This window comes from Xenopus laevis, chromosome 6S, assembly GCF_017654675.1.
Source record: "Xenopus laevis strain J_2021 chromosome 6S, Xenopus_laevis_v10.1, whole genome shotgun sequence".
NCBI classification, from domain to species: domain Eukaryota; kingdom Metazoa; phylum Chordata; class Amphibia; order Anura; family Pipidae; genus Xenopus; species Xenopus laevis.
In genome coordinates this window covers 3,732,250-3,860,062 of record NC_054382.1, presented here as the reverse complement: position 1 = coordinate 3,860,062, position 127,813 = coordinate 3,732,250, and the positions used below count along the sequence as shown (strand labels likewise).

The 127,813-nt window shown below is 42.6% G+C and overlaps 2 protein-coding genes across 5 annotated transcripts; both read right to left on the bottom strand.

The window, feature by feature from the left end:
- Positions 1–12,120: 12,120 nt before the first annotated feature.
- setd2.S (SET domain containing 2 S homeolog) lies at positions 12,121–63,202 on the bottom strand. Of its 4 annotated transcripts, none has more exons than XM_041567323.1 (22): positions 62,905–63,202; positions 58,347–58,418; positions 54,151–54,190; positions 47,766–53,161; positions 46,200–46,331; positions 45,605–45,733; positions 43,915–44,038; positions 42,610–42,687; positions 41,530–41,627; positions 38,585–38,711; positions 38,339–38,473; positions 37,762–37,890; positions 36,322–37,038; positions 24,699–24,744; positions 24,017–24,164; positions 22,634–23,315; positions 21,849–21,983; positions 21,501–21,643; positions 19,272–19,386; positions 14,706–14,786; positions 13,748–13,849; positions 12,121–12,983 (listed from the first exon to the last, which is right to left on the bottom strand). In XM_041567323.1, the coding sequence occupies exons 1-22, from the start codon at positions 62,937–62,939 to the stop codon at positions 12,822–12,824; spliced, it is 8,826 nt and encodes a 2,941-aa protein (XP_041423257.1). In that variant the 5' UTR covers positions 62,940–63,202; the 3' UTR covers positions 12,121–12,821. The 4 variants fall into 4 exon arrangements, 3 of the variants coding, with proteins under 3 accessions (XP_041423257.1, XP_041423258.1, XP_041423259.1); XM_041567324.1 differs by having other exon boundaries at positions 22,634–23,312; XM_041567325.1 differs by having other exon boundaries at positions 54,151–54,166.
- A 22,759-nt stretch (positions 63,203–85,961) lies between these two features.
- On the bottom strand, positions 85,962–109,110 carry nradd.S (neurotrophin receptor associated death domain S homeolog). The gene is given in 6 exon segments (NM_001091773.2): positions 85,962–86,264; positions 87,401–87,546; positions 89,196–89,373; positions 95,632–95,991; positions 97,399–97,528; positions 108,900–109,110. Coding segments are annotated over 6 exon segments (1,167 nt in total). The 5' UTR covers positions 108,951–109,110; the 3' UTR covers position 85,962.
- Between the last annotated feature and the right edge of the window lie 18,703 nt (positions 109,111–127,813).

The window sequence follows — 127,813 nt, the reverse complement described above, 5'->3', positions numbered from 1 at the left end:
TTGATGCAGGATTGTAGTGCAGTTGGGGGTGAATATAACGTACACCCAGGATCTCTATTCTAGGCATTTGTGTCAATGGAGCTGTAGCCAGGCCAGAGAACCAGCTGTAAACTCACTGCCACCCCCTTGGCAACTGCAGCTCCTTCTCTCTGACTAGTGGCTGCCAACTAACTCTGGTATTAATCCAGCTGATGAGGAGGCTATTCTAAGAAATTGTGTAATGTACATTCATTATTTATTTATATTTAATTCCAAGATATTACGGGATACATGTGCTGTTAATATGAATGAATTGTGTTACAACAGCGCCACCTGCTGATCAGTTTCCCACCAGTCTGACCAGCAAGTAGTCAAGGAAGTTGTCAGGAGGAAGAAAGAGGCTGATGTTCTTCTGCTTAGGAAAGATGTGAGAAAGGTTTCTAATTTTATTCCTAAGCAGAGGAACATCAGCCACTTTCTTTCTCCTGACAACTTCCTTGACTACTTGGTGGTCAGACTGGTGGGAAACTTACCAGCAGGTGGCGCTGTTGTAACAAAATTCATTCATATTAACAGTACATGTATCCCTTAATATCTTGGAATTAAAAATAAATAAATAATGAATGTAAATTGCACAAGTTCTTAGAATAGCATCTAAGCACTATATTTAATGTATTAAAGGGCCCCCAGTTTGGGCAAGAGCTGAGAGGCGGGCACTATAGACCTGACTATTGTTGCCTTCACTGATTCAATTCTGTATCATGTGACATTCCCGTAGAATGATGGGAAATTGGGGTTGAGATTTCCTTATATAGAGGGACATTAGACCTTTACCGATTCAGTTAGATCATGTGACATAAGTGGAATGATGGGTAAGTGGGTGGGACTTGTAACAAGCTCTGCTTATGTTGTTACTGCATTCGCCCCGGTTTCATGGAAATGCCCCTGACCAATCAGCAGGCAGGTCTTCAGTGCAGTACAGAGAGAATAAAGAAAGCAGACGTGTGATTGGTTTCAGTTCTTTGTAACTGAGCCCGGCATCTCCCCCAGTCTCTACTGTCCCAGCTGCAGTTATAGAAACTGATTGCAAGCTCTGACGCTAGGGAAGGACATGTTCTTCATAAATACAGTAGAACCTGATGCTATAAAGAATATTTATGTGTATATATTATTATTGTTATGAACAAAGTGACGTGGATCCTGATTGGACAGTCCTTTTTGTTCCTGGTGTCAGTATTTAAGCCAAAGGGGTAAGGGCTTCCCTGTTCATTTGTTTCTATACCAGGCGGCAGTCAGAGAAACTGTCATTTTTTTTTACTTCTTCAATAGTATATCAATCAAGATAATAACATTAGCCCCCACTAGATACCTCCCCTGGTTAATGGAACCCCTCCCAGCCCAAGTCTACTAGACGTAAGCTCTGAATCTGTGTGTCTCCAGCTCCGGGGCTGTTCTCTTTCCCTTGGTCAGACAGAATCCCTCCCCTTGTGTAAAGGAATCCCATCTCCCACCCACTACTTACCCAGGTACAGAGCTGTGATTCTCTACAGGGATACATTGAGTCCAGGGTTAAGTTCGGGATTCTGCCGAATCCTTGTTCCAAGCGGAACTGAATACGAATCCTAATTTGCATATGTAAATTAGGGGCAGAAGGGTTATCATGTGACTATGTGACAAAACAAGGAAGTAAAAAAAATGTTCCACTTTTTCCTTTCCTGTCCCTAATCTGCATATGAAAATTAGGATTCGGGTCGGTATTTGGCCGGATCTTTCATGAAGGATTCGGGGATTTGGCCGAATCTCAAATAGTGTATTGGGTGCATCCCTAATTCTCTGTGCCTCTTGCTCCGGGGCTGTTCTCTTTCCCTTGGTCAGACAGAATCCCTCCCCTTGCGTAAAGGAATCTCCCACCCAATACTTACCCAGGTACAGAGCTGTGATTCTTTGTGCCTCCAGCTCCTGGGCTGTTCTCTTTCCCATGGTCAGAATGAGAGGTTTCCTAGTCCAACGCTTACACTTTGTTTGTCATGGGAAAGAGCAGCCCAGGAAAAAAAATATGATGAATCAGAAGAACTACAGTTTTGTCCTTTCCCTGGAACCTTTGGGGGAGGGAATAACCTGTTGCACCCAGACAACACTGTTCAGGCAACTCATTAACAGATATTGACTACCTCATAAGCCTGAGTGTCAGTTCCATGGCCGACCTCACTCCTGGGCCCCAATCCAAGGTCCAACTATTGTTCCTTTGTGTGTTCAGCTCAATGGACGTGCAGGCACCAAGCAAATCACTGTACTTATTGGGTCTCTGTACGACTTATACCTGCCCGGGACATATGTAACAGCATTGGCTGAGGATTCTGGGAGTTGTAGTTCCTGCACAATATTCTAGATTGAGCTCGGTGCCCTTGGCTGGCAGGGGATTCTGGGATTTGTAGTGCGCCAGGATCATACAGTTCCGCTCCTGCCCCGCTCTACAGAGACACTTTTCACAGATCAAATTTTCTTTTAATGTTTTCCGTTTTTTAAGACAAATTGTTGAGGGTTTTTTTTTTTCTAAATAACATTCTTTAACTCCTTCTCTTCCTGGGGCAGCTGAGGGGTTAAATGGTGCAAGTGAATAAAGGGCGAGTGTTGTGGTGTAAATGTTGTTGTGGCGCGTGACTGCCCCCTAGTGTTTCACTCGCACTGTTACTCTATAAGTCTCTCTTGTACCTGGAGGTTCTTACTCTCTCCCTTTTTTATTGGTTACTCCATTAAAGTGATCTCAATATCTGGATCTGCTGTGGCTTTTACTCCTCTTACACTTTATACAGTTAATAAATATAAATAAATATAAAGACCAGGAAACAAACAGAAACAAGAAAGTCCCTCCTACAATAAGTTTCATGTATGAGCCCCGCCCCTATTAGATGTCATTATCTATATAATATTTCTCTCATGTCCTGTCACCTCTCTCTTCTCTTTCTCTCTGTTCTCTCCCCATTTTTTCTCCTTTTGTTCTCTTTTCCCTTTTTTTGTCCTATTCTTCCCCTTCTGTTCTTTTTTCTCTCATTCTTTTTTCTCCCGTTTTTTTTCTCTTTTCCAATTCTTCTGTTCTCTCTTTTTTCTCCCCCCTTTTTTTTCTCATTTTCTTTCCCTTCTTCTATTCTCTTTTTTTTTCTACCTTCTGTTCTCTATTCTCTCTTTCACTTTTTTCTCTCCCATTTTTCTCCTTTTCTTCCCCTTCTACTTCTGTTCTCCTTTTTTCCACCTTCTGTTCTTTTCTCTCTTTTCTTTCTGTTCTTTTCTCTTGTTGTCTCTTTCTGTCCCCTCCCCAGCGGAACACGGATATAAAAATATTATATTATTATAACAATATTATTTCTCAGCACTTTTGCAGCAGGGCAGCACCAAGTCAATTCTTTTGGCCTATGGATTGTTGGTTTATTTTTACCTTTACTCCCCATTTCCCCTGTAATCAGGATACTTTCTTGAAATGAACCTCATGAGCTCTGTATAAACAAACCCACCCACTTCCCTAACAACCTTTACAACTATTGGCTCTATTTCAGATAAGGAGGAAGGAGTTCCTTATACATTATATTTCTTCTGTCACCCATAAGGAGCTGTATAATAAGAGTTATTTAAAAATTCAAGACAAAACCCATTTTTTTTATTAAATCATCCCTAAGGTATTTATAAAGCTCAGATGTAAATCACATATTCAGTACAAAATCTGTGTATCGCTGTTCAGCGCTGGCCCGTCCACATCAAGACTCGCCACACTTCATCTTTGAAAAAGCGGCTTTATTCAGATTGCAAAAAGTGATAACAGGCAGTGGGTAAGTGGTGCGAACTAACGCGTTTCGTGCCCTCTCTATTGGCACTTCATCAGAGTTCTCTGATGAAGTGCCATAGAGAGGGCACGAAACGCGTTAGTTTCGTGTGTGGCGAGTCTTGATGTGGACGGGCCAGCGCTGAACAGCGATACACAGATTTTGTACTGCAGATGCCGGCTTGGAGTTGCCGGAGTATCGCGAGAGCTGCGGCCGAGACGCCACAAGGAAGGGTGAGCTCCGCTTTAATCTTTCATCACCCGTGTTTATGTAAATCACATATTGCCTGCCCCACCCCTGTGCCTCAGGCTTCACTAGGTCAACAGAAAAGAATTTAAAGTTATTTATTGGGAAACAGGTCCCCTTTAAAGGATAAGTAAACCTTAAAAATAAGTGAATGTAAAATTGATGAGGGGGCTATTCTAAGCACTTTTGTAATTTACATTCATTATTTATTTATAATTCCAAGATATTAAGAGATACATGTACTGTTAATATGAATGAATTTTGTTACAACAGCGCCACCTGCTGGTCAGTTTCCCACCAGTCTGACCAACAAGTAGTCAAGGAAGTTGTCAGGAGAAAGAAAGAGGCTGATGTTCTTCTGCTTAGGAAAGATGTGAGAAAGGTTTCTAATTGTTTTCCTAAGCAGAAGAACATCAGCCTCTTTCTTTCTCCTGACAACTTCCTTGACTACTTGCTGGTCAGACTGGTGGGAAACTGACCAGCAGGTGGAAAGAGACAGAAGAAACAGAAGGCAAATAATTCAGTAATGGTAAAAAATAAATAATGAAAACCTATGGGAAAAGTTGCTTAGAATTGGCCAATTTCTAACAAACTAATAGTTAACTTAAAGCCATTTTGCTATTTTCATTTTTGGTATTTCCCTCTATAATACAGAGTTATATGGTCAGTAAGTATAGATTTATATATGTGACCTGTGGGGACCCCAAAATGAAAATTGTCAATTTGACTTTTCTTGGCTGACAATTCAGCTTCTGCAAATACAGCTCCTTGTCTGTGTATTGTGTGTCATAACAACCCCGTCATATTCTGTATTACCCCAAGATTATTTCATATACATCATTCTCTCATTATTCCATACCTCCCAACTGTCCCGTTTTTAGAGGGATGGTCCCTCTATTGACAGCTTAACCCGCAGTGAACAGCTAAGAAAAGAAACAAAGTTTCTAACTTAATTGGCTTTTGCCAGAAAGCCTAGAACAGCCACAGCTGCACATAAGATACTTTTATAACAATTTTGAGATAAGCAAATAAGTAATTGTAACAATATAAGATAACAGGTCCCTTGGTAGCAGTTAGACTTAAAGGGATACTGTCATCGGAAAACATGTTTTTTTTCAAAATGAATGAGTTAATAGTGCTGCTCCAGCAGAATTCTGCACTGAAATCCATTTCTCAAAAGAGCAAACAGATTTTTTTATATTCAATTTTGAAATCTGACATGGGGCTAGACATTTTGTCAATTTCCCAGCTGCCCCCAGTCATGTGACTTGTGCCTGCACTTTAGGAGAGAAATGCTTTCTGGCAGGCTGCTGTTTTTCCTTCTCAATGTAACTGAATGTGTCTCAGTGGGACATGGGATTTTACTATTGAGTGTTGTTCTTAGATCTACCAGGCAGCTGTTATCTTGTGTTAGGGAGTTGCTATCTGGTTACCTTCCCATTGTTCTTTTGTTTGGCTGCTGGGGGGGGGGAAAGGGAGGGGGGTGATATCAGTCCAACTTGCAGTACAGCAGTAAAGAGTGACTGAAGTTTATCAGAGCACAAGTCACATGACCAGGGGCAGCTGGGAAACTGACAAAATGTCTAGCCCCATGTCAGATTTCAAAATTGAATATAAAAAATCTGTTTGCTCTTTTAAGAAATGGATTTCAGTGCAGAATTCTGCTGGAGCAGCACTATTAACTGATTCATTTTGAAAAAAATTTTTCCCATGACAGTATCCCTTTAAAGGGCAATTCTGTTAGTAAAGGGATGGTAAGACTTACTCCTGATTGATATGAAATCCTTTGGAAGGAAACCTGGTACAGTTGTGAGGATGACTTTCTCCTGATTCATAACCAGCCATGGTTCTTAGGAAGACAGCGCTGCCTCTTAGCTGAGGTTATTGACCTTCAGTGACAACCACTTGAGCTCACACGAGTTTATGGGCTCAAAGGGTTTTTTTGGAGAGTGGAGAGTGGAGAGTGGAGAGTGGAGAGTGGAGAGTGGAGAGTGGAGAGTGGAGAGTGGAGAGTGGAGAGTGGAGAGTGGAGAGTGGAGAGTGGAGAGTGGAGAGTGGAGAGTGGAGAGTGGAGAGTGGAGAGTGGAGAGTGGAGAGTGGAGAGTGGAGAGTGGAGAATACCAATGGTAAGTCCCAATGGGGAGTAGGGTCTTTTTGCAGCTTCAGAACTTCAACTTCAGCTCGTTTCATGACTTTGGATCTTTTCACTGCTTCAGGACTTCGACTGTTCAGGGCCTTCTGCTTTTTGGCTCTCCGGGACTTTGGCGGTTCAGGACTTCGGAAGAGGTGGCACGGCTTCGGCGCTGTCAAGGGGGGGCAGACTATTTTGAAAAGTGCAGCACAGCCAGGCCCCCCTTTAGGCCCGGTACAAGAGTACCCCCTGATGGCGGCCCTGCCTTTGATGAATGTCTTTAAGAGAAATCAGTTCAGGTAAAATACAGATAAAGGGGTCGCTGTACTGGGGAAGCTCTCTCTGTATGGAGCGCAATGGGGAGAACTCTAGCAATCCAGAATCAGTAGGACAAGATGGAGACAGTAGGACAAGATGGAGATATTAAGGCAGGATGGAAACAAAAGGGCAAGATGGAGACAGTAGGGCAAGATGGAGACATTAAGGCAGGATGGGGACAGTAGGGAAAGATGGAGACAGACAAGGGAAAGTTGTGCTCACCACTATTTTTTAAAACCATTAGGCGGGGGTGCAATGAGGCTGTGACCACAAAATACATATAGTCAAATACAAGAGTCCTCTGTACTCAACCCATTATCAATATATTTAAGACAGAGACATTTTGTGCTACTGCTACTGAAAAATGCCTTACCCTTTAAACAAAACAGGGATTGTTTGTCCATATATTGCAATATATTTAAGCTGAACAACTACGTCACACTCATCCCATATCTGGCCAGTCCTACGCTTAATTTTATCTGATTCATTAAGAATTCTATTGCTTCATTATACATTTTACAAAGATGGAGACAGGACAAGCTGAAGACACTAGGGAGATGGAGACCGTAGTGTAGGATGGGGACAGAAGGACAAGATGGAGACAGTAGGGAAATATGGAGACAGGCAAGATAGAAAGCTGGGAAGATGTCAAAAAGCCATCGTGATTTTCAATTTCCCATTAAACTTAAATATTGTTATATTACATCAAACATGAACGGTTACCTCAGCCATTCCCTCATAATGACCAGAACAAGCTCAACACTCCTCCAAAGTCCACAGTAAGTGTTGAGTGTTCATAGAACGACTGATATACCTTTGAGAACCTCATTCAGATGTTCTAGAACCACAGCTCCCAGCACCAACTGACTTGTCTTATTGCTGAAACAGACGTTGATGTTCTACACCTACAATTCCATCAGTCTCATGTTATAGTCTGACCTGCCAACAGACAATGGTGTTTCCCGTAAGATAAAGATTTCATCTCTGTCCATTTTACTGTGATATTTCAGGGAAGGTTTCTTTTTTAGCAATTCCCGTTTTTGTTTCCTGGAATTTTCTTGCAGCTGCTAAAATTGCTCATTTGTGATGAATCCGTTTATTTGGTTAATTAGAAACGTCACGTGTTAGAAAACAGATTGAAGGACCTTGGCTGGGGTTTCTATAGACTTTTATTCTTTTTCTTACCGACCAACAGGGATGTCTATTCAGTTATTGCTGACTTTTGTGCTACTATTCATTCCCAGGGTATGTTACTCATAGACACATCTCTCCCTACTATACCTGCTATCCCATAGTCACACTCCCTTCCCAGAGACTATTATCCACTGTTACTATAGGCACCATCTCTCCCTACTATACCTGCTATCCCACAGTCACACTCCCTTCCCAGAGACTATTATCCACTGTTACTATAGACACCATCTCTCCCTACTATACCTGCTATCCCACAGTCACACTCCCTTCCCAGAGACTATTATCCACTGTTACTATAGACACCATCTCTCCCTACTATACCTGCTATCCCACAGTCACACTCCCTTCCCAGAGACTATTATCCACTGTTACTATAGGTACCATCTCTCCCTACTATACCTGCTATCCCACAGTCACACTCCCTTCCCAGAGACTATTATCCACTGTTACTATAGACACATCTCTCCCTACTATACCTGCTATCCCATAGTCACACTCCCTTCCCAGAGACTATTATCCGACTGTTACTATAGGCACCATCTCTCCCTACTATACCTGCTATCCCACAGTCACACTCCCTTCCCAGAGACTATTATCCACTGTTACTATAGGCACCATCTCTCCCTACTATACCTGTTATCCCACAGTCACACTCCCTTCCCAGAGACTATTATCCACTGTTACTATAGACACCATCTCTCCCTACTATACCTGCTATCCCACAGTCACACTCCCTTCCCAGAGACTATTATCCACTGTTACTATAGACACCATCTCTCCCTACTATACCTGCTATCCTACAGTCACACTCCCTTCCCAGAGACTATTATCCCACTGTTACTATAGACACCATCTCTCCCTACTACCTGCTATCCCACAGTCACACTTCCCATTTATCCACTGTTACTATAGCACCATCTCTCCCTAGTCACACTCCCTTCCCCAGAGACTATTATCCACTGTTACTATAGACCATCTCTCCCTACTATACCTGCTATCCCACAGTCACACTCCCTTCCAGAGACTATTATCCACTGTTACTATAGGCACCATCTCTCCCTACTATACCTGCTATCCCACAGTCACACTCCCTTCCCAGAGACTATTATCCACTGTTACTATAGGCCACCATCTCTCCCTACTATACCTGCTATCCCACAGTCACACTCCCTTCCCAGAGACTATTATCCACTGTTACTATAGGACACCATCTCTCCCTACTATACCTGCTATCCCACAGTCACACCCCTTCCCAGAGACTATTATCCACTGTTACTATAGACACCAATCTCTTCCCTACTATACCTGCTATCCCACAGTCACACTCCCTTCCCAGAGACTATTATCCACTGTTACTATAGACACCATCTCTTCCTACTATACCTGCTATCCTACAGTCACACTCCCTTCCCAGAGACTATTATCCACTGTTTACTATAGACACCAATCTCTCCCTACTATACTGCTATCCCACAGTCACACTCCCTTCCCAGAGACTATTATCCACTGTTACTATAGACACCATCTCTCCTACTATACCTGCTATCCCTACAGTCACACTCCCTTCCCAGAGACTATTATCCACTGTTACTATAGACACCATCTCTCCCTACTATACTTGCTATCCCACAGTCACACTCCCTTCCCAGAGACTATTTATCCACTGTTACTATACGACACCATTCTCCCCTACTATACCTGCTATCCCACAGTCACACTCCCTTCCCAGAGACTATTATCCACTGTTACTATAGACACCATCTCTCCCTACTATACCTGCTATCCCACAGTCACACTCCCTCCAGAGACTATTATAACCCACTGTTACTATAGACACCATCTCTCCTACTATACCTGCTATCCCACAGTCACACTCCCTTCCCAGAGACTATTATCCCACTGTTACTATAGACACCATCTCTCCCTACTATACCTGCTATCCCACAGTCACACTCCCCTTCCCAGAGACTATTATCCCACTGTTACTATAGGCACCATCTCTCCCTACTATACCTGCTATCCCACAGTCACACTCCCTTCCCAGAGACTATTATCCACTGTTACTATAGGCACCATCTCTCCCTACTATACCTGCTATCCCACAGTCATACTCCCTTCCCAGAGACTATTATCCACTGTTACTATAGGCACCATCTCTCCCTACTATACCTGCTATCCCACAGTCACACTCCCTTCCCAGAGACTATTATCCCACTGTTACTATAGGCACCATCTCTCAAAAGAGAGTAAAAGTTGCAATGAGATAGTTGGTCCCTGACATCTCTGTTGCCTTTAGCCGCTCGCACTCACCATATAACTACACACCCCATTGGCCAGTCTGACTCTCCAGCTGGATCAGCATTGGAGGATCTGTTTTCTATTAGTCCGTTTCCTTTCCTTCCCTTATAGCAAATAGCGTGGGATCCCAATAGATTGGGAAGAGTTCTGGGAATCCATAGAGAAAGTCATGAATACTAAATATCCATCAGCCTAACCCACACTGGGATCTGCTTTACAATTCTTGGCTATAATATTCAATGAGATCATTGTGATTGTGTAGTAATATGGGCAAATGTCACTACTACCTCTGCAGCGGTGCCACCTAACCAACAGAGTTCTGCGAGGGACAGACATGGCCGGGCAAATTTTAAGTGTTACTGGGTGTGCCCCAATCGTACTATACATGGCTACTAATTTGCATATACACGTATGGGACCTGTTATCTAGAGTGCTCAAGGCCTGGGGTTTTCTAAATAAGGGGTCTTTCCATAATTTGGATCTCCATACATTAAGTGTTCTAAAACATCTATCTTAGTTGGGATCAAGTACAAGCTACAGTTTCCTTATTACACAGAAAAAGGAAATCAATTGAAAAAAAATTTGATTAAAATGGTTTCTATGGCACAAGACTTTCCTGTAATTTCGAGCTTTTTGTATAATGGGTTTCAGATAATGGATCCCACACCTGTACCAATTCTATTGCAAGTCCAAACTAATAACGTCATGTTTAAGGTGCGAGGAAGAGACGGGACACACACATTGTCAGCTCAAGCCGCCCTGACTCTTCCTTGGGGATTTACAATTCAGAGCATTCTCCTGAGGATTAACTCTGGCTACAAATACTGTATTTTATATACAGGTATGAGACCTATTATCCAGAATGCTCCGGATCTGGGTTTTCCTGGATCTTTCCGTAATTTGGATCTTCTTACCTTAAGTCTACTAGAAAATCATGTAAACATTAAATAAACCCAATAGGCTGGTTTTGCTTCCAATAAGGATTAATTATATCTTAGTTGGGATCAAGTACAAGTACTACTGTTTTATTATTACACAGAAAAAGGAAATCATTTTTAAAAATCTGGATTATTTGATTATAATTGAGCCTATGGGAGATGTTCGTTCAGTAATTCAGAACTTTCTGGATAACGGATCCCATAACTGTACTGAACTTCCAGCACTAACACAGAGGTTTAAGCAGCCCTATAACAGTAATGATCCAGACCATCAAGGTTGTCCCAACAGCTCCCCATCTTGGATCTAGTTCAACCATCTTGTGTGTGCCAGTGGCACTGCACATGCTCAGTGGGCTCCTGTTGGGAAGCTAAGTTTAGGGAAAACAAGCAGAAAATGGGGTGTATATGTCACAGCCTCTACTTAATGTGAACCTGAATAAAATCAATCCTTGTTTCATGGCTTATACATAGACTGTCTATTGTGAGTGGGTCTCTGATCTTATGTGACAGCCACCCAGCTCATGTACTGGGAATTATAGACACATGATAGGATTAGTTACCCTTTACCTGTAAGGTTTTGGGCTCTGACCCAGTGGAGCTTATAATCTAAGGCAGGGATCCCCCAACGTTTTTTATCCATGAGCCACATTTAAGTGTGAAAAAACTTGAGGAGCAACACAAGCACAAAATAAATTCCTGGGGATGCCAACCAAGGGTTGTGATTGGCTATAGGTAGCTCCTATGTGGATTGGCAGCCTACAGGGGGCTCTGATTGGCTGTAAGCCTGTTTTTAAGGCACATCTCCAAGCCTGGAATTTAGATATAAGCACCTGGTTTGAGGCCACTGGGAGCAACACCCAAGGGATTGGGGAGGAACATGTTACTCAGGAGCCACTGGTTGGGGATCACTGATCTAAGGTCTATACCTCAGTCACATACACTAGGAGCAGTTTTATCAGGAGCCAATTAATCTGCCTGTACATATTTGAGGTGCTGGAGGAAACAAATACAGACACTGGTTGGAACTCATTAACCCCAGAGCAAAACTTTGCTGCCTACCACTGTATGCCTTCCATTGTTTCTGGAGAGACGTCCTTGCAGCTTGGCTTTTTTTTTTTATTATGTCTCTATGGAGTGAGCTTCATCAGTGACCAGGCAGAACTCAACGAGCAGATTCCTTGCAGTGACCCTTAATGTATCCTTGTAGGCAAATTCATTTTATTCTCTTTTTTTTTTCCTTTTATACATAAAAAAATTCAGTAAAAATTCGTACGTAAAATGATATAGGCAGTAAAATTAATGAACGATGCACAAACTGCCGGGGAAAAAAACGTAGCGCGAGTCGAGACGAAATAAAAAAAAAAAAAAAAAAGCCACAACGAGCTGTCGGCATTATCCTATTTACATGGTTACTCCTTGCAGATAACCGCACTCCTCAGGCAGAGTTCTCTGTGAGTACATGATCGATTGTAATTTATATATATTTATATAGATCATCCTATTCACATATGTTAAAATATAATACAGCTTCTCAAAAAGGAGAAACAAAAATTAAAAAAAAAAAATGATGCCCACAATTTATTGCGCTGTACAGTCAGGAACTGGGGGGGACACAGAGGAAAGAGTGGTTCCGGTATCATCAGCGACCCCATGTAGAGATGAGAAGTCTGCAGTTGCCAGTAGTTAGCACTGTCCAAATCCCAGCAGCTCCAGTGTGGTGGGGGGAGCTGCAAATTGTAGTAAAAAATATTTAAAAAAAAAAAATTCACGAGTTTAAGGACCGTGAAAAAAAAAGCAGTGCACCAACAGGAATCCGCGGCTTACTCTGAATATTTTACACTGTAAAAATAAGAACTGCCCCCCCTCTACAGAGACCGATCAGTTCATATGGGGGGGAGGGAGCTACTCAATGTCAATATCCTCCTTGGGTTTATAAACAGAACCAAACTTGTGCATATACTTCTTGATGTACTCCTTGGTTTTGTGTTTGACGTTCTCATTACAGTCCAGGTCCTCTGGGTTCTTACAGTATTTCAGCTCCTTGTTCATGACCCCGTGAGTCAGCTGTGGGGGGAGACAGAGCAGAGGTCACAGGGATAGAAGGGCACACAGGCTTGCAGTAATTAAAACTTTCCTTGTCCCTTAAAGGAGAACTAAACCCTCAAATGAATATGGCTAAAAATGCCATATTTTGTATAGTGAACATATTGCACGAGGCTAAAGTTTGAGCTTGTCAATAGCAGCAATGATCCAGGACTTCAAACTTGTCACAGGGGGTCACCATCTTGGAAAGTGTCTGTGACACTCACATGCTCAGTGGGCTCTGATTGGCTGTTGAGAAGCTAAGCTTAGGGCTCGTCACTAATTATCCAGCAGAAAATGAGCTTCCCTGGCTGTAATATAAGCTGATGCTACAGGTTTGCTGATTATTCAATTCTGATGCTAATTGCACTGGTTTCTGTGCTGCCATGTAGTAATTATCTGTATTAATTACTAATCAGCCTTATATAGTGACATTTCTATTCTATGTGTACTGTATATTGTGAGTGGCTCCCTAAGCTCAGTAAGTGACAGCAGCAAGATGGGGAGCTACTGGGGCATCTTTGGAGACACAGATCTTTACTGCTAAAGGGCTGTGGTTGCCTTGGGCTGGTACAGAAGCACAAAACATCATGTACAACATTTCTAGCCTATTTCCTTAGTTAGGCTTTAGTTCTCCTTTAAGTCTGAATCATGTTGAGTTATTTTTGTAGATAAGACAATACTCTGTGAGCTACAGCACTGGTGCCAGAAGAGGGCGCTATAGGGAGCTTGGGACAGTGCCCTACCTTGCGTGCTAGATGCTTAAAGTCCTCGGTGTTGTTTATTCTTCCCATCTTACAGTCAGGCTTCCTGTAGGGGTTCAGACACTGTACGATGAACTGGGACATCTGCAAATTGCAAGGACATATATATTTAGGGAATCATTAACACTCGGACACAGGCCACTGCACCCCAATAGGAAGAGGGAGGCCAAGGGGGGGGGGAGAGAGACAGAGAGAAAAACTAAAGAAAGAAAAACTAAAGTAAAAAGAAAAGAAAAGTAAAAAGAAAAGGAAAGTAAAAAGAAAAGGAAAGTAAAAAGAAAAGGAAAGTAAAAAGAAAAGGAAAGTAAAAAGAAAAGGAAAGTAAAAAGAAAAGGAAAGTAAAAAGAAAAGGAAAGTAAAAGGAAAGAAAGAAAAGGAAAGTAAAAAGAAAGAAAGAAAAGGAAAGTAAAAAGAAAAGGAAAGTAAAAAGAAAGAAAGAAAAGGAAAGTAAAAGGAAAGTAAAAAGAAAAGGAAAGTAAAAAGAAATTAAGAAAAGGAAAGTAAAAAGAAAAGGAAAATAAAAGGAAAGTAAAAAGAAAAGGAAAGTAAAAAGAAAGAAAGAAAAGGAAAGTAAAAAGAAAGAAAAGGAAAGTAAAAAGAAAGAAAGAAAAGGAAAGTAAAAAGAAAGAAAGAAAAGGAAAGTAAGGAGAATGAAAGAAAGAATGAAAAGGAAAGTAAAAAGAAAAGGAAAGTAAATAGAAAAGGAAAGTAAAAAAGAAAGAAAGAAAAGGAAAGTAAAAAGAAAGAAAAGGAAAGTAAAGTAAAGAGAATGAAAGAAAAGGAAAGAGAATGAAAGAAAGAAAAGTAAAAAGAAAGAAAGAAAAGTAAAAAGAAAGAAAGAAAGGGAAAGTAAAAAGAAAGAAAAGGAAAGTAAAAAGAAAGAAAGAAAAGGAAAGAAAAAAGAAAGAAATAAAGAAAAAGATGGATGCATGGCACTTACATCCTTTCTGAATACTTCTTTGCTCTTCTTCGCCAGCTCACTGGATGTATCTGCTTCTGCTGTTTTGGTTTTCTTAGACGCCTGAAACATAAATATCTTGTATTGCTCAGACCATTGTCACTGTGTGTGTGAAGAGCTGATATGAAATCCACCCAACGACTGAAGCAGCCAATTATGGGATTCTCTTCAGTCCTGATCACAAGTGGAGCTAATATAACAAGGGTACCTAGATCCCTATAAAGTAATACATTTTTGGCATCACTGAAATAAACCTGTGGGCCCCAGAATTTATAGACTGCTTGTCTGCCAGGCACTAAACCCCTAATGTGTGTATTACTGGTCATCATGGGGGCAGCATGGCCTGATCATAAGCTTTGCTCTTTGCTTCTCCGCTGAGCAGGGTTTTACAACGGCCATAAATTAAGACACGGTTACACGTTAATCGCTTCGTCTGCTCCAGCCATGCCAATCGCACTGGCCCAGGAGTAAACTCCACTCCACCCCACCTCCACCACCTCTGAAGTTTATGTTTTAATAAACATTACAAAAAAAAACAAAACCATTGATACATCAATAACCAATTAACCAACGCGACCTCAAGCTCAACTTGGCCAAGACTGAGCACATGGTCTTTTCACCCAAACCGAGCCCTTCTCTTCTTTTCACAATTACTATTGATGGCATGACTATTAACCTGGTTAACTCTGCACGCTGCTTAGGGGTCATCTTTGACCAGTCCCTCTCCTTCTCTAATCATATTAATAATACTGCCAAACCCGGTCGTTTCTTCCTCCGCAATATAGCCAAGACACGCCCGTTACTTTCACAAACAACAGGCAAAACACAAATCCATTCCTTTATCTTATCCCGTTTAGACTATTGCAATCTCCTCCTAACTGGTCTTCCTGACTCCCATCTCTCTCACCTCCAATCAGTGTTAAACTCTGCTACCAGGATCCTTCTGTTCTCAACCCCAACTAAAATCCTTAGCGTAGTTGCCTGTTAAGCAAAGGCTAACTTATAAAACACTTCAACTAACATTCAAAGCCCTTCACTCCTCACTACATTTCTTCTCTTGTCTCACTATACGTTCCTGGTCGTCTTCTCTGCTCTTCTCAGAGCCCCTTCTCTTCACACCATCCACATCCACCGCCACCTCTCGTCTCAAACCCTTCTATCTTGCTACTCTTTCCCTCTGGAATTCCATCCCTGAATTCCTCAGTAAGGAACCCTCTCTTAATCTCTTCAAGAAAAAACTAAGAGCCTACCTTTTGGAGCACTAGAACATTAGCCTAGTCTTGTCCTACTGACTATGCCTTACCTTGAGCACTTTTTTATCTCCAATTTGTACCTGTACCCACTTAAAGCTCTACAGGGTAGCGACCTCCTTCCCACTATGTCTCTTACCATGTAGCACTTAAGCTCTTTGTCCTGATATGATTCTGTATTTATTATGTGATTTGTCTCCCCCATGTATACTTTTAGATATCTATATATTGTACTTTTATGCACTGTACAGCTCTGCGGCTCCTTAACAGCGCTTTACAAATAAAGTTAAAAATACATACGTACAATAAACTTGTGTACAGGTAAACATGTGTCACTGGTTTTAAATTAATTACTTGTGAGTGGCTATCTAAGCTCAGTAAGTGACAGCAGCACAGAGCATGTGCAGTGAATCAGCAGAAAAGAAGATGGGGAGCTACTGGGGCATCTTTGGAGACACAGATCTTTACTGCTAAAGGGCTGTGGTTGCCTTTGGCTGGTACAGGAGCCCAAAACATCATGTACAACATTTCTACCTACTTTTTGAGTTAAGCTTTAGTTCTCCTTTAAGAGCTTCCTATGAATGAGAAGTATACAGAGATTGGGCCTGATTATTGGACCTTAAAGGAGACCTGTCATGAGATATAGTGTTCTCTATCTTTTTTACACAGTAAAGTTAAAAATAAAAATGAATACCGTGTTTTACAAAAAAAAATCAGAGCAATGCAAAGTCAGTGTAACTTCTGTGTAAGGAAAGGGGGCTTTGTGCAAGGAATTTGGGGGGGGGGGTGGAGTATACAAAAAAAACAGCTTTTACAACACCCCTGGAATAAAACTGCAGATGATTTGTGGGGTCATGCAGTAACACAATAATAAATTGTATATTTAGGGTCACTATTTCCCGCTCCTGATAGGCCTCATCATTTTATATTAGAGCAGGCTGTAATTGCTTCTTCTCAAAGGCTCCATTCTCCTGGATTTATTTTTCTATTTTAATGGATTCTGCTCATTTCATAAGCGCTCAGGCTTTAATTGGGGAAATGGCTTGTAACAGCTCCAGGGAAAGTTACTTTAACTGTACTTTTTATTGTGTGTGTGTGTGTGTGTGTGTGTGTGTGTGTGTGTGTGTGTGTGTGTGTGTGTGTGTGTGTGTGTGTGTGTGTGTGTGTGTGTGTGTGTGTGTGTGTGTGTGTGTGTGTGTGTGTGTGTGTGTGTGTGTGTGTTGTGTGTGTGTGTGTGTGTGTGTGTGTGTGTGTGTGTGTGTGTGTGTGTGCCCCCCCCCCAACTGCCTGGGTCTCCATGAGTGGAAAGGTTGGAGGATTGGTTATATTGAGCCCCAATATAGAGATCAGTGCAGTTCAGCATTAGGCATGAGAATGGAGGAGGGTGTGGGTACAGCAGCAAATGAGAACCTGAAAAGAAGAAAATAGAAAACAGGGTGGCGTGTCTGTGCTGGGTGCTGGATTATTTTGGATAAAAGTGCTACAGTAAGTAGCGAGAGTGTATGCTCCATATCATTTATAAAGAATGGAGAAAGAGAAGGTGCCTTAGAGCGAGTGTGAGGGAGCAAGTTTTCAGCTTTTATCAGCCCATGTATGGCCAACTTAATGGGGACAACTCATATCTGTGCAGCCTCTCCTGTCTGATTCAAAAGTACACCAAGGCCAAAACAGCCTTCCACAGGCCTAATAAGTAGTGACAGCCACTGGCATGTTACATGAGATCCCCTGACATTTGTCATTTTAGACTTGCCCCTTTTTCTCCAACGGGGGCCAATTTGCAGCTGCGGAGCTTCAAAACAAGCTTAAAAGGGGACTCCACAAAAACATAACCAGCTTTTTGAAACATAATTTCAAGCAACTTTGCAATTAAAAAAGATGCAGACTTTTCATGGTTTCTGACAGTTCCCTAAGCCTAGTCCCCAGCTGATCTGTCTGACTACTTTGCTGAGCTGACTGACTACTGTTACTTTGTATCAACAGCCATCTGTCCTCAGCCTGCATCCTCCAACCCCCACAATTCCCTACATACATGATTTCAATAAGGAAAGGAACATGACAGTGCAATGCATTGTGGGTTATGTAGTTCCTGCATGCTGTCTGTAAGCTGTGGAGTAGTTGTTACAATTTGTAACATCAGTGTTTAGTCCCTCCTTCCCTGCCAGGATTTCAAATGATGCCAAAAGAGAAGAACTGTTAAACAGCTGGATTTTAGCATAGAAAATGGCATTTATTCAGACTTTTTGAAGAAACAGGTAACTGTGATGGGTATATTAGGGGTTTCTGTGTTATGTGGCCTCTTTATCAAATTTTGGTTTGGAAGCCGGAGTTCCCCTTTAAGATTGTGGGTTATCAAGGCTGAGCTTATTTTCTTATTCATATAAAACCTCCTATTGAAGTCTAATGCATCGAGACCCTCTCAGCATATAACCCAGGACTGCACAATATAAGGAGCATTTCAGCTAAGCAAGCAAGAAAGAGAACACTAAAAGCAAAATCCCAGGGCCCAGATTCACAATAACTCTTACAAAATGGCCTCCTCTGGCAGCTTAGAGCCCATAAAGATGCCATATGGATGTGGTCCCCACACCTCACTAGCCACAGGCCCTCTGCTGATTCAGTATTTGCTTCCCCTGGGCCTGAAACCTTGTCTCTGTGGCTGCCTATTACCCTCCATGATTATACACTGGATTGTGGTTCGGCCTATAATTCACGTGATATACAGAACGAGTCAACGATGCGATCCAACAAGTGCTTTCTACACGTGCCCTGAGCAGCATTTACTTTTATAGGTTTAATACCAATTTAATGTGAGAGAGAAAAGCCAGAGAAGAAATAAAAAGGGGGAGACATCACAACAAGAGAGACACTTGCTGCTGTGGCACCACATGGGTGCTTCTAAGAGAACCCAACACCCAAGACATTCAACATCAGCTCCACCATAATGTGGTTAGAGAACATGAGTGCTACCAGGTTACAAACAAGAGAAGCCAGGACTGTGCTCTTCAGCAAGAAAACAAAGATACTCCAGATATGGAATAGCAAAGACCTGCACTCCTGCTCCCTGATTGGACATTTAGTTAGAAGAGAATATTCTACATCTCATTCCTACTGTTATTTTGTTATTTTATTTTCAAAGGCGATGACACTTGTTTGTCCTTTCAATTCCTCAATGGTTTCATTAGAGGACCCAACTATGCAATCTGTGGTTTATAAACTGAAGAGTAAATCTTTGAGGTTTGGTTGTTTATTTTCCTCCCCTGCTGCAGCCTCAGCACTTCCTGAAGTACAAACAACTCACCTTCATTGGATTCTCATCATAAGTCGGGGTTCCTAGATCCATTTCTGCTTCATGTTCTAAGCCGGCTATATCATCCCCTGGGCTGTCCCAAGCAGGCGGGTCCCACTGGGTTTGTCTTAGAGAGAAAAAAAATATGAATATGAATACAAATGGTATCAGCAGGCATGGCGAATGAAGGGCCATAAGATGAGCTGCAGTTTTTTAGGTAGGGGCAGTTGTTGGAAATCCAGCCATCTGGTAGTCAGATATGAGTGCAGGATGATTGAGATTATAATCAGCCCAGGTCCCAGGCACATAAAACAAGCACAAATGGCTGCAATAGTTACCTAAAAAGCATGGTCAGTGAAGAAATGATTATGGGGGGGTTGTGGATGCACACCTGAGGCCAATTTCAAGAAGTATAAAGCCCTGTCTAGAGACACTTCTCTATGTACACACACACATACACTTAGGGGCAGATTCACTAACTTCGAGTGAAGGATTCGAATGAAAAAAATTCGAATTTCGAAGTATTTTTTGGGTACTTCGACCATCGAATTGGTTAAATTCGTTCGAATTCGAACGAAATCGAACGATTCGAACGAAAAATCGTTCGACTATTCGACCATTCGATAGTCGAAGTACTTTCCCTTTAAAAAAAACTTCGACCCCCTACTTCGGCAGATAAAAGCTACCGAAGTCAATGTTAGCCTATGGGGAAGGTCCCCATAGGCTTGCTAAACTTTTTTTGATCGAAGGATATTCATTCGATCGTTTGATTAAAATCCTTCGAATCGTTCGATTCGAAGGATTTAATCGTTAGTCCTTCGATCGAACGTTTAGCGCTAAATCCTTCGACTTCGATATTCGAAGTCGAAGGATTTCAATTCGAGGGTCGAATTTCGAAGTATTTTTAACTTCGAAATTCGACCCTTAGTGAATCTGTCCCTTATTGTGTCATTCATTTAGTTCTCCTTTAAACTTTCATTCTATGCTTACTTACATACATACTCCCAAATACACATACACTTTCCTTTATCACTGCCATACACACCTTCACATTTCACTTACAAATGTATACACACTATTGTGCAACTGCACATATCACTCTACTTTGTTTTTAATTACACTTTGCTTCTACTTTTCTAAAATGGGCGTTGGTTAAGGCAGTCTCTCCCTCTTAAAAGCCGCTCAGCAGTTGGCGGGGGAGGATTTAGCACAGAGTTTGAAACCAAAGCACAGGAGATGTTTACATAAAGAATTGTTACTACAGAGAGGTAATGTTCCTTTTTTACTATGACTAAAGATAAATAAGTTAGGGACCACCATGTGGGGTTTTACCTTGACGTGGTATGGTGGCTTATCAATATTATGATCATAACTTTGTAACAAAAAAACCCTGTTTCAAAATTACATGCACTTGCATATTTACTTGAATTACTTAGACAGGGCTTTATACTTTTTGAAATTGGCCTCAGGTGTGCACCCACAACCCCCCCCACAGTGAAGAAATGAACCACAAACCGTTAACATTTAGAACTTATTGGTTGAATACAGACATTAAAGGGGAACTATCGCGAAAATCAACATTTAATATACGCTTCCTCATACTGAAGTAAGTAACAATACAATCAATTAAAAATTCTGAATTGTTTCTGAAATAATCAATTTTATCTTTACTATTCCTCTCTCAGCATCTGTTTCTCTTCCTTCTTTAGTCATGCAGCAGTTGGGTGTCAGATATTCATTGACAGTTACATCCAATATATTATAGCAAATTAATTAGAGCTCACTCAAATAACTGATTCCAGTACAAACAGAATCTAACAGAATAACTGCCTTTTGCACAAATCCTGCATGTAGAGAGACATGATGTCTGGTGAGTTTAATAGAGTGAGCTCTAATACATCTTCTAGGCAAAAGAAGCCCCCCTAAAAGACATATTGGATCTAACTGTCAATTAATATCTGACCTGCATAAAGACAGAATGAAGAGAAACAGATCCTGAGGGACAGTGAAGATAAACTTGATTATCTTTGGAAACACTACAGAATTTTTAATTGATTGTGTTTAGAAAGTTTCTGATTACCGTATGATGAAGCTTATATTAAATTTTCATTTTCGCAATAGTTCCTCTTTAATGAAAGTCAACTGCTAACTGGTTCCTGTGGTTACAGGCACAAAGAAATTATTGGTCAGTTTACCAAATAATCCCATATCTCATCGAGGCTAACAAATACACACACTCACCTTGTTATTACATGGTAATAATAGATTTTGCCCTCAGGATCCCGGGCAGTCTTCCAGCCAGGAGGGAGAACAATGGTTTTGGGCTTGGGGGGTGATGGAGGAGGAAGATCCATCACATTGCTTGGTGCCATCCCCATCTCGGGCTATAAGAGAGAGAAGACAGAGAGATGTGAGATCCTACCACCAGAGAGATAGCCAAGTAGCCAAATGGAGGACCATGCAAAGAGAGAAATCATTTGTAAGGAGCAGGAGGGTGGAAATAGATAAGCATAGGGGCATTATATGCCGATGACACAGATAAAGGTGGTATGACAGTTTAGTAAAACAGTTTAGTAAAACGTCACTAACCTGCTGCATTGCTGGAGGTTGTCCGGGAGCCACAATGGTAGTCACTGCAGGACCCTGCTGCAATACCATGCCAGGTGGGTGAGGGGCATAGATCTGCTGGCCTGTGAGGTATGACAAGCCTGCTTGTGTGTAGGTCTGGAAGGGAAAAAAAAAATTCAGCTTATTTTACTCCAAGCAGCCAAACACAGTTTTGTGATTTTCAACCAAATTAGCTGCTGAGCGCTAGATGGGGTAGATTTATTTTAGGGATGCACCGAATCCACTATTTTAGGAAAACATTTTCCCTTCCTTGTTTTGTGACGAAAAGTCACACGATTTCCTTCCCCACCCCTAATTTGCATATGCACCACCTAATTTGCATATGCAAATTAGGATTCGGTTCGGCCGGGCAGAATCCTGCTGAAAAAGGCTGAATCCTGGCCGAATCTCAGTGCATCCCTAATTTATTTAGAATGCCACAGCCCGCTCGAGTGAAATTCCGCCACTCTCCAGTCATTTCTATGGGGTTTGTTAAGGCATATTTATGAAAGGAGAAAGTGAAAGTTCACCATTTGATAAATACGCCTTCAAAAATCACAATCACAATGATTGGAGAGAGGCGGTATTTCACGCTAGAGGACTGTGGCGATCTCTAACTTCACTCTTTGATAAGTATACCCCAATTTGTGTGCAAAATGGCTGCATTAACTGACAAAGTATTCATATGTTTTACTGATAAAGAGCAAATGATAAGATTGCAACAAAGTCCATAGAACATGTACAGCACAATGAAACAGAGTGCTTACCGGTAGAACGGGTGGGGGAGGCTGTGCATAGGCTGCTGGCACACCATACATTGGCTGGCAAGTCTGACCTTGGTAATAAATAGCTGCCTGTGAAGGTGCAGGTGGATATTGGGATTGTTGCAATGTCACTGCCTGCTGATTGGGGTCCCAAACTCCATAGCTCTGAGAGGGCACAGGGGTAGGTGCAGGCACTGGAAGAACAGCCACATTTGTTTCCTGAGGGACCATGGTTTCTCCCTGGGGGACATACTGCTGTGTAGGAACGTCCATGGGGGTTGCTGCATGTTGCACCACAGAAACCGGTTGGGGAGGCATCAGACCAGGATTAACCAGCATCCCCTGCGAAGGGTCAAAGTTGTTTGGAGATGGCATAGCGTCCAGGGGTGGAGTTGGCAATAGCACTTTGCCAGCATTCGGATTTGTGGGATCTAGAAAAGGCTGCAAAGGGTACCCCTGGGGATAAGCAATGAATGGAGGAGGAGGAGGAGGATGTGCACCATAGGGAATAGACTCATAAGGCATGGGGGAAGCAATGCCCATGTTTTGCATCTGCTGCTGTTGCTTTTGAGCCTCTTTCTGAGCCACTTCCTGTTCAAACAACTTCCTGCGCTCTTCCGTGCTCAGCTTGTTACGGTCCTGCAGCCGCCCCTTCTTCTTGGAGGATGTCGGGGTGTCATACCTACTAATGGAACGCACAGATTTTAATACTCCTGCCCACTGCTGTTTCACTTCAGGCCGTTACATTTACCACCTCTACATGGAGCTCCAACACAGTCTGAGAGGTGTAACCCTCAGCACTAACACTAGAGGGCAATGAACACACAGCGTGGAGGACCATTCTAGCATGTTATCTCCCATTTCCAAAACAGCACGTTCCTATTAACTAGTAAATGCTTTTAAATGAACTAGCTGCACAGGCAGAGTTAAACTGGAAACTCTGAGTATCACTCATGTATTATAAGGGATAATGTACCCCCTACTGTAAATGATAAGGATATTAGAAGTCACTGAGGGGTTGTTCTGTGACCATATAAAGGCACAAGGCTGCAGGCTGAGTTATACAGGGAACTCTGAGTATCACTCATGTATTATAAGGGATAATGTACCCCCTACTGTAAATGATAAGGATATTAGAAGTCACTGAGGGGTTGTTCTGTGACCATATAAAGGCACAAGGCTGCAGGCTGAGTTATACAGGGAACTCTGAGTATCACTCATGTATTATAAGGGATAATGTACCCCCTACTGTAAATGATAAGGATATTAGAGGTCACTGAGGGGTTGTTCTGTGACCATATAAAGGCACAAGGCTGCAGGCTGAGTTATACAGGGAACCGAGTATCACTCATGTATTATGAGGGGAAAAAGTCTATTTGTTCTTACCTGTCTTCTACCCGCTTGGAACCATAAAATGCTGGTGGAGATGGCGATTGCTTGCGCTTCCTCTGGCTCTGCCGGTCCAGATCTCGCTCTCTACTCTTGTGGGTTGGAGTTGTGTAAGTGGAGCCTGATGAGTCTCTCCAGCGATCATCTAAATGAGGAAGAACTCTATTAATAAAAGCCTATGATTCACTTGAAGGGATTTTAAAGTACTGATGCAAACTTACTCAGGATGCTTCTCTGAGCACTTTTACAATATACATTTATTTTCTACTTATGAGAAATTTGTTTTTTAAGAATGCTAATAGCAATCTTTAAGATCAGCAAACCAAGAGTTAACTGAATCCAGGAAGTACATATAAAGTCCATCGACAGGACCCCCGACAAAAAGCTGCTGAGCTGAAGCCTGTCTAGCAGTATAAAACTGCCAATAGCTCAAAAACCACTGAAAATAGAAAATTAATGTAAACGTCAAACGTGCTCAGGACCACTTCTGAATAAGTTTACACCAACACATTTAAACCCTTTAAACTTACCCCTCTGAACTCCAATTTAATATTTCAGGCCCAAAATTTTTTACACAGCACTGGAAAAAAACAGCACCACACCTAAATAGATACATATTTTGGGCCAAGGTACCTGGAAAGCTTCAGATTCCCTACCCCACATCAATCCGAACACTTACGGTTCTCCTTCTCCACTTGAATTTTCTTTGGAATGCGATACACCTCCTGCAGGGAGACAAAGACACACACGTTCATGCTGGGGCTTATCAGCAATTTAGAGGGATTCATTATTATAGATGGTGAATGCAACAGATCATTATAAATATACATGCAAATATAGTGTTCCTTTAATCCCCAATAATATATATTTGTCCAAACAAATGAAAAGAGAAAATCAACATCCCCAAATACAATTAATTGTTCCTCAATCTCAAAGGTTATGTGTAAATGTAAGTGCTACTGAAAGCAGCACCTGTCTGCTCACATTTTCTGCACTGCTGGTTGTGACTGCTAAAACAAATCAGCAGAAGCCAGCTGATAAACAGACCAGTAAAGAAACACGCAAGGCTGACTTCTGCTACAGTGTTTCAAGAGTCAGACCCATAGGACAGACACTGCTATCAGGAGCAATTATGGTTACACACAACCAGTATACTTTCTACAGAATATATTTTGCTTTCTAAAAAAAAAAAAAAAAAAAAAAAAAATGGTGCGGAAGTTGCCTCATTAATGCCGAGCAAGCATTCAAACATTTCCCCTAATACCGTATATACTCGAGTATAAGCCGTCCCGAGTATAAGCCGAGGTACCTAATTTTACCTCCAAAAACTGGGAAAGCTTATTGACTCGAGTATAAGCCGAGGGTGAGAAATGCAACAGCTTCTGGTAAGTTTCAATCTCGTTTTTGGATGACTATTCTTAGGCGCCGGCTACTATTCTGAGCGCTGGCGAATATTCTTAGGCGCCGACGAATATTCTAAAGCGCCGGCAAATATTCTTAGGCGCCGGCAAATATTCTAAGGCGCCGGCCAATATTCTAAGGCGCCGGCCAATATTCTAAGGCGCCGGCCAATATGCTAAGGCGCCGGCCAATATGCTAAGGCGCCGGCCAATATTCTAAGGCGCCGGCCAATATTCTAAGGCGCCGGCCAATATTCTAAGGCGCCGGCCAATATTCTAAGGCGCCGGCCAATATTCTAAGGCGCCGGCCAATATTCTAAGGCGCCGGCCAATATTCTAAGGCGCCGGCCAATATTCTAAGGCGCCGGCCAATATTCTAAGGCGCCGGCCAATATTCTAAGGCGCCGGCGAATATTCTAAGGCGCCGGCGACCGTTTTTGCGACCCGAGTATAAACCGAGGTAGAGTTTTTCAGCATATTTTGGGGGCTGAAAAACTCTGCTTATACTTGAGAATATACGGTAAGCAGGCCGCTGTTTTGTTAGACTCTATTGGTGAGCAATTACGGCTGCTCCTACTGATAATCCAATATGCAAATAAAAATGGCTACTGAGCAGAATCAATTACTCGGGTATGTATTGATGATCAGTTAAAGGGAAAATAAAGTCACTATAACCCTATTAAAAGGGAAGTATTCGCGTACAGGTTTCTTCAACTTGGGACAAATAACAGCATGATTTCTCATTTACAATAATCTTTATTTGTTTTTATCTCTAATGCTCATAGTACACGAGGCATAGTCTCCCCATAGACGCGACGATTCTTCTTGCCGAACGACCGATTTTAGGGAAGCCCGACCAATCCTTCGAAATTATCGTGCGGTTAGTGGGATTCAAACGATCGTACATCTTACGATTTTTCGGCCGACATCTGTCAGGAAATTGATCGGACAGGTCAAAAAATCTTTGTCGGCCCCAGTGCAATGTATCTATGTTTGCAGGGACAAGCAGCTCCCTTTTGTTTTCCTGCCAAATTGGTCTTTTAGTTGATTGTAAATTCATACGATCGTTCTGAGAAGATCGTGGTCTCACGATGAGGATCTGATCTTTTAAAAATCTCCACTTCTATGACCAGCTTTAGTCGGCAAAGTACCACCCAAACCCCACAGAGAACCGGACTTTGGTTCTAATGGAAACTTCCAGGTGAATTTTGGGCAGAAAAACCAGCTGACTAATGCCAGCAAAGAATATCTTCCATGTGCCATAAGCCTCTTCCTGCAGTCAGCCGAGTTAGTTTCAAAAGAGATAGGATTTCTGTATAAACAACCCGCTCCTTCACCTTCAGCTTAGCTAACATATAAACAGGAATTCATTATGCAGGGCATTAGGGTTTCTAGATTTTCTAAAAATGACTGGACTAATTGGGAAAAGTCTGTTTTGCTGGAATTTGTCTATCTGCCCTGTTTAGCTTCAATATCAAGCATATGTTGTTCACAAATAAAACTAATAGGTTCCTCTGAATTCAAGTCAAAATGGACGAGGTGGGAGATTGCCCCTTAGTATAGAATCTCACTAAAACCTTCCCTAATGCTGCGAGTTCAGCAAAGGCCGCAATCAATGAATGCCTTAAGAGATACACGGCTGCATTTGTGACATCATTTCAGCCATTATGACGGAGTAGGAATATCGGTTACAATTAAGGGCCTGTCACACACATTCACTGTTCCATTCCGGTTGCTAAAATGGCTTCCTCCTGGGTAACCGTGGCAACAGACAGCACAACATGCCCAAGGCTTCCTGCCAAGCCTAGAAGTTTCTCAGAATTCTCTCAAACATTTTAACCCTTTGCCTATTCCCGCTGGCAGAGTCCCAGAACACACGGACGGGAAGCTGCTCACATCAATGCACGGGACATCACTTTTATGAGGGAAAGTAAACACACAAAGTGAAAAGTTGCCTTATTCAAAAGAAAACAACGGTGTCTTATTATCATTTCCAGCCTTTTGTGTGAGATTAATCAAATAATTTCAAAGAGTACGTTTCCTCAGCTTCGTCTCCGCCCCAGCCTCAACACTCCCATAATGCACCAATGTAACCATGTGACTAAACTTGAGGGATTCTCCTCACACAAAAGGACTCCATGAGGCAGAGAAGTGCGGCTGATTATTTCATGAGGAATATCAGGGTGATTTCCCCTTACAGCCCACAGGATTATGTGATTTATATCATGTCAGCACAATTATGTTGTAAAGAAATGATATATCATTCACAAATCTCAGCACAGGAACATGACTGGCACAGGGCCTACAACTATATCCCCATAACCATGCTACCGGGCATTCTTTCTTCTCAATCACGGCTATGGGACCGGTTATGCAGAATGTTTAGAACCTCTGGTTTCCTGGATAACAGATCTTTCTGTAATTTGGATCTTCATACCTTAAGTCTACTAGAAAATCAATTAAACGTTAAATAAACCCAATAGGCTGGTTTTATTTCAAAGAAGGGTTAATTATATCGCAGCTGGGATCAAGTACCAAGTATCAAAGTGCTGTTTTATTATTTCAGCGAAAACGGGAATATTTTTTTAAATTTTGGATTATTTGGATAAAATGGAGTCTTGGAGACGCATCAATCTCAGCGAAACCTGCCCGGTTTTTCTTAATTTAGAAAACAGGGAGGCAGTTTTGACCCGGACATGTGGCAACCCTAGGGAGATGCCATCACATAATTTGAAGCTTACTGGGTAATGTTTATCTGAATAATGGATCCCATACCTGCATTTTGAAATTATTGGCTCCTGTCGAGCACATGCGTGGAACAAAGTTATTTTATCTGTATAATGAACAGGCAACAACATCAGGCCATTGGGAGCTATGTGATCCTCTAAATCTGATTTTACACAAATAGGGACAACAGTTGTGCCCAAGTTGGGTGGATCTGGGGCATGGCCTCATTCGTCTTTGGACAAATCTTGGAAAGTATGGTCATGAGGAAATGGTTATATTTATAGTTAAATCTCTAAATGAATCCAGAGCTACACTGAGATACTGGAGGTTGTCACTGGGCATTAAAATACATCAGAAGGCACCACAGTCTAATGCAGGGGTCTATGGGCATCATTTTCATGGCAAAACCCTGCAAAAAGTTTGACTCACTAGTAATTTTCTAAACAAGTTTTGCGGCCCTGCCATATAAAATCTCTTCCCCACATGCGTGCACTAAAACTGCTCATACTGGTACAGACAAGGCCACTTTTACGGATCCATGTACTGTATAGGGCCAAAACGCCTCCTTCACTAAATTATAAAAGTCAGGACGTCAATACTGATTAGAATTTATGGAAGAATCCCATCAGGCAAGCACTGCATTCTCCTATCCCATCCAATCGAAGGCCTAAAAGATCACATGACCCTGATTTGACCACCCGGGTATTATTGGTCAAAGATCGACTTTCCACACTGTTTTCCAGTAACTATACTCTCTTTCACTGCCCCTAAAGGAAGATAAGAGATATAAAACATGGATAATGAATTAAAGGAAAATTCAACCAGAGAGCAGAAGATGGCTGACGTGAACTCCGCTGGACAAAATCTGCACCGAGGGGTAAGTAAAAAGTTAGGGGCATTTAGCCGGGGTAGCAGCTAGGCTGGGGGGAGGAGAGAAGGGGGTCTATGTAGGGTAGGGTTTTTTTTTAATAAGGGGTTGAATTCTCCTTTAAGAGTTTGATCAGTAGTATGTGCAACCCTCTTGGTTATCCTGATTTTTTCCCTAAGAGCTGCGAACAGTAAAGGATGGAGAACTTGAACGCACTGACTTTGTCTGGGTTTTCTTTGGTCCTTGACATATTTATGGCTGACTTGTCTGCAGCCTTCATTGCAGCCTTCATTTTTTAAAACTTCCGGTTTTAAAAAAGAAGCCAGCTAGCAGGACATTGGAGCTCGCACATAAGTGCAGGTTGCCACATCGCCTTTTTAAAACAAACCGGAACTGAGATTTTATTGCATTATTTATATAATAATATTAAAGATAACTAACTTTGTTCAGGATAGCCGTATTATGGTAGTGGGGAGGAATACATTTTTAACTTAACATTTTTTAGTGTTACTTGTCCTTTAAGCAGGCTGTGTGTCCTTGCATATTATATTCACAGGAATATGTGTATTTTACTTTGCTTGTATTAATGTGTAACTACATCAGATTTGCACAGACTTTCTCTCCAACCCCCCCCCCCCCCCCCGACTTGTTGGCACTTTATAAATAAAGTACAGTTCTACTTGGCTAGAAGATGCAGTTACAGAGAGAAATCACAGAGATCAGGGACTATTTCCTTGCCAAATTCTGCTACAGGGATGGTGGAATTATTGGACAAGCTGCTACACAAAACAGATAACTCTAATAGAATCCAACACAAAACCCCATGCAACCACGCAACGAGAAAAAGGAAAACCTTCCAGACTTTGAAATACATTCCTGTTCTCAATAAGCTTTTTCAACTACCTTCAACCAATAATGTCCCACATGGCTGCAGAGTAATATACTTTTTAAGGTTTTTAAAAGGGGTTAAAACGCTTTAACCCAGGTGGAGGAAATTCAAGTGTTGGAAGGAATTCTCAATCAAAGAATCTTGGCAAGGCCCAGAGCAAGCTAAGAAGGCAGCCATCCAAGTTCCTCGTCATATAGAACAATCTCTTCACTTTCCCAAAGACCAAGAGCACACCAGAAGCATCTCACAATATGGTCACCACATGTCCTCCCCTGCAACAATGGACACAAAATCCATACCGTGCCAGGCCAAAGAGAAAGCCATGCATGCAGCAGAAGGCATGTTTTTTTATACAGCCATCTAATTAACTGCCATAAAGACAGATTTTATGGGAGTTCAGTTTGAAGCAGGAAGGTAGTAAGTTCATCTCAAAACCAAAGTGTGTCTCATATTCCCTCACTATATATGCACATGCTGAATTTAGCTTAGTACAGGGGAAAACCTCTCTTATATGAAAGTGCAATATTCCTGGAGATGGCACAGACTATTTGTCAACTATTCCCATTAACACAATGCAAGATACTTTTGGTAGACTATCCTCCAAAACTATAAGACTATCCTGGTCCATTCGGCTACAACTGTGCTGCCTTTTTGTAAGAAATGATGGATATAAACGTGATAAGGAACTTGTGAACATCTGTTCAGTATTACTGATGAATAAAAAGGGCAATAAAAGCAGATAGCCCCTTTATGGAAAACAGGAGAAGGGGGTAACAGACTTCTTTCCTAAAATACATAGGCAAAGAGTGAAGCTAGGGCCATTAACCAAAGGAGAAACAACCCAAGTAAAATGCACCTTGATGTCTTCATTTTGTTAACAGCCTCTTAGCAGAAGACTTGTTCTGAGAACATTAAGTTTGTAGGTTTAGGTGTCCACAACCATCATATTGTAACTTTAAGACGTCTCTTATATTCTGCCCCTGATCACTTTAAGATTAAAACAACGAAGCAATGCAGTAGGTTCTCAACACCAGCACCTCCATCACTGCCCTCTTCTGGCTCATGGAGATTTCTTCTTATCAGTAGGAACCTGGTTGTTGTAGGCTGTGCTAGAGTCTTGGGGATACGTTTTCGGCACGTTGGCAAGAAACTTTGTCCTTTTGCCGAAAATGTAACCCGCGTGTATCAAACGTGTCTTCTTTACAGATGATATATAAGTGTTTGTCAACATCATTGGCTGCAGAGTTGTCACTGGCTCTATCACAATCTCTTCCCTTAACAGAGAGATGGTGATAAAGACCAGAATTGTGTGTGCATAAAATGTTTGTCACTTAGCCTCCTCTTTCCACTATTCACCTAGAATATTCTCATGCACCATCGGACTTCCCCTTGAGTCTTGCCGCTTCTCCACAGAAGGCACTGGCTACTTTCTCGCCCTTCTTCAGCACTGGTGAGTGTAGTGTTGAGAAAATGAAGGGGTCGCTGGTGAGTTTAGCAAGATCCTTGCTGCCCTGAGAAGCCAGATGGAAAGGGTTCACAAGTTACAAGGCTCAACTGGAAAATTGCCACAATGCAAGGGTAAAACATGAGCATTAACCCTTACATGACCGCTTACTGCTTCACCCTCCCAGTGCAGAGCACAGGGTCACTATTCAATAGCATATTAAATAAAACTGATGGGCTCTACTGTCGACTAAACAGTGTTCATGTGATCCACTTCTATCCTGCGTGCCTACAGTTGGCCAAAGAATTGTAGCGACTACGTGGTTTCTTTCAAAAGGGGCTTTCTTCGCTAGCTCTCCCTCATTGCCAGACACTAACAGAACAATATGCGCCCAACACTGCAAATATAGAATAACCAAGATTATTGAAATCAGATGGCACTGATGCTGCAAAATGTGCTTGCTTTTTGGTTTATTGAGATCTCCACAAAACGTTTCGGGGGGGGGGGTTAACCCCCATTCCTTTGAGAAAGGGAGCTGACCCCGCGAAACGTTGTGCCTAGATCTCAATGAAACCAAAAGCAAGCACATTTTGCAGCGCGAGTGCCATCTGATTTCAATAATCTTGGGTCTTAGTTGAAATTCCTGAGCAGCAGCAGCGGAGTTTCCAGATTGAGCACAACAGAATCGCATACACAGAACTGGGATTTGCATAAATATAGAATAACCATCCTTTAGATACGTTTTCCATATATCCTCCAAGGTCAGGGTCTGTGTTACCAATAAGCGGTAGTCGTACCCTAGCCCAATCACAGCTTGGTCCTCAGTGAAGTTCCCTGTCAGGTCCATCAACCCACTACCAAGCAAGTACCAAGACACTAAAACAAAAGGCTACCTGCTAGGTGACGATTGCAAGGTTTTTGGGGCAATTTTAGTTAAAAGAGCTCAAAATGTAATACTTTCTATTCTTGGAGTGGTAGAACACAAAATAAAATGGTTTTCCTTAAAACAATTAGAATCAAGAACACAAGAGCACAATTTATCAAGACAAATGTTTCTTACAGACTAATGAGAGAGACACCATACAAATGTATCAGTGTGACCCTAAACAAAACCTCCTTGCAGTGTTGGAAAGGGGGGGGCTTATATGATGGCCAGAAACTGATCTGATAAATTTTGCAGTTTAGGCTTAGGTCCTCTCTGCAAAAAAACACATTTCAGCATCATTCACAAAGCTGGGGCAAACAAGAGCCCCAGTGATGTCACTACCAGGGTCAGACTGGCTGATCAGAGTATGAGGATCTCCTGGCGAGCGCAAGACATGGGCTCCAATCTGGGAAATTAACATCATTGCTTTCCTGCTTCCACCATGACCCTATTAAAAACTCAAACACTGTAGGAATGGATCCTGGATGTTAGGTTCTCTGGTGGGCCCAAGATGGTCCAGTCTGACACTAAACCATTCTAGAGCTAGTGAGGACAACAAACAAATATAATGTGGTGCAACTTACGTTGAATGTATCTTATCGACAGCATGGAGATTGGCTTGGGAATTTTTTCACTCTCAGCTTCCGTGTGATTTCAATTGAATCAACAATAACAACTGCACCCGCTGGACCATAATGGCATTTAGGGCACTTTGAGATAGTGACCTGCATTGTCCTAATCTGGTAGACCCACATTTATACCTTGGAAATACCAGCCGATCTAATCTCTGCTCTTGATAAAAGTGTAAGTGATACCATCTAAATCTAAGTGAGGACAGGGGCCAGAAAGGTGTAAAAGATTATGCGGTTACCAGCAATTTGACACATACCCACAATCCACACACATTGTACCAGACTGTAGTATAGGGAGACTTTTGAACGACTGTACTGTAAGTCCACTATCTAGTTTGTCAAAAAAATCAATCAAGGGATGATTTTTATTGAAGGCTAAAGGTGGCCATACTCGCAGAGATCCACTTTTTTGGCGAAATGGGAAATTTTAGGTTCATCCAATCGTGGGCCCTAGGGCACAACAATCCGATCACAACACAGAAAATTCAGGTGGTAAAAACAAGGGCCACTCAAAGAACGGATGTGGTCCTTCCTTAATCTGTATTTTTAAACCTGTCTTATTTTTGGCCATATATCGATCGGGGGAAGGCCGTCGGAGGACACCATACAATGGGTCTGTTGGCAGCTTATATAGGCCTGTGTATGGCCACCTTTAGGGAGCTAGCACACGGGCAGATTCAGGGAGATTTAGACGCCTGGCGACTAATTGCCTCTTCTACGGGGCGACAATCTCCCCGAACTGCCTTCCGCCTGCTATAATGAGAAAACGCCAGCGACAATGCACTCGCGGCGCTTCAATTTCCGAAGTCGCCTGAAGTTGCCTCACAAGGAAACTTGGGAAGTCGAAGTGCCGCGAGTGCATTGGCGCTGGCGTTTTCTCATTAAAGCAGGCGGAAAGCAGGGGGATAGCGTTTGGGGAGATGATTGTAACCCAGCAGAAGAGGTGATTAGTCGGCAGGCGACTAAATATCCCCGAATCTGCCTGTGTGCTAAAGCCCTAAGACTCCCCAAAAGAACACCAATTAATGGCTGACAACAAACAGGATGAAATTGGCACTGTATTTATCCTCCTTGTGTTCTGAGATATTAGACATGTACCTAGCACTGTATTTCTCTCTCTTCTGGGGTATTATACACGGAATTTGCGCTGTATTTAACCTGCCATATGTTCTAGGGTATTATACATAAAAGTGCCCCTATAATTATACCGTCATTTGGTTTAAGGTGTTATATATGGAATTGGCACTATGTTTATACAACCTTGTGCTCTGGGGTCATATTTGGAACTGGTACTGTATTTATACTACATTGTGCTCTGTGGCCATAATATATGGAACTAGCCCTGTGATACTATAGGAATCAGTACAGAAAATCTTAGGTGAATTATCCTATCAAATTAAAAATAAAAAAAACACGCTCTACCTTTTACCACTTCAGGCTAGTTAGCCAAACGGCACAAGTGTCCATGTTTATAGCTGCATTCATGGTCTAATAAGCCAATTTAAGGAGTAAGTGATTTCGGAATGTGCAAAGATAAAGTTCTTGTCAGTGATGACAGAAAATTAAAGAAAATGCAAGAGGGTGAGCTCATTAATAACCCCATGAAATATAAGAAACAAGAAAACCTCATTATGGAACAAATTTACCAACATCTACCAAGTACTTGTTCCCATATTTATAGTTATGGCAGTACCTCATTAATTCAGCAGAAATCGTACATCCATACATAGTAATTCACGGCAAGAGATGTTCAGCCACCAATGGAAATTGAACGTAATGCATATCAACAGATTAAACTACCTACATCATGTTGAATGTGGGCATCTCCCGTTTGCAGAGCATTATACCTTTCAAGAGTGAAGTGCAACTAATCAGTGCATGATAGGCCCCCCATTTAATATTATCTCACCAGGATTGTAGCAACATTATCCTTAGGGTAAGGCCACACTGGGCGTTTTGGGGAGATTTGGTCACCTGGCGACTAATCGCCTCATCTTTGTGGTGACCAATCTCCCCAAACGCCTTCCCTCACTCTGCGCTGGCAAACTTCGGGCAACTTCGGAAAACGGATCGCTGCATGTGATTAGCGCCGGCAATTTTTCATTTTAAGCCAGTGCAGAGTGAGGGAAGGCGTTTGGGGAGATTGGTCACCGCAAAGACGAGGCAATTAGTCATCAGGCGACCAAATCTCCCCAAAACGCCCAGTGTGGCCTTACCCTTAAAACCCTGCAGAGAACAAACACCTGGGATAAGGTTAATTCGAACTTCTGGCCTAGGGCCAAACGATCGGATTACAACCAATGAAATGAGCTCTGACGGGTCATGGGACTGTATCAACTAGTCAACTAGCCGGTGAGGTCCTCAATTGCAGGAATAATCAAATCTGCCTGATCGATATCTGACTGATTCCTCAATTCCTCAATTGCAGGAATAATCAAATCTGCCCGATCAATATCTGACTGATTTTTAGCCTGATATCGATCAGGTAGACCTGTCGGAAGCCCCCAAACACTAGCAGATAAGCTTGCGAATTGGTCTAAAGGACAACTATCGGCAGCTTTAATCTGCCCGTGTATGGCCACCTTTAGAGTTAGACTTTGAGTTATCTGGGTCTTGTTGAAGGGAGCTTGCCATCAGTTATAACTGGCTCACAAAGATCTCCCTGGCTTTAGAACCATTTGGATACAACCCAGGTAAAATAATCACACACCAGAAGAACATAACAAATCACCTTTAAATGGGACGAATAGCGATATTCCAGTCCACCCCCCACCACGCCCATAGAAAGTGACTCCATGAAGATATGAGTTTTGACAGCCTCAAATAGCTCATTATGATGGTCTGTATAGAGTTAGCATACTTGCTCACATGGGGGTCAGCTATAACATTATGGTGAAATAACGTGGCCAAATCTATAATGAGTTTACGCAAGCACAAAGAGCATGCTGTGGTTTCCATAGCTTTCACATTCTTTTCATTCCATCCCAGCTCAAGTATCACCCAATCAGCCTCCGATTTGCAGTTAAAGACATGAACTGTGGTGGAACCTCCTCATTTAACGAATCAAAAAAATAGTACATGAAAAAACAGTTACATTCACTTTTGTTTTTGGCCCTTTCATGACCCAAGCTATAACATATGAATATTAATTGGCACTTTCATGACCCAATCATGTGTCATGTGTATGAGTCTATAGATAAACCACAATACCATGGCCTCTATAAAGCTTTTAGAGGTCAAACTTACAGGAAGTCATACGAAAATAAAGCAGTTACAGCGCAGAGCATTCGGCCATTAAGCATCAGACCCTAAAGAACAGACTGATTTACATGACAATGACAGTCGTACATTTTGCATTACTAGGAAGCAGAAACAGTGACAGTAATGAGCTATGTCTTGTGATGGTCACTTTCTTACCTTCAGATCTTTCCAGCAGTCTAGAAGCTTGGTAGCCAGATCACTCATATCCAGAATCTTGTCTGCAGGCTCCTGGCTCCTCTCACTCTCCACATCAGATAGCCCTTCCTCTTCATCTTGCGATGGGGTTTCCACAGCAGAGGTCTCATCCACCTTCCCTCCGTTGCCTTCTTTCTTCTCCGCATCCTGGGTCTCTGATTTGCATGTATCTGGCCCTGGGTCTCCCTCAGTTTTAATTACTGGTTTCTGTTCTTCAGTGGCTGCTGGATCCTCTTTCATTGTAGTAGGTGCCCCACCTTCTGTTTTAAACTCCTCTTTAATCTCTTCCTGTTTGGCCGAGGGAGCATCTTTCAGTTCAACCGTGGATGGCCCTTCAGTTTTCTCCGGCACGTCCTTCACTTCTATTTCGCTGGCCGCATCAGAGTTGGCGCTGTCCATGCTGTTCTCACTTATAATTTTAAGCCTGCGGAGCACAAGCTTTTTGGGAGTTTCTCCTTCCATCTCAATGCTCAGTTTGGCCGCTGGTTCTGAGGAGTTCGATGGTGTATTGAGAGGTGTGTGCGCGCGGGAAGTATTTTCACTCGAGTATCCATCTCCTTCACTCAACTGAGGGATTGCAGTCTTTATCTGGGACCAACGCTGAATGATCGGAAGAATTTTGCTCTCCTCCAGCATATTTTTATTAGGAATAGGCAGCATTTCCAAGGTTTTGATGAGCTAATCAAAGAGAAAAAAGGTAAAAGAAATGGAATATAAAAATATTATGGGCCAAGGAGTCATGTGCAAGACAATATCCCAGCAGAACCTTCATAGCCCTTGCTAAAAGGGGAACTATCACAAAAATAAAAATGTTATATTAGCTTTAAAATACTGAAATACGAAACTTTCTAAAATACAATCAATTAAAAAGTTTTATACTGTTTCTGCAAGTTTATGTTCACTATCCCCCCCTCAGCATCTGTTTTTCTGCATGCTGTCTTCCTGCAGGAGTTGGGTGTCAGATGAATGATATAATATATCTTATAGGGGGGGCTTCTTTTGCCTAGAAGATCAAACTTCAACAGTGTAGCTTGGTAAACAATGTTGTGCATGGGGATAGGGCACTGTAATGAATGATAGGCCAGGGCAGTGCTTATATTTGTATCCTTCAGCTTATCAAAATGCTGATCCACAGCCAAGCACAAAATTACTCACTAGGCTATTCTCATTCAAGCTTCGAAAATAAACACAGTAGCTCTGCATTCTGGGAAAGGTTAAGATTCCAGCAATCAGAAGCCCACCAAGATCCATTTAAAGTACCAAACAACAGTAATTCCCAGAGTGAGCAGCCTGGTAAATTGGTACAACACGGATAGCTAAAGCTCTGAAACCTCTAATATTGTTGGCTTGATAAATAGAATGCTCCCTAGGTAAGAGCGACCATAAGAAGAATGCACGAACCTCTAGCTGCAGCTTAATGTTGTTATTGGTGTTGCCCCGGCTGTCTCCCAACTCTGCCATCCAGATCCACAGGACAGACAAGCCGTGGCAATCAAGGAACCATTTCAGGCAGGACTGCGACTGGGTGTTCTGTAAGGCAGAAAAAAGTGTAAAGTAAAGTTTTTGTGCATACATGGCCAAAAAGATATCAGGAGGGACCTCTGACTGTCAGTAAAGGTGGTCATACACGGGCAGATTAAAACTGGCGATATCAGTAATTTAGACAGGTTCGGCATCTTATCTGCCCATGCGTGGGGTGTCCGACGGATCTCCCCAATTGATATCTGGGCAAAAATCGGGCTGATATCAATAGGGAATGTTCGATTTTTCCGGCGATCGAGGACCGCATTGGATAGTTGATGCTGTTCCTACAATTCGTCTGCCCATTTCCTTCATATAATACGATCGTTTGGCTCTAGGGCCAAAGGATATTGCCCTGCCGTTGGTGGACATTTCGGGGAAAGATACGCTCATCTGGCGACCGCGAGAAATGAGCGGATCTTATCGTATATGGCCACCTTTAGTTGGAGCCACTTACCTTTAATAATCGAAGACAGGTCAGTTTTTGTTCTATGGTCTCAATCCTGACCATTAGCCGAGATAAGCTGAGCACTTGATTTTTGTCTGAGAGACCTTCCCCATTTCCCAGCAGGGCCTCCAGCTCCCCATCAACCTGAAAGAACAGCAGTCAGCTCAGAGAACAACCAGGCAAAACCCCTAATTAGCACAAATGAAGACTCAAAAAAGTGTGACATGTTGCTGCAACCAGATTTAGCACATTTACCATATCCTTCTTGCGTGCCCGCTCCTTTTTCATCTTCCCTCCGGCCGCTCTAACACTGACCCGGTTTTCTCCTCCCAGAATGCCCCTGCAGTTGGGGGCACCACAATAACACTTCTGGGCCTCTTTGCTGCAAATAAATAAGAGGGTTTGCAAGCTGATAAGTCACAATTGGGCAGTCTTTGGATTCATGTGCCCACACCAGGGAGTGGAATCACTGCAAGTGGGAGACCAAGAGAAGTAAGAATTCCAAGTTATTCCTTAAACAGTTGAAGTTCTTGCTATATGGAACTCCTTTCTACAGACCAGGTGCGGAGAAGAATTTGTTACTCTTTACTTACCCCTCGTTGCAGATTCTGGGCATCAGAGTTCACGGGCGCCAACTTCTTCTCTTTGGTAATCTTCGGGAAGATATCGGTGTATCGGCGCATGCCGAAGCGCCAGAAAAAGACTGAAGATTACCGAAGAGAAGAAGATGGCGCCCATGAACTCGGATGCCTTGAATCTGCAACGAGGGGTAAGTAAAGAGTTAGGGGCATTTACCCAGGGTAAAACCTTGGCTGAGGGGAGCAGGGAGGGGGGTCTATGTAGGGTAGGGTGGTAGGGGATATTAATAAAAAGGGTTTGGTTCTCCTTTAAGATCATAATCTTAATGGTGAATGCAAAGGATTCTCCAGAAAAGGCCCTGGACAGCTCTACTGATGATTGCTATTGGCTGATGAACAAAGCAAGCAATTACCTGGTTGGTCCCATTGGGTACTTTAAAGTTGCTTTCCATAGTATAAAGAGGTGGTTCCCCTTTAAGTAAACTTTTAATAAGTAATAGTATGACCAATTCTAAGAATTCTAAGCAACATTTCCATCCTTTTTCATTATTTATTTTGTATAGTTTTATAATTATTTGCATTTTTCTTCTGACTCTTTCTAGCTTTCAAATGGGCGTCGTTGACCCCCATCTAAAAAGCAAATGCTCTGTAAGGCTACAAATGTATTGCTATTTCTAATTTGTATTTCTCATCTTTCTAGTAAGGTCCTCTCCTATTCATATTCCAGTCTCGTATTCAAATCAATGCATGGTTGCTAGGGAAATTTGGACCCTAGCTACCAGATTGTTTATAATGGAAACTGAAGAGCTGCTAAATAAAATAACTCAATAACCACGAATACTATAAAATGAAAGCCAATTGCAAATTGTCTCAGAATATCATTCTTTACATCAAACTAAAAGTTAACTCAAAGGTGAACAACCCCTTTAACATTAGGGAAGATTTCCTTCTGTGTTAAAGGAAAACTAAAAGCATTTGGAGATAATGTAACAATCACCCCAGTCTTTTGCTTACACTGCCCTCTCTCTATTCTCCACGGAGGCATTGTGTGCTGCTGCTGTTTTAAGATGCACATGGAATAAAGATTTATGATTTTAACTAATCCACTGAACTTGCGACTATTCCTCCCTCTGTTCACTCCTATTCCCCACTGAGATGTGCAGCTTTATGGAAAGATTCCAATGCACATGTCCCAATCAGTAACCAAAGAAACAGAGAAGAATGGGGTGAAAGGAAGTGTCCTTAATCAATGCTGAATGGAGGAGCATTTGAGTTTCCATAGCTTGCAGCTGAGGTTTCTACAAACTACAGGGAATTTATTATGTACTGGCATTCTACATAACATATTTTATTTATTGGTAAAACTCTACTTTAAATATATTACAGGAAATAGACTAGAGCAACATGTGTATATGAACATGCTCCCCTGGAAGTATAGTAAGATGCTTGTTACCCCAATGTTTCTATATATCTGTAACCCTGCTATGAGCTAAGGGGGCCCAGTCTGAAGGCCAGTTAGGGGGAGATTTGGGGTGAGTGCTTATTTGTACCCTGGGTACCCCTGGAACTATAGCAGGGTGACACCCCAATGTTTCTATATATCTGTAACCTTGTTATGAGCTAAGGGGGCCCAGTCTGAAGGTCAGTTAGGGGGAGATTTGGGGTGAGTGTTTATTTGTACCCTGGGTACCCCTGGAACTATAGCAGGGTGACACCCCAATGTTTCTATATATCTGTAACCTTGTTATGAGCTAAGGGGGCCCAGTCTGAAGGTCAGTTAGGGGGAGATTTGGGGTGAGTGTTTATTTGTACCCTGGGTACCACTGGAACTATAGCAGGGTGACACCCCAATGTTTCTATATATCTGTAACCTTGTTAAGAGCTAAGGGGGCCCAGTCTGAAGGTCAGTTAGGGAGAGATTTGGGGTGAGTGCTTATTTGAGCCCTGGGTACCCCTGGAACTATAGCAGGGTGACACCCCAATGTTTCTATATATCTGTAACCTTGTTATGAGCTAAGGGGGCCCAGCCTGAAGGCCAGTTAGGGAGAGATTTGGGGTGAGTGTATATATGTGCCCTGGGCACCCCTGGAACTATAGCAGGGTGATTGTTACCCCAATGTTTCTATATATATCTGTAACCTTGTTATGAGCTAAGGGGGCCCAGTCTGAAGGTCAGTTAGGGAGAGATTTGGGTTGAGTGTTTATATGTGCCCTGGGTACCCCTGGAACTATAGCAGGGTGACACCCCAATGTTTCTATATATCTGTAACCTTGTTATGAGCTAAGGGGCCCAGCCTGAAGGTCAGTTAGGGGGAGATTTGGGGTGAGTGCCTATTTGTGCCCTGGGTACACCTGGAACTATAGCAGGGTGACACCCCAATGTTTCTATATATCTGTAACCTTGTTATGAGCTAAGGGGCCCAGCCTGAAGGCCAGTTAGGGGGAGATTTGGGGTGAAGTGCCTATTTGTGCCCTGGGTACACCTGGAACTTTAGCAGGGTGACACCCCAATGTTTCTATATATCTGTTACCTTGTAATGAGCTAAGGGGGCCCAGCCTGAAGGTCAGTTATGTAGCAGTAATTATATACCAGAGATGGAAAAACTGCTATACATTACTTACCCATATCTCTGGAATTGATAGTCAAACGTCAGCTCAGCCCCGGCAGGCACTAATCGCGTAGTAAAAAAACCAACTCGGACCTGTCCATTCACTGTCCACTGTAATAAAGATAAAATGTGATGGTTAGAGCCCTGCCGGGTGACCCATCACTTTCATGGACTGTATACACAGAAATAAACTGAAAATAAAGGCAATCGTATCCTAGCAGCTAACATGGAAAAAAGTAGTTCTTTTTTGGGAATGGCACTGTTATAGCGGAAATTAAATGTCAGATTAATATTTAGTATGGCTTTCCTATCCTGCCATTTGCAGACTAAAGCTGGCCATACATATAAATATTTAACTTTGCCCCGATTTAACCACTGATGTGCAGGGCTAACGTAGCGGTCTGGCTTCTAGGCCAATTATCGGAACATAACAGAGGCTTATCAGGATAGGGCCCTAAAGGTGGCCATAGACACACAGATCCTATCGTACGAATCGAGGATTCGTACGATTTTCGGATCGTGTGTGGAGAGTGCCGACAGCTTTTGTCCGGCGGAGATCGGTCGTTTGGTCAATCGGTCAAGTTTGATTTTGACCCGACTGATCCCGCCGGAGCCCAATGCAAATCGTATCGTTCGGTCATACAGCCGAACAATCATATTACCCCCAATATAGCCATGCTCGTTAATGGTATATCAGGGAAAGATCCGCTCGTTTGGCGATGTCGCCAAACGAGCGGATCTTTGCGTCTATGGCCACCTTAAGAAAGCCTTGATGTGGAACTCAACCAATGATATTTTCAAAATGGCCAGATATCGGTGTAACTCGTTCTTAAGGGGGGCAACTCAGCAGATTAAATGTTCCTGTGAATGGCCAAACACATACTGAAAACCATAACGGGGACCTACCACCCGTCTCTGCAGAAAACTGAATGGCCCTATTACACGATGTGTAAAATCATGGATGTGAAACAGAGAACTCTCATACCAGTTTATATAACCATCAGATGTAGGGGCTTTCCCAAAAACCGGACTCTCTTTTACAGGGCAGTTTATTGCTCATTACATTACTCATTATCAAAACATGGTCTCTCACCTTCTGTGTCTCACAGTTGGGGTCACAGCTGTGGTTCATAAAACGAGAGCAGTTCCCTTTTTGAGTTGCATCAATGATCTGCAGAATGGGTTGGAATGAAAGGAAACAAAACAGTTTTATACACATTTGCTCAGTGTGTGCCCCCCAAATAGTTTTCTATAGCAATAAATACAACTATATTAGAAATGCAGGACATGTGAGAATGAATGACTTCTTGTTAGTGCAGGAGAGAAGACATTTTTTGCAGTTAGCAGGTAAAGGTCAGCAAACTAGAAATACTTGGAGATGTTGGGGTTTTTTGTGTTTTAAATACCAGGGCCTTTTTGGAATTTTTGTCTAGACGAGGAGAAGCAGATAAAAACATATTAAAGGGGAATTAAAGTCTAAGACAGAATAAGGCTAGAAATGCAGTATTTTATATACTAAACATAAACTTACTGCACCACAAGCCTAATCAAACAAATGATTTATGATTTCAAAGTTGGCCACAGGGGGTCCCCATCTTGTAACTTTGTTAAACATCTTTGCAAGACCAAGACTGTGCACATGCTCAGTGTGATCTGGGCTGCTTAGGGATCGTCATAAATGATCAAAACAGCACAAGTCAAATAATATCTGCCAGAAGCCGATACAGCAAGACTGATTAATAATCAGAATATACAGACTGCACTGGGTCCTGTGTTGTCATGTAATCTAATGTGGATTTTATAGTTTTTGTATTGTTTAATACAAACTTTCTCCAACTCTGCAGAACCAGTGGCTGCAGCAAAATAATCCTCCAAATAGAATCCCAGTTTATCTGTTTAAATCTGGCTCCATGATCTTTGTCCCTGCAGCTGGAGTTGGAAACAGTAAAGGGCATGTAAAGGCAAAATCCAATACAAATCTCTACACAGTCGCCGACTGCTCTACAGGGAAAAAAACAAAGCTGCTTGAGTTCTGCCTTACTGGGAAGTAAGGCGGAGGCTCCCCCTGCTGTTCATAAGTATGATTGTTTCCCTGCAGAGCAGTTAGGGACCGTCTGACAATTCCTATCCACAGCAGTAAATGAAGGGAGAATTTCACTGCATAAAGTCAGGTTTCTTATAAAAACGGTCACATTTTTTAATCAAAGTATATTGAAAATAGGTTTCTTTTTCATCGAAGAAAGTAAAAAATGGGATTTTATTTTTTTGCCTTTACATGCCCTTTAAAAGGTGGGATTTTAAAAGTACTTGATATACTGTAGATGGAGTTCACCCATAGACTTGACCTGAGGTAAAGCTAGTGGGACTGATCCAAATGTTTCCGTCTCAAGGAACTCACCTCATCATTCTTCAGAGCCATAAAATAATAATGGATGTTCTTGCTGCGGGCATACTCCTTCACTCGGGATTTGAACTCCTTATGGTCCAAGACCTCCCCGCAATACTCCAGAACAAAGGTGTTCCTATGTCAACAGAACCAAAGGCAAAGATTCAGACCAGGGATCCCAATCATGTTGTATATAATAGAATTCAACTACAAGAACTCGCAGGTCATCTTATCAGCTGCAGCACAGTCTGGCAGAATAGTGAATCCCAGACATAAAGCAAGACTGCCCTGCTGCTCAGAACACAGAAATGAAGCAAACAATTCTGTTTCCCAATATTATAGTTTAGGTAATTAGAAAAACAATCTAGGAATAAGGTATTCTTTCTATTTGAAAGAGGAAAAAACCCTAAACTTAGGAAATTACCCATTAAGGTGCAACTGGCAACAGAAAATGACAATCGGAATCTTGGCAAATATTAATATATCATGAAAGCAGCGAGGAAATACTAGGGTGATCATGTGTCCATATATCTGTAATATTATCAGTTGAGGGTCCAGTCAGGGGGAGATTTGGGGTGAGTCCTTATTTGTGCCCTGGGTACCCCTGAAACTATAGCAGGGTGACACCCCAATGTTTCTATATATCTGTAACCTTGTTATGAGCTAAGGGGGCCCAGTCTGAAGGCCAGTTAGGGGGAGATTTGGGGTGAGTGTTTATTTGTATCCTGGGTACCCCTGGAACTATAGCAGGGTGGCACCCCAATGTTTCTATATATCTGTAACCTTGTTATGACTTAAGGAGGGCCAGCCTGAAGGTCAGTTAGGGGGAGATTTGGGGTGAGTGATTATTTGTACCCTGGGTACCCCTGGAACTATAGCAGGGTGACACCCCAATGTTTCTATATATCTGTAACCTTGTTATGACGTAAGGGGGCCCAGTCTGAAGGTCAGTTAGGGGGAGATTTGGGGTGAGTGTTTATTTGTACCCTGGGTACCCCTGGAACTATAGCAGGGTGACACCCCAATGTTTCTATATATCTGTAACCTTGTTGTGAGCTAAGGGGCCCAGTCTGAAGGTCAGTTAGGGGGAGATTTGGGGTGAGTGCTTATTTGTGCCCTGGATACCCCTGGAACTATAGCAGGGTGACACCCCAATGTTTCTATATATCTGTAACCTTGTTATGAGCTAAGGGGCCCAGTCTGAAGGTCAGTTAGGGGGAGATTTGGGGTGAGTGCTTATTTGTACCCTGGGTACCCCTGGAACTATAGCAGGGTGACTGTTACCCCAATGTTTCTATATATCTGTAACCTTGTTATGAGCAAAGGGGAGATTTGGGGTGAGTGCTTATTAGTGCTCTGGATACCCCTGGAACTATATCAGGGTGACACCCCAATGTTTCTATATATCTGTAACCTTGTTATGAGCTAAGGGGCCCAGTCTGAAGGTCAGTTAGGGGGAGATTTGGGGTGAGTGCTTATTTGTACCCTGGGTACCCCTGGAACTATAGCAGGGTGACTGTTACCCCAATGTTTCTATATATCTGTAACCTTGTTATGAGCAAAGGGGAGATTTGGGGTGAGTGCTTATTAGTGCTCTTGGTACCCCTGGAACTATATCAGGGTGACTGTTACCCCAATTTTTGGTAACCTTCTTATCAGCTAAGGGACGAGCATAATCTACAGAAAGAAGTAGAAAACCTACGGTTTGAGGTCTTTAGCAGCTCGGAGACCCCAGCCCTTCTTCTCAGTTAGGATAGCTTCCACTCCAGCATGCTGTTTTTTCTGGAAGCTCCTGTTAGAGCAGTACTCCCCATTTGGGCACCTCGATGAGCTGCAAATTTAAAAAAATAAATAAAGAGGTAATTAAAAGAGCAGGAGTGTCAAACCTTGAAAGGCTGCTAGGTGGAAAATGTGGATATAAAGCCATTTTGCCTTCATTTAGATTTCCTATAACCTATTGCTGTTCTGACAGCCCCAGAAAATATATGTCCCCGTAGGGATGCACTGAATCCAGGATTCGGCCGAATCCAGGATTCGGCCGAATCCTTCTGTCCTGCCGAACTGAATCATAATTTCCATATGCAAATTAGGGGTGGAGAGGGAAATCATGCGACTTTTTGTCACAAACCAAGGAAGTAAAATATGTTTTACCCTTCCCACTCCTAATTTGCATATGCAAATTAGGATTCGGATCGATATTCGGCCAAATCCTTCGTAAAGGATTCGGGGGTTCAGCCGAATCCAAAATAGTGGATTCGGTGCATCCCTAGTCCCCAGACACTAAAATCAGCACTTACCATTCTATCATTAGTAGCCGATTCAGACAGTCCTCTCCGCAAGCCACCTCCCCCTGGGCTCGCTCCTCTTTGGAGAGGACAGGGCATTCACATTGCATCCTCTTTATGTCCCTGTGGCTTTTATTCTTTTTCCTGGTGGAAGTCATGGCCAAGAAAGAAAAACAGGTATAGCGTAAACACAACAGACTGGACTGAATACATTGTATTTATGCTCCAAGCAAAGAAAACCCAGTTATTAACTTGCAGGTTCCCCAGCGAGGACCCAACAGCCGTCCAAATGAATCGGCAGGCACAGAGCTGTATGTAATCGCACGGATCAGTCACACGTTGGTGCCGAATATGGAAGCTTTCTAAAGCAGCTGCACAAATGCCGACCCATGCTGTTCCCTGGATCCGTGTCACTAAACAATCTTTCTTTTTTCTGCTATCCAGTTAATATAAAACGTACGCCTTTTCATAAAAATGTCTATGTGTCGTTATTTCACCCATCATTTTTCCCATTAATCTGTCTGGGACTGAGAGTATGTTCTATTAGCTTTATTTGCATTTGCCTCAGCCAGCAGTTAAAGGAGAACTAAACCCTAAAAGTTAATGTGGCTAAAAATACCATGTTTTATACACTGGACTTATTGCAGGAGGCTAAAGTTTGAGCTTGTCAATAGCAGCAATGATCCAGGACTTCAAACTTGTCACAGGGGGTCACCATCTTGGAAAGTGTCTGTGACACTCACATGCTCAGTGGGCTCTGATTGGCTGTTGAGAAGCTAAGCTTAGGGCTCGTCACTAATTATCCAGCAGAAAATAAGCTTCCCTGGCTGTAATATAAGCTGATGCTACAGGTTTGCTGATTATTCAATTCTGATGCTAATTGCACTGGTTTCTGTGCTGCCATGTAGTAATTATGTGTATTAATTACTAATCAGCCTTATATTGTGACATTTCTATTCTATGTGTACTGTATATTGTGAGTGGCTCCCTAAGCTCAGTAAGTGACAGCAGCACAAGAGCATGTGAATCAGTGAATCAGCAGAAAAGAAGATGGGGAGCTACTGGGGCATATTTGGAGATACAGATCTTTACTGCTAAAGGGCTGTGGTTGCCTTGGGCTGGTACAGGAGCCCAAAATATAATGTACAACATTTCTACCGACTTCTTTAGTTCTCCTTTAAGCAGCCATGTCCCTGTCCCTCTTCATCACTTCTCACTTACTGTGTTTTAGTATTGCATTAAACTGGCCATACACTAAAGGACAATGGCACTAGGTGTGCCAAAAACTCTGCTTGCAGGAATGTGCAGGGATAACAGTCAAACTGGGCCACAACAATCCTATCCATATTTGGAACAGCCAAATATTGCCAAATTTTCCTGCCAAGCACAAACTTTCCTTAGACGTCCATTGTGAGAATTTACGCATAGATTATATTGGTATTTACTATCTGAAGCCTGATCAATACCAGTATAAAATTTCTATAATGTTTTTATGCTCGAATTGTGCTGCTATGAAGATGATTTCCTGGTGTTTATACACATTTACAATACACAGATAGGAAGTAATGGAAACCATACCTTTCTGTTAAGTATACATTTTCCTCGATCAGGTCAAAGAAGGGGGGCATTTTACCCTGCCTGGAAGAATCCTTCCAGTACTGAGAGTCCCGAAAATCATTCATGCTGCACAAGTAGCTCCCGCCATCTTGTTTTGATGGTGTGGAGATACCCTCCATTTTCTGCTTCTTCTCCAGAGCCTCCAAATCGCTTTCCAAATCATTCTCTAGTTCTTGCCTTCTTTTTTTTGGAGGCCCTCGTTCCCTGTCGGACCTGTCCGTTGCCTTTGCTGGCTGTTCTGGGATTACTTTAGGAGTAACTGCCATCGTCTTTGATGAGTTGCTGCTGATTTCGTGAGCTTGCACTGAGCCAGATTCATTATAGGGCACCTCTGACTGGACTAGAAAGGCTTGTCCATGGTCAGTATCCCAGTTAAAATCATCGTCATCTTCATCGTAACAATGTGTTACAGAGTCTGGAGTAGGGCCATGAGGTTTGCTGTACATTACTTGAGCACCTTTATCATAAACTCTAGGATTCCAATAACCATCGTCTTTCTTGTAAACGTGAGAGCCACCGAAGGCTTGCTGGTAATGATAATCTGTGTAAAGGTAGCTGCTGTCAGGTTGCTGGTATGTACTACTAGGTTTCTCAGACTGGGAGAAGTCCCAGCCAAGCCCAGATAAGTCTTCTGCTGACTGGAAACCATCACTTCTTGAGAAATCTCCAGTCCTTTTAGGAGGCTCATTATGTACTCTTTCCTGTACTATGTCTGGTTTCTTAGCAGAACTTGAAGGTGACTGCTGGTATGAATGATGAAAGGTAGAAGGCTGGATTGGTTCTGCTTTTTCATTCTCTTTTTGAGGTTCAATTCTGTTTGTTGATGTTGGAGTCTCTCGTTCTGCTTTACATTTTGTGGGGATTTGCCAACTACTTATATGTGCAGTAGCTTCAGCCTGGCTGGTACTTACAACACCAACACTTTGTTGCTGCGGAGAGACTGATTCCCTAAGCGTCTCCGATGGATTAACGTCTACAGTCTCAACTAATGTCTTAGCTGGAGGACTGCATCTTTTTTGTAACGCCCAGTTCTGCTGAACCTTAACGGAAATAGGTTTTGGTTGTGCTACGCCAGTTTCACAGCTGTCAGAGAGGGTTTGACTTTCATGCTGGCTCTGGTAAGGAGACAGACAAGGTTCTTCATTTGTAAAGGTGGAATTTTGGGGGATCACAACAACAGATTGTAAACGATTTCTGGGCAGGCTGCTATCATCTGAATCGGTGTCCTCTGTGTCACTTTCACTTTCTTCTGAGTCGGAGTAATAATCATTGATAGCACCGATACAATCTGTGTGTTTGGTGGCAAGTAATTCTGTTGGGTCAAGTTGGGTCTTATGGTTGCAGCTTTCAAGATCCAGCTCCGATTGAATGAGCTCCTCCTTGTCAAATGTTGCTTCTTCATCTATGGCTTTACTATGCTGGACGATACCTTCAAGATTGTGGATACTTTTCTTTTCAGTAGCCTGGATCACTATAGAAGTAGCTTCATCTAGACTTTCTTTGCCAGGAATGTGTGGTGTAGGTCTACATTGCGAATAATCAATGGATACATTGCATTGTGTATCACGGTCATGAACCACATCCTTATTTTCACTAATTTGTATTGCCACTGAAATTGTGGTTTCCTGCGATATAGAAATTACCTCTGGTGGGAGACATGTTACTTGGCTTTGAAGGTCTTCACTCGAACATGAGGATTTCTTAAGCAGAACTTCAGCTGCTCCTTTCTGGCCTGTCTCAAATTCAATTTGCTTTTCTTTGACAGGATTTTCAATTGTAACTGAGGCCAATTCACTTTGGCTTTCAGTTATTGCACTGCAACTTTCATGTTTAGGAACATGCTCCAAATATTTATCTTTGAGGGTTTCAGATGCATCTGTTTCTAAAGTTCTTGGAGGGCATCTGTTTAGAATTACTTCAATGTCTTCACATTTTACTAGTGATATCTCTGGTTGTTCTACTACAGAAATAGAAGCTTTAATTTCATTTGAATCATGAGGAATGACTGATTCTTCACATGGAACCTGGACACCAACGCTATCAGGCTGATTTCTTTCAAAACCTTTATTGGTGCTGGGTTCAGAATCATCAGTACCAATGCGAGTTTTGGCCTGGGAGCCATCAGTGACGGTAAAATCTCTAGTGTGTGAGTAGTCTGTAACTGCATGGGTTTTAGTATGTAAATTGCTGCTGTCTTTGTGGGTCCAGGTTTGAGAACCATCATTTTCTTTAGAAGTTCTGGGTTGTAGGTCTATGCCCTCTTTAAGGATTTCTGGGTGTGTGTTCTCACTCACGTCCTTAGCCACATTAGGTGAACTATGTTGCAGGTCATCAGTCACTTTAACAGATTTGTCAGTTTCTTTAGGGGTTCTGGGCTGTGGGTCCTCACTTACTTTAGGGGTTCTGGGCTGTGGGTCCTCACTTACTTTAGGGGTTCTGGGCTGCGGCTCCTCACTCCCTTTAGGGGTTCTGGGCTGCGGCTCCTCACTCCCTTTAGGGGTTCTGGGCTGCGGCTCCTCAATCCCTTTAGGGGTTCTGGGCTGCGGCTCCTCACTCCCTTTAGGGGTTCTGGGCTGAGGCTCCTCACTCCCTTTAGGGGTTCTGGGCTGCGGCTCCTCACTCCCTTTAGGGGTTCTGGGCTGCGGCTCCTCACTCCCTTTAGGGGTTCTGGGCTGCGGCTCCTCACTCCCTTTAGGGTTTCTGGGCTGCGGCTCCTCACTCCCTTTAGGGTTTCTGGGCTGCGGCTCCTGATTCAGTTTAGGGGTTTTCGATTGTGGGTGTGCACTGGCTTTATGGGTTCTGGGTTGCAAGTTGTGGCTGTCTTTATGAGATCTGAGCTGTAAGTCCTCATTGACACTATTAGTTCTAGTCCATGAATCCTCACTGACATAGGTTCTCAGCTGCAAGTCCTCACTTGTTTTACAGGGTTTGTGATGCACACCATCATTTATTTTAAGGCATCTGTGTTGAGAGTCATCATTCACTTCATTGGTTCTAGGCTGCAGGTCGTCCTCAACTTTTTGCATTCTTAGTTGTAGGTCCTCACTTATTTTAGAAGGTCTAGGATGCAAATCATCACTAGCTTTGCGGGTCCTGGATTGCAAGTCGTCACTTGCTTTACGTGTCCTGTGATGTGAGTCGTCACGCATTTGGTGTGTTCTTGACAGCCAATCATCACTAACTTTATGGGTCCTTGGATGCAACTCCCGGATCTTAAATTTGAGTGGCGACTCACTTTTACAAGCCTGCAAATCTTCACTGGCTTTATTAGTTCTAGTGTGCATCTTAGTGACTTTATGCGGACTGGGTTGCGAGTCATCAGATTCATTACCGTGTACATCTGATTTACAGTTATCAGAGCTGGTAGTGTGCTCATCTGGCTCCAAGTCTTCTGTGGTACTGAGTGTTACCAAATCCCATGTTTCACTGGGAGAGAGATTATAAACTCCTTGGAAAGGACTTTTATGGTGTTTATCATCGTCATCATCATCATCATACTTTGATACAGATGCAGCCTGCAACATCTTAGATGATTGATGACTGCTGTCTCTCTCTTCTCTGAACTCTGAACCTGGTGAGGTGGATGAGAATTTTTCAGTGTGCTTAGAGTAAAGAGAAGTTTGCTGGTGATCTGGAAAACTTGTCTTTTTAACAGAAACATTTGAGGAGCATAGAACTTCATCTTTCCCCTTTTTGTGCTCCTCTTTCTCAATGGCATTATGGGTTGGCTTCTTTTCCAAATCCCATTTTGAAGTTTTAGTCACAGAGTTTGAATGTTCATGCTTTGAGCTGGATTTGGAACTAGAGTTCACACTGTTATCAGGTTTGGAATGTGACCAATCTCTTTTTTCTTCTGCTTCTTTTTTAGGGGAAGTCTTTTTAGGAGAGGCTTTTCTAGTTGTTTCTTTTTCTGAAGATCTCCTTGAATCCCTTTCATGTCTATTGGAGTCCCTACCCCTCCGATCAAAATCATAAGATAGCTCTCCCTTTGAATCTCTGTCATATTTAGAATATGATGAAGTTCTCGATTCTCTGTATGAAGAGGAATGAGAGGATGACAGATGCCTAGAGTCACTAGATCTGGAATGGGTTCTCCTATGATCATCTTCAGAATCAGAGCTGTCTCTTGTTCGGCTGTCTGCATAGGAGCGGGAATACCTGGTTCTGTAAGGTGAACTCCTATGGAATCTACGGTCAGAATCATAATAATGTGAACGTTCAGATCTAGAATAAGAAGAGCTACTTTTGGAGCCCCTGTCAGACCTTGACCTAGATCGCGACCTGGATCGAGACCTAGTTCGCCTTCGGTCACGATCAGACCTAGAGTGTGTAGAGGTGTATCTTGAATCTCTATCTGACCTGGAATAATTAGAATATTTCTCATCCTTTGTACATCTTGATCGTAAGGAAGAGTGTTTCCCAGAATCCTCACTCCTCAGAGACACAGAGCTTCTTTTTGAGTCTCTTGTAGCCGCTTTTAAGTCATGGGACTTGAGGCTCGAAGAGGTTTGAATTGAGTCCTCGTCTGATTCTGAGCCCAACACCACCCCATCGGAGTGAGGGAACTTGGATTTTGAACTTGATTTTTCTGGACTAGGATTGGATGTAGCTTTTTGTGAACTACATGAACTTTTTTCATCCTTCCCAATATGGGAAGATTCTGTTAGCAATGATAAATCAGATTCCTCAGACACTTTTTGATTGCTTTGGGTCTCAGAGTTCTCTTTTTTGTCCAGTTTTGAATCAATCAATGATCTGGACGATTCCTTTGCATCAGAAGTCACTTGCATGCCTTTTGTTGGTGTGGTCTCGGAGGGGACAACAGAAGGGGATTTTTCATTTGTCGATGATAGACCCGATGTAAATATTGCAGGTGCTACTTCATGCTCTGGAGAAGAAGGTTGTATTACTGGTGTTGCTTGGGTTGATGCCACAGGGGAGGTTGGTGCTAGTAATGAGGCTGTAGGAGGTAGAGGAGGGGGTGGTTGTGCTGGTAGCTTATTAGTAACACTCAAAAGGTGTTTTTTGAAATGAATTTTGCCCAGTTCTACTTTGGGTTTGGGTTGCTCATCTATTTCTTCAGTGAAATCATTAAGGTCCATTTTAAGTTTTGATATGTGTTCTGCTGGGCTCTGGCTTTGTGATTCATTCTGCTTGTCATTGCCAATAGAACCCAGTAGCCTATTTTGAAATGTTTTCTTGGTAAGGCTAAAGCTGAAGGAGACTTTCTGCCGGCCTTGTTCCTCAAGGTTCACCTTGGCTTTAGTTCCTTTTGGTAAAAAACGGCTTGAAGAGAGCCCCTTGAAGGGATTGGCCTTGCTGAATGATGCTTTACCCAGAGAGGATTCATTTTTGGCCTATGAAAAGAAAAAGCATTAAATTTAGTTGTATTGCATTGTGCCATTTTCCAAGTGAATTATAAACTACAGTAAACCTTATCTGTGTGGGGGCAGATCTGCAATATATACGATTCCCATAAAGTAAATAAGGATATTAGAAGTCACTGAGGGATTGTTCTGTGACCATATAAAGGCACAAGGCTGCAGGCTGAGTTATACAGGGAACTCGGAGTATCACTCATGTATTATAAGGGATAATGTACCCCCTACTGTAAATGATAAGGATATTAGAAGTCACTGAGGGATTCTGTGACCATATAAAGGCACAAGGCTGCAGGCTGAGTTATACAGGGAACTCTGAGTATCACTCATGTATTATAAGGGATAATGTACCCCCTACTGTAAATGATAAGGATATTAGAAGTCACTGAGGGGTTGTTCTGTGACCATATAAAGGCACAAGGCTGCAGGCTGAGTTATACAGGGAACTCGGAGTATCACTCATGTATTATAAGGGATAATGTACCCCCTACTGTAAATGATAAGGATATTAGAAGTCACTGAGGGGTTGTTCTGTGACCATATAAAGGCACAGAGGCTGCAGGCTGAGTTATACAGGGAACTCTGAGTATCACTCATGTATTATAAGGGATAATGTACCCCCTACTGTAAATGATAAGGATATTAGAAGTCACTGAGGGGTTGTTCTGTGACCATATAAAGGCACAAGGCTGCAGGCTAAGTTATACAGGGAACTTTGAGCACAACTTGTACTGTAAATTTGTAAGAATTTTAGAAGTAATTTATTTGTTGCATGGCCTGTATTGAAGCAGACAAGTTTGCAATCACCTGAATGGTCGCAGAACTTTTCTTATACACTTATTTTTACAACGGGGGGTGACTTATTTCCTCAATATCCCTATAATTAAATCTCGTATGGAATACAATTCCAAACAGTAGGCAGCTGCTATGCTAGACATGAGTTATGAGTTATGGAACAAGCTTACCTCATTCTCTTCTTCACTGTTGAGGTCCAGGCAAGAAGGCATGCAAAAAAAAAGAAAGAAGAAAATGTAACTAAACCGTGGAAATAAAGTGAGCACACATTAAAATAAATGAATGGCTGCACAGGATACTAGAAATTACAATGACGCCTTAGGTGTGTGTTTTAGATAAACAGATTGATTTCAAGCATCAGTAACAATTTTTTTAAAAAAAAAAAAAATTCAGTAGTATAGAACGGAAAAAAAACTGACAATTTAAACTTTTAAGTCGCTAAGTCTTTATTAAGAAATAACTTGCCGAAACTCTGCTTCTCTTCAGAAAAGGCGGCACTGCGATGATCCATCATGCGGCGCTCGATTTCTCCTCCCTGGCTATCGCCTATAAGGAAAGGCCGCATGACAGATCGTCGCAGTGTTGCCTTTTCTGAAGATTTTTTTAAAAAACAAATTGATGTTACTGGTCCTTTAAGCTCACCGCAAGCTGATATTTTTGCCTGCAGCACAGACTTCTTTTAGTTACTCATGCACCAACGCTTAGGCTAATATCACACAGGCCTGAAACTCTGCTCGTGGAAAAAGCAGGCCGAGAATTATCCCCTAAACTGGAACGAGCCCCTAACCTTGCCTGCACTCGGACCAATTGAGTTGGCCTGGGTCCGGGCACACACTGCGGATTTGATCCTGCACCAGCCAATGCAATGAACCTGGGTGCAGGCAAGGCAACTGACTAATTCCAGTGTAGAGGCTGAATTTCAGTCTCATTTGGTGAATATGTTGGGATGAAAATCAGCCCCTATGACAAGTTTCTTGTCTTTCCTACACCTGGGCCATTTTATCTGCACAGGTACAAACAGTAGATTTTTGTGCAAGGATGCAAACTCTGGCGTTTATTCGCCAAAAGCCACCGTGTGTCCCTGTACCCGAGCTGAAACAATTGTTCCAGATGTAGTTTGGCCCATGGTAAAAAACTAACAAATAATGCACAATTTGCCAATGCCTGTGTATGGCCAAATCGTATTACTCTATACTCTAAAATTAATTAAAGGAGTAAAGTGTAAAATAGAGTAAGTCTAGAATTGCTGTATTTTGTATACTAAACATAAACATGAACTTACTGCACCACAAGTCTAATCAAACAAATGATTTATGCTTTCAAAGTTGGCCACAGGGGGTCACCATCTTGTAACTTTGTTATACACCTTTGCAAGACCAAGACTGTGCACATGCTCAGTGGGGTCTGGGCTGATTAGGGATCGTCATAAATGATCAAAACAGCACAAGTCAAATAATATCTGCCAGAAGCCGATACAGCAAGACTGATTAATAATCAGAATATACAGACTGCACTGGCTCCTGTCATGTGATCTAATGTAGATTTTATAGTTTTTGTATTGTTTAATACAAACTTTCTCCAACTCTGCAGAACCAGTGGCTGCAGCAAAATAATCCTCCAAATAGAATCCCAGTTTATCTGTTTAAATCTGGCTCCATGATCTTTGTCCCTGCAGCTGGAGTTGGAAACAGTAAAGGGGATGTAAAAGCAAAAATAACATCCAATACAAATCTCTACACAGTCACCAACTGCTCTACAGGGAAACAAACAAAGCTGCTTGAGTTCTGCATGGCTGGGAAGGCGGGGGCTCCCCCTGTTCATAAGTATGATTGTTTCCTTGCAGAGTAGTTAGGGACCGTCTGCCAATTCCTATCCACAGCAGTAAATGAAGGGAGAATTTCACTGCATACAGTCAGGTTTCTTATAAAAACGGTACACAGTTTTTAATTAAAGTATATTGGAGATAGGTTTCTTTTTCATTAAAGAAAGAAAAAATGGGATTTTATTGTTTTGCCTTTACATGCCCTTTAAAGAAATAGCAAAGATTCTGATTTTGCGGATTTATAGATAAAATGAGATCCTGGCTGCAATTACACAAGGGTATAAGAATGAACAAGCTATACCGGCCTGTGCAACCTCTCCGCATCCCTGGACATGCATCGGTTAGGGAGAAAATGTTATTGTACCTAGGAAAGCTGCACTGAATTGGTAAGTATAATATGTCTGCAGTTTAGACTAATGTCAGGGGCACCCAAAGTGCAAATAGTGAGAACTGGACCATCGCTCACACTGATCCCATACTGGCCTGACCTCCCCACTCAGCTGTTTCATATCGTCTAAAGAACAACATCAGCGAGAGGCAGAAATCCTCAGAATTCCATTACATTAACTTTTAATATGTTATTGGCTAATTCTAAGCAACTGTTCAATTTGGTCTTAATTATTTACATTTTATAGTTTTTTTTTTTAATTTGTAGTTATCGTCCGACTCCTTCAAGCTTTCAAATGGGGGTCACTGACCCCCATCTAAAAAACAAATGCTCTGTAAAGCTACAAATGTATTGTTATTGCTGCTTTTAATTACTAATCGTTCTATTCAGTCTCTCTCCTATTCATATTTCAGTCTCTCATTCAATTTAATGTATGGTTGCTAGGGTAATTTGGACCCTAGCAACCAGATTGCAGACTGGAGAGCTGCTAAATAAAAAGCTAAATAACACAAAAACCTCAAATAATAAAAAATGGAAACTAATTGCAAATTGTCTCAGAATACCCCTCTCTACATCATAGTAAAAGTAATCTCAAATGTAAACAACCCCTTTAAAATGATGTTTAGTCTTAATCCAGCTGGGCTCTGTATACTGTATAATCCCTTTCTTGCTATTCCCCTACTGCAGCCAATAACAAACCAGAGGCCTGGGCAGCTAAGAGCACAAGTTGCCCCCGGCAACAGTAACCAGGCTGCACCCTACATTAAAACTGGGGTCATTGCATAAGAGTTTGCTTGGCCTGACTTGTCTGGTTGAGATCCTGTACAACATATAGTAATAGGGTTAAACCTGTCCGGTTTTGACTCAGACAGCCCGGTTTTTTTGAAGGGCTGTTCGGGTCAAAACTGGCTGCCCGGTATTCCAAATTAGGAAAACCAGGCAGGATTTCCTGAGACTGTCTTGGCAATCAGCCAATCGTCATAGCCACACCCCTGACATCACAGTCCCGCCTCCATCACATGCTACATCATGGTTCCCCCAGAGTTCATCGGGGCAAAGGTGGCAACCCTATATACTAACCAATAGTATAAAGAGATTAGTGTAAACTGTCACCTCAGGACCTAGAAGGCCTAAACCTTTTGAAATTTTAAAGGGGTGGTTCACCTTTAAGATAACTTTTATTATGTTATAAAACGGGCAATTCTAAGCAACTTTTCAATTTATTTTTTATAGTTGAATAGTCACTTTCTTTTTCTTCTGATTCTTTCGAGCTTTCAAATGGGGTCGCGTCCCCTTCTAAAAGAACAAATGCTCTGTAAGGCTACAACTGCATTGTTATTGTTACTTTTTATTACTCCTCTATTCAGGCCTCTCCTATTCATATTCCAGTCTCTTATTCAAATCAGTGCATGGTTGCTAGGGGAATTTGGGCCTTAGTTACCAGATTGCTTAAAACACAAATTGAAGAGCTGCTAAATAAAAATATAAATAACTCAAAAACCTTCTATAATAAAAAATAAAAACAAATTGCAAATTATCTCAGACTATCCCTCTCTATATCATACTAACAGTTATTTTAAAGGTGAACAATCCCTTTAAAGGGATAGTTCACCTGTTAATGTGATTTTTAGTATGCTGTAGATAATTATATTAGGAAACAAACTGCAGTTGGTCTTCATTTTTATTGTGTGTGCTCTTATTTTTTAATGATTTCACTTTTTATTCCGCAGCTCTGCATTTTGGCAGCACTGGCCCGCTTTACCCTACAGGGGCAGAGGGACTAAAAACAGAGATGAATAACAAGAAACAACGTCATTGATGCCTCACAGAGCAATCGTTTTTTTGTTTTTTTTTTTGCTGTCGGGGTCAGTGACCCCCATCCCAACAATCAAACGGAATTTTAAATTGCAAGCTGGTCATTCTATAACATACTAAAAGTTATCTTAAAGAAAAACAAGCCCTTTAAAGCAGCCACATAAGGCCAAGGTGCTATATGACTATAACATATTATATAAATATATATGCATAGTAACACAATCTTTCTTGCTATGTTTTCCTTTTGACATTTGGAGGCCGAACTTTATATTTAGCTGCGATGCCTTTCGGCTCCATGTCGTGCTGCAAAGAATATGGTAGAATATAATATTTGGCTTTACTGTTGGTAAGCAGGGGGTTCCTCTAGCGAGTTCGGATTTTCCTCCTGTGCCGAGATCTCATCGATCCCTGACCTGAAATGAAAATTAAAAAGAATATAAAGTGTATTCTTTTGCAAGGTAATAGGTCCCATTGAACAGTAAACACGAACTTATTAAAAGGATTTTAGCTTCCCCTTAGGCCTGGCATTTAAAGGAGAACCAAAGCCTAAACAACAGAGTTAGACATTGTAGGATTTAATATACTGGACTTGTTTTACCAGCCCAGAGGTTCAGCAGCCCTAAACAATGTCCAATCTTCAAAGTGGTCTGCAGGAACTCACCATCTTGGATCTTGTTAGGCCCTCTTTTGAGTGTCAGAGGCACTGCACATGCTCAGTGTGCTCTGGGTTGCTGTTGGGAAGCTCCACAACACTGTATATTGTGAATGGGTTCGTAAGCTCAGGTAAGTGACAGCAGTCCAGCACACATGCAGAAAAAAACATAAGGAGCTAGTGGGCATCATCGGAGGCAAAGATCTTCCAAGAGTTCTGGTGGCCTTGAGCTGGTACAGAAGCCCAATGCAAAGGCCTGGACATTTCTAACCTAGTTCTTCGTGGAACTCAGCAAAGGTCCACCAAAACCTGCCATTGCTCTTTGTATCTATTATTAGCTAGGTAAGAAGCAGCCGAGACACAACTCCCATTGACTTATACAGTAATTCGGCAGGTTTTAGGTGGAGAATAGTCAAATTCGAAGGGCCCGAGTATGATAAAGCTCAAAAAAATCTAATTAAAATTTTTCAAAAAACTAGAATCGAGTTTGGATAATTCCTTACCTTAGTTAATTTGACAGTTTTGACCATAATAAAAAAAAAAAATATGAATATTCAAATTCCAATTTTCAATTTGAGGGGGAATGCTGCAGTGCAGTTGAATACCGCAGAAGGCAGCATTATTGTTCAGCCTGTATCAGAAAGTCTTGATGAAGACAGTAAGATATCATAGGGATCTCATCTACTTAATTATAACCTCTGCAAGGGTCACATTAGAAACTAGAAAGGAAAACAGCATGGCAGCCATTTATGCAGAAAATGAATGTTACGTGAGCACAGCGAGTTGTGTATTTGATAGACCTTCTCTGTACGTATGCGTTAGGGTTGCCTCATCTACATAAACATTATTATTGACAACAGGTTGAAATATATATTTATATGGTCATAAAAACATAGCCAATATATATTCTATAAATTCGGGGTTTTTTTGTAGGCATGAGAGTTGCAATCAGAAAGGTAAACATGCATGCACACATATACACGAGTAGTTAAATGGGCATGGTATACGCCCACACCAAGCAACCAATTAGCATCGTTTTATTTAGTCGAACTGCATGTGACCGGTAAATGGAAACTGCTGATTGGCTGCTACTGGAAACTAGGCAGGAACAGTCTTTCCATGTTACAACAATTTGAGAAAAAAGGAGATACACTCAAATAATTTGATGCAGTGCACCCAAAGTGGGACATTCACATAGATTAGTTATTGCGCCAGCGTCCACTTCGCCAGGCGTATTTTCGACAGCGCTACGCAAATTCACTAAAATCCGAAGTTGCGCTCAGGGGTAGCGTAAGGTTGCAAGGTTGCACTAGCGTTAATTCGCAAAGCGAAGTTACGCTAGCAATGGTTAATTTGCATACGGCGCCAAATTCAAGTTACAATGGAGGTATATGTAGCAGCACTACACAAGCCTAGAAAACCTTCAAAACAGCAAATAAAATGTTTATTTTGCCCTACACATGTGCCCTCTGTATAGTTAAGGTGCCATGAGTTAGGAAATGTAGGGGGGAAGGAGGGGAGCCCCAAAAAAATGTTCTATCTTTTTCAGCCTATCACCCATAAGAAAGAAAAAACGCCAGCGTTTTTTGGGACTTGGAAACATTTTTTACTTTTTTTTTTTAAGGAATCCCTATCTACTCTATTGCACTTCGCCTGGTCTGAGGTGGCGAAGGAAGTCTGGCGTAAAAGGTAGTGTTCAGAACAATTAGTGGTTTTGCGTAGTTACGTCCGTTGCGCAAATTCGCCAGGCATAAGGGTGCGAAGTAACACTAGCGAATTTACGCCAGCGTCCGTTAGTGAATCGGCGAATTAACGAAAACCTCCAATGCTGGTGAATTCACGCTAGCGTTGGGCGCTCAGGCATTTAGTGAATTTTCCCCAAAGTACCTGTAATTCAAATAGTATGGCCAACATCTATGGCCAGTTTAACAGTGGCTGATGTTCGGGCGACTTCAATGGCACCTGATTAAAATTTTTAAACCAGCTCGACAAGCCGACCGATATCCAAGTCCTCTGCCGACGTCCAAAAATCCAAGTCTCCCACCATAAATGCACCGAATATCATACGAAAATTTGTTTCATACGATATTATCGGTGCATCCATGGTCACCTTAAGACGTGACTTTATCTGCTATAGCTTGCGCCAGTAAAGAATAAAGGACGCGGAATTAGTGCCCCTGGAGATTGGAAGCAGCTAAAGTACATGTATTTTGTGGAGGCCCTCACCAATATGTTTGAGCCATGGATATCGGTTGGTTCGTTGATCAATATGTCTAAAAACTTTCCTCTGGCACGCACCATGGGGCTATCACATTGTGTACTGGCAAATGAGCCGCAGCTCCTCTTCTCTCCCTGATGTTCCAATCACTTCATAGAAGTTTCATAGAACGGGGGTCAAGAATGGGCACTTGTATGGTATCATAACAGTGCAATCTGTTGAATACCGACAAGTATTCGCCAGGGTGTGGCCACCTCAAGGAAGGCAAGGCAAGCCAGGCATTCATATGCAACTGCCTGAGATGAAACATAACTGCTAGTTGCTTGCTATGGACTAAACTAATGCTGCCCATAAACGTGCAGATTTTAGCCTTGTATCTGACGTCACAACGAATCTCCCAACCTGACACTTACTGTTCAGATTAAATAAAGTAGTAAAAGACCAAATCAGACAATGTTCTGGCAGTGACAGCAATCATAGGAAAGTTATGTCTGACAGATAGAAGTGACAGTCACCCATTGATATGGTAGATAGATACATAGAGATAGATTATCATTAGCCGACAGAAATCTTCTAACCTGTCCCGTCAACTAAACGACCGATCGCCATGGTCTGAAAAATGTCGAGGCGATCCACACACAGCCCGAAAATTGTACAAAACTGATTTATATGACTTGCAAATATGAGCAAGCGAATGGCTCAATGAATGCAGATTTCTTTGCGATGGATAAAATGAACGCACATCCCTAAGCTATGCAGATGCGGCAGAACTGTAGCTCACAGAAGCCTACCCTCAGCTGAACTGTTCCGCAACAAGCGGGTGTCTGTCCTTAGACTACTAACAAGGGTCTCTACTAACCCCTGATCACACACCTACATCACCAGTGATTAATAATTGTAGCCAAATTCATGGCACAGCCATAGGAATATAAAGATTGTGTGACAATATATATATAAATGTAACATATCCTTACAGTCTGCAGCACATTGACACTTTATTTCCATTTAAAGGAAACAGCCAGATGTTTATACCAAGAAATTGTCACATACTGAAATAATTACACTTTCTTTTCCTGCTCTTACTGGTCAGTAGGCAACTGAACTAAGCAGACTGGGGCTAATGTGGAGCACTGACCTGTATATCCCCTGACTGGTCTGGTACAATATATCACCAGCAGGGATAACACAAGGCATGTTAGGGTCAGGGCACACAGGCAGATTTGGGGACCTTCCCGCCGGCTATTACGAAAAATCACCATTGGGATGGCACTTGGAAAAAGAAGCACCGCGAGTGCCATCCCGCTGCCGATTTTTCATAATAGCCGGCGGGAAGGTAGTCGGGGAGATTGTCGCCCCCCCAATCTGCCCGTGTGCCCTTAACGACCTCTGTATGAGTAGGGGGTCATCACCTGACCCCCAGAATAACAGCCCCACCTCCATTACATCCCCAAACCACAAAGAGCGGTGGCTGAAGAGAGAGTGGCAGTAAATTAAGGGACGAATAGAATAAAGTAACATGCACAAGGCAAACAGCCAGCCCTCTCCTGTATATACACAATTAGACACAATAACTGTTTCCTCCCATACCTGCTCCCTCCAGTCCTAATCACACAGGAATGTTCCCCTGGGGGAGAGACGCCTGCAGAATAAGGAATGGGAATAAAAGCAATAACACACAGACTGTGAGAGAATAGGAAGGGATGAGGGTGGAAGCAGGAAGTCAGGCTTGATATGGTGCAGGCTCCTCTGTGTGCTTTGTAAGGGCCACACGTGTGAGAGGGGCACCAACACCAGCAGCTTTATATGGAGGTAAATAACCAGCAGCTTTATATGGAGGTAAATAACCAGCAGGTTTATATGGAGACAGACCTTTAGGAAGCAGTGGGACACATATGCAGCATGTCAGGAGAAACATCACCCGTATGTCCAGGATGCCAGGGCCACACACCCACAGTATTAACATGGGGCACAATTAGAGCAGGGGCCACATAGTCACCGTGTAGCTGCGTGAGAGGCAGGTGATACTTACTCAGTCGGGTATTCTGGATCATAGAAATCCCCCATGGTCAGTGTGTGTGAGGAGCAGTTGTGTCCCAGACGAATCCAGCATGGGGGAGATATAGAGGGATCAGTGTATCCACAATACGAGGGCTTCAGTTGGGGCTCAGTCCCAGGGACCCAAGTCAATGGGGGTGTCCCAGGCTAATGAGGGATGTGTCCCAGATTAATGGGGTATGTCCCAGGGGCCCAGGTTAATGGGGGGGTGTCCCAGATTAATGGGGGTATGTCCCAGGGGCCCAGGTTAATGGGGGAGGGGCCAGGTTAATGGGGGGGTGTCCCAGATTAATGGGGTGCGTCCCAGGGGCCCAAATCAATGGGTGGGGTGTCCCAGGGGCCAAGGCTAATAGAGGGGGTGTCCCGGATTAATGGGGTGCGTCACAGGGGCCAATCTTCTGGGAGCAGCAGGTGTGAAACCCTATCTTGTGCCCGAGGCTCCCCTGGAGACAAGGATTAAAGGGTAAATTAAATTAAAGGGTAAATTCATTTAAAGGGTAAATTAATGAGGGGCAGAGTAAAGGAGAGAATCCGCTTGGGCCGTTCCAGAGAGAGGTTTCTCAGCCGGACAGGAGAGGAGGAAGGAGGAGGCGCAGGGTGGTCCCTCCTGGTGCAATTGAGGCCGTACCATGCCGGAGGGGTGCCAGGGAGATAAAGTGCAGCTTCTGTGGCACCGACTCGGCGGGGATTAACTCAGACAGGAGAGAGAAGAAGGCCCAGCAACACTAGCGCCTCCCGGGCTGTGTGAGCTCGTACCCCGGTCACATGGAGCTCCCCAGCCACCAACAAAGCGATAAGTATCGGCCTCCGACCGCGCGATTTCAAGATTCCACACGGCTTTCTCTTTGGCTCTGACGGACCTGCTGCCCCGGCCTGAAGCTCCTCCCCCTTAATATTGAAACGGAAATACGTCACACTCGTCTATTTCCTACACAAGGCAACCTTCCAGGGGCGGGGCGGGATTACAGTAGAAAGAAGAGGAGGGAAGCCGAGGGGCGGGCTCCAGTAAGGGGGCGGGGCAATAGTGTCTACCTACTAGTGGAGGACTGGGGCGGGGCGAGCAGTTAGGAGAGGCGGTACAGACTGGCGGTGTGAGTGTTCGCAGAAGGATGTCCTAAAATGCGTTCCGTAAGCGCGGGCTGTGACGCTTCATGGGCGGGATCTTTCCATTCACTGCGCGCACTCCTCCAGCCTGGCAGTATTTGTGACTGTACATTAGACTCCTCCTGACTGACTTCCTCTCACTGTCACATAAATATTCACCTCCTGACTGACATTTATGTTTAGCCTTTATTACGCTCAATCAGCCCATGGTGAACACATAGAGAATGATGGACTGCAGAATTCAACGACAGCTATGGACCTGTTATCCACAATGCTCAGGACTTGGGTTTTCCGGACAACGGATCTTTCCATCACTTGAATCTTCATACCTTAAATCTACTAAAAAATATTTACACATTAAACAATAAGGATTAATTATATCTTAGTTGAAAAGTTACCCCCACTACTATAGTAGTACTTATCTGTTATCTACTGTGTATCCTGTGCTTGAATGGCTGCCCCCATGGCTACAGAGCAGCTTGTTTATATAAACTATAGTAGTACTTATCTGTTATCTACTGTGTATCCTGTGCTTGAATGGCTGCCCCCATGGCTACACAGCAGCTTGTTTCTATAAACTATAGTAGTACTTATCTGTTATCTACTGTGTATCCTGTGCTTGAATGGCTGCCCCCATGGCTACACAGCAGCTTGTTTCTATAAACTATAGTAGTACTTATCTGTTATCTACTGTGTATCCTGTGCTTGAATGGCTGCCCCCATGGCTACACAGCAGCTTGTTTATATAAACTATAGTAGTACTTATCTGTTATCTACTGTGTATCCTGTGCTTGAATGGCTGCCCCCATGGCTACACAGCAGCTTGTTTATATAAACTATAGTAGTACTTATCTGTTATCTACTGTGTATCCTGTGCTTGAATGGCTGCCCCCATGGTACACAGCAGCTTGTTTATATAAACTATAGTAGTACTTATCTGTTATCTACTGTGTATCCTGTGCTTGAATGGCTGCCCCATGGCTACACAGCAGCTTGTTTATATAAACTATAGTAGTACTTATCTGTTATCTACTGTGTATCCTGTGCTTGAATGGCTGCCCCCATGGCTACACAGCAGCTTGTTTATATAAACTATAGTAGTATTTATCTGTTATCTACTGTGTATCCTGTGCTTGAATGGCTGCCCCATGGCTACACAGCAGCTTGTTTATATAACTATAGTAGTACTTATCTATTATCTACCGTGTATCCTGTGCTAAAAGGCTGCCCCTATGGCTACACAGCAGCTTGTTTATATAAACTATAGTAGTACTTATCTGTTATCTACTGTGTATCTGTGCTTGAATGGCTGCCCCATGGTACACAGCAGCTTTTTATATAAACTATAGTAGTACTTATCTGTTATCTACTGTGTATCCTGTGCTTGAATGGCTGCCCCATGGCTACACGCAGCTTGTTTATATCAGCTATAGTAGTACTTATCTGTTATCTACTGTGTATCCTGTGCTTGAATGCTGCCCCCATGGCTACACAACAGCTTGTTTATATAAACTATAGTAGTACTTATCTACTGTGTACCTGTGCTTGAATGGGGCCCCTGGCTACACGGCAGCTTGTTTATATAAACTATAGTAGTATTATCTGTTATCTACTGTGTATCCTGTGCATGAATGGCTGCCCCATGGCTACACGCAGCTTGTTTATATAAACTATAGTAGTACTTATCTGTTATCTACTGTGTATCCTGTGCTTGAATGGCTGCCCCCATGGCTACACAGCAGCTTGTTTATATAAACTATAGTAGTACTTATCTGTTATCTACTGTGTATCCTGTGCTTGAATGGCTGCCCCCATGGCTACACAGCAGCTTGTTTATATAAACTATAGTAGTACTTATCTGTTATCTACTGTGTATCCTGTGCTTGAATGGCTGCCCCCATGGCTACACAGCAGCTTGTTTATATAAACTATAGTAGTATTTATCTGTTATCTACTGTGTATCCTGTGCTTGAATGGCTGCCCCCATGGCTACACAGCAGCTTGTTTATATAAACTATAGTAGTACTTATCTGTTATCTACCGTGTATCCTGTGCTAAAATGGCTGCCCCTATGGCTACACAGCAGCTTGTTTATATAAACTATAGTAGTACTTATCTGTTATCTACTGTGTATCCTGTGCTTGAATGGCTGCCCCATGGCTACACAGCAGCTTGTTTCTATAAACTATAGTAGTACTTATCTGTTATCTACTGTGTATCCTGTGCTTGAATGGCTGCCCCCATGGCTACACAGCAGCTTGTTTATATAAACTATAGTAGTACTTATCTGTTATCTACTGTGTATCCTGTGCTTGAATGGCTGCCCCCATGGCTACACAGCAGCTTGTTTATATAAACTATAGTAGTACTTATCTGTTATCTACCGTGTATCCTGTGCTAAAATGGCTGCCCCTATGGCTACACAGCAGCTTGTTTATATAAACTATAGTAGTACTTATCTGTTATCTACTGTGTATCCTGTGCTTGAATGGCTGCCCCATGGCTACACAGCAGCTTGTTTCTATAAACTATAGTAGTACTTATCTGTTATCTACTGTGTATCCTGTGCTTGAATGGCTGCCCCCATGGCTACACAGCAGCTTGTTTATATAAACTATAGTAGTACTTATCTGTTATCTACTGTGTATCCTGTGCTTGAATGGCTGCCCCCATGGCTACACAGCAGCTTGTTTATATAAACTATAGTAGTACTTATCTGTTATCTACCGTGTATCCTGTGCTAAAATGGCTGCCCCTATGGCTACACAGCAGCTTGTTTATATAAACTATAGTAGTACTTATCTGTTATCTACTGTGTATCCTGTGCTTGAATGGCTGCCCCATGGCTACACAGCAGCTTGTTTCTATAAACTATAGTAGTACTTATCTGTTATCTACTGTGTATCCTGTGCTTGAATGGCTGCCCCCATGGCTACACAGCAGCTTGTTTATATAAACTATAGTAGTACTTATCTGTTATCTACTGTGTATCCTGTGCTTGAATGGCTGCCCCCATGGCTACACAGCAGCTTGTTTATATAAACTATAGTAGTACTTATCTACTGTGTATCCTGTGCTTGAATGGCGGCCCCCATGGCTACACAGCAGCTTGTTTATATAAACTATAGTAGTACTTATCTGTTATCTACTGTGTATCCTGTGCTTGAATGGCTGCCCCCATGGCTACACAGCAGCTTGTTTATATAAACTATAGTAGTACTTATCTGTTATCTACCGTGTATCCTGTGCTTGAATGGCTGCCCCCATGGCTACACAGCAGCTTGTTTATATAAACTATAGTAGTACTTATCTGTTATCTACTGTGTATCCTGTGCTTGAATGGCTGTCCCCCATGGCTACACAACAGCTTGTTTATATAAACTATAGTAGTACTTATCTACTGTGTATCCTGTGCTTGAATGACGGCCCCCATGGCTACACGGCAGCTTGTTTATATAAACTATAGTAGTACTTATCTGTTATCTACTGTGTATCCTGTGCTTGAATGGCTGCCCCCATGGCTACACGGCAGCTTCTTTATATAAACTATAGTAGTACTTATCTGTTATCTACTGTGTATCCTGTGCTTGAATGGCTGCCCCCATGGCTACACAGCAGCTTGTTTATATAAACTATAGTAGTACTTATCTGTTATCTACTGTGTATCCTGTGCTTGAATGGCTGCCCCCATGGCTACACAGCAGCTTGTTTATATAAACTATAGTAGTACTTATCTGTTATCTACTGTGTATCCTGTGCTTGAATGGCTGCCCCCATGGCTACACAGCAGCTTGTTTATATAAACTATAGTAGTACTTATCTGTTATCTACTGTGTATCCTGTGCTTGAATGGCTGCCCCCATGGCTACACAGCAGCTTGTTTATATAAACTATAGTAGTATTTATCTGTTATCTACTGTGTATCCTGTGCTTGAATGGCTGCCCCCATGGCTACACAGCAGCTTGTTTATATAAACTATAGTAGTACTTATCTATTATCTACCGTGTATCCTGTGCTAAAATGGCTGCCCCTATGGCTACACAGCAGCTTGTTTATATAAACTATAGTAGTACTTATCTGTTATCTACTGTGTATCCTGTGCTTGAATGGCTGCCCCCATGGCTACACAGCAGCTTTTTTATATAAACTATAGTAGTACTTATCTGTTATCTACTGTGTATCCTGTGCTTGAATGGCTGTCCCCCATGGCTACACAGCAGCTTGTTTATATCAGCTATAGTAGTACTTATCTGTTATCTACTGTGTATCCTGTGCTTGAATGGCTGTCCCCCATGGCTACACAACAGCTTGTTTATATAAACTATAGTAGTACTTATCTACTGTGTATCCTGTGCTTGAATGGCGGCCCCCGTGGCTACACGGCAGCTTGTTTATATAAACTATAGTAGTACTTATCTGTTATCTACTGTGTATCCTGTGCATGAATGGCTGCCCCCATGGCTACACGGCAGCTTGTTTATATAAACTATAGTAGTACTTATCTGTTATCTACTGTGTATCCTGTGCTTGAATGGCTGCCCCCATGGCTACACAGCAGCTTCTTTATATAAACTATAGTAGTACTTATCTGTTATCTACTGTGTATCCTGTGCTTGAATGGCTGCCCCCATGGCTACACAGCAGCATGTTTATATAAACTATAGTAGTATTTATCTGTTATCTACTGTGTATCCTGTGCTTGAATGGCTGCCCCCATGGCTACAGAGCAGCTTGTTTATATAAACTATAGTAGTACTTATCTGTTATCTACTGTGTATCCTGTGCTTGAATGGCTGCCCCCATGGCTACACAGCAGCTTGTTTATATAAACTATAGTAGTACTTATCTGTTATCTACTGTGTATCCTGTGCTTGAATGGCTGCCCCCATGGCTACACAGCAGCTTGTTTATATAAACTATAGTAGTACTTATCTGTTATCTACTGTGTATCCTGTGCTTGAATGGCTGCCCCCATGGCTACACAGCAGCTTGTTTATATAAACTATAGTAGTACTTATCTGTTATCTACTGTGTATCCTGTGCTTGAATGGCTGCCCCCATGGCTACACAGCAGCTTGTTTATATAAACTATAGTAGTATTTATCTGTTATCTACTGTGTATCCTGTGCTTGAATGGCTGCCCCCATGGCTACACAGCAGCTTGTTTATATAAACTATAGTAGTACTTATCTGTTATCTACCGTGTATCCTGTGCTAAAATGGCTGCCCCTATGGCTACACAGCAGCTTGTTTATATAAACTATAGTAGTACTTATCTGTTATCTACTGTGTATCCTGTGCTTGAATGGCTGCCCCCATGGCTACACAGCAGCTTTTTTATATAAACTATAGTAGTACTTATCTGTTATCTACTGTGTATCCTGTGCTTGAATGGCTGTCCCCCATGGCTACACAGCAGCTTGTTTATAGCAGCTATAGTAGTACTTATCTGTTATCTACTGTGTATCCTGTGCTTGAATGGCTGTCCCCCATGGCTACACAACAGCTTGTTTATATAAACTATAGTAGTACTTATCTACTGTGTATCCTGTGCTTGAATGGCGGCCCCCGTGGCTACACGGCAGCTTGTGTATATAAACTATAGTAGTACTTATCTGTTATCTACTGTGTATCCTGTGCATGAATGGCTGCCCCCATGGCTACACGGCAGCTTGTTTATATAAACTATAGTAGTACTTATCTGTTATCTACTGTGTATCCTGTGCTTGAATGGCTGCCCCCATGGCTACACAGCAGCTTCTTTATATAAACTATAGTAGTACTTATCTGTTATCTACTGTGTATCCTGTGCTTGAATGGCTGCCCCCATGGCTACACAGCAGCATGTTTATATAAACTATAGTAGTATTTATCTGTTATCTACTGTGTATCCTGTGCTTGAATGGCTGCCCCCATGGCTACAGAGCAGCTTGTTTATATAAACTATAGTAGTACTTATCTGTTATCTACTGTGTATCCTGTGCTTGAATGGCTGCCCCCATGGCTACACAGCAGCTTGTTTATATAAACTATAGTAGTACTTATCTGTTATCTACTGTGTATCCTGTGCTTGAATGGCTGCCCCCATGGCTACACAGCAGCTTGTTTATATAAACTATAGTAGTATTTATCTGTTATCTACTGTGTATCCTGTGCTTGAATGGCTGCCCCCATGGCTACACAGCAGCTTGTTTATATAAACTATAGTAGTACTTATCTGTTATCTACCGTGTATCCTGTGCTAAAATGGCTGCCCCTATGGCTACACAGCAGCTTGTTTATATAAACTATAGTAGTACTTATCTGTTATCTACTGTGTATCCTGTGCTTGAATGGCTGCCCTCATGGCTACACAGCAGCTTTTTTATATAAACTATAGTAGTACTTATCTGTTATCTACTGTGTATCCTGTGCTTGAATGGCTGTCCCCCATGGCTACACAGCAGCTTGTTTATATCAGCTATAGTAGTACTTATCTGTTATCTACTGTGTATCCTGTGCTTGAATGGCTGTCCCCCATGGCTACACAACAGCTTGTTTATATAAACTATAGTAGTACTTATCTACTGTGTATCCTGTGCTTGAATGGCGGCCCCCGTGGCTACACGGCAGCTTGTTTATATAAACTATAGTAGTACTTATCTGTTATCTACTGTGTATCCTGTGCATGAATGGCTGCCCCCATGGCTACACGGCAGCTTGTTTATATAAACTATAGTAGTACTTATCTGTTATCTACTGTGTATCCTGTGCTTGAATGGCTGCCCCCATGGCTACACAGCAGCTTCTTTATATAAACTATAGTAGTACTTATCTGTTATCTACTGTGTATCCTGTGCTTGAATGGCTGCCCCCATGGCTACACAGCAGCATGTTTATATAAACTATAGTAGTATTTATCTGTTATCTACTGTGTATCCTGTGCTTGAATGGCTGCCCCCATGGCTACAGAGCAGCTTGTTTATATAAACTATAGTAGTACTTATCTGTTATCTACTGTGTATCCTGTGCTTGAATGGCTGCCCCCATGGCTACACAGCAGCTTGTTTATATAAACTATAGTAGTACTTATCTGTTATCTACTGTGTATCCTGTGCTTGAATGGCTGCCCCCATGGCTACACAGCAGCTTGTTTATATAAACTATAGTAGAGTTTCTACCAGTGCAACAGTGTATTATATTGTCCAGTTTAAAATGGATTTATTTCCTCTCTGATGTTCTGCTCAGTAGACAGGACTTCCTCCAGCAAAAAGGATTGGATTGTCTCTCTTCAGTTTCAGAGAAGAAGCTCTTGTTTAAAGGGCATGTAAAGGCAAACAAATAAAATCCCATTTTAACTATCTTTAATGAAACAGAAACCTATCTCCAATATACTTTAATTAAAAAATGTGTATCGTTTTTAAAAGAAACCTGACTGTATGCAGTGAAATTCTCCCTTCATTTACTGCTGTGGATAGGAATTGTCAGATGGTCCCTAACTGCTCTGCAGGGAAACAATCATACTTATGAACAGCAGGGGGAGCCCCCGCCTTACTTCCCAGCCATGCAGAACTCAAGCAGCTTTGTTTGTTTCCCTGCAGAGCAGTCGGCAACTGTGTAGAGATTTGTATTGGATTTTATATTTGCCTTTTCATCCCCTTTACTGTTTCCTGTACCCACACTACAAGTAAAATAGAGGCACCCCTATAAAGTTAAAATTATTTACACTATAATATTTATGAGTTTCACAGTTATGTTAGTAGTGCACGTCCTCTAAATGCAAATAGGTACCCGGTTTGTTTCAGGTTTAAATTCCACCTAAAAGGAGAACTAAAGCCTAACTAAAGAAGTAGGCTATTAATGTTGTACTTTATGTTTTGGGCTTCAGTACCAGCTAGGGTTGCCACCTTTTCTGGAATAAAAAACCGGCCTTCTTATATTCTTCCGTTTTTACCTATTAATAACATCAAGCATTTTTATTGGCCAGGCCGGTAAAATACCAGCCAACCCTAGTACCAGCCCAAGGCAACCACAGCCCTTTAGCAGTAAAGATCTGTGTCTCCAAAGATGCCCCAGTAGCTCCCCATCTTCTTTTCTGCTGATTCACTGATTCACATGCTCTGTGCTGCTGTCACTTACTGAGCTTAGGGAGCCACTCACAATATACAGTACACATAGAATAGAAATGTCACAATATAAGGCTGATTAGTAATTAATACACATAATTACTACATGGCAGCACAGAAACCAGTGCAATTAGCATCAGAATTGAATAATCAGCAAACCTGTAGCATCAGCTTATATTACAGCCAGGGAAGCTCATTTTCTGCTGGATAATTAGTGACGAGCCCTAAGCTTAGCTTCTCAACAGCCAATCAGAGCCCACTGAGCATGTGAGTGTCACAGACACTTTCCAAGATGGTGACCCCCTGTGACAAGTTTGAAGTCCTGGATCATTGCTGCTATTGACAAGCTCAAACTTTAGCCTCGTGCAATAAGTTCACTATATAAAATAGGCCATTTTTAGCCACATTCATGTTAAGCGTTTAGTTCTACTTTAAACGTACACAGTGTCTCAGTCTTTTGCTTTAATTGATTCTAGCCACATGATGGCAGTGTGTGATGGACTTCCAGGGGAAGACCTATCTGTGCAACTGGGCAGATAGCAGCCATTTTTATGCCATACTTGTATGCAGCCAAATAGGACCTCACAGGGTTACTACACACAGAGGACCCTCGCCCTGCAGATCGTTCACTTTCCCATGGGTTACTGGTCCTTGTGCATCTCTGCATTCATTTGCACCGTGACTGCCAGTGAAAACCATGATCCTGTGTTAATCAGCCCAAAAACTCTTCAATTGGCTCTTCTATGCTTAGGGGCACGATCTCGAGCCCTTGATTGGCAAAGTGACAGACCTATGAACCCCCTCAGATACAGATTTTGTACCGCATTCTCTTATTAAAGGAGAACTAACCCCTCAAATTAATATGGCTAAAAATGTAGTGTTTAATATAGTGAACTTATTGCACGAGGCTAAAGTTTGAGCTTGTCAATAGCAGCAATGATCCAGGACTTCAAACCATCTTGGAAAGTGTCTGTGACACTCACATGCTCAGTGGGCTCTGATTGGCTGTTGAGAAGCTACGCTTAGGGCTCGTCACTAATTATCCAGCAGAAAATGAGCTTCCCTGGCTGTAATATAAGCTGATGCTACAGGTTTGCTGATTATTCAATTCTGATGCTAATTGCACTGGTTTCTGTGCTGCCATGTAGTAATTATGTGTATTAATTACTAATCAGCCTTATATTGTGACATTTCTATTCTATGTGTACTGTATATTGTGAGTGGCTCCCTAAGCTCAGTAAGTGACAGCAGCACAGAGCATGTGAATCAGTGAATCAGCAGAAAAGAAGATCGGGAGTCACAGAGACTCCTTGGTTCTAAGTTGGTACAGATTGTAAGCTCTGTTGAGCAGGACCCTCTTTATATCCTGTATAAGTAACATGATATATTTGTAGGCACCTTCTGTTGTACAGCTCCATGAAACTCGTTGGTGCTTTTTAATAATATTTAGGTTGAATGAAAGCCCCTCCGCAGGCCTCGTTCCCCATTCCCTTGAACCACTAGGGACTCATTATAGAGCCAATGTTTAGTTGAAGTAAAATCCATATCATAGTCTTGTATTTTGCCATGGTCTTTTCTTATCCTTTAACTTTACCATCATGACAGTGGTGTAATCAGTGGAGTAACTACATGTTACTGGGCCCCACAGCAAATTAATTGTAGGGCCCCCAACATATCCAGAGATTGTCCTGTTTTACCAATATATGTTGAAATTGCACATTATTTTGACTTCATGCAGCCCCTATACGTCCTGGGCCCCCCTGCTTCCTCTGTAGTTACGCCCCTGAGTGTAATTACTGGGCACAGGGGGTGTCTGGGAAATTATGAGAAAAAGGGGATATTATTCCCCCCCCCCAAGTTAAATAAATCCATTGGTGGTCAGGGCGTCCATGCAAGTTTGAAAAAAAATATTTTTGGTCAGGCCCCCCTTCCACACGTTATAAAAAACCATTGGTGGCCAGACCCCCTCCACAAGTTATAATAAGTGATTGGTGGCCAGGGCCCCCCATAAAAGTTAAATAAAAAACATTGGTGGTCAGGGGTTTAAACAAAAAAAAAAGTCCATTGTTCTTCAGTGGAACTTACCTTTAAAAGTTTTCTTCATTCTCTTCTTTTCCTTGATTCGATTCGTCAGCTTCAGGTCCTTTTGGCGGCTTCGGGTCTTTTCGGCGGCTTCGGGTCCTTTCAGCGGGTTTTGGCTCCATTCTGCTCCATTTCCTTTTATTTAGTTGGTTTCGCCAGCATTCGGGTCCTTTTGGCGGTTTTCGGGTCCTTTTTACGGCTTCTGGTCTCTTCGGCAGCTTCAGGTCCTTTTGGCTCCATTCGGCTCCTTCTCTTCTTCAGCTGGATTCACCAGCTTTCAGGTCCTTTCGGAAGCTTTCGGGTCCTTTGGGCGGCTTTCGTGCCTCTTTGGCGGCTTCAGATCTTTTCTGCGGCTTTTGGGTCCTTTCGACGACTTTGTGTCCTTTCAGCGGCTTTTGGCTCCTCCTCTTCTTCGCCTGGATTCACCGGCTTTCGGTCCTTTTGGCGGCTTCAGATCTTTTCGGAGGCTTTTGGGTCCTTTCAGCTCCGTCTCCTCTTCTTCGGCTGGATTTGTCAGCTTTCAGGTCCTTTTGGCAACTTTGGGTCCTTCCAGTGACTTTCAGATCTTTTTATCAGCTTTGGGTATTTTCGGTGGCTTTCGGGTCCATATCTGCGACTTTCGGCGGATCTTGCTTCTCCCACACTCTCCATGCAAAACCAGGAAGTGTAGCACTGTCGGGCGGCGGGCCCCCCTTCAATCCCCGGTACAACTGTACCTGCTGTGCCCCCCTGATATCGGCCCTGTCATTTGGTCAGATTAACAGGCCCGGATTTGTGGAAAGGCCACCTAGGCCCGGGCCTAGGGTGGCAGGATTTTAGGGGGGCGGCAAGCTGCTCAACCACACCCACATTGGTTCAAAAACAATCATTTTTTAAATTTCCCATGCATCAGTCCCCATTGCTCCGGTCCAGATTATGAAAATTTGCACGAATTAAGGGGAGGGGACAGGGGCGACAAATGGCAGTGGGCCTAGGGCTGCCCACTTTGTAAATCCGGCACTGCAGATTAATAGCTGTGATTTTGGGCATGGGGATTGACGGGGGGCAAACTGAGATACCTCCCCCCAAAGTAAGAATATAGTGAATTTGAGCCTCATACATTGACAGCTCGTCACATGTAAAAGAGGCCACACGGCATATCATGTAAACAAAGGGAGTGGGATGGGGCAGCTGTCAGAAATGCCACAGTCTATAAGATGTAAATCCAACTGCAGTTTAGAATTTCTGCCCCGGCTTTGACTAGAGAAGCAGCTGTTTCCTGAAAATCACGTTCAGAAGTCCAAACCCACAGTGTAAGTGAGGCCGCCATTAATGGAATATAACAAGAGGCCGTCAGTGTGGATTGTGAGAAGAATCAGTGAGAATGGTCTAGTTTTACAGAGACAGGTGCCTGGGAAATGGATCTGTGCCTTAACCATAAACACTCGGCTTAGGTGCTTGCACTCGGTTACTCCAGGAGATTAGGCAGGTCCAACTACAAAGAGGTACCGTCCCTTAGGGAAACAAGTCAACCTTTAGCAGAGCCAAATATGGAGCAAGGAACTGAGCTAATGAGAAATGTGGAGGAATTACATTTATAAAACAGGCGCCACTGAGATGATTTGATTAATGTATAGAAATATATGCAAGTTCAGTACAGTGATCCCTCCAGGGAAACCCTCCCAGGCCAATGACATAGTGCCATCCATTATGAGCAGAGCAAGGAAGATTTAAAAACCAGTAAAGACGGGTTCATGTTCATCGAATTTGAATTGCTTCCTTTTAAGTCTAGAAATCCTTTTAAGTGTCGGTGTGTCATTGTGACGTCATATTATTTTGGGCAGGAGGCCGAAGGAGATCAATGCAGAGTACAGGTGAGAGATTTTCACAATCAGCATAGGAAGGGGTTCTTTCGCCTACAAAGAAAGGGGTTAATTGGTGGGACTCGTGTTAGGCAAAAGGTCTCCCACTGAAATCATTGGCTGCCCCATTATTTTGTTGCCCTTTTGACTGTCGAGTCAGGGAGGTCTCATTAATGGCACCTTCCTATAGGATAATGGACTGCAATGTGGGCAGACTTGTTTCATGACATTATAATCACAGTCAGCAAGATTAAACGTCAACTACATCGTAACATAGTGAGTTAGGTTGAAAAAAGACACACATCCATCAAGTTCAATCATTTAAGTCTATATATAACTAAGTCTATATATAACCTGCCTAACTGCCAGTTGATCCAGAGGAAGGAGAAAACCCCCATTTGAAGCCTCTCCAATTTGCCTCAGAGGGGGAAAAATTCCTTCCTGACTCCAAGATGAAATGGGACCAGTCCCTGGATCAACTTGTACTATGAGCTATCTCCCATATCCCTGTATTCCCTCACTTGCTAAACACCATCCAACCCCTTCTTATACCTATCTAATGTATCAGCCTGTACCACTGATTCACTTCCCAGCTCTCCCTGTAACACCCCTTTCCCTCCTCTAATCTCATTGGCTCCCTCCTGTCTGCTGGGAGGAGCTACTGGTAAATAAAGCATCCAACCCTTCCTTGTACCTATCTAATGTATCAGCCTGTACCACTGATTCAGGGAGACAATTCCACATCTTTACAACTGTCACTGTAACAAACCCCTTCCCAATATTTAGCTGGAACCTCTTTTCTTCTAATCGGAATGGGTGATCTTGTGTCAACTGGAAAGACCTACTGGTAAATAAATCATTAGAGAGATTATTATATGATCCCCTTATATATTTATACATAGTTATCATATCACCCCTTAAGCGCCTCTTCTCCAGAGTGAACATCCCCAATTTGGCCAGTCTTTCCTCATAGCTAAGATTTTCCCTTTACCAGCTTAGTTGCCCTTCTCTGTCCCCTCTCTAATACAATAATGTCCTGTTTGAGTGATGGAGACCAAAACTGTAGGGCATATTCTAGATGGGGCCTTACCAGTGCTCTATACAGTGGGACCCCCTCCTCCCGTGACTCTCTGCCCCATTTAATACAAGTCAAGACCTTATTTGCCCTTGATGCTGCTGACTGGCATTACTTGCTACAGACAAGTTTATTATCTACAAGGACTCCAAGCTCCGTCTCCATTATGGATTTGCCTAGTGCAGTCCCATTAAGGGTATAAGTGGATATTGTTACATCCCAGGTGCAGGACTTTACATTTATCAACATTGAATCTCATTTGCCACTTAGCTGCCCAGATTGCCAGTTAGTCAAGATCCTGTTGCAAGTGCCACATCCTGGATGGAATTAATTGGGCTGATAGTTTTGTGTTATCTGCAAACACTGATACATTACTTACAATCCCCTCCCCTAAGTCATTAATGAACAAGTTAAATAAAAGTGGCCCCAATACTGAGCCCTGAGGGACCCCACTAAGAACCTTACTCCAAGTAGAGAATGTCCCATTAACAACCACCCTCTGTACCCGATCCTGTAGCCAGTTTCCTATCCATGTGCAAACGACTTCATTAAGCCCAACAGACCTTAGTTTAGAAAGCAGTCGTTTGTGGGGCACGGTATCAAACGCTTTGGCAAAATCCAAATAGATCACATCTACTGCCCCCCCCCCCCCACTGTCCAGCATCTTACTTACCTCATCATAAAATGCAATCAGATTCGTCTGACATGACCTATCCTTCATAAAGCCATGCTGATTGTTGCTCATAATGTCATTGACTAGGACAAAATTTTGAATGTGATCCCTTAACAAGCCATCAAATAATTTGCCCACCACAGATGTCAGACTTACTGGCCTATAATTGCCAGGCTGAGATCGTAATCCCTTTTTAAATATTGGAATGACATCAGCTTTTCTCCAATCCATAGGCACCATACCAGATGAAAGCGAATCTGAGAAAATCAGAAATTTTCTTCTATATTAAGCCACATAAGGTGATTAGAGCTTTTACATTTACTCCTTAAGGTGCAATCACAGCACCCCTGTATCATAACTACACCGACATCATTGTGCCTTGCTCTGATGTCATCATACCCACCTCATCATCACTGCCCCACCCCCAATGCTATCTGCCCCGCCCCCATTGTTCGGGTTTAGCTGCTGCTAAATGTGGCAACACTCCCGCAACACTCGGGCGCTTAGCATTTGCTTTCATTCCTGTCTATGGCCATGAAACTCCAAGGCAACTGCTAATCTATTATATTCATCATTCATGTATTATAAGGGATAATGTACCCCCTACTGTAAATGATAAGGATATTAGAAGTCACTGAGGTGTTGTTCTGTGACCATATAAAGGCACAAGGCTGCAGGGTGAGTTATACAGGGAACTCTGAGTATCACTCATGTATTATAAGGGATAATGTACCCCCTACTGTAAATGATAAGGATATTAGAAGTCACTGAGGGGTTGTTCTGTGACCATATAAAGACACAAGGCTGCAGGCTGAGTTATACAGGGAACTCTGAGTATCACTCATGTATTATAAGGGATAATGTACCCCCTACTGTAAATGATAAGGATATTAGAAGTCACTGAGGGGTTGTTCTGTGACCATATAAAGACACAAGGCTGCAGGCTGAGTTATACAGGGAACTCTGAGTATCACTCATGTATTTTAAGGGATAATGTACCCCCTACTGTAAATGATAAGGATATTAGAAGTCACTGAGGGATTGTTCAGTGACCATAAAAAGGCACAAGGCTGCAGGCTGAGTTATACAGGGAACTCTGAGTATCACTCATGTATTATAAGGGATAATGTACCCCCTACTGTAAATGATAAGGATATTAGAAGTCACTGAGGGGTTGTTCTGTGACCATATAAAGGCACAAGGCTGCAGGCTATTACAGGTCAGAGAATTCGGCCCCTATGTTGGTAAATCAGCGTGGATCCATGCTTTAGCTGAACTAATTCTGATATCTTACAGCAGTAAATGGAAATAATTTTTTAATGTATTATATTTATAATGTTAAATGCAGTTAAATAGTTGTGTCCAGTTTCAAACTTCATGTTTTCTCCCTTTTTCCTTCAGTCTTTATGTTGTTCTCTAGAGGAAAGGCCGTTGCTTTAACAGACCAGGGCACATCTGTTTTACTCAGTGTTTGGGTGCAGCTGTCCCAGGGCTGATGTAACAGGAAGAGACTGTGATAAGGTAAAACTCTCCCGTATTTAATGGTCTATTCCAAAAATGAAGCCGTAAGGACTAAACCATTGACTGAGCCAATGGCTGTTGGGGGAGTTATTGGGGGAGGGGTGACTGCTTGGAGATAAAATTTGAAAAACAGCTGGACAGGGAATTGTTAGTTGCATAGTAACTGGAAAGAAAGACAGCGCTCATGTGTAATGATCCAAAGGTTTTGATCGGTTTTAATGTTCAGGATGTGCAAAGCAATGCCAACCCCAAGAAAGTAAATCCAGTTCCCCCCTCTTAAGTACTTATCCAGGTACAGAGCTTTGATTCTGGCTACATTATACTCTTGGGCTGCTCTCCTTCCCATTGTCGAGCAATTGGGCTGGAGGAGCTCATTCAGAACCCATGTGCTCCCTCTAGTGGCCAAATCTCCATCAACCTGATGTACACAGCCCATAGAAATCAATATTATGGGAAAACCCTGAGCATCCTCCCAGGTGAAAATAAACCTCGCCAATGGAAAGAGAGCAGCCCAAGAACAGGAATGCAGAGAATCAGAGCTCAGGAATGGAAATAAGAAACATGATTATACTGACCAATTTAAATTCTAATCAGCTGGACCCTCTTTTCCTTCTGTATCGATTCATAAGGGTAGGAGCTGCCATATTATTTCTCTTACACAGTAAGTACCAAACCTCAGCCCCGTCTCTACATTTAGCCACAAGTATCTGGGGGGAGGGTTCATTGAGCTTTCCTACCTACCATATAGGCACCAACATAAAAGTATTTACCCTAGACATGGACCCTTGGGTGCCAATATGGTAAATACGGCCCTATATGAGGGTATAGATCATAGTGTGCCCAGAACATTCCTTCTCTGTATATTTGTATTTATACATATGGGAGGAGGAGGTGCCATATTGATTCCCTTAGACAGTACAGTATGAGGGTATAGCTTATTGTGTGCCCAGAACATTCCTTCTCTGTATATTTGTATTTATACATATGGGAGGAGGAGGTGCCATATTGATTCCCTTAGACAGTACAGTATGAGGGTATAGCTTATTGTGTGCCCAGAACATTCCTTCTCTGTATATTTGTATTTATACATATGGGAGGAGGAGGAGGTGCCATATTGATTCCCTTAGACAGTACAGTATGAGAGTATAGCTTATTGTGTGCCCAGAACATTCCTTCTCTGTATATTTGTATTTATACATATGGGAGGAGGAGGTGCCATATTGATTCCCTTAGACAGTACAGTATGAGGGTATATCTTATTGTGTGCCCAGAACATTCCTTCTCTGTATATTTGTATTTATACATATGGGAGGAGGAGGTGCCATATTGATTCCCTTAGACAGTACAGTATGAGGGTAAAGCTTATTGTGTGCCCAGAACATTCCTTCTGTGTATATTTGCCCTAATTCCTATGAGTAGGAGCTGCCATGCTGAATACCTCTACTAAGGCAATCCCAATAGTAAGGATGTCTGATTTAGAGTAATACATGGAAACTAAGCACTGCTAATAAATTGCACATATCTCTCTGCATTTAGCCCACAAACTGTCATCTCTTGGTGTATGGGAGGCCCATCTTGGGAGATCCGGTAAGAGGCTCATTCACAAGGTGAGGGACGCTGTATATGATGAACATGATTCTTTTACAGTATCTGCCAATCAAGGGTTAATGTGCCCCCAAAGTGGAATCATCCATTCACAGCTGGGGGGAACATTCCACAGACACGGGATTGTACCACTGCCCCCTCCTGCTTTATAATCAGCCCCTGGAACAGATGCTCAGGGCAGAGGTGCAGATAAGTTATTGCCATGTTTGTAGGGCCTGACCTTGGCTTGTAGGGTTTATGGGGCAGTTTAATGACTCCCTGGCTGAGGGGGGTCTAGACTAACAGTCACCACCATGCGTGGGGTCACCATAGAACTCCTCTGACATTATGTGTCTTCTACTAAACTCATCCCCCTGCTTTCCTACAGCCAAGCAGAAAAGATCCCACCCTTCACACACGTTGAATTAGAGTGTCTGCATTGCCTACAAATCCCAGCATCCTTTGTCAGCCAAGGGAGAAAGAGTAACAAAGGGGAAAGATGTGTCAAAACCATTGCCGGCTGTTTCTATCCCTTTCTGACTTCTTGTAAGGGGAATATAACACAACAGGAGGGTTATATAGGAAATGAGGTCATGACCAAGCAGTCCGTGAACAATGGTCACTGCTGCTGATTCTTAACTACATCTCCCATCATCCTCTGGCAGCCTGTAAGCAAGCTCTCGTATGTGAGAACTATGAGCTGTCTCTTCCTAACCTGGACAGGCCCTAAAGGGGTGAGAAAGGGATTAACGTTAACGATAAAGACAAAAAAAAATAACAAAAAGGTGGTGAAAAGATGAAAGACACAAACACCGATCTCATTGTTTGGACTACAACTGCCATCACTGCCTCCACAGTTGCAGACAAAGCTCTCCCCTCTGCTAGTGGTACAGCCCAGTGCCAAGTCCATTTATACTCTGTCTGTGAGCTGCTCCTTAAAGGGGTAAAGTAGGTCAACCTGTAATGATCTTGAAGAATGACCCCCCCATACACATCCTGGTACATAAATCAGTAGGAACCATATATACCATATATAGGAACTATATATAACCAACCAGAAACCAAACCGAGACGTCATGCCTTGGAATCCAGAGGGTCCATGCCAGTGCCTGTGTTTGGTTAGTGTCAGGCAGAGTAATCACGCTGGATCCCCCCAATTACAATATACAAAGTGAGTTCTCTGGAGGGTCTTAGACTGGTACTGACCATCTGGCAAATGTAAAGTCCAACTTCACTAATGTTAATCTTTCCTGCTTTCCTTCTATGTCAATCTCTGCTGCTTTATATGTGTGTGTATATGTGCCTCTCCAGCTCTCACTGATTGCCAAGTTGTTTTCTTTCCTTTTTTTTGTCCAGTGTCTCATCCTTTTGCCCCAATTCTTCCCATGTATGGCCCAATTCCCATCATATGGCAGCCTCTTTACCCCTACCCCATGTGCCAACCTTCCCTTCCTCACTCTCCATATTTGATTTATCTCCCATTTCCCATGTGCCAAACTCTCCCTTATCCAATTAAACTTCTGACCTCACCCTCCTCTTCTCTCTTTCTGCCCCCCCCCTTTATTCTCTTCTGCTCCCCCTTTTCTTTTCCTGTTCTCCCTCCTTTTCTGGGAAGTATATTAGCTGGAGAACTACTCCTCAACCAAAATGGTGGCCACACATTCTTAAGTAAAAGTTGGACGGTAAATGAGTTTGGGTCTCCATATTTGATATTCTATCCCATTTCTCATGTGCCAAACTCTCCCCTCTCCAATTAAACTTCTGACCTCACCCTCCTCTTCTCTCTTTCTGCCCCCCTTTATTCTGTTCTGCTCCCTCTTTCCTTTTCCGGTATCTCCCTCCTTCTTTTCTGGGAAGTATCTTAGCTGGAGAACTGCTCTTCAACAAATATGGTGGCCACACATTCTTCAGTAAAAGTTGGGACAGTAAATGAGTTTGGGTCTCCATATTTGATATTCTCTCCCATTGCCCATGTGCCAAACTCTCCCTTCTTCAATTAAACTTCTGGCTTCACCCTCTTCTTCTCTCTTTCTGCCCCCCTCCTTTATTCTCTTCTGCTCCCACTTTCCTTTTCCTGTTCTGGTATCTCCCTCCTTTTTCCTTTTCTGGGAAGTATATTAGCTGGAGAACTGCTCCTCAACCAATGTGGTGGCCGCACATTCTTCAGTTGGACGGTAAATGAGTTTGCATGTACATATTTGATATTCTCTCCCATTTCCCAAAATCTTCCTTCTCCAATTAAACTTCTGGCCTCAGCCTCCTCTTTCTGCCCCCCCCCTCCTTTATTCTCTTCTGCTCCCCCTTTTCTTTTTCATGTTTTGGTATCTCCCTCCTTTTCTGGGAAGTATATTAGCTGGAGAACTGCTCCTCAACCAATATGGTGGCCGCACATAAAAGTTGGACTGTAAATGAGTTTGGGTCATGTTTTTAAAGAAAACAGTATAACAATCGCAGACACAAGTTTGCTGGGAAATGTTATGGAAAAAACCCAGTGTGGTTGAGTTTCCTTGACCTTTAATGTCTGCCATGATTTAGGAGAACAGCTGTTAACTTGGCAAGTGGTGGGAGGCAACTTTGCTGATTACTGAAGCGTGACTCGCACCCCAATGGCAAACCCATCTGTGATGGGACCTCACACCTTCCCACACCCGAGAGAAGGAAAACAGCATTAAAATGCAATTTAGGCTCCTTGTGAGTCAATGGATCCTTAGGTCCCATGTCACACCAGCCTGTAGCAACTCTCGTGTACAATGTACCTTTAGTATTATTATTATTATTAACATGTATTTATAGAGCCTTGCAACGTTTTTACTCCAGTACTACAACACCCAGCATTTCACTTACACGCCAGAACAGTTCCCCTTCAAATGCTGCAATGTGTAGTACTGAACATCTTAGAGCTTGGATTTGCGTCTCCATTGTTACATCACTTCCTGCTGGAAGGGGCTCTGGCTTCTATTGTTTTGGAAAGGAAGAATTCTATGGATTTTTGGTTTCTTGTTTCAATTTAAGTAAACCTTGATATTTTGAAATTGCAATTTCCCTTCTTTTTTAAATATTTATTTCTAATTTGCTTCATCATAATCTAAAATGTAAAGTTTTTAGTCATTCACTAGCATGACCATCCAAGCTGTGCCAGGGTTACCAAATGTTATATTTGTAGAGCCCCTGACAAAAAAAAGTGAGAAAGAACAAAGTTCCATTTTTGGCTGCAATTCGAAAAAAAATCTGCAGCTGCAAAAAAATATTGATTGCATTTTCAGCTGTTGATTTTAAAAATTGCAAGAGATGTAAATAATGATTAGCACTAGGGATACACCGAATCCAGGATTCAGTTTGGGATTCAGCCTTTTTCAGCAGGATTCGGAATCCTTCTACCCGGCCAAACCGAATCCAAATCCTAATTTGCATCTACAAATTAGGGGCGAGGAGGGAACTCACGTGACTTTTTGTCACAAAGCAAGGAAATAAAAAAAAGGTTTTCCCCTTCCCACCACTAATTAGCATATGCAAATTAGGATTCTGTTTGGTATTCGGCCAAATTTTCAGGGTTCAGGGGTTCGGCCGAATCCAAAATAGTAGATTCAGTGCATCTCTAATTACCACCTAAAAAGGCAGTAGGAATTGGTTTTTTTCAGCATTCCAAAAAAAAAAAAACGCTATAATGTTTTGCTATAATTTTTTTTTATATATAAATACGCCCCAAGCATTAAAGCTACAAAATATTGCTCCAGTTGTATTTAACTGTCAATCTTTTTTCCCGCTCTACCAGACTACAGACCAAATTTATCCAAACCATGTTCAAGCAGCAGTGAGCTTTATTTAGGAAATTAAAAAATAATAATTACGGATCATTTCAACTTACAAAAAAAATTTTTTTTTTTTAGCGTTTTAGGGAGTTTTCATTTCATAATTATTTAGAAGGCACACAATAAAAAGTCCTTGAGCACGATCTCCCTTCTGTTTTGTTTTGGGGCAATATATTGAATATTGTTATAATATATATCCATACAAATCAATGCAGATTGTGTTTTTTGTTGTTTCCAGCTTCCTCTGTAAAACTCTTAAATAATTTGTACATCGGCACAGCTCGAATTAACTTTATCCGAGCTGAAAAAAAAATGTAGAAAGGCAAGAAAAAACTATTCAAATGAGGGAAGTTTTGCTGAAATCATTGCGTATTGAGTCCAAGTAACGTAAAGGAATAAGACACCCATTTAGAAGGTCTTGGGGCGACCTTAGAACAATGATGAAGATAAAGAAGAACATCCAATCATGTTCACATATAGATGGGTGAGTCCCATATTGCTCTGATATAAATAACGACAGAGAATTAGAGTCCCCCTAAAACATATCTTAACAAGGCCTCTTTGTAATGTGGTGATCATGGGTTGCCTCTACAGAAGATGTTGAGTCTTTAGGTATATTTGGTAAAACAAAAAAGTTGACCTATCTTAGGTCTGCCATGAAGTCTTGGTAAGAACTGAATGATATCAATTTCTCATATATCATCTGCTTTGGTTGCAGAATAAGAAAAACCTTTCTACATACTCCCCGTGCCTGGAGGGAAGACTGATAAAGCGCCATGTTACTGAAGCTGGATCCTACAACCAACCGGTCAGGGTTGATCATTCAAAGGTCTGTGCCCAAGGTCTTCAAAACGATAAAATCCTGGTAAATTCAGTTACATCGGGCGCTTATAAAACACTTTAATTAGGCTTAAACATATTTACATTTTCTGGCTTGATGGTGCAGGTTGGAGAACGCGTATCCTTCAGAGAAAGGCACCCTGAGGAGAAGTGCTTCTAGCAACCCATAGAAGCCATACTGAATTATTGGAAGAAGGTGTTGAATATTCCTATGTTCAACTAAGAGACGCCAGCATCTCTCTCTATTATGAGTCCCAGTCATTTGCCTGGTCACTTGTTGACATATCAACCAAATCATTCCCTTTAAGACACTTCATTAGTTTCTTTGTATAAAAAAGTTCTCTTGAAATGAATGAAGATAGACGTGTGTTTGCTCTGGAAGGACACGGGACAGAGGTTACACCACAGAGCTGGCATCATTTGCGCTGTTCAGATTTTCCACCACGTCTGCCCGTTCCATGTTGACCAAAGCAGCACATAGGACCTCCAGGGTGGAGCTCTCTTTGGAAGACCAGTCAGTGAGAAGAGTGTGTACTGGGTCCTCTCCTCGGCCCAATGTGTCGATGGTTTCCTCCTCGTATCCCAAGAGGCTGGCGAGGCGCTGCCAATCTTTCCCAAGGCTGGTGTCTGCCAACAGGCGCTCCACTTCACTCTGCTTGTGAGGTGGCAAGTTAATGTAGAGCTTTGGTTCAATCTTGGCTGTAGGAAGCAATGAATAGAACACAATGTAAGAATTATGGAGAAGTTATGGGTTTTCCATGCTTTAATAAGTCTCTCCTTGCACTTTCACCAACTTTAACTTCCTCATACCTCACCTTAGGGGATGAACTACCCAAGTTGTGTTTTGCAGAGTGCAAGAACCATGCATTGTCATGTCATATACAGGTATGGGATCCGTTATCCTATCCAGAAAGCTCTGAATTACAGAAAGGCTGCCTCTCATAGACTTCATTATAATCAAATAATCCAATTTTTTTTTTAATGATTTCCTTTTTCTGTGTAATAATAAAACAGTGGCTTGTACTTGATCCCAACTAAGATATAATTAATCCTTATTGGAAGCAAAACCAGCCTGTTGGGTTTATTTCATGTTTAAGTGATTTCTGGTAGACTTAAGGTGGGCATACATATACAGATCTGTCGCCAATATGCCCACCTTGAGGTGGGCGATATCAGGCTGATCCAATTGTGGGCCCTAGGGCCCAACAATCAGATCATAATGCAGGCAATATGGGCATCAACAAACAGATGCGGTCCGTGATCCAACGGGATTTTTAGCCCTGCCCAATCGGCATCTGGCCGACTTTTGGCCAGATATCGATCGGGGAAGCCCGTCGGAGGGCCCCACACACAGGCCAATAAGCTGCCGACTCAGTCTTTCAGCAGCTTTTATTGTCCCCTGTATGGCCACTTTTAAGATGTGAAGATCCAAATTACAGACAGATTGGTTATTTGGAAAACTCCAGGTTCCATACCTGTACCATCTTCTCAGTAAACAGAGGATTGGTGGGAACTGCAGAAGGTAGTATTACACGAGTAAAATTTGGGGAGAATCCTTATTTGCTTTCTTAATGACACCTGAAAGACCAGCATGAAGGTCTCTCATGGTGAGATTTGGGGTAAAAATTTATAAGCACACCTAGATAGTCTTGGAACAATGGCTGAATGGCAATGGATTTTTTCCTTTATGTGTCACCTTGTAGCCAACTAAGGGGAGCAAGTTCTTACCAAAGACTAGACCTCTAACAGGGACCTGATCTAAAAAAAACAAAATCCAACAACCATTGTCCAATATAAGCAGAATGGACACATACGTCATATTTTGAGCTCTTTACCTTTGCTCAGATGATTTGGTTCCTGGAGACTGTGTGTATCAAGGAAGACGCCACTATCACTGTGCAACTTCTCTCCCTCTGCGGATGTAGCCAATTCTCCAGCTCTGGCTTTGGCCAACTGCTTCTTCTGTTTGCAGGTAGTATAGCTACAAAGGCACAATGAAAGGGCAAGATAAGAAAATACATTTTACTAAAGTTATAGGGGCCCTAGTAAGATTTTGCACCAAGACCCGATGACTTCTAATTACACAACAGGTAAAAACATTATATCATAGAAATAACCGTAGATAAGAACTTGCTCAAACACAGTACATTGCTGCAAATATTGTGCTTTTATTGATCCACTAAAAACTTTTTTTGAATGTAAAATTTATGAGAATGCTATTCTAAGCACTTTCCCAATTGACATTATTTCTTTTCTTTTTTTTTATCCAAGATATTAAGGGAAATCTATACTGTTAATATGAATGAATTTTGTTACAACAGCGCCACCTGCTGGTCAGTTTCCCACCAGTCTGACCAGCAAGTAGTCAAGGAAGTTGTCAGGAGAAAGAAAGAGGCTGATGTTCTTCTGCTTAGGAATAAAATTAGAAACCTTTCTCACATCTTTCCTAAGCAGAAGAACATCAGCCTCTTTCTTTCTCCTGACAACTTCCTTGACTACTTGCTGGTCAGACTGGTGGGAAACTGACCAGCAGGTGGCGCTGTTGGAACAAAATTCATTCATATTAACAGTACATGTATCCCTTAATATCTTGGAATAAAAAATAAATAAATAACGAATGTAAATTACAAAAGTGCTTAGAATAGCCGCCTCATCCATTTTCCATTTACTTATTTCAAAGGTTTACTTATCCTTTAAGCATGGCACACCCAGGTGTCTCTATAAACCCCTCAGTATCTACAGTAGATCCAGATATTGCCGGGAAAGCATTATCTATAGTGTGTACAATATGGCACAGCTCCCTTAGTATAAATGGGTATTGTTTGTCCCTAATAGAACAGTTAGATTTTTGGCAGCTGAAATACATTCCGCTAATCTCAAGGTTCTTTATTGCTGTGAATGAGACAAGAACGGCTAAGAAGCCCTTGTGTCCGAAGCTGCCTAATCCTGTTAAAGATCTGGAATCCAGTGTAACTGAGTACAAAGGCTGACCCCACGCTCTGATCCTCAGGGGATATGGATTCAGTTCACAAATTCTCAGGGACCCCATTTATTTTGGCAAGGAAAGCAACCGTAAATTTGGGCTACGGTGGATAAAATGTACACTGTATATATTTGTTCAGGCTTACAGAAAGAAGCCAGACCTGGCCTGTACTCAGGACCGCCATCAGAAATCGCAGGGCCCCATACGACAAAATTTCCTGGGCCCCCTGGGCTGCACCCACCGCAAGCCCCACCTACAGGTCCTCCCTCCCCACCCCACAGGTCCGCCCCCCACCACACAGTAAAAAAAGCAAAAAAAAATATTGGTGGCTAGGGTTCCCACATGTTAATAAAAATAAAAAGATATTGGTGGTCAGGGCCCCCCATAAAAAAACATTTGTGGTCAGGGCCCCCCCATTAAAAAATATTGGTGGCTAGGACCCCACATGAGATAAAAAAATTGGTGGCCAGGGCCCCCCCCCCACATTATGAGAAAATTGGTAGCCAGGGCCCCTTAAACGTCCATGCTTTCCCGAAGTCAGCAGCTCTCAGAAAGATGGGGGGGCTCGGCTAATCAAGTAAGTGTGGCGTGGCCCCCTACAACTCTCCCCCCTGTCCTCCCCTGATGGCTGCCCTGCCTGTACTTACCACTTAAATGCCACGTAACAAATAAGTCCAACCACCACAGCTGCTAAGATGGAGCAGTACACGGGAATGATGTTCTTGCTGTTGTCCGCCGGTGGGATGAAGTGGGGGGACCCTGCGGTAGTGCCGTTCTCACCACGTGCATCACCATCTATGGGTTTGAGGATGGGAATGTCTTTATCTGTAGCGAGACAGAAGTGGGAGAATGAGCATCAGGACGGATGAAGTTCCACAGAGGCATCATTATACATCATTTTATTACAGAATGGACAGATTCCACCAATACTCAGAATATAACAATGGACTAAGATTCCCTTAAAGGGATACTGTCATGGGAAAAAAATGTTTTATTTCAAAACTAATCAGTTAATGGTGCTGCTCCAGCAGAATTCTGCACTGAAATCTGTTTATCAAAAGAGCAAACAGATTTTTTATAATTCATTTTGAAATCTGACATGGGGCTAGACATACTGTCAGTTTCCCAGCTGCCCCCAGTCACGTGACTTGTGCTCTGATAAAATTCAGTCACTCTTTACTGCAAGTTTACACCCCCCTCCCTTCCCCCCCCCCCAGCAGCCTAACAACAGAACAATGGGAAGGTAACCAGATAGCAGCTCCCTAACACAAGATAACAGCTGCCTGGTAGATCTAAGAACAGCACTCAATAGTAAAATCCAGGTCCCACTGAGACACATTCAGTTACATTGAGTAGGAGAAACAACAGCTTGCCAGAAAGCAGTTCCATCCTAAAGTGCTGGCTCTTCCTGAAATCACATGACCAGGCAAAATGAGCTGAGATGCACCTACACACCAATATTACAACTAAATACACTTGCTGGTTCAGGAATGACATTTGATATTGTGGAGTGAATTATTTGCAGTGTAAACAGTGTCATTTAGAAATAAAAATCATGAGAGAATCCCTTTAAGTTACCCTTTATTGGGATGTGAGAAAGATAAAATTCAATTAGGAGAGGATTCCACTTTGGGAAGCAGCCTCTCTCCCCCTGTTTCATGCACTCACCACCTGTCTGGGTCTGTCACTTGCCCAGCTGTTCAACCCCCACCCAGAAACCTGTCAGCACCCTACTGCCTGCATAGCAGATGCCTGTTTAGGAATCCATTCCTCCTGCTTTTGATGTGCCTTCTTGGAGAGATGCAGGATCGCATAGCGAATAAACAGTTAAACCTTTCCCCTACGGTTTCACATTAAGGGTGGTGGCACATATGAAGATTTGGGGGAGATTAGTCGCCCAGCGACACATCTCATCTTCGGGCGAATAATCTCCCCTAAATGCCTTTCCGCCAGCAGAATAGCATACGAAACGCTTCTGATTTCAGAAGCCGGCCGAAGTTTCCTCGTGAGGCAACTTCGGATATGTATGCCATCCCGCCAGAGATTTGTATTCTTGCCATCAGGAAGGCATTTGGGGAGATAAGTCGCCCGAAGTAGGGGAGATTTGTCGCTGGGCGACTAATCTCCCCTGAATCTTCACGTGTGCCACCACCTTAAGGGCTGAACTACATGGTGCACGTTCTTCCGATGCAATGAGAGGATGTCGGATGCGCCGAACATAATGTAAGTAATGTTGCAAACTGCGTGTATCCGACACAACTGTCGGATGCAAACGATGCACATTCCATCTTCATGCAATAGTCATGTCGTGTCCGATGCACACAGTTTGTAGACGTGACATTTGTATTACTTACATTACGTTCGGCACATCCGACGTGCCGCCTGCGTTTCCTCTCATCGCATTAGAAGAACGCAAACCATGTAGTTTAGCCCTTAAAGGAGAACTAAACCATAAAGTTAGAAAAACCCTACCCCCCTATCCTACATAGACCCCCTTTCCTTCTCTACCCCAGTGTTACCCCGGGCAAATGCTCCTAAGTCTTTACTTACCCCTCTGTGCAGATTCTGTCCAGCAGAGTTCACGGACGCCATCTTCTTCTCTTTGGGAAGTAAGTGCCATATCGGCACATGCGCAGGTGGAGCAATTTTCTGTTATGTGACAACTGCGCAAGCGCCGAAACTCATGAAAATTGCCAAAGATTGCTGAAGATGGCGGGCCATAAACTCCGCTGGACAGAATCTACACCGAGGAGTAAGTAAAGTCTGAGGGGCATTTGCCCGGGGTAACACTTACGCTGGGGGGGGAGGAGGGAAGGGGGTCGATGTAGGGTAGGGGGGTAGGGTTTTTTAACTTTAGGGTTGAATTCTCCTCTAAGGTTACATGCTCTATCTGAGCATCATGGCATCAGGATTGGGGCATTTCAAGTGCTACCTTAATGAATCTAAATAGGGCTAATGGCATCATTGAACCGTTTACTGATTTTGATTGGGTGAAATTTCCTCTAACAGCACCCCAGTGTCAGCCATTTAAATCTTATCACATATGGCTCACAGGAGAGAACGTGAAGGAGTAGTCAAGACCGGCCAACTGTCCCCCATAAGGCTAGGGCCACATGAATCGGATCTAGGCCATCGATCCACTTCTCCATTGTCTGCACTGGAAACATTACCTCCTGCCTGTGGCCCTACACTAAAATACACAAATGATGTCCAGGTAAACAATGAACACTGAGAGATCGATTTAAAAGGAATTCCTGGGACCTTGGATTTTGTTATAATAATGAAAGAATGTCTGGGGGCCAGTAACCTTCTTATCTAATCTGTGCAGTAATAAGGCAACTTGAGAGCAAGATAGGAGATAAGGTTATCTCTGCACCAAACTATGGAAAAGCATTTAGTAGGTCTCAGACTTGTGGTGATTCCAAACTCACCCCCCTCTCCAATGATGTCTTGACCCCCCCCCCTGCCACCTAATGGATTCAGCTGCATTTTGTTGGGAAGAAATAGAAACTAGAGAGACACTGAAACCAACCAGGCTCATTAGGAGTTAAACTTTCCAGTATAATCAGCTAAGGGGCCACTAATTAGCGGTTTCTGAGAACTGAGTGGAATGTTTATATACACACGCAGACACATATATGAAGGAATATTCTGCCAGTGAAATAAACTTCAGGAGGATGATAACAAACAAGCCTGAAAGCCAAAAAGGAGAGCGGATTAAGAAATCAGACCAGAAGAGAAAGGAGGGGGAGAATATATTAGAAAAGCTGCTTTATCAAACTTTTCAGCCTGCAGAGCTTTGAGCGCTGCCAAGAAAGTAAAGTTCAAAGCACTGAAATAATATGGCAGCTGTGGGGGGGGGCAGAAGTGTCCCCCTGCTGATCTATTGAGCTTACATCTCGCTCGCCCCCCGACTTGGAAAGATCTGCCTTTACACAAGCGCCAGAAGTCTCTCAGGATACAGGATATTTATATACCCTCTCCGAGCCGAAATTATAAGAGTGGGCTGAGGAAGACAAAAATGCTAAATTTGTGACCCTATTTCACCTACTAAATGCCACCCGTCATGTCTCTTAATATATTTGTCTCCCTCTCTCCATGGACTCATTACATGAGAACAAACTCACAGACATCCAGATCCAAGCCATGAATTAGGGGCACCGGGGACCAAAGGGGGCAATACAAAAAAATATAAACTGTAAATAGACAGACTGTCCAAAATAGAAATGTATTTAATATAGTTAATTAGCCAAAAATGTAACGTATAAAGGCTGGAGTGAGTGGATGTGTAACATAATAGCCAGAACACTACTTCCTGCTTTTCAGCTCTCTAACTCTGAGTTAGTCAGTGACTATAAGGGGGGCCACATGGGACATAACTGTTCAGTAAGTTTGTAATTGATCCTCAGCATTCAGCTCAGATTCAAAAGCAACAGTTATGTCCCATGTGACCTCCCCTCAAGTCTCTGATTGGTTACTGCCTGGTAACCAATCAGTGGAAAGCAAGAGAGCTGAAAAGCAGGAAGTAGTGTTCTGGCTATTATGTTACACATCCAGTCACCCCAGCCTTTATACATTACATTTTTGGCTAACTAACTATATTAGATACATTTCTATTTTGCACAGCCTGCAAATGGCGGGGAAAAGAGATATAAAGGCAGAGACAAACTCTCACATTTGGGGAGATTTAATCACCCGGCGATAAATCGCCTCTTCTTCTGGGTGACTAATCTCCACGAACTGCCTCCCGCCAGCTAGAATGTAAATCGCCTGGGGGCAGGCACTCGGAGCACTTCGTTTTCTGAAGTCGCCTGAAGTTTCCTCGTGAGGCATTTACGGCCGACTTCGAAAACTAAGCGTTCCGTGTGCCTGCCCCCAGGCGATTTACATTTTAGCCGGCGGAAGGCAGATCGGTGAGATTAGTCGTCGCAAAGAAGTGATTTGACGCCTGGCGACTAATCTCCCTGAATCTGAGCGTGTGGCCAGACCCTAAAGCAGTGATCCCCAACCAGTATCTCGTGAGTAAGTTGCTCTCCAACCCCTTGGATCAAGCCCGGACTGGCAATCTTCGGGTTCTGGCAAATGCCAGAGGGGCTGCTAATAAGTCCCATAGAAAGTCAGTATTTAGTGGGTTGGTGGGGACTGTTTGGGCCTCTATGTGGGCTGATTGGGCCTCTGTGTGACTGAAATGCCAGGGCCTATTTGAATTCTCAGTCCGGACCTGCCTTGGATGTTGCTCCCAGTGGCCTTAAAGCAGGTGATTATTTTTGGATTCCAGGCTTGGAGGCAAGTTTTGGTTGTATAAAAACCAGGTGCACTGCCAAACAGAGCCTCAATGTAGGTGGACAATCCACATAGGGGCTACTAAATGGCCAATCACAGCCCTTATTTGGCACCCCAAGAACATTTTTCATGCTTGTGTTGCTCCCCAACTCCTTTTACTTCTGAATGTTGCTCACAGGTTCTAAAGGTTGGTGATCTCTGCCCTAAAGGGTAATGGCAAAACTACTCTCAATGTAGAGGAAACCATATCCCCCCCGTGCCTGAATGGGGGGGTGATAGGATTACATCTTTGGACAAGGTTCCATTATCTTGTCTCTTATCAGCCACCCATTAGAATACAATAGAATTCTCTGCATGGAATTAGGAAGGGTTACAAAATGGTTCCTGCCACTGAGGCATGATGTATAGAGATCACTAGCAGCTTCACTTTACTGTCAAACCTTGTAATTGAATGTTTTCTCCTATGGATGTACTTGTGTTGCCTTTAAATTATCATTAAATTATCATTCAATATGTTGAACATATGAACATTATCTAATATATATATATATATATATATATATATATATATATATATATATAAACTTTCATTTTTACATATAATTCCATATCTGCTCTTGAGTAAATGTTAAAATGCTGTTGACCCTAGTTTGAGGCTAGTATCGGCTGTTAGGACCATTAAGCCTAGAAACCAAAGTTTAATAAACATATAACTAGTCGGCTACAGAACAAAAACTTTAAATAATTCACAAGCCAGAAAAGAGGACCACTTTTAACCTGTCTTCATCTTGCTAGGTGAACTTTGTTTATTTCTGGTATTTGAAAGAGGGGGATAAACCCGTTTTAAAGGAGAGCTAAACCCTAAAAATTAATGTGGCTGAAAATGGCATATTTTATATATTAAATTTATTGCACCAGCCTAAAGTTTCAGCTTGTCAATAGCAGCAATGATTATCCTGTGTTAATGGCTCTTCAGTGCTTAGGGGCACGATCTCGAGCCCTTGATTGGCAAAGTGACAGACCTATGGACCCTCTCAGATACAGATTTTGTACTACATTCTCTTCTTAAAGGAGAACTAACCCCTCAAATTAATATGGCTTAAAATGCCATATTTTATATAATGAAGTTATTGCACGAGGCTAAAGTTTGAGCTTGTCAATAGCAGCAATGATCCAGGACTTCAAACTTGTCACAGGGGGTCACCATCTTGGAAAGTGTCTGTGACACTCACATGCTCAGTGGGCTCTGATTGGCTGTTGAGAAGCTAAGCTTAGGGCTCGTCACTAATTATCCAGCAGAAAATGAGCTTCCCTGGCTGTAATATAAGCTGATGCTACAGGTTTGCTGATTATTCAATTCTGATGCTAATTGCACTGGTTTCTGTGCTGCCATGTAGTAATTATGTGTATTAATGACTAATCAGCCTTATATTGTGACATTTCTATTCTATGTGTACTGTATATTGTGAGTGGCTCCCTAAGCTCAGTAAGTGACAGCAGCACAGAGCATGTGCAGTGAATCAGCAGAAAAGAAGATGGGGAGCTACTGGGGCATCTTTGGAGACACAGATCTTTACTGCTAAAGGGCTGTGGTTGCCTTGGGCTGGTACAGAAGCACAAAACATCATGTACAACATTTCTACCTACTTCTTTGGTTAGGCTTTAGTTCTCCTTTAAGCTCTCAGTGTCTAATCTTGCCCCTGTCCCAGAATGCTCTCTCTATATGCCCCCATACTAGGTGTCTAGTACTTAATAGTAAATAAGGCACAATTTCTGTAGCAGAGACAGAGCGGTACCTACCCATGCACAGAATGTCATGTTGCGGCATGCAATCTCCTATCTGCACCTCGGTTTCTTTGCATTCAGTCCGGCAGGGCAAACAAGGGGATTCCCTACTCTTCACCTCTGAGTAGAAGCCACTTGGGCACAACTGGCACTCCGTGTTTTTATCGCGGCTACAGAATGAGACGACTCCCTGCCCCTTAGGGCATAGCTGGCAGGGGCGACAAATGCCGTAATTGTCCAGGTACTGCCCGTCTGGACACCGACATATGGTATCCTGCTCGCGGGTACAACTCGATTCTTTCACGGATGGAAGGAGGCAGGGGGAACATAGCTGGCACTTTGCTGTGGCGCTTCTAACGTCAGAGAAAGTAGAGTCTGAAAAGACAAGTCATATATAGTGAATACACCAAACATTTTGGAAACCTAGACATGTGATCCTATCTACTGTACATAACTTGCTCAGACGAGGAACATGCTACACTTCCAACCAACGTGCCCATCTACATAGCAACGTTCATAAAAGGGGCTGGTTCACCTTTAAGGTAACTTTTAGTATCTTATTCTAAGCAACTTTTCAATTGGTTTTCATTATTTATTTTTTAGTTTTATAGTTCTTTGCCTTTTTCTTCTGACTCTTTGCAGCTTTCAAATGGGCCTCGCTGACCCCTTCTATAAAGCAAATACTCTGTAAGGCTACAAATGTATTGCTATTGCTAATTTTTATTCCTCATCTTTCTATTCAGGCCTCTCCTATTAATATTCCAGTCTCTTATTCAAATCAATGCACGGTTGCTAGGGGAATGACCCGATCTACCAGATTGCTTAAAATGCAAATTTAAAAGCTGCTGAATAAAAAGCTAAATAACTCAAAAACCTTAATTAATAAAAAATGAAAAGCAAATACTAGGGATGCACCGAATCCACTATTTTGGATTCGGCCGAACCCCCGAATCCTTCGCGAAAGATTCGCCCGAATACCGAACAGAATCTGAATTAGCATATGCAAATTAGGGGTGGCAAGGGAAAAACATTTTTTTACTGGTTTTGTTACAAAAAGTCACGCAATCTCCCTCCCTATCCCTAATATGCATATGCAAATTAGGATTTGGTTTGGCCGGGCGGAAGGATTCAGCCGAATCCGAATCCTGCTGAAAAAGGCCGAATTCTGGATTCGGTGCATCCCTAGCAATTACACCTTGTCTCAGAATATCACTCTCTACATCATAAAGGTGAACAACCCCTTTAAGTGTCCCTGCATAAACTCTCTAAACCCTACCCAGTCTCTGCCCATGTGGCTACAGCAAAAATAATAGAAAATTAAATCTAAACACAGCTTTCTCTGTTTATCATTAAAAAATGTTTAAGGGACCTATCACAATTCAGTATATCTGATACATATCGGGTTGCCACCTGGCTGGTATTTTACTGGCCTGCCTGGTAAAAATGATGGCTGATCCCAATATTATTAAAAGGGGAAAAAGTATAAATATATAGGAAGGCCAATATTTTTTTCCAAAAAAGGTGGCAACTCTAGATACATACCCCTTCTAAGGAGTCATTGGTTTTCCGAAGTTGCCCAAAGTTTCCTTGTGAGGCAGTTCGGGGAGATTAGTCACCCACGAAGAAGAGGACATTTGTCGCCGGGCAGCTAATCTCCCCGAATCTGCCTGTGTGCCCTGACTCTAAATAGCGAAGTGTTTCAAATATCGAATAAAACAGCACAGGACAAGATGGTTTCCTTCTATCATGTACATAATCAATTAAATGAGCAGTCCAACTTACTCTCTTTGCAGGGTGCACACTTGGTATCCGAAACGCCACAGGGAACCGCTACCCCGAATCCCGGCAGACAAACGGAACAGCATTTGCCACTGCTGAAGAGGCCACTCTCGCAGACATCTTCCGCCACTATCTGCACGTTCAAACAAATAAATGTAAATTGACTTTTCTTTGGAACACCGCATTATCCAAATGATATTTCATATTTGTGACTAGAACTTTTCCATTCAGGGGCCTAGTTAGATGTTATTCCAGGAAACGTGTGACCCTTTCCTCACACCTCTGCTGCTCTCCTTTGATATGGACAAAAGGTTTACAAATACCTGATATAAAGCCCCTAAATGTACAACAGTGATTAGCAGGCCCTAACCCCTATTATCAATGGCAGTATCTGTGGCCACACAATAGAAGAGAATGAATTGCAAATGGCGTCTGTAGCTGTGTAGGCCTCAGCTGGATCAGGAGGAGGAGACCGTTTATATGGGAATGGGAATATGCGGAAAGGCTGTAAAATATGCAGGATCTATGGGCAGCAAGTTAAATACACTTCAAAGTGGTTTCTCCTGTAACCCCCCAGTGATACACCTGCTAAATAATCCACAGTTCAGCTCCCACGGTGTAAACAGCAATAAAATGCAGATAAAGGAACTTCAGAGACAAAATAACAAAAAAAAAAGACACAATTTCCTGTGTTCTGGTGTGGGGTATTTGTTTGGCTTATGCCTCTAGAATAAATAAAACGAAAACCAGCTCTTCACATATCACAGTTCTCAAGCAAGCGTCACCAAAAAAAAAAAAAGTCCCACCAAACAACATGGCAGCACATTTAGCAAATAAACAGAAAGAGCTTCAGGCAGGGAACAGCTGCTCGCTCATTTCAATACTCCATTTGTGCAGCATTTGGGTGTAGGAGGGGGGAAGTTTAAGAGCCGTCGACTGTACATTATACAGATAGTGAGGGATAGCAGCACGTCTGGCACGGAAAAACCTATTTAAAAAAAGCCAGTAGGAAACTAGGCACATTCTCTAGTTACTAGGGATAAAGATTAATTAAAGGAGTTGTTCACCTTTAAATTAACTGTTAGTATGATGTAGAGAGGGATATTCTGAGACCATTTTCAATTGGTTTTCATTTTTTATTATTTGTGGTTTTTTAGTTATTTAGCGTTTTATTCAGCAGCTCTCCAGTTTGCAGTTTCAGCCATGTTGTTGCTAGGGTCCACATTCCCCTTGCAACCACACACTGATTTGAATATGGGACTGGAATATGAATAGGAGAGGCCTGAATAGAAAAATGAATAATAAAAAGTAGCAATAACAATATATTTGTAGCCTTACAGAGCATTTGTTTTTTCAAATGGGGGTCATTGGCCGCCATGTGTAAGCTGGAAAGAGTCGGAAGAAGAAGGTAAATCGTTTAAAGACTACAAAAAATAAATAATGGAGGCCAATTGAAAAGTTGCTTAGAACTGGCCATTTTATAACATACTAAAAGAGGTGAACCACCCCTTTAAAGAGTGGCCAATTCTAAGCAACTTTTCAATTGACATTCATTTTTTTTTTTGTTATGGTTTTTGAATTATTTGCCTACTTCTGACTCTTTGATATGGTGCTCACTGACCCCATCTAAAAAAACCTTTTTATTACTCATACTTTTATTCAGGCCTCTCCTATTCATATATATATATACTTGCCCTTTACAATATGTTTATTCATAAGGTGTCATGGGTTAACCCTTTTAAACCAGTAGGCTGTGGTACATGAATTTGTAAGCCTGACCATTACATTCCCCACTAAATGCCATATTGTTGGCAGAGCTATATAAGGAATGGCAGGGACAATGGGCTGATTACGCTTCTTGTGACCCAACAGCAGAATGGTTAAAGGGGAACTAATGAAAATGTAATATAAGCGTCACCATACTGAAATTCTCTAAATATAATCAATTAAAAAATCTGAACCATTTCTGAAATATCCAAGTTACTTTTCACTCTCCCCCTCTCAGCATCTTTTTCTCGCAGGAGTTGGCAGTCTGATTTTGAATGACAGTTAGATCCAATATATCTTATAGGGGGGCTCCTTTTGCCTAAGCCCTAGAAGATGTATTAGAGGTCACTCTATTAAACTCACCAGACATCATGTCTCTCTACATGCAGAATTTGTGCCAAACTCAGTTATTTTGTTAGATTTTGTTTGTACTGGAATCAGTTATTTGATTAATACATTTGCTAGGAAAGGAGCCCCCCTATAAGATATATTGGATCTAACTGTCAGTGAATATCTGACACCCAACTGCTGCATGAAGAGAGAATGAAGAGAAACTTGATTATTTCAGAAACGCTACAGCATTTTTAATGGATTATATTTAAAAAAGTTTCTTATTTCAGTATGCTGATGCTTATATAAATTTTTAATTTTTCCCCTTTAAAGACATCCTGTAATGTTCCTGACGCATCTCCACTCGATGCCTGATCTTGTTCTAATTAACCAGCATTTTTTCCCCTCTCCCCGTCTCTCTTTTTGTCTCACACAACAACGATCATGTTACAGAGAACAAAGCCCATATTTGGTGAGGATGCAGCTGTCTGCCTCACTCCTAAAGCAGCCGCCGCCTGGCATTCGGCATCTGGAGACAGTATGGACACCCTGAGGGACCCTGGATGGCTGGGAGCCAAAATGATTAGACTTTGCGCCCGTGAGCTGACGATTTCTCTGTGCAAGTCAGGGGATGCCAAGAGAAGCTCATAGACACAAGGGAGGATCTCTTTAGGGCTTTTTAAGGATTAGGCCTTGTACATATCTGTAGGCAGGGCTGTATTTAGGTCCAAGGCCACCCTAGGCATTGTACCTAAACACGCCGGGCAGCCGTCCCAGGCAACCCAGCCAGCCGTGGCGCCCCTTCCACCGTGCGTGCTGGAAGTACGTGCGCATGTGCGCTGACTGACCGGCACCCCCTTCCGGTAAGCTCTCCTCCTGTACGCGCACGCATGCGCACGCGCAGGCGCACAGACAGTACGGAGGACTGAAGAGGAGCGCACTCAGCCGGACTAGGGGTAGGAAGCGGAGAAAGGTACGTGCCTGGGGCCCTCCAAGCTTTGCGCCCTAGGCACGTGCCTACTCTACCTACCCCTAGTTCCGGCCCTGCTTAGACCCCCTTTCCTATGGAAATCCATGGCGGAGGGTGGGGAGGGTTTTAAAAAAAACGAAAAAAATAGACACCCCGAGGTCCTCAGGGCCTATATATAAATACGGCCCGGGCTGTAGGTAGGTAAAAGCAAGGGCAGATATTTCGCTTTTACAGCTTTTACCTCAAGTCGCAATTTTGTGATATTCTGTGTGTTACTCACTGATAAACGGACAGCTGGAAAAAAAAGGCGGGAAATCTAACACAGAGAACTGCGGGAGTAAAAGAGATGTCCATTCATTGGCTGATATCAGCTAGCATTTATACCTGCCTGTGATTGGTGACAGAGCACAGTGCCTCACACAAACTGACGCTACTGCTTAAAATGGGAGCTTTTATAAGTGGGATTATCCAGTAGACATTTCATGTATTTATATGACATAATGTTTTACACATGGGCTTTTTTACATTTTATATTTTATAGAGGCAAATTCTAAAGACTGCCATCTGTAAATACAATCTCTCTAGGTCCTCTAAAAAGCACGTGATGATGCCCAGCAGCTGTCAGGTTGCTAAACGTTTCCTGATCCACCACCATCTTTGTTCGTAAGACGCGGATTTCGTTTCTAGGTCGCTGGCAGCTTCTGCACGGCCATCTTTGTTTCTGGAAGCAGAGGGAATCCTGGGAAGGAAACTCAGTGGAAATTCTGCGCACGTGATCTCCCACACCGACCATAAACGTTCCAGGCTTGTGATGATTTTCCATCTGATTTATATTATTGGAATTCCATGTCTCCGTGCTGTGCAGAGCCCTTCAGAATTTCCGTTTTATAATGGACTTATAATGATAAAGGGAATTCACAGAGGAGAGAGTTTTTGGAGGGAGTCGGAGGAAGAGATCAGAACTTGGGAGCCCTATTTGGTTTCACTGTTTGTGTTGGCTCGTTAACATGAAACCTGAACGATGCATTAACAACTCATTATCTGACACGGGTCCCTGAGTTCTTTCTCTTGCAGCAGATGCGAATGTGTGTTCTCTCCCAGGCCCAGATCTACTGTGACTTCTACAGACAAGATGTCCCCTACTTCATCTGCTCTTGAAATACCTACAACACACCTGTGATGGTTTGGGACTAAAAACACACTATAACCCCTTGGGACAACATGACAGGTTAAAGGTTTCAAGCCTAATGGCATTGTTGCAATCATCTGAAAACTTCCACAACTGTCCATGGCTACAGTCTGTACAGAGAACTCTAAGTATCACTCACATCTTATAAGTGATTACGTATCAGTCGTGTTTTATAAAGGATAATGTACCCCCTACTGTAAATGATAAGGATATTAGAAGTCACTGAGGGGTTGTTCTGTGACCATATAAAGGCACAAGGCACAAGGCTGAGTTATACAGGGAACTCTGAGTATCACTCATGTATTATAAGGGATAATGTACCCCCTACTGTAAATGATAAGGATATTAGAAGTCACTGAGGGGTTGTTCTGTGACCATATAAAGACACAAGGCTGCAGGCTGAGTTATACAGGGAACTCTTAGTATCACTCATGTATTATAAGGGATAATGTACCCCCTACTTTAAATGATAAGGATATTAGAAGTCACTGAGGGGTTGTTCTGTGACCATATAAAGGCACAAGGCTGCAGGCTGAGTTATACAGGGAACTCTGAGTATCACTCATGTATTATAAGGGATAATGTACCCCCTACTGTAAATGATAAGGATATTAGAAGTCACTGAGGGGTTGTTCTGTGACCATATAAAGGCACAAGGCTGCAGGCTGAGTTATACAGGGAACTCTGAGTATCACTCATGTATTATAAGGGATAATGTACCCCCTACTTTAAATGATAAGGATATTAGAAGTCACTGAGGGGTTGTTCTGTGATCATATAAAGACACAAGGCTGCAGGCTGAGTTATACAGGGAACTCTGAGTATCACTCATGTATTATAAGGGATAATGTACCCCCTACTGTAAATGATAAGGATATTAGAAGTCACTGAGGGGTTGTTCTGTGACCATATAAAGGCACAAGGCTGCAGGCTGAAGTCACCGAACTCTATGCAATTACATTTGCAAATAACTTTAAACCAAAGATAATGTGTTTTATCTGTTTCATAATGGGAAAACCATGACAAGTTTTGGGTGGAGATCCCCTTTAAGAGAAGAGAGTGCTATATTAATAGATACTTTTCAATGACTGTTTAGTTTTCCTCGGTGAAAAAAAAAAACGAAGAGGCTGCCAAGAGGCTAAGAAGTGTACCAGACATTGCAAAATGATGATCCAAGCGGATCCTGGTTTATGGGGCCAGCGTTTGTTTATAGGCTGTTGAGAATTACACATTAAATACTCCAAGAGACGCAGGATTTTGTGATCCCCAGATAACAAAGCAGAACAAAGGGCTTTATGTCTACAGATAACTCCTGCTTAGATCTTCCTTAGGGCAATCGTGCTAAAGCATTTTTCATCTCAATGGATTTAAACCACCAGATTCTTTCCCACGTTCCCCTTACCTACAACATGGCAGGTTTACTGAATACTCAGCTGGACACTACATTGGGGGACGTTTGTTTTATTGCACAATTTCCTGATTAGTTATTCTGCTTGAGGAATAGTATTAGTACAGGTATGGGACCTGTTATCCACAATGCTCAGGCCCTGGGTTTTTCCGGATAAAGGATCTTTCCGTAATTTGGATCTTCATACCTTAAGGGTGGTGGCAGGCAGGGAAGTTAGATGCCCAGTAACAAATCTTTGCTTCTTCCCGAAATGCCTTCCCACCGGCAAGAGTACGAATCGTCAGCGGGATGGTATACGAATCGCTTCGGATTTCCAAAGTTGCCTCACGAGGAAACTCTTGATTAATTATATCTTATCTTATCGGGATTAATTATATCTTAGTTGGGGTCAAGCACAAGCTACGGCATTTTTATTAGAGAAAAGGGAAATCATTTTAAAAAATGTGGATTATTTGGATAAAATGGAGAGACAGCCTTTCCGTATGAGGAGCTTTCTGAATCACAGATTTCCAGATAACGGATCCCGTACCTGTAATAGTAACCGTACAGCGGACATTTGGGAAACTTAAAGCGCAACAGGAAAACGAGTCCCCCGGATCATGACAAAATGACACAAAACAGGCATAAATTTGAGGTTTATCGCAGACTTTCCTCACGCCGTATTCTTTCATACTCTTTCCATAGTTGCAGGTTTCATTTTGGCCCTTGTGTTCCTTAAAGCCAATTACAAGTAATATAAAACATTTTACAGGAATGGACATTTAGCGTCTAATAGACACATGTTCACACAGAGCTGCAGCTTAGAGCGATGGAACGGTTCCCCCGTGCAACGTGTTAATTGTATCCCCAGGAAACAGTAGGGTAAATGGCGTTTTTCTATGGTCTGACCACTTAATTACAGAGACGGGGCTGTGAGACTCTCAAAATGTGTTCGTCAGCATGAATGAAAGACTTTTCCTCTCCCTGAAAGACCCTCTTCAAGCGAGCAGACCCCCCTCCCCTCCTCCTCTGGGCCCGTGTAATGCATTTCATATAGAGAGACCCTCTCTGAAAGCAGCTATGCAATCAGGGGGTCACCTGTTAACTCTTCCCCTGCCGGAACTCTTCCACCTGGTCTAGAATGTACAGGTTCCTTTGTTTCCATTTTAAAATGAAAAGTATTTCTACAGGTAAACGTTCCTAAACCAATGCCCGTGCCCTGGATGAAAGTGCTGAGAGCTGTACTTAATGAAAAAACTGAAGGGCCACAGATGGGGGGGGCTAGTATATTATACGATTTGTACAGAAGATTACTATGTGCCTCAGATACTGTAACTACATTTGGATCATTATTTATTAAAGTCTGAATGCCAACAACTCGAAAAATGTGAGTTTTTTTTAACTATAAAATCTGAATTTTTAGTGGAAAAAAAAACCTTGAATTTTTCGAGTTTTATTATAACCAGAGGATGGAAAAAGTCCGAATTTGAAAATCCGGCATCTCAGACCTACCAAGGTTGTATACAAGTCAATGGGAGAGATCCCTTTATTATTTTGACGTTTCTGTGGTCTGCGCTGGAATTAGCCCGAAAATCAGACTATTTAGGCAAAAATTCTGGCTTTTCGGGAAAAAGCCCAAAAAAATTGAGCGATTCGGGGAAAAAAATTGTATGATTTTTTCGTGTTTGTCCCCGATCCGATTAAATCGTGATTTTTTTTCCATAATAAATAAGGTCCGATCATGGATTCTAGTTTGGTCAGACTTTTTTCATCCTGGTTTATGGAGCCAGCAACATCTCAGACCTACCAAGGTTGTATATAAGTCAAAGGGAGAGTTCCCTATATTAGTTTCTGTGGTCTGCGCTGGAATTAGCTAGGAAATCTGACTATTTAGGACACTTTGGGCAAAAATCCCCAACATTTTTTACTTTTTCGGGAAAAAGCCCCAGATTAGGTAAAAAAATCAGAAAAAACTGCATGATTCGGATTTCCGCTCAATTTTTTCGTGTTTGCCCCTGATCTGATTAAATCGTGATTTTTATTTTTTTTTCCATAATAAATAAGGTCCGATCATGGATTCTAGTTTGGTCAGACTTTTTTCATCCTTGTTTATGGAGCCAGCAACATCTCAGACCTACCAAGGTTGTATATAAGTCAAAGGGAGAGTTCCCTATACTATTTGGATGTTTCTGTGGCCTGCGCTGGAATTAGCCAGAAAATCGGACTATTTAGGACATTTTGGGCAAAAATCCCCAGATTAGGTAAAAAAAATCGTACGATTCAATTTCCGCTCAATTTTTTCGTGTTTGTCCCCGAACTGATTAAATCGTGATTTTTTTTTTCCATAATAAATAAGGTCCAATAGTGGATTCTAGTTTGGTCGGAAACAGAAAGATTTGGACTTATATAATAAATAAAATATAATATAATAATTCACATATTATATATAAATAATAGGGATGCACCGAATCCACTATTTTGGATTCGGCCGAACCCCCGAATCCTTTGTGAAAGATTCGGCCGAATACCGAACCGAATCCGAACCCTAATTTGCATATGCAAATTAGGGGTGGGAAGGGGAAAACATTTTTTACTTCCTCGTTTTCTGACAAAAAGTCACGTGATTTCCCTCCCTCCCCTAATTTGCATATGCAAATTAGGGTTCGGATTCGGTTCGGCCAGGCAGAAGGATTCGGCCGAATCCGAATCCTGCTGAAAAAGGCCGAATCCTGGCCGAATCCCGAACCGAATCCTGGAATCGGTGCATCCCTAATAAATAATATATTATAAACAAGGCCCTAAGTAGCTGATCCACCGTATGAACACAGTTGCACAGGACTGACCTCGGCTATGGTAAGTGCCATACCCAGGCTGCTATAAACTGCCAATTGAGACCCTCTACACGGAGTTGGCAGCTTATTGATGGGTGCAGAGTGTAAGTGTATAACACAAGTGTGGCACTGAGAGAAGGAAACAGCTGTGTGTACTACATAATACTCCAGACCCTTAGGCACATACTCCTGCACTCTTTGAAGTTTAAAAGACCCTGAATGGGACCCTCCAAACTGTGTGCTTTTCCCATACTGAAAGCAAATGTGATGGGTGGGGGTACTAAGATAAAGGTGATGGGAGATCTTGCCTCTAGCAAGAAACAGGTCTAGGAAAAGTTAAAACAAAACAAAATGAGGACATCTGATACAATATTATCTTCAAGCAGCATATGTGTGATCTATTAGCTACACTCAGCAGCATGCTGTTTGGCACCCGGGGCTGGGGATCCCTTATACGGAAACCCATTATACAGAAAGGCCGTCTCCCATAGACTCCATTATAATCAAATAATCAAAATTTTTAAAAATGATTTCCTTTTTCTGTGTAATAATACTTGATCCCAACTAAGATATAATTAATCTTTATTGGAGGTAAAACCAGCCTGTGGGGTTTATGTAATATTTATATGATTTTTTAGTAGAACTTAAGATATGAGGATCCAAATTACGGAAAGATCCATTATCCAAAAAACCCCAGGTCCCAAGCATTCTGGATAACAGGTCCCATACCTGCGATACTATTGTACCATTTTTACAATGAAAGCTGTAGGTTTGCTGTATCTGTACAGGTACGAGACCTGTTATCCAGAATGCTCCGGGTTAAGGCATCTTTCTATAATTTGGATTTTACTAGAATATAATGTAAACATGAAATAAACCCAATAGGCTGGTTTTGCCTCCAATAAGGATTAATTATATTTTAGTTGGGATCAAGTACAAGCGACTGTTTTATTATTACCCAGAAAAAGGAAATCAGATGTAAAAATGTAGATTATTTGGATAAAATGGAGTCTATGGGAGACAGCCTTTCCATAATTCAGAGCTTTCTGGATAACGGGTTTCTGGATAACAGATCGCACCCCTGATATTTGATATTTACCAGGAAATAACTTCTGAGCTGTCCTGGACAGTAGGCAAATGGGCAACTGCATTGGGCCCTACACTTATTGACTGAGGGCCCACAAAACAGCAGTAGGATTATATGGAAGAGCAGAATAACACATAGGGGCAGATTTATCAAGGGTCGAAGTGAATTTGAAGGAATTTTCGAAGTAAAAAAATCCAAAATTTAAAGTAATTTTTTGGATACTTCGACCATCGAATAGGATACTACGACTTCGAATTTGAATTCCATTCGAATTAAAATAGTTTGAATATTCAACCATTTGATAATGGAAGTACTGTCTCTTTAAAAAAAATTCGACTTCAATACTTTGCCAAATTAAACCTGCTGAAGTACTATGTTAGCCTATGGGGACCTTCTAGAGCAGTTTTCTAAGGTTTTTGAAGTCTTAAGAAAAATCGTTCGACTCTAAGGATTTAACGATAAAGCTCTAGTTTTAACCCCATTTTAACATTCATTATCTCATGAACCAATTACAAGCGGAGCCCTTGAACCCACATAGCTCATTTAATACCAAACTGAAAAATTAAATAATCACAATTTTTTGTTTTAAAAAAGTACAAACACACAAAATTGAAGCCAAAGTGCAAGTGGTTTTACATTCTTTCAATTCATTTAGTTTCGTAACGGTTCTGCCAGCACCCGAAGCTCAGTCCAATGGGGAGAGATATTGGCTCTAGATGAAACGTGTTGGGTGCAAGGAATAAACTTCGGGTTCAGTGATACTTAAGGGGTTAATAGGCCTGCAAGCGGCTTTTGCTGAGTAATCATATCCTCATCGCATTCTCAGCTCCCTCGCTCATTTCTTTTGAAATTGGGAATTTTAACCAAATGCTGGCTAGTAGCACACGTTTACCTTCCCCCCACTACCGGCTTCTTCTCTTGTCTGCCTTTTTGTCTGGCTTTGCAGGAAAGCCTTATCTGCAAGGGTCCTGCTGTATCTGTCTAAGAGGGCATTAGAGTGCTAGCTCTTGGACATATTAAATCAGGTAACAAGTGCCATTATTATTTTTTATTGCCATTGGTCAGCATAGGACTATTATCAATACAGGCAATGGTATAAGTAGTGATTTGGAATAAAATACATTACACACTATTCAGGCAACTGTCACTTTAGAAACACAGCAGTCATTTCCTTTGCAGTTGAGATAAATAAGCACAAGGACAGTAGAGAGGAGCTAAGTGTTATAATATACACAATAGTTCATCAACACCAGCATTTAATATCCAGGGTTGGTGCCCGATGAATAGTGCGCCTGCTTTATTATTTATACAGTGCTGCCCTACAAATCCACAGGGTGCTGCATGTAGACCCCACAGTAGAGCACACGGGTATCTGATTCTGGAGGCAAATCAGGAAAACAGGGGCATTCAATATGCAACTGCCAGCCTGTCACTGCTTAATTAATGGGAAGCTGCCTGGCTAACAGAGAGGGGTGACAGTCAGACAGGACAGTGGCAGCGCAAAATGCAGCGTGTGCCATAGGCCTTGTATGTTGCCTTATCCAATGTCTAGTGGTTCTATAGAGAGAAACTTCTGGCTATGAGATTGTTGAACTGCTTCTATACAGTTGGGCACTTTAAAAACCAGATACATTTTCTGGGGCCAATAAATGGTCCTAACAAAGCAGAGACAAGTGATAAGCAGAATGTACAGAATATTCACTATCCACTGCACTCAGTACTGTACATCCCAGACTCAGATACCCATGGAAATAAAGTGGAAGAACAGAGGGTGCAAGTCACTGCTCTAAATACATTATAAATATAAGCCTATGAATAACTGGCCTACTGAGTGCAGCAAATGGTATATACACACACACAAATGTACAGCGCCAGGGATCCTCCATATAAAGCTGCCATTGCCTATAATGGAAACAAGGAAATATAAGACAGAGTGAGCTCACCTTGGAGATCAGCAGCAGGCAAAGGGTTAAACGTGGGCCCCTCATATCCATAACTGGGGGATCTGGCCTCGTTCCTGTTCAGGACAGATGTGATCTCTTCTCCTGGAATCTTCTCCTGTATGAAAACTGCCCGGGGGTCACTGCTGGCACATATGTGAAACTATTTCCAGGGGGAGGGGGGATCCTGCAGGAACAGTCCAAGGGAGAGAGAATGTAACAAAGGGGATTCCAGGCAGTTGGTGTAGGCGTGCTCCCCCTTTTCCAGGTTATTGGGGGGCTCCAAGTGCAGATTCCAGAGTTTGCCCCCCGACCTGTGCGCTCCCTGTAACGTGTTGCCCCTTCCTGAGCAGCCTTTAAACTCCTCTAACACCCAGACTGGAGAGAAGGGAATGTAAAAGGCTGAGACTGAGGAGGAGGAGGAGGAGGGGGGCCGGGGGGAGAGGAGGGAGGGGAAACACAGATCCCAAAAAAGGAATAACTTTGTAGGATGGTGATTGGAGGGGGGCAGGTGAGGGGGGGCAGGGGTAGGTTTCACCAGGCTGGGGGGAGAGGAGCAGAGACAATGCCTGTTAACTCTTCCCCTGCTGGTGTGGGGCTGACAATGTACAGAATATAATATTAACCTAAATGATCCATTAACTCCTTCAGGGCTGTAGCTCAGAACATACACAGACTGTGCTGTTGTGGAGCAGGTCAATAGACAAAATATACAGCTATACTGAGTATATCAATGAATATTATATCCAGAATAAAGAGCTGCAGTGGAGCATCTCATCTTTATACCCATAATACATGGCTGTACCAAGATGCTAACAATCAGTAATTACCCAGTGGTTAGTCGTTACAGGGAGGAAAACAGTATATAGGACACTTTATTATATGTTACTGGGTGTAGAGCAATAACCGGGTGTAGAACAATAACTGGGTGTAGAACAATAACTGGGTGTAGAACAATAACTGGCTGTAGAACAATAACTGGGTGTAGAGCAATAACCGGGTGTACAACAATAACTGGGTGTAGAGCAATAACTGGGTGTACAACAATAACTGGGTGTACAACAATAACTGGGTGTAGAGCAATAACTGGGTGTAGAGCAATAACTGGGTGTAGAACAATAACCGGGTGTAGAACAATAACTGGGTGTAGAACAATAACCGGGTGTAGAGCAATAACTGGGTGTACAACAATAACCGAGTGTAGAACAATAACTGGGTGTAGAACAATAACTGGGTGTAGAACAATAACTGGGTGTAGAACAATAACTGGGTGTAGAACAATAACTGGCTGTAGGACAATAACTGGGTGTAGAGCAATAACCGGGTGTACAACAATAACTGGGTGTAGAGCAATAACTGGGTGTACAACAATAACTGGGTGTACAACAATAACTGGGTGTAGAGCAATAACTGGGTGTACAACAATAACTGGGTGTAGAGCAATAACTGGGTGTAGAGCAATAACTGGGTGTAGAGCAATAACTGGGTGTAGAACAATAACCGGGTGTAGAACAATAACTGGGTGTAGAACAATAACCGGGTGTAGAGCAATAACTGGGTGTAGAGCAATAACCGGGTGTAGAACAATAACTGGGTGTAGAACAATAACCGGGTGTAGAGCAATAACTGGGTGTAGAGCAATAACCGGGTGTAGAACAATAACTGGGTGTAGAACAATAACCGAGTGTAGAACAATAACTGGGTGTAGAACAATAACAGGGTGTAGAACAATAACTGGGTGTAGAGCAATAACCGGGTGTAGAACAATAACTGGGTGTACAACAATAACCGAGTGTAGAACAATAACTGGGTGTAGAACAATAACCGGGTGTAGAACAATAACCGGATGTAGAACAATAACCGGGTGTAGAGCAATAACTGGGTGTAGATCAATAACTGGGTGTATAACAATAACCGGGTGTAGAGCAATAACTGGGTGTAGAACAATAACCAGGTGTAGAACAATAACTGGGTGTAGAACAATAACCAGGTGCAGAACAATAACAGGATGTACAAACAATAACCGGGTGTAGAGCAATAACTGGTTGTAGAACAACAACTGGGTGTAGAACAATAACCGGGTGTAGAACAATAACCGAGTGTAGAACAATAACTGGGTGTAGAACAATAACCGGGTGTAGAACAATAACCGGATGTAATACATGAGTGATACTCAGAGTTCCCTGTATAACTCAGCCTGCAGCCTTGTGCCTTTATATGGTCACAGAACAACCCCTCAGTGACTTCTAATATCCTTATCATTTACAGTAGGGGGTACATTAACCCTTATAATACATGAGTGATACTCAGAGTTCCCTGTATAACTCAGCCTGCAGCCTTGTGCCTTTATATGGTCACAGAACAACCCCTCAGTGACTTCTAATATCCTTATCATTTACAGTAGGGGGTACATTATCCCTTATAATACATGAGTGATACTCAGAGTTCCCTGTATAACTCAGCCTGCAGCCTTGTGCCTTTATATGGTCACAGAACAACCCCTCAGTGACTTCTAATATCCTTATCATTTACAGTAGGGGGTACATTATCCCTTATAATACATGAGTGATACTCAGAGTTCCCTGTATAACTCAGCCTGTAGCCTTGTGTCTTTATATGGTCACAGAACAACCCCTCAGTGACTTCTAATATCCTTATCATTTACAGTAGGGGGTACATTATCCCTTATAATACATGAGTGATACTCAGAGTTCCCTGAATAACTCAGCCTGCAGCCTTGTGTCTTTATATGGTCACAGAACAACCCCTCAGTGACTTGTAATATCCTTATCATTTACAGTAGGGGGTACATTATCCATTATAATACATGAGTGATACTCAGAGTTCCCTGTATAACTCAGCCTGCAGCCTTGTGCCTTTATATGGTCACAGAACAACCCCTCAGTGACTTCTAATATCCTTATCATTTACAGTAGGGGGTACATTATCCCTTATAATACATGAGTGATACTCAGAGTTCCCTGTATAACTCAGCCTGCAGCCTTGTGTCTTTATATGGTCACAGAACAACCCCTCAGTGACTTCTAATATCCTTATCATTTACAGTAGGGGGTACATTATCCCTTATAATACATGAGTGATACTCAGAGTTCCCTGTATAACTCAGCCTGCAGCCTTGTGCCTTTATATGGTCATAGAACCCCTCAGTGACTTCTAATATCCTTATCATTTACAGTAGGGGATACATTATCCCTTATAATACATGAGTGATACTCAGAGTTCCCTGTATAACTCAGCCTGCAGCCTTGTGCCTTTATATGGTCACAGAACAACCCCTCAGTGACTTCTAATATCCTTATCATTTACAGTAGGGGGTACATTATCCCTTATAATACATGAGTGATACTCAGAGTTCCCTGTATAACTCAACCTGCAGCCTTGTGCCTTTATATGGTCACAGAACAACCCCTCAGTGACTTCTAATATCCTTATCATTTACAGTAGGGGTACATTATCCCTTATAATACATGAGTGATACTCAGAGTTCCCTGTATAACTCAGCCTGCAGCCTTGTGCCTTTATATGGTCACAGAACAACCCCTCAGTGACTTCTAATATCCTTATCATTTACAGTAGGGGTATGTCATCCCATATATATTTTACAGTTGGGGGTACAGGATTTCCTATATAATCCCTTTAATCTGAACAAATAGAATAACATGTAATGACAAATCAAGCCAAACAAAACTAGAGCCTGGGGATAAAGCAGAGCAGAGGTTTTGATTTTGTCATTGGAATCAATTGTGATGCTCATTCTATTGTTTCATCTATGGAACAACATGGAGTAGATAGAAGTCCCTTCAGAGAGGGATACAAACCAGGGACAGAACAAAGATATTCTGACACAATGACACTGCAATGTGAATTCAGACATAGACAGAAGTCCCCAAATTCCTTCAGAGCCAGCCCCCCCGTCAGATTTTTAAGAAAAACTATTTTTTTCCCACTAAGTGCCCATACAAATGGATATTAAACTAGCCCCAAGCATAGTGATGAATGAGCTCCAACTCAAGTGCAGCTGAGCCAGTGACCCCCAACCAGAGGCTCAAGACATGTTGCTCCCCAACCCCTTGGATGTTGCTCCCAGTGGCCTCAAAGCAGGGGCTTATTTTTGAATTCCTGACTTGAAGACAAGTTTTATTTGCATAAAAACCATTGGTACAGCCAGATCCTCCTGCAGCTGTAAGTCCACATAGGAGATACCAAACAACCAATCACAACACTTATTTTGCACCCCAGGAACATTTTGGATGCTTGTGTTTCTCCCCAACTTTTTTCACCTTTAAATGTGGCTCATGGGTAAAAAAAAGTTTGGGGATCCCTTAGCTAAGGGGTTGCAGGTTGTACATCAATGATTTAAGGAGAATATAGAAACAGGTACAAAGTCTTCCCGACCGTAACCTATAGCAACCAATCTGTCACTTGCTGTCATTATTTTAGCTGCATTACACAAGGAGGTGCTGATCAGGTGCTATAGCAGGGTGACCCCAATGTTTCTATATATCTGTAACCTTGTTATGAGCTAAGGGGGCCCAGTCTGAAGGTCAGTTAGGGGGAGATTTGGGGTGAGAGCTTATTTGTACCCTGGGTACCCCTGGAACTATAGCAGGGTGACACCCCAATGTTTCTATATATCTGTAACCTTGTTATGAGCTAAGGGGCCCAGTCTGAAGGTCAGTTAGGGGGAGATTTGGGGTGAGTGTTTATTTGTACCCTGGGTACCCCTGGAACTATAGCAGGGTGACACCCCAATGTTTCTATATATGTGTAACCTTGTTATGAGCTAAGGGGGCCCAGTCTGAAGGTCAGTTAGGGGGAGATTTGGGGTGAGTGCTTATTTGTGCCCTGGGTACCCCTGGAACTATAGCAGGGTGACACCCCAATGTTTCTATATATCTGTAACCTTGTTATGAGCTAAGGGGGCCCAGTCTGAAGGTCAGTTAGGGGGAGATTTGGGGTGAGTGCTTATTTGTACCCTGGGTACCCCTGGAACTATAGCAGGGTGACACCTCAATGTTTCTATATATCTGTAACCTTGTTATGAGCTAAGGGGGCCCAGCCTGAAGGTCAGTTAGGGGGAGATTTTGGGAGAGTGATTATTTGTACCCTGGGTACCCCTGGAACTATAGCAGGGTGACTGTTACCCCAATGTTTCTATATATCTGTAACCTTGTTATGAGCTAAGGGGGCCCAGTCTGAAGGTCAGTTAGGGGGAGATTTGGGGTGAGTGATTATTTGTACCCTGGGTACCCCTGGAACAATAGCAGGGTGACACCCCAATGTTTCTATATATCTGTAACCTTGTTATGAGCTAAATGTCCAACCTGGACAGACAACATGACTCAGGCAGGGAAACAAGTGAAACCGGGACAGTGCACCAATAAAGCACTTTATAAGCGTGAGACTGTGGGTGAAGGATAAAGCATATCCAAGAAACAGGTTTATTAAACACCTACGAGGGTTTATTGGATTTTTACAGCAATGACAGTTTCCGTTTCAGGAGACAACACGACGCTGGGGGAGACACGACTGGGGAAGGATGAGTTGATCCCATATTGTATCCAAGTGCTTAATGTGGAATTAAAGGGCAGTTAAACCATTATAGTTGGCACAGAGGGGTGGTCCCTCCTTCTCTCTGATCTCCATCCTATTATTCCCTGTGCATATTAATGGCTGACAGAGGATGTGGCTATTCTTATGGACCCTCTAAGAAGGCCGGACCCCCTGGGCAGAGGAAGTATATTGAGAATGTGTATCTGTCTGTTCCCTTTCATGTCTGCTCCCACCACTTTCATTTCCACAGTCTGTTTGGGAAATAGGGGATCGGTCGGGGGCACAGAGCGAGTCACAGTAATGTCCATGTCACTTAAGGGCAATGATCATTATGCAAAAGGGAAAATGGGGCAATTGTGGTTCACTGGGGTTACACCATTTGGAGAACACAGGTATATGAAAAATGTGACTTTATGATGGAATTGAGCATTTTAGTGTCTGTTAAATATAAGCAGGCGTTGCCATGTTGCTTAAGAAACAGAAGTAAGTTAAATATTATCCCTAGTCTTTAGTAAAACCCGGCCATGAAATGGGGGGAGCGGGTATTATTATAAGGGGTAAAAAGGTTCACTTATGCCACTCCAGACTCATGGGAATCTTTGAATTTAGTTGACTCTTATCAACCAATCAGCAATTAGCTGATTGCAGTTCAATGTTTGAAAATGAAACATCTGATTGGCAGGTGTGAGTCTCTGTACTTAAGGGCTAGTCCACACGGGGAGATAGCGACGCGTTTGCGGTCGCGGCGACAAAGCGCCGCGACAGTCGCCGCGACCGGCGCAGGCGACAGTTTTGTATGGGCGCCTATGTAAAAACGCCTGTGCTAACCACACGAGGCGATGCGCTTTTCAACAGTCGCCTGAAAAAAGCCTGGCGAGGCATTTTCAGGCGACTGTTGAAAAGCGCATCGCCTCGTGTGGTTAGCACAGGCGTTTTTACATAGGCGCCCATACAAAACTGTCGCCTGCGCCAGTCGCGGCGACTGTCGCGGCGCTTTGTCGCCGCGACCGCAAACGCGTCGCTATCTCCCCGTGTGGAATAGCCCTAAAGGGGCGGTTTACACAGGCAGATTCGGGGAGATTAGTCGCCCAGCGTCAAATCTCCTCTTCTTCCGGCGACTAATCCCTCCAAACTGCCTCCTCTGCCTTCCTGTGGGTTTAAATGTAAAACAATTTGTTTTCCCGAAGTCGCTCCGAAGTTGCCTCACCATGAAACTTCAGGCAACTTCGGAAAATTAATCTCTCCGAGTGCCATCCTGCAGGCGATTTACATTTTAGCCAGCGGGAAGTCAGGGGCGGCAGTTTGGGGAGATTATTCGCCCGAAGAAGAGGAGATTTGTCACCGGGCAACTAATCTCCCCGAATCTGCCTGTGAGACCTGACTCTAAATTAACTTTTAGTTTGTTATACAATGGCCAGTTCTAATTAACTTTTCAATTGGTCTTCATTATTTATTTGTTGTAGTTTTTAAATTACTTGCACTTTTCTTCTGATGGTTTCCAGCTTTCAAATGGGGGTCACTGACCCCATCTAAAAAACAAATGCTATTACTGTTGTTACTTTTTATTACTCATCTTTCTATTCAGGCCTCTCCTATTCATATTCAATCTCTCATTCAAATCAATTTTGGTCCCTAGCAAGCAGATGGCTGAAATTACAAATTAGAGAGCTGCTGAATAAAAAGCTAAACTCAAAAACCACAAATAATAAAAAATGAAAGCCAGTTGCAGAAAATCACTCTCTACATCAGGGGTCCCCAACTTTTTTTTACTCGTGAGCCATATTTAAATGTAAAAAAGAGTTGGAGAGCAGCACAAGCATGAAAAATCCATGGAGATGTCAAATAAGGGCTGTGATTAGCTGCTTGGTAGCCCCTATATGGACTGACAGCCTACAGGAAGCTCTTTTTGGCAGTACATCTGTTTATTTATACAACCAAAACTTGCCTCCAAGCCTGGAATTCAAAAATAATCACCTGCTTTGAGACCACTGGGAGCAACATCCAAGGGGTTGGTGAATAAGGGTAAGGCCACACAGGGCGTTTTGGGGAGATTTGGTCGCCTGGCGACTAATCGCCACGTTTTTGTGGCGACCAATCTCCCCAAACGCCTTCCCTGACTCTGCGCCGGCTAAAATGAAAAAACACCTGCGCTAATCACACGCGGCGGTTCGTTTTCCAAAGTCACCTGAAAAACGCCCTGTGTGGACTTATCTTAACATGTTGCTCGCGAGCTACTGGTTGGGGATCACTGCTCTACATCTTACTAGCAGTTAATTTAAAAGTGAACAAACCTTTAAGGTGTTTATAGACGTTATCATTATGAGATTTTTAGTTTAACACTAACTGTTAGAGCTGAACGGTCAGATATACATAAAGAAACAATAGAATTCTACCTGTATCTTATGATTCAGCTCTAACAATGGCTGATGTTCAGGCGCCTGCAAAGGCTCCCGATCAAAATTTTCCAGCCGACTGGAATCTCGATGAGTCCTCTGTCGAGTCTTCAACGCGTTCAAGTCTTCTGCAGATATAGGTTGTCTCGTCTCCAACCAAACATGCACCAAATATTGTATGAAACTTCATTTTGTACAATATTATTGGTGTATATAGTGCCACCTTTACTTTAAAGGTGGCCATAGACTCCAAGATCCGCTCGTTTGGCGACATCGCCAAACGAGCGGATCTTTCCCCGAAATGCCACTAAACTGCGTGGCTATATCGGGGGTAAATTCGAACGTTCGGCCGTATGGCCGAACGATCGAATTACGATGCGCCAAGCGGCTCCGACGGGTCGGTCGGGTAAAAATCCAACCTTCCCGATCGATATCGTGGCCAGATATCGATCGGGAAGACCCGTCGGAAGCCGCAATACACGGGCAGATAAGCTGTCAAATCGGTCCAAACGACTGATATCGGCAGCTTTATCTGCCCGTGTATGGCCACCTTTAGTCACCTAATATGCCCTTCTAACAGATCCCTGTCATTCCCTCTACTGATTGGCTGGCTCTGCACCCCAGACAATTACACTTGCATAGAAGAGGGTAAAACTGTCAGCTAACCGCCCTCAGAGTGAATCCCAACCCCCTATCATGTAATGGCAGTGACTGCCAATGGATATATGATACTTCCAGTGCCAGTCATGGAAGAGCCAAAGTGAAGAAGCCCTTTCATATTTAGCAGCATGCCGGCTCTATGTAAAAACACACACGGGTGCCAGGTTTGTAATAGGGGGTAAATAAAAACAGTGTGCTGGCTGCATAATGGGACACTGTGTTAGGAATAAAATATGCCATGGGCTGTAATACAGGAGGGTTGGCTGCACCGGGGACACTGTATACGTTACTCATTCAGCCATCTAGCCTTTGGCTCCTAGGGCATGCTGGGAATTGCTGGCCAGAGACCAGGCCTGTTCCCAGTAATCAGGACATGCCTGTGTGCCTCTGGCAAATCAATAAGATGTGAAGTGAATGGGCTCCCCACAAATAAGGATAAGGCAAAGAAGACTGAGCCACATGAAACCTTCATACTGAACGGCTTATTTACAACATATTGAAACTGCATGATACATTTCAGCACGGAAATCAGTGCAGTCTGCAGCTAAATGGCAGTTGCTAATAAGGCAGGTGTGATGTGCATTGTATGTGTGTGAATTTAGATGGCTGAGACATATAAGGAGTCGTTACAATTAGGGCCCTTACACACGGTTGTTTTTTCACCTGCGCTCCCCTGCGTTGCGCTTTATTTCGTTCAGCCTCAGTGGAGCGCAGGAGTAGACGCAGTCAATAATTTGGAAGGGGGCTGTACTCACACAGACGCATGTATGCGCCAAACGCAGGTGAAATGCAACATGCTGAGTCCCAACCTGAGTTTGCCGCTTACATGCGTCTGTGCAGTGTCGGACTGGGCCAGTGGGACACCGGGAAAAAACCTAATGGGCCCCGCCGGCCCAGGTCCGTACCCACATCTGCCCCTTAATGCTGCGACCCCCTTTCAGCACTAACAATGGCCGATGTTCCAAAGCCAATAAAGTGCCTTGTTGTTGAGGTGAGAAGGCCCAGTAATTGTCCATGGCAAGGAGATAAAGGATAAAGGCTTAGGATTTCAATTTCTTTCATTATGCTTTTTTTTATGGGTCAAGTTCCCCTTTAGACAAATGCTCTGTCTCGAAACCTTGAGCTTGGGACGGTTACAGGTCAGACTGGGCCAGGAAAGCTGAACAAGCTGATGGTGTTTAATGCCTCGGGCCAGGGATTAGCATGTGAATAGGGTGATACCCCGTTACCTAATCCTAATGCTGCTCAGTATCCTGACAAAATAAACCCCCGGGCACAGAGAAACCCCTCCATAAACTCCTGTTTTATCTCCGCACCCTGGACAATTACTGGGCCTTCTCACCTCAACAACAAGGGACTTTATTGGCTTTAGAAGGACAATAAATGGCATCAAAGAGAATCTACTGTCTCAGACACATGGGCAGTAAAGCTACACTGTGTATAACCCCAGGCTGGGTACACCCCCCCCCACACACACACACACACACAGACACACACATACACATACACACACATACAAATACACACACACAGGAAATAGCATTTGCATAAATATTTAATTCAATCTTTTCAGATTTTCACGGGACAGTCCCGATTTTGACAGCTCAACCTGCAGTCCCGGATTGTTACTGAAATGTCCCGACTTTCTCTTTGATCTCCTGCACTGAACAGTCAGTAAAAGATACAATGTTTCTAAAACTTTGGCAGAGAGGCCAGAATACAAGGCAGGTTCACTTAGATACATTTGTAACTATTTAACATAAGCAAAGAAACAATTGTAACAAATCCAGATAAGCGGGTCTCTTGGGGGAAACTGTGACTTGCAGCTTAAAGGGCAATTCCCCTTCATTAGCAAAACTGTAATAACACTTAAAAAAAAAGCACAGAAATGTGTTCAAACTTTCACAGCCTGACAAATTTTCCAAAATGAATATGGTAATTAGGGGGTGTGGCCACAAAACAGGCGTGGTTTAAAAATGTGCTACGTTCTGCATGGAAAATCTTTTTGTCACTCTTTATATTTGCAACAACACTAGTATGGTGACCTGGCCTCAGATCTGGTGTTGTACGGACATCTTAATATAGGGCCGTCTTTATCTGAAGAAGGGCCTGAATAAATCAGTGTTTGCCCCATTATTTATATAAAGTCAAGGCCTGGATTTGGGTTCATAATAGGCCCTGGCATTTCAAGTACACAGAGGCTCAAACAGCCCCACCAGCCCACTAAATAGTCTGTGGCATCTTACGAGAGCGCCTCTGCCATTTGCCATGAATCACAGGTTGCCAGCCCAGGCCTGTGCTCAGCTTATAGCCCTTTAGCTCTTGCTGAACTACCAGAGTGGCACCTAGACCAGAGGCCCAACTGCAATATAGAATAAGGGCTCTTACTTACGAGCGTTTTTACCTGCGCTCCCTTGCGTTCCGTTTTCTGCGTTCAGCCGCAGGGGAGCGCAGGAATAGACGCATTACGTTTTTTCCAATGGGGCTGTACTCACACAGACGCATGTAGGCGCCGAACGCAGGTTGAGACGCAACATGCTGCATTTTTCCTGCGTTCGGCGCCTAAACGCGCCTGTGTGAGTACAGCCCCATTGTAAAAAATGTAATGCGTCTATTCCTGCGCTCCCCTGCGGCTGAACGCAGAAAAACGGAACGCAGGGGAGCGCAGGTAAAACGCTCGTGAGTAAGAGCCCTAATGGACATTATACGAGGAGATCCTGCAGTCATGTGAGACAGCAGATGATTAGAGTCCCAAGCAAGGACCCAACCCCCCAGGGGGCAATAAACCCACGAGAGGCCTGTGAAATTGAATTGCTATAGTGGGAATAGGGGGCAGCTCTGTGTATACAATGGCAGTGCTGGGAAATATAATACAGGGAGGGTGCAGGAAGAAAAGCGAATGGCGGTTATAGAAAGTCTCACCATAATATTGTCAGGAGCTTGTGATCTACAGCTGGGCACATACCAACTGACATGGGGCCACTTGTGCCATTTGATCGACATAATCACCGTGCCATCCAATTAACTGCAAGATGGGCATTCCAGGCTCAGATTTCTATTGGTTGTTGCCTCCCATTGGTACATATACAGTAATTACTTGTGTGACGTCCCCAAGATACAGCTCTTAATGCCCCTAAAGCTGGTCATACACGAAGAGATCTACTCGTCTCTCGACAACGCCGAATGAGCGGATCTTTCCCTGATATGCCCACCAACCGCAGGACTATATTGGGGTAATCTGAACATTAGGCCCTAGGGCAGAACAATCGGATTACAATGAGGAGCAATGGGTTCCAACGGCTCGGTAGCCGGAAAAATTAAAGGAGAACTAAACCCTAAAAATGAATAGGGCTAAAAATGGCCTATTTTATATAGTGAACTTATTGCAGGAGGCTAAAGTTTGAGCTTGTCAATAGCAGCAATGATCCAGGACTTCAAACTTGTCACAGGGGGTCACCATCTTGGAAAGTGTCTGTGACACTCACATGCTCAGTGGGCTCTGATTGGCTGTTGAGAAGCTAAGCTTAGGGCTCGTCACTAATTATCCAGCAGAAAATGAGCTTCCCTGGCTGTAATATAAGCTGATGCTACAGGTTTGCTGATTATTCAATTCTGATGCTAATTGCACTGGTTTCTGTGCTGCCATGTAGTAATTATGTGTATTAATTACTAATCAGCCTTATATTGTGACATTTCTATTCTATGTGTACTGTATATTGTGAGTGGCTCCCTAAGCTCAGTAAGTGACAGCAGCACAGAGCATGTGAATCAGTGAATCAGCAGAAAAGAAGATGGGGAGCTACTGGGGCATCTTTGGAGACACAGATCTTTACTGCTAAAGGGCTGTGGTTGCCTTGGGCTGGTACAGAAGCACAAAACATCATGTACAACATTTCTACCTACTTCTTTAGTTTAACTTTCCTTGTCCTTTAAACCTTCCCGATCAATATTGTGGCCAGATATAGATCGGGAAGACCCGTCGGAAGCGCCATTTTTTGTGTATCTAAAGGTCTGATATCAGCAGCATAATCTGCCCGTGTATGGCCACCATAAGAAAGGGCAAGTTCATAATGTAAGGACAAATACATGCGGAATTAAATTTCTATATCAGCATAAAGCAATACACTGAGAGGGGCTGAATTCAAACTCCGGGGCTGGAGGGAAACATATTTGAGATTTCTCGAGTGCCGAGTAGGAAATATTTATTCTAGAAACGAGGACTGGGAGGCAGTTTTTGGGTTAACTGTGTTTGCACTTCCTGACGACTGTAATTGCTTTCAACTGCCGCTCCTCTGGCCTTAGGCTTCACATTCATGGATTGGGTTTCTTCCCTTGGCTTTTCCTATTTACCAACATTACAAACTGAACCAGCTCACAGGCACAACGAGACGCAGCAGTGTTTTATGTTGTCCAAAATAAGGGAGACAACCCAGGGCCCCTTACATAGTGTGGCCCCCACAGCATCACTTAAAGGAACAACAATGGCAAAAAATATCAAATATAATGTTCCCCTGCACTGCTAGAGTATAGGTGTTTCATTTAGAAACACTACTATAGTTTATATAAACAAGCTGCTGTGTAGCCATGGGGCAGCCATTCAAGCACAGGATATACAGTAGATAACAGATAAGTACTACTATAGTTTATATAAACAAGCTGCTGTGTAGCCATGGGGGCAGCCATTCAAGCACAGGATACTCAGTAGATAACAGATAAGTACTACTATAGTTTTTATAAACAAGCTGCTGTGTAGCCATGGGGGCAGCCATTCAAGCACAGGATACACAGTAGATAAGAGATAAGTACTACTATAGTTTATATAAACAAGCTGCTGTGTAGCCATGGGGCAGCCATTCAAGCACAGGATATACAGTAGATAACAGATAAGTACTACTATAGTTTATATAAACAAGCTGCTGTGTAGCCATGGGGGCAGCCATTCAAGCACAGGATACTCAGTAGATAACAGATAAGTACTACTATAGTTTTTATAAACAAGCTGCTGTGTAGCCATGGGGGCAGCCATTCAAGCACAGGATACACAGTAGATAAGAGATAAGTACTACTATAGTTTATATAAACAAGCTGCTGTGTAGCCATGGGGCAGCCATTCAAGCACAGGATACACAGTAGATAACAGATAAGTACTACTATAGTTTATATAAACAAGCTGCTGTGTAGCCATGGGGGAGCCATTCAAGCACAGGATATACAGTAGATAACAGATAAGTACTACTATAGTTTATATAAACAAAGCTGCTGTGTAGCCATGGGGCAGCCATTCAAGCACAGGATACTCAGTAGATAACAGATAAGTACTACTATAGTTTTTATAAACAAGCTGCTGTGTAGCCATGGGGGCAGCCATTCAAGCACAGGATACACAGTAGATAACAGATAAGTACTACTATAGTTTATATAAACAAGCTGCTGTGTAGCCATGGGCATCCATTCAAGCACAGATACACAGTAGATAACAGATAAGTACTACTATAGTTTATATAAACAAGCTGCTGTGTAGCCATGGGCAGCCATTCAAGCACAGGATACACAGTAGATAACAATAAGTACTACTATAGTTTATATAAACAAGCTGCTGTGTAGCCATGGGGCAGCCATTCAAGCACAGGATACACAGTAGATAACAGATAATACTACTATAGTTTATATAAACAAGCTGCTGTGTAGCCATGGGGGCAGCCATTCAAGCACAGGATACACAGTAGATAACAGATACAGTAAGTACTACTATAGTTTATATAAACAAGCTGCTGTGTAGCCATGGGGCAGCCATTCAAGCACAGGATACACAGTAGATAACAGATAAGTACTACTATAGTTTATATAAACAAGCTGCTGTGTAGCCATGGGGCAGCCATTCAAGCACAGGATACACAGTAGATAACAGATACAGTAATACTACTATAGTTTATAAAACAAGCTGCTGTGTAGCCATGGGCAGCCATTCAAGCACAGGATACACAGTAGATTACAGATAAGTACTACTATAGTTTATATAAACAAGCTGCTGTGTAGCCTGGGGCAGCCATTCAAGCACAGGATACACAGTAAGATAACAGATAAGTACTACTATAGTTTATATAAACAAGCTGCTGTGTAGCCATGGGGGCAGCCATTCAAGCACAGGATACACAGTAGATAACAGATAAGTACTACTATAGTTTATATAAACAAGCTGCTGTGTAGCCATGGGGCAGCCATTCAAGCACAGGATACACAGTAGATAACAGATAAGTACTACTATAGTTTATATAAACAAGCTGCTGTGTAGCCATGGGGCAGCCATTCAAGCACAGGATACACAGTAGATAACAGATAAGTACTACTACTAACAAGATGGAGACAGTAGGGCAAGATGAAATAGAGCAAGATGGAGACAGTAGGACAGAATAGGGACAGTATGAGAAGATGGGGACGGTAGAGGGAGATAGAGTCAGTAGGGCAAGGTAGCAAAAATTAAGATGGCCATAAACGTGTTTCACTATAAAGACCTACAACTAACCATTCAGATTAAATTAGTAGAAAAAAATAACAAACCAGACGATGTTCTGCCCATGATTGACAGATTGACTCCACGGTCTGAAAATCATACAAATCTTTGTTTGATAAGATTATTTATCATTGCGTCTGCTGTCATCTTAAAGGGGTTGTTCACCTTCAAATTAACTGTTAGTATGACGTACAGAGGGATATTCTGAGACAATTTGCAATTGGATTTCATTTTTTATTATTTGTGGTTTTTGAGTTATTTAGTTTTTTATTCAGCGGCTTTTATTCAGTGTGTCCAAATTCCCCTAGCAACCCTGTATGTATTTAACTAAGAGACTGGAATATGAATAGGAGAGGCCTGAATAGAAAGATGAGGAATAAAATAAGAGCAATAATAATGCGTTTGTAGTCTTAATGAATTTTGGTTTTTAGATGGGGTCAGTGACCCCTATTTGAAAGCTGGAAAGAGTCAAAAGGCAAATAATTTAAAAACTACAAAGAAAAGAACATGAAGAAGAATTAAAAACTTGCTTAAAATTAGCCATTGTATAAGATATTAAGGGTAAGTCCACACTGGGCGTTTTAGGGAGATTTGGTCGCCTGGCGACTAATCGCCTCGTCTCCCCAAAAGCCTTCCCTGACTCTGTGCCGGCTTAAAATAAAAAACGCTGGCTCTAATCACACGAGGCAGCTCGTTTTCCAAAATCGCCCGAAATCGCCTCACAAGGAAACTCTGGGGGCAACTTTGGAAAATGAATCGCCTCATGTGATTAGCGCCGGCGTTTTTTTCATTTTAGGCGGCGCAGAGTCAAAACGAAAAGATTATTCGCCAGGCGACCAAATCTCCCCAAAACGCCCAGTGTGGCCTGACCCTAAAAGTTAACTTATAAGTGAACCCCCCCTTTAGGAAGGAGACAGTAGGAGATGAAGAAGCAGGACAAGATGGAGCTATTAGGGTAATATAGACACTAAAAATCAGAAAATCCCCTGCAAATAACAAAAATAATATGGCAGCTCCTTCCCTCTGTATAAATACAGTTACACAAAGAAGGAATGTTCTCTGATATAAATGGAAGATAAACCCCGACTTATAAATAGTGTGACTTACATCAAAAAGGGCCACACTGAGAGAAGTGGTTGTCCATGTGGCCCCAGAGCCCTTATATAACTGCACAGACAAGGGCACAGTGTTATTGATGGAACATCAGAGCTAGTGGGACCCCATGTGCCTGGGACTAGAAGCAGGTGGCCACTTGGGCTATTCTATCCGCACAGCCTTTATTGACATAGGAGGAAGTCTGTGATCTCTTTACCTTGTAGATTTTACACACAGGAGGGGGTCCGCTCTGACTTTGATCCTACGAGTCCCATTTGGGAAGCTGTGGGAACAGACCCTGCTCCTGGGGACTTCTCTTTGGCTTCTCTTCACAAAGTAATGGTGCATTATAGAGCAAGAAAGTTATTGTTAGTTACTGGGAAACCCCCAGCTTATGTCCTTATAGAGCCCAAGGCTAAAGTATCTGATGTTTAAATGGAATTTGGAGACTTCTTTTTTTTCCTATTCACTTATACCTATAGTAACAGTGGATAATAGACTCTGGGAAGGGAGTGTGACTGTGGGATAGCAGGTATAGTAGGGAGAGATGGTGCCTATAGTAACAGTGGATAATAGTCTCTGGGAAGGGAGTGTGACTGTGGGATAACAGGTATAGTATGGAGAGATGGTGCCTATAGTAACAGTGGATAACAGTCTCTGGGAAGGGAGTGTGACTGTGGGATAGCAGGTATAGTAGGGAGAGATGGTGCCTATAGTAACAGTGGATAATAGTCTCTGGGAAGGGAGTGTGACTGTGGGATAGCAGGTATAGTAGGGAGAGATGGTGTCTATTGTAACAGTGGATAATAGTCTCTGGGAAGGAGTGTGACTGTGGATAGCAGGTATAGTAGGGAGAGATGGTGCCTATAGTAACAGTGGATAATAGTCTCTGGGAAGGGAGTGTGACTGTGGGATAGCAGGTATAGTAGGAGAGATGGTGCCTATAGTAACAGTGGATACAGTCTCTGGGAAGGGAGTGTGACTGTGGGATAGCAGGTATAGTAGGGAGAGATGGTGCCTATAGTAACAGTGGATAATAGTCTCTGGAAGGGAGTGTACTGTGGGATAGCAGTATAGTAGGGAAGATGGTGTCTATTGTAACAGTGATAATAGTCTCTGGAAGGGAGTGTGACTGTGGATAGCAGGTATAGTAGGGAGAGATGGTGCCTATAGTAACAGTGGATAATAGTCTCTGGGAAGGGAGTGTGACTGTGATATATTTTATATTTTTGCATATAAATTCCATATATTATATGCAAATAGATATACAATCACCCCTTTAGACCTGGTGGATTAGATTCTCCAATCACACAGCTGCATGAGGAAAGTGTTCCATATTTTACCTCCCAGTAGAGGGGCAAGTAGATTTACTTAACAGCTACTTAAGTGGTTGACTTGATAATAGTCTCTGGGAAGGGAGTGTGACTGTGGGATAGCAGGTATAGTAGGGAGAGATGGTGCCTATAGTAACAGTGGATAATAGTCTCTGGAAGGAGTGTGACTGTGGATAGCAGGTATAGTAGGAGAGATGGTGCCTATAGTAACAGTGGATAATAGACTCTGGGAAGGAGTGTGACTGTGGATAGCAGGTATAGTAGGGAGATGGTGCCTATAGTAACAGTGGATAATAGTCTCTGGGAAGGAGTGTGGACTGTGGGATAGCAGGTTATAGTAGGAGAGATGGTGTCTATTGTAACAGTGGATAATAGTCTCTGGAAGGGAGTGTGACTGTGGGATAGCAGGTATAGTAGGGAGAGGTGGTGCCTATAGTAACAGTGGATAATAGTCTCTGGGAAGGAGTGTGACTGTGGGATAGCAGGTATAGTAGGGAGAGATGGTGTCTATAGTAACAGTGGGATAATAGTCTCTGGGAAGGGAGTGTGACTGTGGGATAGCAGGTATAGTAGGGAGAGATGGTGCCTATAGTAACAGTGGATAATAGTCTCTGGGAAGGGAGTGTGACTGTGGGATATATTTTATATTTTTTGCATATAAATTCCATATATTATATGCAAATAGATATACAATCACCCCATAGACCTGGTGGATTAGATTCTCCAATCACACAGCTGCATGAGGAAAGTGTTCCATATTTTACCTCCCAGTAGAGGGGCAAGTAGATTTACTTAACAGCTACTTAAGTGGTTGACTTGATAATAGTCTCTGGGAAGGGAGTGTGACTGTGGGATAGCAGGTATAGTAGGGAGAGATGGTGTCTATAGTAACAGTGGATAATAGTCTCTGGGAAGGAGTGTGACTGTGGGATAGCAGGTATAGTAGGAGAGATGGTGCCTATAGTAACAGTGGATAATAGTCTCTGGGAAGGGAGTGTGACTGTGGATAGCAGGTATAGTAGGGAGAGATGGTGCCTATAGTAACAGTGGATAATAGTCTCTGGGAAGGAGTGTGACTGTGGGATAGCAGGTATAGTAGGGAGAGATGGTGCCTATAGTAACAGTGGGATAATAGTCTCTGGGAAGGAGTGTGACTGTGGGATAGCAGGTATAGTAGGGAGAGGTGGTGCCTATAGTAACAGTGGATAATAGTCTCTGGGAAGGGAGTGTGACTGTGGATAGCAGGTATAGTAGGGAGAGATGGTGTCTATAGTAACAGTGGATAATAGTCTCTGGGAAGGAGTGTGACTGTGGGATAGCAGGTATAGTAGGGAGAGATGGTGCCTATAG

Coding starts and splice junctions, on each gene's coding strand:
- setd2.S (XM_041567323.1), bottom strand. CDS start 62,939: ATGGGGGATTTCTATGATCCAGAATACCCGACTGA. Junction 24,165..24,698: donor TCAAGTGGAGAAGGAGAACC/GTAAGTGTTCGG, acceptor TTCCTCATTTAG/ATGATCGCTGGAGAGACTCA. Junction 19,387..21,500: donor TATTACCATGTAATAACAAG/GTGAGTGTGTGT, acceptor TTTCTCTCTAAG/ACAAACCCAGTGGGACCCGC.